The 130,075-nt window shown below is 44.9% G+C and overlaps 2 protein-coding genes across 4 annotated transcripts; one reads left to right on the top strand and one right to left on the bottom strand.

The window, feature by feature from the left end:
* Positions 1–11,118: 11,118 nt before the first annotated feature.
* gabra6b (gamma-aminobutyric acid type A receptor subunit alpha6b) lies at positions 11,119–40,130 on the bottom strand. Of its 2 annotated transcripts, none has more exons than XM_064349856.1 (10): positions 39,343–40,130; positions 38,996–39,114; positions 38,497–38,564; positions 37,466–37,686; positions 37,007–37,089; positions 36,768–36,911; positions 31,511–31,663; positions 28,832–29,088; positions 25,375–25,640; positions 11,119–15,259 (listed from the first exon to the last, which is right to left on the bottom strand). In XM_064349856.1, the coding sequence occupies exons 1-10, from the start codon at positions 39,507–39,509 to the stop codon at positions 15,247–15,249; spliced, it is 1,491 nt and encodes a 496-aa protein (XP_064205926.1). In that variant the 5' UTR covers positions 39,510–40,130; the 3' UTR covers positions 11,119–15,246. The 2 variants fall into 2 exon arrangements, with proteins under 2 accessions (XP_064205926.1, XP_064205925.1); XM_064349855.1 differs by lacking the exon at positions 31,511–31,663 and adding an exon at positions 36,198–36,350 and having other exon boundaries at positions 39,343–40,122.
* Positions 40,131–51,842: 11,712 nt separating this feature from the next.
* Positions 51,843–119,117, top strand: LOC135262708 (gamma-aminobutyric acid receptor subunit beta-2). Of its 2 annotated transcripts, XM_064349852.1 has the most exons (10): positions 51,846–52,361; positions 52,479–52,570; positions 53,343–53,410; positions 84,908–85,128; positions 98,672–98,754; positions 109,342–109,479; positions 112,352–112,504; positions 114,108–114,352; positions 116,610–116,750; positions 118,747–119,117. In XM_064349852.1, the coding sequence occupies exons 1-10, from the start codon at positions 52,279–52,281 to the stop codon at positions 119,092–119,094; spliced, it is 1,572 nt and encodes a 523-aa protein (XP_064205922.1). In that variant the 5' UTR covers positions 51,846–52,278; the 3' UTR covers positions 119,095–119,117. The 2 variants fall into 2 exon arrangements, with proteins under 2 accessions (XP_064205924.1, XP_064205922.1); XM_064349854.1 differs by lacking the exon at positions 116,610–116,750 and having other exon boundaries at positions 51,843–52,361.
* Positions 119,118–130,075: the final 10,958 nt, after the last annotated feature.

Here is a 130,075-nt window from a genome sequence, read left to right as displayed (position 1 = left end):
CCACGTATGATGCATGATCATATTCAGACCTCAACAGTTAATGAAATACATTCCTTATTAATGCATATTCATACGACTGCATTTATAGATATGTATTCCACTGAGTAACAAATTGTACTTGGCATGCATCGTGATTGATCTGGCATTTGTTTTTAAAGCAGTTATTATTAAAACGGGGAGGGTTCCCTTGGTAGGCCCAAAATAATGTATTAAAGCAAAAAATAAATAAAAAAAATAAATGTTGCATGTGATTCATTTGTGGTTTCCTTAGGGGTTCATTTCACAGTTGCTTAGCTACCCACATTAGATGTACATTTGGTCACTATTATGTGGGATGCAGAGCAGAGATCTGTTTATCTTCACTCACTGGAAAGAAGAAGAAGAAAAAAACACGCAGAGGTGGCCAAGTCACGCAAAACACACCAGTTGATTCCCGCTCTGTAACATAGTAGTTGTGATGCAAACCTTTGAGTAGAAATGCTACTCTTTTGTTTGCTAGCCTGTTGATATGGAATATAGCTCATTTTGGGTCTGATTTGAATGCATTCCATGTTTCCACAAAAATATCACATCAATATCAATATCAGTATCACCAGTGTCAATACCACATTCAGACGGTTTGAATGTTGAAGCTTTAGAAGCCAACAGGCAGCTCGTTTGGCTCAGCGACACGCCCACACAAAATGTAATATCATCACGTTGTGCTGCAGGGAGAGTTCATTCAGCGCTCTTGGGCTCGGAGCGACCGCGCAGCGGATGGACAGGGTCGCCGTTGGTCTGATGTGTGTAAAGCCGTGTCTGGAGACATACTGTACGCACGGGGGGGTTCCAGTGTTCGCTGTTAGGGCCGCTCAGGTGGCACGCTTGAGGAGACCCTCCTGCTGGGGTGGGGGGGTTTGGATTTCGAGGGGTTTTCATCTTTGTGGGACATCCATCTCCGAGCGATCGCGGGCGCATTATCAATGTTATGACTGTTTATGATGTCCCCCCTTTGTTTTCACAAACGATCCAAACACAAAATGTCAGGGAGGAATGATAGTAGATGGCTAAATACTTCTTAATGGCAGCGCGGAATGGGGAATTGATTTTGTTAACCGCGGAGCGGGGGGTGGGTGGCGGGGGGTTGGGGGGGGTGGCGGGGGGGTGACGGGGGGGGTAGCGGGAGCTCGCTTTCCCTCGGCCGAGGTTCGCCGCGTGCGGTCAATCCATCCGCGCGCTTCACTGAACTTCCACGGACGCCATGGCAGCGAGACGCGGAGGTCTTTATGTAAGCCCTCCATTAGCATCAGTCCACTGGCGCTGGTATATGGGCGGTTTCGCTGGAAGAAATTGCCCAGAAAAACATTCGTTTGGCACATAGACTCCGAGCGCTCTGGCAAGAGTTGTTACGCAACAGAGTCTCCGGTCCTGTTCTCTCGCGCGACTCTCAGCCCGCTGCTCAACCTCTCTTTCCCTTGGAAGAAAAGGTGGAAGGGGGGAAAAAAAAGGACAGAAAAAAGAACACTGCAATTACTGGTCATTTTAAAATACGGAAATACAGTCGGAGAGATAATGAGAGAGAGGCAGAGAGAGAGAGAGAGAGAGAGAGAATCGGGCGAGCAAACAGCTGGAACATTATTTCTTCACCGGCGTGAATTCCAACTCGAGTTACCTGTCAGGGATTGCTAGTGTATTGCGTTTTTTTTTTTTTGTTTCCATGGTTATGCAGAGCTGACCTTATATATGTGGATCGCTGCTCCCGCCCCCTCCCCAAACCTCCCCCAGCCCCCGCCGCCTCCTTCCAGCCCGCGCTCTCTCTCTCTCTCACAGGCAGATCGGAGTTTCTCTTATTTCTCGGCCCTCGCATCTGAACGCCAGGCCGAAAGCCCTGGAGAGGCTCGTCCGCGCTCGTTAGCATAGCGCTCGTTAGCATAGCGCTCGTTAGCATAGCGCTCGTTAGCATAGCGCTCGTTAGCATAGCGCTCGTTAGCATAGCGCTCGTTAGCGTAGCGCTCGTTAGCGTAGCGCTCGTTAGCATAGCCTCCGTTCCCGTGCCCGCTCGCACGCTCATCGATCTTCGGCTTAAGATATGCAAACATCGCAGGCAGGTGAGGGAGGGAGAGAGAAAAAAATAATAATTTTTAAAAAAGAGTCAAGCGGACGCTTCCAAATGCCAAAAAAAAAAAAAAGTCCTCTGTTTGCCATCTTGGGAGGCCCTCTCAGGTCTTGGGCCTCGTGTCCCACTCCCTCCTGGTGCAGTGAGGCGGCGCGCTGTCCCGAACTTTCTCCCGGGAGACGCGCGAGAGTCCAGCACTTTTATCTCGCTTTTAATTTCAGTGGCAGAATCATATCCATGGCCCGATTATACATTAAAGAAGAAGCTCCATATGGGAACATTTCCAGCGTAGCTCATTTAGCTTAAACGCGCGTATAGCAGTAAGCCGCTTACTTTGCCATATTGGAAAAAGTCACGGGGCTTGTCATTACTTGACCTCTTTTTTTTTTTTTTTTTTTTGCTCCGGTGTTCAATTTATCTCCTAAAGTGAAATCACTGACCTTTTCGCCGAGTGCCGTAAGACCGCAGAACGCGGCGGCGCCCATCGCTCAAGGTTACGCCCATTTTACGGACGTCCGACTGCGGCCAGCTGGGGGCATTCGGTCATGACGGCGGAGTGTTTAACTGCGACTGTGTCGATAAAGCTCTCGCTACAGACCGCCGGGTTATCGGCGAGCGAGCTGAATTCAAGTCCGTGTCGCGGAGCTCGCGTCCTGTCACCATATAGATGGCTGATTTATGAAAGGAACTTCAGATGGATCTAATAAATGCGCGTGAGACTGTAGATGAATCGAGCACTTGTTTGCATGAGCAGGAATACCGACCCACATTCTCGACGCACAGGTCTGTCCCTCCTCTTCCAGTTGATGACAAGTTGGCGAATGAATATCGTTACATTTGAATGACAACCACAACACCCTGTCAAAAATTCCAATGACTCAAACGTCCCTGTAAAAAACTACTCTGTATCAAGTGTGCCGTTTGCATATTCAGTGATCAGCTCGATATGCAGACATTTATACAAAAACTGAGCTAAAATGACACTTTTTATGCCTAAATGATGGCTTTTCTCCCATTTTCTGAACTGACAGGCCATGGTCCTAATGCTAAATTATGCATGCCAGTTTCTGAAATGTCAAAACCATAATAGAGATTTCAGTAATATAGACATTGACTAGAGACGTGTTTGAATACTTAGCAAACTGTGAATTTCACATTTTTGAATTCACTTTATATTTATTATAACAATGGCGACAATGATCACAATGATGATTACAGCTATTGTCGCTATTTCAAGTTACAAGTAACATTGATTAAGGATCTGCAATATCGATCAACGTTGGTCATAATGTAATCATAACTGTGTAATAACTCAGTTGATTACACGGTTAAGATTGAGTGCCAAGTGACAAGGGAAACCAGCAGACCCTGCAGCTCTCCTGGACCAGCCTGCTGACCTTTAAAATGGTTTGATGGATACCAGTATAGATGGAAAACTCATTGACGGTAAACAAAGAAATAAGAAAAAATGGCAGTGCGTACTGACACGTGTAAGAATGTCACATATCGTTGAAAAAGGTTGTCTCTTTCCCCCCAAGAAAAAAATGTTTAGAGCTGTTCTATGATAGCAGACTCCGACAACACAGCTCTAATTTGGGAGCTTTTAGTCCAAAGTGCTGTCTCCAGCCCCTGGGACAGTTTGAATGGGTGCTGTCACTCTGTGTAACGCTTGTAGCACCATCTACAGTAAGGCCTCCTTCACCAGCTCCAAAGAACGCAGCAGAACATCTTCATCAGAGCAATACCGCTCTCCACTTAAAATGTCTGATTTCCGGTTTCCAATTTCGTCATTTGGCAGGTGTTTTTTTTTGGTCAAAGTGCCTTACCGAGGTGAATTTCTCACAGTAAGAAAAACACGCTCCGGCTAGAGATGACGGTCGCTCGCTCGCTCGCCGTTGTCGGACACGGTCAGACGCGGGCCCCCCCCCGGGCACGAGAAGCTCCTGGAACGTTTCCTCCCGCAGGGGAGAGTGCGCGCGCGGGAATCGATACGCTGATCGGGCTTTAATGAGAACGCCCTGCAGCAGAATGCCGTCCAGCTGAGCTCGCCCGGGAGGCCTGGAGCCAGCGCACTCGCCTCGACTGCGAATCACACGCCCTGTTCCTGCTGCGCTCGTCTGGACAGCGAATCACACGCCCTGTTCCTGCTGCGCTCGTCTGGACTGCGAATCACGCGGCCTGTTCCTGCCGCGCTCATCTGGACAGCAAATCATGCGCTCTGTTCCTGCTGTGTCGTCTGGACAGCGAATCACACGCTCTGTTCCTGCTGCGCTCGTCTGGACAGCGAATCACGCACCCTGTTCCTGCCATGCTCGTCTAGACAGCGAATCATGCACCCTGTTCCTGCCATGCTCGTCTGGACAGCGAATCACACGCTCTGTTCCTGCTGCGCTTGCCTGGACAGCGAATCACACGCCTGTTCCTGCTGGCTGCTGGACAGCGAATCACACGCTCTGTTCCTGCTGCGCTTGCCTGGACAGCGAATCACACGCCCTGTTCCTGCCATGCTCGTCTGGACAGCGAATCACACGCCCTGTTCCTGCTGCGCTCGTCTGGACAGCGAATCACACGCCTGTTCTGCTGCCTCGCCGCGCAATCAGCGCCTGTCTGCGCACTCGAAGCAATCAGCGCTGTTCCTGCGCATTGTAACAGCTAAACAACGCACCTGCATCAGGAGACCGCAAATGCATTAAACTCCCCCAGCACATCATCAACACGCCGCTTGTTAACGCGTCACTGTTTATTTTAAATTTATCACTCGGCTTCCCGGCAAAACCATGTTGCCATGGCGTCGGGAGGGTTTCGGTTGCGAGCCAGCGGGCCCTTTTCCGGGTCGGCCACGTTTTCTTTCACCGGCTCGGTACGGAATGGTATGGCGTCACACCACGGGCCACGCCCCACACCCCCCCGGTGAGGAAACACGAAACATGGGGGTGGGGGGGGGTAAAAAACACAAAAAAAACTATCGGGGACGTGCAAAGCATTAATTGCTGACTAATGGAGATTTATTAGTTCCTCAGTAATTGGATTGGAGGAAGGAGAGAAACACGATTTCATTCTGAGCCACGGATTTAAGCACAATGTGCAATAATTTAGAATGAGAATTAAAAAAAAGTGGGTTCTGGTAATTGTGATATATTTGATATAAACGCAAAACAACAGGGATTCCTTAGCCAGTATGTACCCTTCTGATTAGGACCCCTGCAGTCAAACTTCCGCATTAGTCATCAGTCAACCAGTCAGCTACCCGCCCCCCCCCCCATGTATTTATTACTAAATGTTTCAATTAATCATATAGACATTTTTTTTTTTAAAGTTCTGCGGGATCTTAACCTTGCCCCGTTCCAAAGACTCAGAAACCCCTTTAGGCACAGGGCCACCGATCGAGAGAGACAAAAATTCACGTGGCGAACGTCGATCCGACTTCCTGTAATCTCCCGTTGAATATGTATGCGTGCCCGTGCACGTTCGCGCGCATAACAAGCGAGATTGACTCGCGCGATAATTTATGTCAATTTTCTCGCGATGTGTACGGGCTTCGTCGAGCCAGGGTCAGGGCGCCAGGACCGGGAATAGGAATTCTATACCGCCACCTCGGGATTTCTGTTTCCTTCCTTCTCGGTTTTCGACCTCGAGGAGAGATCGCGAGGAGGAAGGCAACATCCTGAACGCGGACGAGAGCGTTCGAGTCAGAACTGGGAGGGGCTCCCTTTTAATCCCTAATTAAATATGCTTTTTTTTCCCAGGCACCCGACGGTGTCGAGGAAGCTCAGGAGTGAGAGAGCGAATCGAAAGAGGTCACTTGTCAGTGATTTTTGAGTTATTTTTAACCAATCCCGCTTGAGGGATTTTAATTAGAACACGCTGTTCCCTATCAAATTAAACAAGAATGATTCCCTTTAATAGATACAGACTGAGCACACAACAGTAGATGCAACAATCCAAATTTACATTGGATTCAGTAGAAAGACGGAGAAAGGTTTTCATTTGGCTTTTTTTCCCCCAAAAGACACCAATGCCTCCTGCGTTTGGGCGGTAATAAATGGTTAAGATTCCTTCGGCCTACATGACAGGCAGCACATCACTGCAGGTGAGGAAAAAAAACGTGATTGGTCGACAGGAAAATTCCTTGAGGCGCAGCAACCCTGCATGTGAACAGGCAGTGCCCGTGACGGGGACAGAGATCACCATTTTTGCAGCAGACACACAGAAAGAAGGACAAATCCTGGCCCAAGGAAGCTCAGATAAATAAACCGGCCTGTTGAGGAGGAGTGGTGCTTTGGGGCGATCTATAAAGAAAAGATAAAAAGCAGGAGTAGCCCTATTTGCTTCCTGACAAATGCAATTCGTCTGCACGTCCCAGACAGGTTTGCCCCAAAAGACCCAGAACTGGGCCGTGGGGGGTCAGAGCTGAGGAGCCGGTGGTGCTCACAGGTGAAAACTAAGGTTGGGCTGGGGCGAGGGGGGGGTCATCAACCACATGGTGGCTGAAAGCAGAGACCATGACCCCCCCCCCCCCGGGCTATAATTGCAAACCAACAACATTGGTCCTTGATCTCAGTTCTCCTCTAAACCCCCCACCCCCTCCCCTCCCTACCCCGGGCCCCCGCCCTACCCTGGACCACAATGGGGGTGATGCCAACCCGATGCCCCCTGATGGTGGTACTGGTATTTAACCCTGAACAGCTCTAGACGCAGATACCTGTGTGCTCAGTGTCATTCAATCATGACCCCCCCCCCCCACTGATTGTCTTCCCTTCTTAGAGAGGCAAATCAACAAGCACTATGGTGCTCCCCCCTCCCCCCCCCCCAGTGGTACCATCACAGATGCTTCTGTACTCATCCTGCGTGGTTTATTTAGCTCTTCTTTCCTCCCTGCAGAAACGCTGCAGCGCCACGTGAGAGTGAGACCGAGTGTGTGACACTCGACACCACTGGATTTAGCAAGTTCACAACCGCACTTTCTTTTTTTCTTTTTTTCTTTCTTTTTTTCTTTTTTTTCTTTCTTTTTTTTTGTTGAAAAACCGGCTTGGCATTTTGGAAAGACGGAGCGGTTCTGCTTCCGTGACTCGTTTATTTATTCAGTCTTTCTTCCTCCTCCCCTCCTCTCTCTCTCTCTCTCTCTCTCTCTCCCCCCCTCCCCGCTCTCTCTCTCTGTGTCAGGAAAACTGATGAATCGGGATGCATGTGACAGATTGAGCAAAATGAATGTTTCCAAATTGGAGGGGGGGGTTGGGGTGCGGGGGGTTCTGACGGGTCCAGAGAAACATCAGGAACTTCAGCCTGACAAAGCTGAGTCACAGCTGTCCTCTTCATCCCTGCACTCATCCTCACAGGAAAAACACCGTCGGGGGGGGGGGGGGGGGGTGTGGATGGGGGGCAGAGGGAGGGGGAGACAGGGGCGCTGCCTACACCTTCTCTCCCTCCTTTGGCACACTCCTGCTCTCGTCTGACACACATGTCAAACACATTAAAGACAACAGCTTGTGTGCTCTCACAAAAACAAAAAAAAAAAAACAATCCCCAAAAAAAAAAAACAGACATAACCAGAGCTGTGACGAGCCACCGATTGCCAGTGAGCGTGAGCTGGTAGCAGGCGAGGAGTAATGGAGCTAGGGAGGAGGTACAGAGGAGGGGGAGGAGGAGGAGGAGGAGGAGGAGGAGGAGGAGGAGAGTTGCGGGCTGTGCACCAATAGGTGGCGCTCTACCCTTTTTGACCGGGGAGAAGGTGACCCGAAGCATTTGGGAGCATTAGAGGCACAGTGCCAGCGAAGCGCTCGGGACTAGGCTAGCGCTCTCCGCTCCCAGACCTCAGCGCTAGGGCACTGCAAAAACAAAACAAACAAAAATAAAATAAATAAATGAATAAATTCATCGTAACAAGTATTGTACACTTAAAATCTGATTTCAGTTACTTTTTATTTTGCTGAATAACACAAAAAGATTGGCAGTGAGGTGAGAGAGTTTGACTCAGTTCAGTATTTGCCCGTCGGTGCAAGAGAGAATTTCCTTTGTCAAGCACAAAGTAACTTAATAAACAAGCTAATATTTTCTACTTGGGAGAGAAAAAAAGTCTCATTACAAGATGGACGCCCTATGTTAAGACAGGTTCCCATTCTGCAGAGGGTTGACACTGGAACCCAGACTGCCTTGCCACCGTTGCCACGCCAGTGCCCTGTCCGATCTTATCCTGGATGTGACTGTAATGGTAATGTCATAGACGGTTAGATGCTGTACGTATGCCAATACTTAACGGTGTTGATTCAGTAAACTTGTCCATTCCACAGATGCATGATGGGAGCATATGGCCATAAAGCCAAACAGTCGCTCAGCGCTCCTGTTCTTATAATACAATTCTGTACTTATGAATTTTAATTCTTACCAGTTTCCTTTAAAACAATCCTAGCCATTGATTATTTTTTTCTTTCACCATTATTGAGTTTGTTTTAATGTTGTTGGATCCATATTGGTCTCTTCACACAAACAATTACAAGCATGCATGGGAATTTGTACACATGTACACGACTGTAGTTAGGATTTGGCTGTTAGTTATTTTAGGTTTTACTGGAAACCAATCACATTTTTTTTTTGGCCTGAGAGGCGAAGAACATGTTCTGCAAATATTTGTGATACACCACGTTATTATCTCACCAACTTTCAGTCTTTTAAGATGTTAAAATCGACGTGGTAGTGCAGCGCAACAGATTTGGAGCTCAAGGTTACAGGCTTTATTCCCAGGTGGTGCATTACTGTTGCACCCTAGGGGAAAGGTACTTAACCCGAACTGCTTCAATAAATACCCACATGAAAAACGGATTGTATTTACGAAGGTAAACTGCACCGACACACCCATGATAAAAGCTTCCGCCAAATTCAGAAGCCCAAGAAGGTGCCAAGCAGTGGGAGCTGGAGGCGTGCATAAGAACACACAGCACATTCTGTTACTGTCCTCAGATATACCAACGGATACTTATTTTAAGGCGCGCGCTGCAGAAACTTCCAATGCCCACCTGTGTAAAATTGGCCATTGTCACTCTCATTGTCTGAGTGTTCTTAATGGGGCTATTTCTGCTCCTAAGCTTTCCTTGGTGTGTAATTTTCTGCAAGTGCCTGAGCGATAATTTGTTTATTGAATAGAAAGCACTTAAATGTATGACTGTCTGATGGAATTGGAAGAATTTCAGTGGTGTTCTATGAACATTTTATTTATTCATTTATTTATTTAGGCTCTGCCATCTGAAATTTTCAATGCAAACGAAAGACGACAAGAAGTTGTAGGAAAGACAAAGATCTTTTTTTTTTGTTTGTTTTTCCCCCAATACTGACTGAAGTGCAAAAAAAAGTTTCTCAGAACGCCCTTCCTCTTCAATAATTTTCAAAACATTTTACCCGTACCTCCTTTTGAAACCCCATGATGTACATTGACATTTTCCTCCCTTAAATTCCCGCATGAATTAAAATTTTTTCCCCACTTTTATTTCAGGGGAAACCTCCAAATCTGGCAACCCCACTAATAGAGCCGCCATCGTGAGCCAATCCCGTCGCTCGGCCTAAATGTGCTTCCTGAAGTCTACACAGCGGCGTAACTCAAATTAAGTCCCACTTCCAGTAGCAGCAGCAGCAGCAGTGGTCTCCTGTTTGGGGTTTTACATTATTAAAAAATCAATCCACGGCGACAGAAATAAGTAATATAGAATTATGCAACTGTACACATGAAGCTTAATGCCACGGAGTTGGACTGTACACAGGATATTTAAGCTTGCACTGCCAGCAATGAAGCTAAAGTGTGGACTCCCATTAACAAAGCAGTCAGATAAATAGGAAAATGTCTGGTTGCAACCCTGAAGTAATTAGTACAATTTATTCTAAAGAACGATTGTAGATAAACTTTATTTCAGTGGGTAGGAAGCAATCACATAAATATGCAAGATATATTTATTCAGGGTAACTAAACATTCATAAAAATCCTGGGCACAAGCAATATAAGGATGTGACATTACATTCATCAAACTTGTATAAATACAATATGTAATAAAAGCAAATCCGAATAGTAAAATATTTTTCTTTCATCAAACCGAGCATCAAGAGGGAATAATCTAGGGTTTAAAAAGAAACAAAGAAACACAAGCATCACAATATACAAGGTAAAATCAAATGTTTTGGAATGCTAGAAAAAAAACATCATGCCCAACATATGCATCAAAAAATCTACAGCTGTAAATACATATTACCTGATTGATACAAATATTAACATTAAGACACTCAATAAGGTCAGATCAGTTTGCACATGTCACATACTCATCAACCAGTAGGAGAGAGAAAAAAACGGAATTCCCCAACTGCACACATTTGTTAAATGTATATATAAGGTTGGGAGAAATAAAATTTATACACACTGGCCAATTTCGTCATGACAACCCTGTTGCAGTTTACATTTTATGAACCAGATGTTCTCCTGAAAGGTCTTAAAAGCGAAGAAACATTTTTGGGACGGTTATCATTTCTGCAACTAAAATAAACAACCTGCAGCTGCTATGTTACTCCCACTACACTACAAGTGCATAGAAAATACAGATTTACAAAAATGGTCCCTGTGCATCTCCTTGGTATGTACGTATTTTTTTTTCTTTTTACATTAAACATTACTGCACAACAGCAGAAACATTTGCATGTTCAACCTTTGGATACTGTTCAAGGTTTGGTTTCAGCTGACCTTCCTTAGCTGTTGCGTATGTTGGACTAATTCAAGATAATGTTGTGGGGGGGTGGAGTGGGGGGGGGTTTGCATTTGCATTCTCACCCACGGCAACAGGGCTGTTAACCCGGCTGGCCTTTTCTGAACACCATTCAACTGCCACATATTCCATCACGTCTGCACACGCAAATGAACAAGATTGTCTGCTAAGACGCGTGCTGTTACTTCCTGCTTTGGAGAAACCACGGCAACAAGGACTGCCGTGAATGATGCTGGTTAAAGGCTGTTCTGATGCACAGTGCGCGAAGCAAAGTTCTTTTTTTAAAAAAACCCCTTAATGCCCCACCACAGGTGCCGTAAGGGGTAGGGGAGGTGGGGGGGGGGGGGGTCAGGATGATTCCAAAAGCTCTGACTGACAGGGAGGGGTCCTCAAAAAAAATATTGGAAAATAGAATTTTATGCTTTGGTGGGGGCCAATGTGAGACCTTTTCATGGGGCCCCAAGTCCCTGGTGGGGCCCCTGCGTCCCACTATTGAGGACATGAAAACAGGACCGCGCCACTGTACCCTACAAAGAGGGGAAAAGGAAAGCAAATGACCTTCTTCAACACATAACAAACACGCTCACTCATTTCCGCTCACTCGGGCTCTGGGTCAACCTGCTATTGTCCAACATACCTGTGCGGCCTGCTCGGGTCAGATTTCTATGGCAACGCCCGAGGAGGAGCTGAACTACAGCTAAGGTGGGTCAGGTGAAAACACGAGATTAGAGTCGACGACTCACAAAAGGGAGCACGGAACGGCGTAGGAGAACGTTTTAATGGACAAGTCCTGAAACCAGAAGGCTTTGAGTTCAAAACAACAGGGTTTCTGCTGTTGAAGCCTCTGGAAAGAGGTGCATTAACCTGAATAACTCCAGTAAATATCCAACTGTATAAATACAGAACTTGTAAAAAACAATATCCAACTGTATTAATAGAGAAATTGTAAAAAAATAATGTAAACCATGCAGGTCACCCTGGTAATATTAATAATGATAATAACAACAATCATAACAATAAGGATGAACTGTGTGCTGCATATCTGCATATTTGCGTGGGTGTTGTTGGATTGTGCATTTCCTGACTGGCAACAGATAAATTATGGTGCTATGTATATATCAGGATATTAACAGAAAGCTTCTGATAATTAAATCATTTATGTCTCCTCATTCGATTGGAGCTGGAAAATAATGGTATGCAAATACAGTGTTAGGATTATTAACAGATGAATGAACGATGCACTGTGTTTACGTGAGGTGTTTTATGTGGTGTCAATAGCTGTCAAGTTTACTGAATAATTACACTAACATTGTTACACTGTTTTCACTCAAAACCAGACAGCGGTAATTACAAAAAAAAATAATTAAGTTTTTAAAAAAATAACAAAAGCAAATACAAAAAAAAAAAAAAAAAAAACAGGGTGCAAAGAAGCAATCATTACAGAAATACATATTTCTTCAGTGGCGCTCTGTTGCTTGGAAACCGTGCCAGACTGTAATGGCTGAGCCAGGCTCAGCGAGGAGGTCCAGGGCAAAAAAGGCTTCGCGATTCAAATTCGGGGGTTTCGTCTAAGCTGGGCTTTCCGCAAGCCCCAAAAATAAAGGCCTTTGACACTTCACATTTAATGCATAGAGGGGCTGCTGCCGGAGTCGTCTGTTCTTGCCTTTTGTGTGTTTTTTTTTGCACAGGATATGTTGATATGCTTTTCTTCACGTCTCAGTTCTACCTCGGTAACCACGACACTCAGTGTCGTGGTCTTTTGTGCTCTGTGTTTTGTTTATAGTCTTCTGTTAATATTGACTCCGGGTTGACCGGTTTTGTTAAGTTTTTTTTTTTTTTTTTTTTTTTAATTCAGTGAAACGGTGTCACCAGTCAGCTCCCTGGTTAGGAGGCTATTCTGAGATTACGGAAACCGTTTGAAGATCTAACTGAACGCGGATCACTAGATGAGATTTGGAGAATATCATTCTCTTAATACCTAAACACTTAGGGCAGCAGTACGGCACAGTGGCCTAGGAACCTGACTTACATGAATATTGCCTTTTCAAGCCCTATATCTGTGTCTAGTAAATACATGCAGATGCGGGGTGGGGGGGGTGGGGGGATAAATCAAAACACAGGAAATGTAAGTCACCCCGCATAAGCCAATTTGCATCACATACAGTTTTATAAAAGTAACAGTAAACAGATTATCTGCCTCTGCAGTCCAAATTGATTCAGAATTGATGAATTTCACACTACCCTTTCCTCCGACAGGCTTTCTGTGTAAATGCAAACCCACTGCGGACGCCCCCGGCTCCCACAGAGGCCACGGGCAACGCGTACAGGCCGAGGGCGCGCATCGCACAGACGCTAACAAAGGGCAAGCTCCAGAATACGAGAGATTGCTGTTAACCCTTTAAGGTGTGAGATCACAAGCGCGCGATCGGATTGTTCTTAACCGAACATTCCAAAGCTGATGTCACAATCACTGCTGGCAACTGGAAGGAATGGAGTTCTTGAACACTGGTGTGGAATTTTTCAAGGACAAAGAAATAATAATAAAAATTCTGGAAAACCCACTCGTCAAAGGGTTAAGGACAAACTGTACATAACAAAATGTTCAACATATCTCTAGATAGCTGAGCTGTTTTGTGGGCTGATCTGTGCTGCTGGGCTGACTGTTCTGGCGCCCGGCCTACTGCATGTGGAACGTTCTGGCTTGCTGCTCTGTGTCATGTCGGAGTGCTGGCAGTTCAAGGTAACTCTCGTGGGTGTAACTCTCACCCTTTAGATGTGTAGCCATTGCATGGCATAGTACACTTAGGCCATTACGTATGCGACAGTTCATCTCGAAATGACACAGTGCCTAAACTTCTCCATCCCCGTTTTCTTCCCAAGTGCTTCTTCCACAAAACCAACCCCCCCCCCCCGCACCCCCCTGCCCAAACCGCCCCAACCAAAGTTCACAAACCCCTCCAGCTTCGTCTCTCTCCTGGTTCAAGCCCACACCATGACACAACCTGGAGTCAGAGATGCATCACCCACCTACACAGTAATGCATACGTCTTCACTTGAACTGTCTATTTTACCAGCTGACACCTCAGACTGTAACCTGCCCAACCCATTTTCACTGAGAGCCATCATTTCCATTACCATTCATTCTGTCTTACTTATTACACTGGGCTGGCCAGTGGAGGATGGGCTCCCACTCAATAGCCAGGTTTTTTATTTTATTTTATTTTTTAACCTCACTTGCTCACTGCTTGGCAATCCAGGCCTGGTTTTTGCTCAAACTTCCTTTCCATTCTCTTTCGTAAAGTGTCTTTGTGACAGTGTCTCTGCAGAAAGTGCTATACAAATAAAACTGAATTGAATTTAATTGAACGTTGAACAGCAGAGCGCCTAAAAGCAAGATAATCATCTCAAAAAAAAAAAAAAATGCTGTGTATTAAAATGGCAGAACAGAGTGGTGTAGGCTGCCTGGCACAGCACAAATGCTCTTAAGAGTGTTACTGGAGTGCATTACAGACACTAAAGCACTCAAACCAGTGAATTATAGGTACATCACAGGAACATGTAAATGCAAATAACATAAATTCCATATATGATATAAAAGCGTCTGGTAAAGTTTTAGAGTATGGTGTTTAATGCAAGGCTCAGTTTGCTTGTGTGGGTGTATTTATGCGTGCTGATGTGCTGAAATAGACTGTACGAACCTTGCAGTAACAGTCGGCCTGTGCTTTTTTCTCCATTTTAAAAAATGGCTGCATCGCCGTGTGCCCGTCAGAAACGGACCATCCTGAAGTTGAAATGAGGAAGAAGAGGGGAAGAGGAAGATGAGACGAAGAACCCCTCAGGGGCAACGGTGAGTTCCTCCTCCTCACTTGGGGTTCCCCTCGAACGGGCGTGGCTGTCCAATCACGCGGGCCAAGAGGAGGGTTGTCCAATCATGTGGGCCGAGAGGAGGGCTGTCCAATCACGCGTGCCGGTATGAGGGCTGTCCAATCACGCGGGGCCGAGAGGAGGCAGCCCGAGGGTTTGCATTAGATGCTTCGCCGCTACTAAGGAAAAGGCCTTCATTCAAACAAAGAGGCGCGTGTGGGAATGGGCCTGAAAGAGAGGAACGGAAGCACTACGTGCTCTTTGTGTGCGTGTGTGTGTGTGTGTGTGAGAGAGAGTGTGCGTGCATGAGTGTGAGTGTATCCTGTGTGTGCATGTGTGTGTGCGTGCGTGCATGCGTGTGTGTGTGTGGGGGGGGAGGAGGATAATGGGGTGGTGAGGCTTTGAGTCTCCAATGGTAAAGGCCCCACCAACCCCCCCCCCAATCCAGAAAATAAAAAAACCAAAGGAGGAGAAACCCCCCCCGCTGCGCTTCATTGTCGCCCCCTGTTGGCCTGAGAACGTCCTTCCACAGGCGGGACCGGGAGGGGGGGCTCACTCCTTATCCCTAAAACACACAGAAAACAAAACATGAGCTACGGGCAGACCTCACACCCCAATACAGTCACACAGACCTCACACCCCAATACAGTCACACAGACACAGACCTCACACCCCAATAAAGGCACACAGACACAGACCTCACACCCCAATACGTCACACAGACACGACTCAACCCCAACAGTCCACGACACAGCCCACACCCAATACAGTCCACAGACACAGACCTCACACCTAATCAGTCACACGACCAGACCTCACACCAATACAGTCACACGACACAGACCTCACACCATACGTCACACGGACACAGACCCACACCATACAGTCCACAGACCCAACCCATACGTCACACAGACACAGTCCACACCCCATACAGGCACACAGAACGACCTCCACCCTAAACAGTCACACAGACACACTCACACCCCAATACAGTCACACAGACACAGACCTCACACCCCAATACAGCACACAGACCAGACCTCACACCCATACAGTCACACGACACAGACCTCACACCCCAATACAGTCACACAGACACAGACCACACCCCAATACAGTCACACGACACAGACTCACACCCCAATACAGTCACACAGACCTCACACCCCAATACAGTCACACAGACACAGACCTCACACCCCAATACAGTCACACAGACACAGACCTCACACCCCAATACAGTCACACAGACACAGACCTCACACCCCAATACAGTCACACAGACACAGACCTCACACCCCAATACAGGCACACAGAAACATACCTCACGCCCCAATACAGTCACACAGAAAACAAGACTAGACAGGGGTTATAAGCAGACCTCACAACACACTGAAGTCACACAGGCGTGGCGTGGGGGGGGGCTGTTTGACTCAGCAAACAAAGGAAAGCGAAGCCTTGCGCACCCCGAGCGTACGGAGGGAGGGGCTCGCATCAGCACACGAACGGGCCGGCGGGAATGGCGGGAACGGGGGGAAGGGTGCGAAACGGCGACGCCGGAGGTGTTCTCATTTCATTTCCTCCGAGCCTCGACGCGCGGGCCCGCCCATTCCAGCCGGACCCCGGCTCACGCGCTTCCCGGAAAAAACCTTGTAGAAGCGCTCCCACCTGTCTGTTTACGCGCTCGTTTATTTATTTATACATCCATCCATCCATCCATCCACGGCTCTTTCACACCTGCGGCTAACGTTCCGCGGGTGGGTTTCCGGGACGACGGACCGCGCGGGACGGCAGCCGCGACGGCGGTTAGCGTTAGCGCGGATGCACATTTTCGCCGTTACCCAAAGTGGTGCGCGTGCCGATTCTGCTGCGGCAGCACTCTCGCGCGCCGCCCAAATCACTCCCCGACTGCCTCTGCTATGGGGGAGGGCCTTACATACAGCCCTGCACACTCATATCGCCCTCTGCTATATTTACGGCAAGGACAGTTATGAGAATATGGCTCCCGATAGTTCCCCCCCCCCCCTTTTAAGACAGAAACAGTCTTGTCTGTTCACCTCTTTACCAGCTACACAGAAAAATAAAATAAAATCTGTTTACTGGATATCTGCTTGCAGAACCGCAAAACCAAATGCATACGTGTGGCTAAATGGATTACTTGAATCACAGCAGATTAAATATTAAATTCCCGCACACGCTGGTTTATTGCTTTTGGTCCCAGCGGCCTGAGGGTGTACATTTTTTTAGGTGCCTCCGGGGTTTTTGTAATGATAGCGGGAGCAAGGCCGCCGCCATCTTGAGTGACGCAGTCATCCTTTTGCGTTAAAAATGGGGTTCGGGGGGGGGTGATGATCTCCCCGATCTCCCCGAGGACCAAATAGCGCTCCTCAGTCTCTGACTCCGACTCTACTCTACTCCCCTTACTAACTCTCTCTCCACCCCCTTCTCTCCCGACTTTACTCTCCCCTTTCTTCACTACTTCTCCCCTTTACTCTCCCTTACTCTCCACTCGACTTTCTACTCTTCCCACTCTACTCTCCCTTACTCTTCCACCACTCTTCTTCCCCTCACTCTCCCCCTTTACTCTTCCACCGACTCTACTCTCCCCCTTTACTCTTCCACCGACTTTACTCTCCCCCTTTACTCTTCCACCGACTTTACTCTCCCCCTTCACTCTTCCCCTTTTCCACCGCAGACTGAGTGCTGTAAAGCAGTGCGCTGTAGTCAGAGTGTTACTCTCGTCAAACCATTCGCCGCAAAAAGACATCCTATCTGATAAATGTTTATTTTACCATCCGTTAGACAGCGCTAAGAAAGATAAGTCTAATTTATGAAGCATCGTTAATATTTGACAAGCCAAGTGTATCACCTTCTTTCCTTTCCTGAAGTGAGACTCCTCATTATTTCCTTGTGGCTGTGAACCAAACTTTCTAATGTACCTCAAACTACTCTGAAAAAAAGAGTTTAACAATACACGCCGGTGACTCACTTAATTCCCGTTGCCACATATAATGAGGACAATGTGTTACGTTTTTTTTTTTTTAACATTGCTGAATCTGCCACAAATGTATCCTTCCTGACTCCCACAAAAAATATGGAAATTATACATTCTCCTTGATTATATAGGAGAGCAAGGGATATATTAAGACACGGACTAATCGTCTCAGAAGGGGCTCTGTCAAAACACCGATTTATGCGTGGAGCTGCACTGAGAAACATACATTTAGGATTTCTTTTTTTTTCTTCTTCTTCTTCTTCTTCTTCTTCTTCTCCAGTTACAGTGTACTCCTCTATTTTCTGGTTGTGCGGCAGTAATTGAATGATCATTATACCGGAGACACGGGGAATGCCCAAAACGGAATCCAATATGACGTCTACTGGTTTTGATTTACGAGCGACGCGGAAAGCAGTTTCTCCAACGGCCGCACTTCAGCGGGCAATAAAGACCACGCTTATCGCCCACAGGAAGGTTCCAGAGACGCCCGCGGGCCGGGGGGGGGGGGGGGGGGGGGAGCTCAGTCTTCAAAAGCCTTTCTAGCGAATGTGCTTTCTTAATGTACGTCCCGGAAAGATCTATTCATTAAAAAGCCACCACTGGGCAGGTTGTGGCCGACATCACTTCCTCTGACACACACACATAGCCGGCAGAGGAGCCCTGTTCGTGCAGTTTCTGCCCCCGTGGTCACCTCCGAGGACAGGCTTTGTCTGAATCCCTTCGGTGGCAAGTTGAAAGAAATGTAGATCTTTTGGGGAGGGAGATGCTAATAATATACATATTTAGTGCTATCGGTTATGTGCCTTCCAAACATATTAATTTTTCCATAAATTAACAATAAACCCACATGGTTTGTATGTGTGTGTGTGTGTGTGTGTGTATGTGTGGGAGGGGGGGGTGGTTCAGCTGAAATAGTAATATCCACAGAAAGTGGTTTCCATGGAGTAAAATGGCTCCAAAAAAAGACATGATTAATGATGAAGAGCAGACTACAGTGGTGGTCATTGGTAAAACAGTCAATAAATATCAATAAATATCTTGCCCTGACCCCTGTTATTTATTTGTTGATCAGAATACAATTTTTTTGCGAGGCCAGTGATCCCCACAGAGCTCACCAGGGGATTCCTGCTTCTTGACAATATACAAATTTACCAATATATCAATATCACAATTTAACAGCATACCACACTGTTGATTTTGGCTATGCCTCCCATTGATTCATTCAGATTCTTCAGCTTCATGACACTTTCTTGGTCCTAATGTTGAGAGACAACTGCAGCAAAGAGTCCAAATGCAAATTCCACACCCAACTCTAGAATCAACTCTAGACAACTCTAACTCTAGTTGTTAGCTTAGCTTTCTTGTGCATGAACTAATGCCGCTACAACACACAGCTGGCCAAGAGACAGCTGAGCAGCCAACGGTCCAATTACTTTCGGTCCCCTAAAATAGGGAAATCATGTATACAAAGGACTGTAATTACTATGAGGTTCACCTGATATTGATGGAAACACCCTCAAATTAAATCCAACAGTTTGAATTCTAACTCTAACATATTCTGTGTTTCATTTCCAATCCAATTTGCTGCAGTACAGAGCCAAAACAACAAAAAAATTGCATCACTGTCCAAATATTTATGGACTGCACTATAAACAGTACATAAATCATAAACATATAAATGTGGGAAAAACCATCATAATTCAGGAACTATACTGTAGCATTCGGTCTGCCGGAGAGGTAGACTGGTCTCGGTTGTGCCGGCTGGTGGAGAGAGCACACGCACCTGGCTTGTGTTAACTAATCAGCCCAGGTGCTTAAAGGTGTGTTCCTGTCCACAGTTTGGGGCCAAGACCAATCCGCTTTCCCGAATGACCGGATGCTACATATACCTGTATAACATCATCTTACATGCTGCTAATCACACACACACAAAAAAAACAAGTCAGAAAACAAATTGAAAGCCAATACTTTCCAAAACAAAAGTAACAGTTGAAATACAATCAGGCCAGTTTATGGGACAAAAAAACACAATACATGACTACCATAGCATCACTGACATCATAAGGACACATTTCAGAGAGTTTCACAAAGCGGTTTATCAGACCTAGCCTCAGTGCAAAAGAGAGGCAAGACACCAGCTCTGCACTAATATACTGCACAGCCTGAGAGAGTCCACGTTTTTTTTCCCCCCCACCTACCAGCAGCGATCCCTAAACGCGTTCTTTATTTATTTACTTATTTATTTATTAATTTATTTATAATCTCCATTGTGTTTCCGCCCCCGGGTGCACTTCGCCACGTCTGCGGCGACTCGGTTGGCTACGGTCTGCGCTAATTAATAGCAACGGTTAGCGGAATGTCGGAGGTGCGCTGCCCGCTTGACAGCGCGCATCACTCTAATGTAATTTGATTTCTCTTACGGGACCCAGAGGCTGTTGCGTTTAGCCTCCGCGAGCGAAACGCAACTTATCAGCGGAACGGGGGCCGCACGTGGGTTAATGCCTTGTGTCTAGACACTTGCAACGGCTTAAGAGAGAGACGAGAGGCTTTCCTGGATAATTCTTTTTGCACGCGCACACACACGCACACGCACGCAAGCACACGTACGCACGCGCGCACGCACACACACAAACCAAAAACGATGTTTTAATTAAGAGATAATGAAAAACAAAAACTCATTCCGCAAGAGGAAGGAAAAAAGCAGGACTCCACTAAAGCAGACTCATGCATTATTAATTATTAATTATGATTAATTATCAAAACTCACAGGCCATCGCATTTACCTTTCAGTGCAATTAGATATTCATCAGAATGTACAACATCGTAGTAATAATAGTAAAAATAATAATTATTATTATTTATATAGCACATCTCAGAATCATTGCATCAAAGAAATATAGAAACTAACCCGATAGTTAACAACAGCATTCTATTTGGGGTTTTTAATTTGGAGGGCAGTTGCTCATTCACATAATGGGAGGCCATGTTTCAGGTATACGTCTGTCTGAACATTGCAACAATTTTCATGTCTGCCAGCAATCGTTCAGAGGTACACTGTGTACTAATGTAACTTGTCTGTGATTATCTCTTCTAGTTTCTTTTACAGAGCATTCATTACTAGGAAGAAACAAGACACGTAATTTGTGAATTTTGAGCACATATACCAGCCAAAGAAATCTACTCTCAATTCCTGCAAAATAATCTATTTTGATTGTTAATTTTAAAAATATAAGCTGCCTGCCTTCGACCTTTTGTCTCCAGCCTGTTTGATTTTTCAGATGTGCTCATTCTCAGTGTCTGGAACAAGGTAATTTGGGCAACATAAGGTATGTGCACAGCATTTAGTCTGGAGATTCTCATTGCTGATGAAAATAAATATATTTTGTGAATTAAGCTTTTCTCCGGTACCTATTCTTGCATGCGCCGTTCAAAGCATGGGTTGTCACTGGACCTATTTATCACTTCAAGATAAAATGTTATTTTTTATGATGATTAAACAGCTTTTTTTTTTTTTTTACTGAATCAGAAGTACCATTTTAATAATTTGACCTGAACACAGAGAAGGTTACCGAATGTGAGACAAAAGTGTGCGCTGAAGTTTGGCGATAGCTGAGATATCCCCCAGGCTTGCGATGAACGTGAGATCGCCTCTGTCATTGTCATCATGAAGTCATTTGAGGCCTGAAGGGGTGTAGAAACGTAAGGTCCGTTCATTCGGTCATTATTGTACGCTCAAGGCATGGTTGCTCTTGTTCAAGTCCTCTATAGCTGGGTTCCTCTCGAGAGTTCTTCCCATTGGTGAATTTTTTCTCGCCACCTTTTGAGGGTTTTATCCCCACTGGGAGTTTTTTTTTTTTTCATCTCATGTACTTGCTATTTGGGTCAGGCCTGGTGTTTGCTCTGTTTGCTCTGTCTCTTGCCTCGCTACAAAGCGTCTTTGTGACAGTTCCCTGTGAAAAAAGCGCTATACAAATAAAATTGAATTCCACTGAATCATTGCTCATGTGATTTTGTGGTGTAACATCGTTTAGCTAACAATCGAAATCGATGCCTGGCTAGCTTGTAACGATCAATGATACACTGCACCAATCCTAGAGGCAGGATTTTTCCCTCATCTATCTTTAAGGACTGATTCTGGTTCAACACTATGAAGTTGCTGCCTTTGGAAAAAATAAATAAATAAACAGCAAGCAAGCAACTTCCTGGAACAGTAAGTTTATTCATAAGGAAAACTTTTCTAGTTGGAAACTTAGAGAATTTGTATTCCTGTTTCCATTTAAAATATATAATAATAATAATAATAATAATAATAATAATAATAATCAGCACGACTGGCAGAATGGTGAAGATGAAGAAGACTGATAAATGAAGAACTGAAGACAAATTAATCTGCTTTTCAAATTTTTCAATCATGCCAACACGCACACACTCACACACAGTATCTGCTTGTACACTATTCAGCCAAACTAAATGCCAGAGGTCCGCAATCCTACAATTCCCACAATTCCCATGGACATTGATGAAGAAATTTACACGGGTTTGACTTATTTCCGTCTGCCCCACCCCATTCATCAATTCATCTCACACCACGTGAGAAGTCCTTTCTCTTCATTATCCTTTCTCAGTTCCTTTAATGCTTTGTTGACTGGGTGAGTGAGAGAGAGAGAGAGATTGTGTGTGAGAGAGAGAGACAGTGTGTGTGTGTGTGACAGAGATGGAGAGAGAGGGAGAAAGAGGGAGAAAGAGAGGGAGAGAGAGGGGGAGAGAGAGAGAGAGGGGGAGAGAAAGAGAGGAAGAGAGAGAGAGAGGGAGAGAGAGGGGGAGAGAGGGAGAGGGAGAAAGAGGGGGAGAGAGAGAGAGGGAGAAAGAGAAAGGAGGAAGAGAGAGAGCGGGAGAGAGAAGAGAGAGAGAGGAGGGAAGAGGGAGATAGAGGAGGGAGAGAGAGAGAGGAGAGAGAGTGAAGAGAGAGAAAGAGAGGAAGAGAGAGTTGAGAGAGGGGAGAGAGAAAGAGAGAGAGAGAGAGAGGAAAAGAGGGAGAGAGAGGAAGAGAGAGAGAGAGAGAGAGGGAGAGAGGGAGAGAGAGAGCCCCAGCTTTCCCTGTCAGCGGCGGCGTGCTGGAGATCAATGGCGTCAGAGGCCAGAGGGGAAATGAGCTAAAAGCATCGTTGGGTTACGCGTGCTTCGGCCCTGTCATGCATTAGAATGCTAGCACACGCAGTGTTCTGTGGGCTGGGGATGCATTCTTATAAGGGGGGGGGGGGGGGGGAAATCACTGCATTGCAGGAGGCTAACAGGGCAGGCTGCTCTTCCTGTGAGATCACACCTCACCTGGAATTGCAAGAATGCTACATGATCACGCTGGGCTATTCGAATGCTTCGGCTACCCAGTGCTAATGAGATGGAGGTGCGTGTGTGTCTGTGTGTGTGTGTGTGTCCTGTGTGTGTGTTTCATTGTGAGTCTGCGTGAGTCTGTGAGTGTGTGTGTGTATGTGAACAAACCCTTGGCATAAAAACAAAGAAAGAAAAAACATTTCTAGGCTAAAAAAATAATATGTATATTTTCAATTAACCTCAAATAAAGGATCAAACAGTCACTGTCTTTGGGTCATGTTTCAACAGTTCTTCATTAGCCGCCCAAGAACCAGTATGTGCTTTCCTAACCAAGCTGCAGTCAGGAAGAGCACGGTGATATTAACAAAGTCAGAAGGGCTCCTGATGTGTGACATCTTCTCGAGCAACGCATCTCAAGTGCTGTCCTACAAGAGGGCTAAGGCGCTTCCTCTTGGCTCAAACTCTACAATCTGTTTTCCAACGTTAAACCAACTTTTTCTTTTTAAACCAAAAAAGTTGCCAATCACGGTGGAGCGGTGGTGTATTGGTTAGCACTGTTGCCTCACGGCAAGAAGGTCCTTGGTTTAAATCCTGGGGCCTTCCTGCGTGGAGTTTGCACGTTCTCCTTGTGTCCGTGTGGGTTTCCTCCCACAGTCCAAAGACATGCAGGCCAGTTTAACTGGTCTAAATTAGAGACTAAATTGCCCCTACATATGAGTGTGTGAGTAATAGTGGTGTGCGTACCCTGCGATGGACTGGCGGACAGTCCAGAGTGTATTCCTTCCTCTCGCCCAATGCATGCTGGGATAGGCTCCAGCACCTCTCGCAACCCTAACCATGAAGAGGCGAGTATAATGGATGAAGGATCACGAAATCACGAAACTTACTTTCTCTGTGCAGTTTGAAGACGGTCCAAGACCGATGTCAACATAACATAAGAACATAATCGTGGTTTTCTTTTTATTGTTCTTCAGTGTTCCCATCACATCCCACTCATTCTGAGCATTAACACTCAAACTGCCAGCGGCGTTTTGACCATGTTAACCCCACCTTTACTCTTTTATAGATCAGATGACTGCAATGAGAATGTACTCAAAAATAATTTCTCTTCAAACATTTATAAATCTTGAACATGCAAACCACTTTTTATTAAAAATGTTTTAACGTTAGTCAATAATATTTTAATATACTTTTTGTACTAACATAAAAAAAACCTCACATAATAATTGAGGTAAACAAGTCTAATATTTCACAGAAGCACTCTCGATAAAAATTGGCAGTCACGGTCCCAGCGACAACAAAAAAAAGGTAAACTCACGTTACCTGAAATCACCACGACTGCTCTTTCTCACCGCTGCACACTGCGCCTCTTTAATCAAATTTAATGAGCGTAATCTGGGATCTTTCTCCTCGACTGCTGCTACCCAGCATCACAATGACTTCTTTTCATTTAATCACACAGTCTTTGCGTGCTTTGGCGTGGGACTGGGGCTGTGTGGCACTGTGTTTAATGAGCTGGATTTATGGGGTGTGAACCAGGGGTTGCAGGTTCTAATCTCTCTCCTGCTGGACCCTTGAGGAAGGCACTGAAAGTGAACCGCTTGGGTAAATGCGCAACACACGGTGATTGCATGTAAGCTGTAAGCAACGCAAGTCATGCGAAAAAAGGAAAGTAAACTTGATTACAAAAAAGTATCACAACAACACACTTAAGGGAGGTGAATGCCGACAATGAGGCGAACAGGTATCACTTGGTGTGTGAAGAACGGACACAGGTACAGCTGTTTTTACAATCTAAGCCAGGTGTGTCCAACCTTATCCAAAAAGGGCCGGAGTGGGTGTAGGATTTTTGTTTTAGCTCAACCCCTGATTCTACTTCTCAAGGTCTTGACTGAAGACCATGATTGATTAGCTAATTAGTAGAATCAGGTGTCCATAGCGCTGGGCTAAAACAAAAACCCTCACCCACTCCCTTTCCGGATAAGACCGGACACCCCTGATCGACACACAGGCACGTCCCGCACATACAGGTATGTCCCGCAGGTACAGGTACGTCCCGCAGGTACAGGTACGTCCCGCAGGTACAGGTACGTCCCGCAGGTACAGGTATGTCCCACAGATACAGGTACGTCCCACATGTACAGGTACTTCCCACAGGTACAGGTACATCCTACACATACTGGTACATCCACATGTACAGGTACGTCCCACATGTACAGGTACGTCCCACAGGTACAGGTATATCCCACATGTACAGGTACGTCCCACAGGTGCAGGTACGTCCCACAGGTACGTCGTTCCTTTGAGCACACACACACACACACACACACACACACACGGGGCCGGCCTACCTGGAGAGCTCCATGGTGTCCTTGGTGAGGTAGACGATCCAGTAGACCAGGTTGAACGCGCCGAAGGACAGGGGGAACAGGATGCGGGCGTACTTGTCGATGATGCTGGTGCCCGTCAGCAGGTTGTTGGCGGGCACCGCCGAGCCCTGCAGGAGGAACGCGGGCACCTGCTGCGGCGGGTACTGCTCGGCGGGCGAGTCCGCGGGCACGGGCGCGGGCGCGGCGCTCGCCCTCTTCTTCAGGTTGCTGTTGGCGTCCGATTGGGGCTACGGGGAGCAGACGGGCACGTTAAATTCCCGCTAACGCTTTTTGTTTTTTTTGTCCGCGTATTATTTTGGGTGTACGGCACAGAGCTGTTGCTGTTTTTTTTTTTTTGTCTTTCCTTTCTTTCCTTCTTTCTCCTACTACTGCTAATCTGCATGATCTGTCGGCAAACAAATAAACACAGACTTCTCTGCACTCCATTTTAGAGACTCGGTGATTCACAGTATTTTGTGACAGAATGCGGAAAGGGTACTAAAACGCACCCCCCCGTGATCTAACAAGCTCGATTACCAGGTTCGGCCGTGGGAGCGAGCTAATAAACTAGCCTCTGCGCTGCAGGAGGCCTTGTTATTTTTGCCGTTAAAACCGGCTCACAATTATTATCAGAGAAGCCTTTAAAAAAAAAAAAAAGGCTTTCCACATTTTACTACATTCAACAGCGAGCGGCCTTTCTTCTTCAGTAAACTCCGCTCCGTGTCAAACGAGCAGCTTCTGTCGTGGGTGGAGAGATGGAGACGGACGGAACGAGCTGCGGTTTTCCCGCTGGAATCGAAGAAGCCAGAGCATTATCGTATGGTTAACGTTTATTTTTAGTTTAGCAGTAAGCACGGCTCCAGTGTTGGCCGCCTCCAAAATGTAATAAATAAATAAATAAATAAATAAATAAATAAATAATATAAAATAAAGAATTTATGCAGAGCTCAACCCACCAGCGTGCAGAACTCGAGCTCACGCCAGAAGGCATTTCCTGCCAAAAAATAAAAATTAAATAATAAAAATAAATAAATAAATAAATAACTAAATAAAAGAATTCAAAATTATAACTATTTTAGCTTCGCCGCCAGAGAAACTGACGCCCAGCGCGGGCTCCGGGGAGAGAGGATTCCTCCAGGCTTTCCTCCGCCCGCCAACCCCGCCAACCCCGCCATCGACCGGCTCACACCGCCGCAGGATGCGCTTTTTTTTTCCCCGCGAGAACGTCCGGTCCGCGGCGAAGAAACTTCGCCTTTTTTTCCGACACCGTTCCGTACGTGTGCGCGGGCGGGCGGGGGGGGGGAGGGGGGGGGTTTGGGGGGAATGGACCAGCACTGACCCCCCGGGGAACCGCGTCCAACTTCTGAGATGCTTACACAAGCATTCCAAGCCATTTCCCCTATTTTTTTTTTTTTAATATATATTTTTATCATTATTTTTTTTTTTTTTTGCAGGGCAGGGAATGAAATTCTGAAATTCCCATTATTACTATTATTATTTATGGGCTTATTTTGTTTTTTTCTTGCACACTATATGTGGACACAATCGAGTAAGGGACACATTACTGCATTTACAGTACCTTTTTATTTGCTACCTAATACACAGGAAATGGGGAAAATGCTATTCTGGAACGCACTACCACTTAAAATGAACTACGATTAATCACGGTCCAAAGGCAACGCTAACATACGCACGAGGCAGATTGTTATTTATAATTAATGGCTGCTCATTTCGGTCTTATTTAAACAATTCAATCAGATCAATGTCACGACAATCTCCTTCCCCCGTTAAAGGTAATGTGAACAGGTTTTCTTTTTCTTTTTATATATTTTTTTGTGGCGTGGGAGTGGGTGGGGGGTGAATGACTTCCATGACAGACCAGGTTAAAGCTGGTAATGTTAGCTGTGGAGCACGGCGCACCCCCCCCCCCCACCCCCCCACCCCCGTTGCGGAGTGAGATTCCGCTGTGAAAACTCGCTGTTTTTTTTTCCGCCTTCACGCCGCTGCTATTTTTAAAATGACAACAGCCGCGGGTTCACGTGGGAATCGTCCCAGAAGGCTCGGCGCATAGCTACGCACTCCGCTCCCCGCGCCGCGCTAACACACTCTTTACCGCCATCAGCACGGAGGAGAAACTTGTTACCATGGAAATGAAGTAACTGTACAGAGCTGCTTCTTATTCATGACTGCAGTGGGAGATTGTTTGGTGAAAAGAAAAAGGCCTCAGCCCCCCCCCCCCCCCCCCCGTCCCTTCTGGATTTGCGTGAGCGAAATATGTTGGGTTCCACTAGCAGGCCCCGCTGATCTCTCCCCTAGCGAACACACAGAAACGTGTGAAGAACGTTTGTCTCGCGTAATCCGAACAGGTGAGTGATGCATGAAAAAGGGACCGTTAAGAAAGAGGTCTGCGTTTTAGCCTTTAGCATTCGCAGGGTAATTTTATATTTTTTGTCTCCAAGCAACTCCCGCCTCGGTTACGTAACTCACCCGTTTGCGGGCTGCATAAAACAGGGTTGTGTTAGCTCTCTGATACACGGGAAGAAAAGATGGTAAACGATGCAAATCGTTCCTTTTACGTAATACACTGCCTCTTTTTTTTTACCTTGTCGTGATGCGCTTACATTATTCATATCTCCTAGTCACTTCCCGCTCTTCACAAAACACGTGACCGAGAGGCTGTAATATAAATTAGTGTTTCTTCTTCTCCAGTTGTTCTCTCGCTCCTTCCCTTTGTCTCCTAACCCGCTGCTCCTGCACGTAACCGCATCCCTCACACGGCCCGCCTGACCTCCCCCACAGCCCGCCTGACCCACCCACCCCCCCGCCAAACTGCCCGGTTTATTTAAATTCCCTCCGTTATATAATCCACCGCTGGCTAGCGCAACGTTAGCGCAACTTCGCTCGGCAAAACCACTGCCTGTCCGCTCTCGTCTGACATGTCAGTCCAGTTATCGGAGGGAGCGGAAGTTGGGCGGAAGTGTAGCACAATGGGTTAGGGAACTGGGCCTAAAGGTTGCAGGCTCGATTCCCAGGTAGAACAATGCCTTTGTACACTTCAGTAAGGTACTTAGACTAAATTGCTTCAGTATGCATAACCATAAGGTGCCCAGAAATAGTGCATAAAAAGTTCTGTAATTTTCTACATGGTGAAACTAAAATGTACTAAAAATTATCTTTAAATACAAGCTTAGAATCTGCACTCTAACCACACGTGAACTGTCTGCTTACAAGTCTACAGTCGTCGAGTACAGAGCCAAATCAAGAAAAACAAAACGTTGTGTCCCAAACATTATCGACTGCATTGCATTACCCAGCTGTATAAATGAATATGTAAAAATGCAAATGCTGTGTTTAAATCGATCTGGATAAGAGCGTCTGCTGAACACCTGTACGGTAACGGTGGGTGTGGGGGGGGGTTATGGGGTTTGGGGAGCGTTACCGTGACGACCTGCTCCTCCTCGTTGGCTGCGGCGGCGGCCTCCATCGCGGCGGCTTTCTGGGCGGCGGCCTTGCGCAGCGCCCGGTTGGCCTGCAGCGTGGAGAAGTAGTTGACGGCGGCGAACTCGATGAGGGCGGAGAAGACGAAGGCGAAGCAGACGGCGATGAACCAGTCCATGGCCGTGGCGTAGGAGACCTTGGGCAGCGAGTGCCTGGCACTTATGCTAAGGGTAGTCATGGTGAGGACCGTAGTGATACCTGGGAAAATGCCGGAGAAGGGTAGTTTAGGCACGGAGAGTGGTGTGGAAAAGGGCATCAGGGACCAAGGGAAGGCTTTCACTCTAATCCACACGGAACGGTGTCCTTAACCCTTTGAAGAAGGGCTTTTTTGGAGTTTTTTTTTCTTTCTTTCTTTTCAAAATTCTAAGTCAGTGTTCTAGAACTCCACTGCTCTCAGTTACCAGCAGCGATTGTGACATCGGCATCAGAATGTTCAGCTAGGAATGTTCAGTGAAGAACATTCTAATCACATATTTGTGATCGTACACCAGTTAACAGGGTACAAACAACCATGGGCTGCTTTTTTTTCTTTTTTTTTTTACTCCTTTATGTCTTAATTTTTTCAGCATGACTCAACTGAGGTTTTGACGTTGCTGAACAAAATGTTGCTCAAAGTTAAGCACAGAGCTACACGGTGATTACAGTGACCTCCTCCCTCGTCCCCCCCCCGACAGTCGCACTGGAATAACTGACCCATCATTTCCTCGCTTACTGGCTGTCAGAGGCGATAACTCCCCACAGAAAGCCCCCATTGAAGGCCCGCGTCAGCGCTACCGCACAGCGCATAATCTGAACACACATGAACTTGCGTGCAAAGGAACGGATTAAGGGGAAGCAATTCACTGTCGGTTCAGGCCAGTCCCTCTTCCATAAGATAAAGATAATCCCTGCATGTGCGGGAGCATTCCACAGCGCGACAGGACTCGAACTGGCACGGGTTTCAAAGGGGACTTTCGGCGCATAAATTAAATTCATCAAATCATTACAATCACACAATCATTTTCACAATCGTGTTTCGCTGAATGTGAACTGAAAGTATAATTAAATTTAGGGGTTATATGGGGTTTGGGGTTTTTGGTGTGGTTTTAACTCCTGCCACATGGTTATTGTTGTGCCATAATTAGCTTGTAATATATACAATTTTAGGGTATGGCAGGGAATTATTAACATCCCACAAGCAGTTAATTCTCACTGCTCATCCATAACAAAGGAAAATCCAAAATATTCTAAAGTAGGTGAACTTGCAATAACAATGAACTAAAATACACAAATTGTTACTGATAAATATAATGTAAATGTTACATGAATATTACATTGTCTAATAATTCTAACTGCTGCAACTGTTACAAGGCTTGTGCCTGGTCTATATTAAACATTCTGGAATATTGATTGTTTTTTTGTTTGTTTTTTTTTTTGTTTTTTACCATACCCTCACCGGGAGGGGTGGTGAAGACCATACCCTCACAGGGAACATTTTTAAAAATAATTTAAGGAAAAGTTTTGTGAATGAGGCTCAATGTAAGCTATGAGAAAGCAAAATCAGATGAGTGTTGTGTCTCCTCTTCCACCATGAAAAAAAACTTCCTATTTTCGTAAAGCACTAGATTTAACAAGTCAAATGCATGTAATGCATGCATTACATTAACTTAAAATAAATAAATAAATAAAAACATTTCCACTAATAATGATGGCAGAGAGATCTTATATCACCCAGCCCCATATAACCCCTGAGTTCCACTATTAAAATCCTAGTGGGAGAAGACAAATGCCTCATTCACAAACTTTCAACAGTAGTTAAGACAGAGCGATGCTTCCTGAACCAGATAATTGGTGGAGCTACGATGTGCTACTTACACAGATCAATTCAAGACCTCCTGCTCAGAGGAATCCAATATTAGGGAACACTGCGTGACAGCGGTCCAACATTATGACGGATTCAAACCGCGTTGTTCCGAAAGGTTAAATCACATCTAAGGCTTTGCTGTCACTTTGATTTGTGAAAAACACGTAATAGCTCCACCCAGAACTTCTCCTTCACTTTATAACCACTTGACAATTGTGGTTCAGCTAAAGAGCTGTCAACAGGTCATGCTGAATTTAGAACACCCTTGAAAAGGCATCTGGTATATTTTAATATTACAAATTTATACATTTTTACTTTTTTTTTTTTTTAAATCTACAAGAGCCCTTGATTTCCGAAAATCAAGGGTTTAAGGCCTTTAATTCAGAAATGCACCAATGTCCAAAACCTTCATCAGGTACTGAGCTCTACTTGCAATCTGAGAGGCTGTTCAAGCTGAGTTCATTACACAGTCAAAAAAATGTAATGTAGGCTGATTTTTTTATTTTCCTTTTTAGAGTAAGTCAAACTTTATTTCCAGCTATAGCCAAACAAGCGAATCAGAATCTGGGAGTCCTCAACGGGACGCTCCCAAGCTTGAGCCTGAAGACAAAGCCAAAACCATCAAACTCAGAAAAGGCTCAAAAGACATCATAAAATAGAAGGTCTTTGAAGCTTTTGGACACGATCCATTTAGAATCTCGGGCTTATTTTTTTTAAGTAACCGAGACAACCAGACACAGAGGAACATAGACGTCGGTGACGGACGATGGACCCTACCAGCCATGGTTCGTGCGGGGATGGACTCTTTGTTTATCCAGAACACAACTTGCGACATCATAACGGTCATGAACATGGGGATGTATGTCTGAATGAGATAGAAACCTATTTTCCTTTCCAGGAAAAAATAGATGACCTGCACAGAGTACTCTCCTGAAATGAAGACAGGATGAAGACAGAGGACATGGATCAGCACAGGTGAAAAGATGGAGACTTACATGAAACAGGTTTCCCATACTGGTCATAACCAAAAGTAGCTAAATTAATAGGAAAATATTATCATCAAAGTAGGTTCCAAATATTTGGTTCTGGGATGCTTGATATAGCTGGGCTACTATTTAATACCCCAATGAACTGTTATTTTCACTGATTTTATACTATTAATACTGGGGACAAGATGAGTGAAGGATACAGGATCGTGTTCCTTCTCCTAAGCAAGATCACTTTTTCATTTTTATTTTGCATTTAAGTTAGCATCTCTCATTAATGCACAAGAGAGAATCTGTAGCTGCAGCGGAATGTACAGGAATGAATACAGATGAGATTCGAGCTGTACAAATTAACAACAGGACATTACTCTGCATAACGGCATTAGGAGATCACAGGCTAATTCAATACACCTTTTACGACGCACTTCCCTGCCTGAAAAATATTCTGAAGCAGGAAAGTTACGTCGCCATTTTATTAACAAGTTCATGATTAATAATATGAGATCCTAACTCCTTATCCTCGCTGTAATTTTGTATTCTGCAAACTAAGGTTCTGATAACGCTCACGGGAAGGGTCAAATAAAAACGCTAAAACGTTAAATTTATTAACATCAGTTAACAAACTTAATGTGCTATTGCCTTGCTTTGTATCATGACTGTTGCCACCCCCACCCCACCCAACCTCAGCTTTGACTTTCTGCAGGAATTCAAAAATCAATCAGTAAATACATGAATAAGCAATGTACTGCCATTCTTAGTCTCAAATCTAGCACTGCATGTCTGAGGCTCTGATTGGCTGTCGTTACTAATTCACTCTGCGCGTCTGAGACTCTGATTGGCTGTCGTTACGAATTCACTCTGCTCGTCTGAGACTCTGATTGGCTGTCGTTACTAATTCACTCTGCGCGTCTGAGACTCTGATTGGCTGTCGTTACGAATTCACTCTGCTCGTCTGAGACTCTGATTGGCTGTCGTTACTAATTCACTCTGCTCGTCTGAGACTCTGATTGGCTGTCGTTACCAATTCACACTGCGCGTCTGAGACTCTGATTGGCTGTCGTTACTAATTCACTCTGCGCGTCTGAGACTCTGATTGGCTGTCGTTACAATTCACCGTCGTCGAGACTCTGATGCTGTCGTTTCCTCTGTGGAGACTCTGATTGGCTGTCGTTACCAATTCACACTGCGCGTCTGAGCCTCTGATTGGCTGTGGTTACTGATTCACAGTGAAGTAGAGCCCTCTCGTTTCAGTATGGTGAAAGAAAGAAAGCTTAATTGTTAAAAGCTAACCAAGGCTAAACACACCCCCGCCAGGCACAGAAGCTCAGTTCCTCCTCTTCCCTCACTGTATACTAATAAACCTCCCACTGCAGTAAATTACAGACTACTTACAGAATAACAATCTACCCACCAGTTATGGGGCACGGAATAAAGTATGTGAACAACAACACTGGACTTTAAAGCAGCAAGTACAGTTCGGTTACGCTGAAGACATCTTAGATGCACACTAGATGGAAACGTATCTGCACGAAGAAGACTTTGCACAGTCTGTCAAAATCAGTGATGGGAAACAAAATAAAATGCTAAAATGGGAACCGGCTATATGAGGGTTCAACACATTCAATAGCCTACCCAGATATAGGGCGTCTGTTTAGCTTCTGCTCCCCACTGCTCTGGGAGGTTATGCTGCAAATACGAGGCTGTGCTACACTGCAATAAACACAATATCTGCACGCGCACCTAAAAACTGGCAACCCATTTCTGTCCCCTGCAGAGGACATGAGTTTCTGGTCTTATTCTCAGGAAGCATTCATTCTACTATGATGAAACCTACACTACAAAGGATGTTCAATAAAAAGAAAATAAATTAAAATTTTTGAAAATATATTCACTGCCAACACATTTTTGTGGTCCAAGACATCTTGTATTGTGTGGAAAAACTAAAATACTTAAAACATTTTTTTTCTCTTCCAAATGCATATTTTAAATTTAATTGTCTTCCACGAGTTCCTTCCCCAACGCAAAGTTTCTGGGATATCTCCCAACTCCTCGCTTAACTTCCGACAACAAAGGAACTGGCTACGTTGGGGAAACAGAGGGTGCCGGTGGCTCCAGACAAAGACTGCACAGGCTGCTTACAAGCCGCCGTGTATTAAGTCTTACAACAACAGCCAGAGGAAACAGAAATAACCCAGAGGAAGACACAAACAAAAAACGAACCAAAAAAAAAAAGCGCTCCTACAAAATCACCTGAAATAATCCCACCCGAGCTGACTACAGGAGACATGTTTTCTGTTGCTACTGTTGCCCAGAGTGTTCATTCTAGGTTAATCCTTGGAAAGGACCACACCCCCTCAACTGGCCTCCTGTGATGTCACAAAGGCAGAAATGTGACTTCATAATCAGTTCATATTTTGGCCGAACAGTAGCCTAACTGCGCACATGCTAACTTATAAACGTTGCCATAGGGCTCGCTAGCCTTATAGACCTGAAAGCCAATTAATTATTCTAAATGGCTTGGGTGCACAGCCACTCAACTTACAAAATTGCATGGTTCACTTTGCTACATGTTTAATTTCACAACTGGTTTTTAAACGTATTTGGGAAAACCCCAAAACTCCTTTAAAAAGTACATTTACATAGTAGTTAAAATATTTTTGGGAAAATACTGAACCCTAATAATCACTGAGACATTGGTACAGCTGGAACTAGATCCCAAAACCTGTGAGCACAACAGACACAAAAAAAGACTGGACTCACAACAGACCAAACTCAAACAATGTCTCAGTGTGATTCCTCTTGTCTTACGCGAACTTGCTATTGTCTAAAATATTAAAGTACATTTTAAAAAAAACAGCTTTCAATGTCAGGTGAATTTCGGGACAAGTTTCATAGAACCTACAACCTAATGTTCTTCAACCGCAATACCTACACCACCAGTACACCAGCACAGTGATGTTTGAATCTAGCTTCAGTGCAGAAAGCTGACAACTCACAACACAGTTCATGCATGGGCTACCCAGCAGAGCCCCATCGCCCTCGTTAAGCAGCCACATACAGAGGGAGTGTGTGTGTGTGTGTGTGTGAGAGCGAGAGAGAGAGGGAGGGAAGGAGGGAGAGACAGAGTGAAGGAGAGAGTGAGAGAGGGGGAGAGAGAGAGAGAGAGAGGGAGGGAAGGAGGAAGAGTGAGGGGGGGATAGGGAGAGAGAGAGAGAGAGAGAGCTTGGAGTGTACAAGTCAGTAAGCCACAGAGGGGTTAAATAGGCTTGAGGCATCGGTGTGCTTCTGAAGGCAAAATGCAAGGTACAAATTAGCTTCACTCAGCTAAGCCTCTTAGACGGATGCTAAGGGAAGCCGGTAGTGCTGCCGAGTTCAGGGAAGGGTCCTGCGACGTCACACAACCACAATGCACTGCGTGCCGCGCCCTGATGAGGCACTTCTCCCTCTCCTGCCACACTCCTCCCCCGCCAGCCAAGAACAGCGTGCCCTCTCGCTACCCTCGGCTTCCGTGGGTCCTCCATTATCCATTGTGTGTTTTATCTAAAGCAGCCTTCTAATGAATTAAGTACATTTGCAGAATTTTGAAATGTCACTCCCACTGTCTTGCAAAGGTGCATTTATCCCAAATTTCAAATGCCAAAGGAAACATTAATAAAGGTAAATAAAGCAATTATCCCTGCTTTTTGGAGAGGCCCTGTTTGGTTTATAGAGTTATGGAAGGACACACTACATAAAATAACAAAAATAAAAATGTAAAAAAATCTCTTTAAATAAAACCTCAGCGTTATCTCTCTTCTTCAAAAAAAAAAAAACACACAGCAGGACGCTTGCGGTTAATGAGTTTTCTGTAGATTCACGGGTTCCAACAGATGTAAACTTCAATCCATGCTAATGATTTGTATCTTTCTGTGGAGGGGCCCGGTGGAACTGCTGACGAACCACAGAGAAAAGGCACAAAGACCAGGGAAATCTACAAAGGCCAGCGGACGTGCTCTAATGCGGCAAATTAAAATCTAAAGAAATCGAACAGGACCGAAGTGAAAACTTAGAGGAAAACTTTAAGGTCGGACCTGATGCAATCTAGCATGATGTAACGCCAACAAGAGAAGCTAGCTGGTAAACAAAACTCTCTCTCTCTGAACGAGCCTACTTCAGTATTGGAATCCTTTACTGAAGCTTGTTTTTCCAATAGAGAGGAAATTACAATGATCGCATGTGCAAATCTGATCATATCCTTCAAGTTTGGTTCAAGAAAAATGCAAAAAGAAAATAATAATAAACATGAACTGTTTTAGTAAACCAAACTTTTGAATGGCCCTTTTTTAAACAAAAAATATTACAAAGTTTTTTTTTTTTGAATGCAATGAACCCTGAGGCATTCTGGGTAACCCTGTTAGATGTAAACACAACACACGAGACGGCGATGCACCATGACACACGGGCGGACCTCGGACAGAAATTTAATTTCGGGGGCCTACCAAACACAGTTCGAGCGGGAACCGATTCCTTATTGATCCAAAATGAGACCTGAGAAAGTATTACGGTCATTATGCACGGAATGTATGTCTGAATCAAGAAGAAGCCCATCTTCCTCTGGAGGTGGAAGTAAACTGTCATAATTATGTATTCACCTGTCAGAAAACAAACGGAATTTGGCATGTAGCATTTCGACATGTAGAGTTAAAAAAAAAAAATGAAAATAAAAACATGACAAAATAAATATTATCAGCACTTCAACTTAAATGTTGAATTATGTAACAGCTGGTTGTACTCTGAAGTAAACAGTAAGCATGAGCACTGAACACAGCCAGCACCAGGCTGTACACTGCAATAAATACCCAATGCAAGGCACATAAAAGAACACTGAAATAGCACTGAACACTAATTCTACGAACGTGTTTCTTAGTTATATCTATGTCTAATAACTTAGAGTAAAGATCTGATATAGAGCATGGTAGTAAGAATGATTTGAACTTTTCTGCTAAATCCAATGTATTTTAGCAATGGTCTACATATAATTCCGCTCATTCCATGCAGGTGCTCCTTACCTGTGTTGGATTTTAATCTCTCAGTGGACACTGTCTGCCCTATAAGATCATACTGGAGCAAGCTCGACGACTCCTCTGGCACCTCTACTGATAACAAGGGGCCTTTCTTCCAGGTATAAACGATTTCACTGATGGGATAGGCGTCTACATTTTGAGTAAACAAGACATGGTCAACAATCATGATTGGGAACACAACCGTCTTGATCAAGATTCTCTCTGCTCAATGAAAGGTGACTTACAGCTACCAAACTTGAGGGGACAGGCGTGTCCATCCATGGGAAAGTTCATCAACCTCATTGGGCATTCTGCATTAATAGTTAGTCTGTAATCGAAGTAAAAAATTATAATTTAAACATTTGAATCCATTGTATTCTGAAGAGATAAAGGACATTATACAGACTATACCAGTCGTTACGTATTCACAACTAAAATGTCACAGCAACGAATGAGAGCATGATAGTGCTTCTGGAAAATTTTGCGCAAACGGCAGCAAAAAATCGACTCAACCAATCTCCACTGAAAGAGATGGAACAACTAGTTATTCGGTGGCGTTGTGGAAAAAGCAGAAAGCTGTCGTGTGCTCTGAAATCCTGGCGACAGACTTTTAAAGAACAGAGCATACGGCCTCGCTGTGAGACAGATCTATTTTGGAAAGCAGGGAGGGGTTGAGGAGGGGGGGGGACCGCGCGTTCCGCTACCTCATGGTGTACAGGACAGTTCCGTTCTGCATGATGCGGAACAGCTTGTTGGGAGTGGTCATGTTGTGAGAGATGGACCTCTTGCCGTTCCGGAAGAAGGTGTCCGGCGTCCAGATCTTGCTGACCATGAGGTTGTTCAGCCGGAGGATCTCGATGGGGCCCTCGAACCGCAACCGCTCGTCCACCCACGTTTGCCGGAAGAACACGTCTATCGTGTACTCCTACAACGCGGTGGTTCACAACCAGTGGTTACTATGATTACGTCTTATCTAAAACAATAAACGTGTCCACATGCTCGTATTTAAATACCACCATGTGTCCACACATTACTCTACAAAATGGCGTTTTTTTGCAAACGCATTACACTGTGTCTCTCTCAAAAAACTTTTTTTATGGCAAATACATAGAAACGCTTGTGCGCATCTTGCAGCTGATATTAAGGCTAAGCCTTTTTTTAAAAAATAAATAAATCCATGCAACATCATAAATGTGACGTGTGATGGATTCAAATCCAGAATGCTGTTAATGGCAGTTAAATATAGATCACTTCCGACTCTGAAATTGAGTAAGTGTGCATATGTGTATATATATGTGCGTGTGTGTGTGTGTGTGTGTATATATACATATATATACATGTATATATACTGCTTAAAGATATACAGCAGTATCACATGGGGGCTGAAATGGCTTTAGATGCAGTGGTGAAAGTAAAGAGCGCGTTGGGAATGAAGCACTCGACCGAGAGCTCTCCGCTGACAGGGGATTGTCAGATTAAAATCCCTAATCTTCTCTAATGACATTCTGCTCAAAGGCCAGAATGGTGAAGACAGGGTGGACATGACTTGAGGCACTGGACACGCTTCAGCGTCCAGCAGTTCTGCTAGCTGGTCCACAGGAACACAAACGTACACACGAACGTATAAATTTGCGTTTGGGACATTATTAACCCTTGTTAAGGAAATTTCTCTCTCGCCAACTTTGCATGCAAGAACATACATATGCATAAAAACATATATTTAAAAAAAACATACCATTTCAACATCTGAAACGGGACCAAAGCTTGTGACAAAGATGTCAGTTTTTACTTCAGTAACAGGACCTATAAAGAATGCATTGTTAAGGAATGGTATTTCTTACAAACCTTTACCAAGAATCTATCTAAGCAAAAAATAAATAAATAAAAATGACTAAGTATCCAATATCTCGGTGTGCCTCGTTAAAGATACAACAGGTTGCTTGAAATGCAGTGATTTTAATGCTGTCATTTTGCAATAAGTCTGGCAACTGTTCAGAACGTCAATCGATGAATTAATTCATGTTTCTGCTTTTTAATGTTTCGTTTGTCTACAGTGAAACTTAATTGTCAGGGTAAAATTTAAATGGCTGAGCATTAACCACCAGTCAACGTCAAACAAATGGCGGTTATCAAAAATACCTACTCACTGAAAGTAAACTTTTTCTGCATTCAATGTGTTTCGATCTCTTAAACTCCATTACTATTCACCTGTTACCGCAAAGCAAGTGCTTTACCTCCAAATCCCGGTCGAAGTCTGTTGTCATAGCCATCTAGAAGCCTGTCCAACACACGCGTGATGTTATCCAAATAGACACTCGCTTCAGTCCGCTGGTTTCCCCAAACATTGCCAGCACTACAAAAATAACATACTATTTGTAGTCTTTGTTGGCTCTTTCCAAACTCAAAAAACTGTCTCACACCTTGTTCAATTACTGTACAAATCACAAAGCCTGGCATAACCGTCAATTACTGTGAAGAATAAACAAAGATATAAAAACAAATATCCATTGCTTCAAAAAAACGCATTAAGTGAAGGAAGAGGCTGCTGCTATATGTTAAACGCACACCATTAGCTACTCACCAAGACAGGAAAATGCAAGCGAAGAGGAAAGCCATGCCCGGCGAACAGTCTACAGCCAAAAAGCCCTTGTCAACTGTCATAATTTGCATAGTCCATATTTCAGTGCTGATAAAATTCAGATCCCAAGTCCTTGCGTAAATCGGGAAGCTATTTGAAGCTATCCTCATCGACTTGCCTAGCGCGACAGTGCCTCATCTGACCAGCTCAGTAGAAAAACTAAAGAGTTTTAAGAGACGGAAGCGCGGGGACGGACAGCATTGACAATAATCGAATAGGGCATTATGGGAGATTAGAAGGAAGAAATCCACGGATAGTTTTGGCAGGGAATTAGCAAGGACCCGTTTGGAGATTTGGAGAAGACTCAAATGTCCCGCTGCCGGAGATTACGCCAGAGATGGTTTCAGTTTCTCCGAGAGAAAGAGAGAGAGAGAGAGAGAGAGAGCGAGCGCGCGCATTCCACAGATGTTAATTCATAATAAAGTTCAAAAGAGTCTAAAGCTCCATATTGTGCAGTGACCTTGCGCATATCCGCCGGGGATTTCCCTTTTTCATTCACAGTCAGACGGTGTCTACTCTAGTTTGTTTTCATATTTTTGTTATCTATTTTGTTTATAAATTTGTATTTTCAAAAAGAAAGCAACCGAACCACACTGACACTGTAAAGAGAAGTCACAAAGATGCGAAGCAGAGGAAGGAGGAGCTATGTGGATTCTTCACCAAAACATCCCATCCTGAGACACCTGCGTGGATTTGGTTTATAGGCGGTGGTGTTTAATCTCATAAAAATTGAGGTTTTTTTTTTCGTCTCATGGGAAAATGCGACGATAGACATGCACGTGTTGCCTATTTAAATGTATGGTTGGTAGGCTACTGCACAGGTATTCATTACACTTGTGGGGCAATTGTTAAATGCAGTTAGACTAAATTTATTGCAGATGTTTGCCCAGGCCCCTGATATTCTTGGCAGCAAATTAAAATGATAAAAAACAAAGTTTTTAATAATTTATTGATGCTTAACGAATGGGGCTCATTGCTTAATTAGTGAATTCAAATAATATGTGTTTGTATCTTTTTTTGTATTATTCCATTCCCACAAGTATGCAAAAAAACTATTTTTTCAACATCACCCTGAGCTTTGGATATAAAAAAAAACATTTTATTTCAGTATTAATGAGCTTGACACCAAAGGAAGTTGAACATTGAAGTTTCCTTCTCATAATTGGAAAAAAATAAAATAAGTGTCATTCAAACAATGGTGATTTGGTTATGTCAGCGTCCGTTACATTATTTTGAAATCTTAAAACTTTTACTCATCTCGGTGCATTAGTTTGATACTTGTAAGTATGTTAGCACGTAAGCACATAACCATGTATCTAAGTAAGTGAACTTAAGACAAATTAGTAAATTGGTAAAAGTACAGTTAGCCAATAAAATATGTATGTAAATAAATGTAATTAAAAGCAAGTCAGTAAGTACGGTATGGAAAAGAGGAACTACAACCTGTTGTTTCTGAGACATTCCGCAGTACGGGCACCAGAAAAGTCCTGTCCTCACTCTTGATGTAAAGCGTGCTTTGGCTCGTCTCAGCAGGGAAACCCTTTCTCGTTCTTTACTAGGCCCTCTATGTTCGGTGTGAGAAGCGTGAATGCTCCCAGACTGAGCCACTTTGCCCGATAAAGAACACTCGCACCAGACAGGGTTCCTGGACGGCGACACAGGGGCGCCTGCTAGAAACCCTTTCTTCTGAGAGTGCGTGACTCACGTGTTTCAATACAACGCTTTTTTTTTAGATTACGGTCCTTATTTTTTTAGCGGTAATTCACATAATTTGTCCTTTGACCGTTTTTCTCCATTCAAATGTCAATTTGTTCATAGCTTTCTCCATTTAAAATGTTAATGTACTTCTTCTACGATTTTTACTTTAATTGAGTAATTGTCCCAATGGGCCGGTATCTCGCATTTAGCATCACATTAATGAAGTCAGGACCCAAACTGACTTCATTAAAGGATCGGTGGTATTCAGTCTCTGTGTTGTTTCATTGTAATGTTTTGCTGAAATATTGTTGCATTCTCATGATGCTGATAGCTGAACTTGTAACTGATTCAGCTGCATTTTGGTAGTTTATTCCTGGGAGTAACAGTGATGTTCTGCGCTCCTATACTCTGCATGAGATCACCCACTGGGTGATTACAACTCAACGTAATGACAGTGGCGCTCCTAAGTGCGGGCTAAGCCCTATAATCTGGACCCTGCTAGGTTGAATTTATGTCTTTAGAAGACCGAGACAGGGCGGAATGCACCAGCGTTACTGTAGCCTCATCCCTTCGGCATTGGATGGGTTAATCTCAGGTACCGCTTCCTGGGCTACAGCTGCACATGCGCCCCCTGGCTGATGATCAGGTAACTGCAGGCCACCAGCTGCCATCAATGAGGGATGCACGGCCGGCCTAATAGTCCAAGATCTTTGGTAAATGTACAAATATGGTTTACAATTTGGAAAACAGCCACGTGCCCATGGGAAATGTAGTTTATCTTGTTCATTGAGAAATGCATGTCCATGTACTGTACATATGTTTTTTTTTTTTTTTTACATTTTCTTCCCTATTTTTCCCCATTATTTCCCAAAATTAGGATTGCCACTTATACTTTCAAATTGCCGCCATGCCACCAACACCTGCATGAGAAGCAATGTAGCTGGAAAGCACACAAGTCTCTCATGTGTAGTAATGATTTACAAGACAAGCAATGGCCTTTTTATAACCCCAACAGACCACACAGTATTATGGTAGCGAGTTGGTACGTACTGGAGAAGAGGTGCGTCTCTAACTGATCATAACTGACAGGCCGAGGGTGCCTGGAGCATCACTGGGGAAACTAATGCGGTGATAACCAGGGAAACCCCAACCCACCGACCCCCCCCCAACAAGTTATGGCTGTCTATTGCGAACTCCCTGTCACAATCAGAAAATGACAGGAAAAGCCAAGTCCATTTGGGGTCCACCCTGTGTTTGCATCCACCCCGCAAGTGTCTCTCAGAAGCCTCCCATCTGCGGTAGTAAGTTCCTGTTACTCAGATAGTCACCCGCAGACCTGGGTCAAATACGTATTTGTTTTGGATTCAAATACTTTTCTGTGCTCTATTGATCTTGCCTGGTGTAACTGAGCCTGCCAATATGACCAGAAGGCGGGGTTTGCACTTTTTGAGAGTATTTCACTGGTTTCAGTGCACAAGACAACATCAGTAAAGAATAGAAAAGTATTTTAATCCAAAACAAATACGTATTTGACCCAGGTCTGCTCACCAGTTTGTATGTCAACTGCATGTGTACCACGTGTTGCTGCTATGCTACGTGTTGTTTGGGCGCTGTGGTATGACGTGGACCTATTTCCATCACTCCTCGTTGAATCCTCTTGTTGTAAAATGTATCTGAGAGTAATGCGTAAATCCTGCGAAAACCAGTTTACTTTCATCTATTTATTTATATCAATGTAAATTTTCATCACTAAGCCTGTGCTTATCTTTAAGTCGTTTGTGGTTTATGAAAATTGGGCTTCGTCCCATATTGTGTTAATCTGAAGGAATTATGTGTCTTGATGCGACCTAACACCTTTGCAATGCTTTTAACTTCATTCACCAAAGTTAGATAATAAAGGCTGTTTGGTCATTCAGCACCTCGCTTGCAGCTTTATGAGATCTGAAGATGGATTCTAGATTAAATGATTTTTGTGTACAGTATATCGCCAAAGGTTAGATCGTATGTAAGTTAAAAAAAATGGAAGCTGTATGGCATATCGACATTTCATGAAGACAAAAATATCTGTCTTGACCCTCTTCCTAATTGCCTTCTCAAACTGCCTCCGCTTGGCTCTCGCCGTCACCCCACAGAGTCACTGTGCAAACGACGGCTTTTTGGCAGCCATTTTTTTCACCATATCAGATGTTTAGGGGGCCTTGTTGACACAACACCAGCGCTGCACTGTGGCAAAACAGATGGTCTGAGATCGAGCGGCGCGGATGTGCTACATGCCCAATTTTAAGCCACAGGGAAATTACTGGGAAAAAAAATTTTTACAGCCTGCTGTTCCTGGACATAACTCTTGTTTTAACTAAGAATGGTTTCAAATTAAACACATAATTTATTAGTATTGTTAGTATTAGTATTATTAGACATGCAGGATTATGTATCTAACCTAAGGCATGTTTAAAACTTGCTGTCTTGCACTGCAGGCCGGGGCTTAATTGGATTTCGCAGCTGGACACCGCTCGAGGTATGCTGTAATAAGGACAAAAGTTCATCACCTGAATCTGTTTCTGAAATACCGGGGCCCAAGCATTAAAGAAATCATTACCTTTTTTCTGGTCTGTGAGTGTAACTTTTAAAAAAAAGGTTGAGCGCCCACACTAGGAAAGGCCACCAACATGTTTGAACACCACATGCATGTTGGTGGCCTTTCAACATGCACGTGGTGGGGGGGAGGCTTTGGGAAAGGGGATTTTGAGGAAGGATGGGTTCATTAAGACAACAAACATCCCTTTTTTCAGGAGCAGGGAAGTAAGAGACCAGAAAGTACTGGGGGTTCTTCCAAAATTACAGAGACAGGCACGGAGAACTGGACTTTCTCCTGGGTGCCAAATGCTGCCAAGCGGAGAGGGAGAGCACACAATTAAGACCAATTAGGAGCACCGGCCACTGTAGCATCCGTGGACACGATCTGGGGAGGCTGCCGATCCATGAATTGAATAGAGGGTTCCAGGATGGATGCCAAGCATGCGCACTGTCTCCAACCTGGCAACCCGTTTTCCCTGTGTGCACTGTCTCCAATCTGGCAACCCACACCCCCCAGTGTGCACTGTCTCCAATCTGGCAACCCGTCGCCCCCCCGAGTCCCCAAACGGAGGCGGATGACGGCGAGCGCAGGGCCAGATGTGACGGCGGCTCTCCGCGGCGGGGATGAACCGTGCTCTCGGACAGATGGCGAGGAGCTTCGGGAGGGAGGTACCTCTCCACCTGGAGACAACCGGCCAGGACCCTGCGAGGCCCTCTCTTTTTTTTTTTTGGCAGCGGCGGCCATGACGCCTTCCAGGCCAGGAGGCAGTCCGTTTGGCACGGAACTGTTTCCATGACAATGAGCCAGGCAGAAGGGGAGGAGCAGGACGTGACCTTCAGATCAACAGCAGGTGGGTCATTTTTCGGGTTGGCTGTGACAATCTGTTTTTTATAGTCGACGGCTTCCAACCCCGCCCCGCTTCTGTTGTTCTGTCGCTGACATTCTCTGGTGTTGTCTCAAAGGCATTGGTTCGGCTCGGGATTGACCCCATGACCTTCTGGTGCCGGGGTGTGCACATCACCGGCCGCTGAACCGGAAAGCTAAACTTAACAGGCACTTTGTGCACAAATGCACCATGAGTGATTTGGTTCGTTTCTACATCGAAAATGGAGACGCTCACCTAAACTGTTGGAAAATGAACCCAGCGAAGTGAGAATTTTCCTTCCCTGGAATTGCAAACCAAACTCATTTGAATAATGCTTCAATAATGAGGCATTAAATGCCTGTAGATATGACCCCTGCAATATTAATGGTAAACACATTTGTTTGTTTTTTTTATGCTTGCACGCTCTTTATTCGTTTTCATTAAAGTTAGCTCATATGCATACTTTTCTGACAGAGTGAACTACTTTTGCTCATTTCCTGTCCTGGAAATTCATGTGTCCTTTTGGTTTTCATGCACCGATGAACCAGTTTAATTGGTCTGTACCTTGATTTGTTCACAGAGGCAAAATCATCTTATCGACTCATTAGAGACACATTATTTTATATATTACCCAATAAGCATACTTGATTGTTCAGTAACTGTACAACCATTGGTTCAAACTTACTGGAGCCTAGTACTTAACAGTACTCACGTTTTAGCAGTAGAGAAAGAGTACGATAATGGATAGAAGCCTGAATGCCAACCGCATTTTTCATTACAGTCGATTGTAACGTACTTATCACGTTACAGGTAGCCATGCAGGTAGCCGGCAGTATGAGGTTTCTCTTTTATATCTGGCTAATTATTACATTCAGGTGAAATATCACACCCCCCAGAAAAGCTTGTCTACTAAGACCAACTAAATGGTAAATGGACTGCATTTATATAGCGCTTTTATCCAAAGCGCTTTACAATTCAACGCGCCGCAGGGCAGGGGATTGAACCGGCAACCCTCTGACTGCCAGACAACCGCTCTTACCTCCTGAGCTATGTCACCCCTAGGTTAATTAACCAGATAAATTATACAACCAGCCAACACAAAAATGTTCTCACAATGTTACTGTAATGTTTTGCCAACGTTATTACATTGCCACGACATGGTAGTGACATTGTGAGAACACTTTGCGTTAGCTGGGCTCTGAGACCAAGAGGGTCACTATAATGAGTATGTAAAGTTCAAACAGAATCCATATCCACCTTGTATTGACTGAACACAGAAGAAAGGAGAAACAAAAGGGTGCTTAATGAGGGAAAAAAAAGGTAACGACTTAAAAAAGGGAGTGACCTCAACTCACCTCAGCTGCAACCCGCCTAACCCATTTCATTTCCTGTGATAGATGTAGCATTGCAGCATTTCCACCACATTCCATTCTACTGCTGCTTTACACCAGGCTGGCCAATGGAGGACAGCCACCCCCGTTACAGATTCCCATAGATTACAGGTTCCTCTCGAGATTTCTTCCCATTCTTTCCCATTTTTTTTTTTAAACTCATGTACTTGCTATTTGGAGGTTCAGGCCTGGTGTTTGCTCTGTTTACACTTTTTGCCCTGTCTCTTCCCTTGCTACTCTGTAAAGCATCATTATGACAGCTCTCTGTAAAACAGCACTATACAAATAAAATGTAATTTCGTTGAAAGAACCATGTAAGCTAGTCTGTGATAGATTGGCCGCCTGTTCAGGGTGAATTCCTGCCTCTCGTCTAATGCATGCACCCCCTCAACCCTGAGCAGGATAAGCAGGTATAGACAATGGATGGATGGATGGATGTTAGTAAAGAGGCATTGTTGGAGTTAGTTGATGTGTTTTTTAGAGCAAGCAAGGCAAAAATCACACTGTGATAGTGCAGTAGCCCAACGCGTATGGCTACTTATGCACAAGCAGTTAAATACACCCCACCGTAAGCCTCAGTAGGCATCTGGAGGCTTTCAGGATAGCCATTTTGGCTCTCCGAAGGACCCCCAGTTCAAACACACATACATCCCTGCCTTTTGCTGATTGATACATTGTGCTTTGGTGTAAACAACCAACAGAATTGCCAACAGATGGATTTAGTCCTCAATGCAAAGAAGAGTCAGCTAAGGGAAAAGAGGTGGTTTCATTTGTTTGCCTCTGTCAACTTTAATCTCATTAGGAAAGCGCCACACGTGTCTTTATTTTCTCTCACTCTGTTTGCAGTGAAGCCGTCTGGATTACCTTTAAACAAAGGAAATTCAGCAGAAAAATTTTTCATCACTGAAGGAGCAGTCAATATCCCTACAATGTAATTAATTTCAGCAATATTTCACTTCATAGAGGCAACCTATAATCTTACTTTCAAATGGTTTACCACGCACACACACACACACAGGCATACACACGCACGCACACACACACACACACACATACACACGCACATACACAAACTCACACACACACCATAAAAAATGTCCAAACAGTATAGCAGGCCAGTGGTAATTATGCCCATAATCCCCTGGGTATAATTGGTGATTGTGTCGCCCCGTGAGGGAGAGATTTAATATACATGCTAGTATTAGCATGTGCCCTCCTTAATGGACAAAGAATATTATAATGATGAGTCAGATGCTAAACTGTGATTGGGCTTTTGCCGATTTCAGCACCATGGACAGCCACACAGTGATATGAAATCTACATTTAATTATTGTCCATTCAATCTGTAAGGGAATAAGTACAAGTTTGTAACTGCAGGCTATGATCAAATGAAAGGGAATTATTTCTGGTTAGAAATGATATCTCAGGAAAAAAAAAAATATATATATATATATAGTTACACTGTGGTATGATATCAAACCCGTACAAAGTGCTTTGGTAATCAGATCAGCTGTTCGAGACATTACTGGATTGTCTGCCCTTGGTAATGTGGCTGTGTTCTCCATAACTAGATCTTATTTATTTTATTTTATTTTATTTTATTGAGGATACACTTAAAAGCCAATTCAAGAGGCCGAAGTACATTTGCCTCTGCATGAATTGACAGGCTTACAGCCGTTTAATGGTTTATATTATTATTCGTTCCCAAGCCAAAACCATGAAGGCCTAGATAATTTGAGCTCCAGATACATTTCTTGTTGATGTAGCACAGGATTAACTTTATAAACTTATTTCCATATTGTCCACACTGGTTTCAGCAAGTCTCTTGAAATGTATCTGGTTACTGCTTTTATAAAACATGAACAAGCTCACTAATTTTGTTTTTAGACAAAAAAAAAAAAAAAAGAAAAAACCTCAGTACTATCTGCAACAAACAAGCAAGCACATTTAATGCTGTTGCCACCATTTTATTTCCAAACCAAGAAGTGGACATCAAGGATAGATGTCAGGGACCTGAACTATATGGCTGCTGGTTAAATGCCTTGGTGGACTGAAGCTGTCGCACCTCCAAGCAGTCCTCTTAAATGTGAATTGCTCCAGCACAAGGGTTCTCAAATGTTCTGATCTCCAGGCCTGCTTAAGTGTGAGATCACAAATACGTGATTAGAATGTTCTTAACTGAGAATTCTAATGCTGATGTCACAATCACCACTCGTGACTGAAAGCAATGGGGTTCTAGAACATTTTGAATTTTGAAATATATAGTAGAAAAAAGCTCTACTCTTCCAAGGGTTCATGAGAAATTATGCTTCTGTGGCCAATCCCTTATTTATATCTCAAAACCCTCTTCACCGCCTCCATTGCCCCACCAGTTCCCCACCAGTAGAGAGGGGCAGCAGCTTAGCATAATGAGCAAGGAACTGCCCTAAAGGTAGCAGGTTCAATTCCCAAATAGGACACTCTGGACGTACCCTTGAGCTAGGTTAGTAACCCAAATTGCTTCAGCATATATCCAGCTGTATGAATGGATATTATGTAAAAATGCAAAAGCTGTGTATGTCACTCTGGATAAGAGCATCTGCAAGATGCTTGTGATGTAATGTCCTGACCCAGAGTTTGCCTCTGGGTAGTAACTATCCTCTTGTATAAAGGGGTATAAAACAAAAGTACAATAAGTCCCAGAATAAGGGTACCAGCTAAAATACATTTGCTGGTCAGTTTTACAGAAGTAGAGGTAGACATTTAAGTAAAACATTACTTTAAAATTATTCTTATTTCATTTACATGCGATTTCTGTGTAAACAACTGGATTAACCAAAAAGCACAAAAAAAGTTTAGTTCTATTATACATATTGTATCATTACATATTATGAATGTGTTTTACTTAAACAAGTTTAAATCAAATGTCATATTTCTGATTATAATCAGTGTAGTGGGCACAAGCATAGTACACTGATGACATAGTCACACAGTACGCAATCTGTCCTATACTGTAAGTAGCTCATAAACTCTCATAAACAGCCTTGTCCATTGCGTCCATTGACAGTGATCCGCAATGATCAATCAGCAGTCTGAAAAAAAATATACATATAATTCATTTTGCACAGCTTTATCTTCTTTAAAATGAAAAATAAATAAATAAATAAATAAATAAATAAATAAATAAATAAATAAATAAATAAATAAATAAATAAATAAATGCTGTGGATATTTGCTCTCCAAAAGCACTGCCACATTCTTGCTTGCTCCATTCTTTCACCCTTCTGAAAAGTAGGCTTTTTGTAATGTTTTTCCTTTCTTTCAAAAATAACATTCTAATCACATGTGTGTGATCTCGCACCTTAAAGGGTTAAAGCTGTAGTCTCAAAGTCCTGGATGGGATTTGGTATATTTCAGCACCCCGATGCCCAATTTAAGTGACTTACTATATAAGTAGTGCACATGCCTTGCAGGCAAGGCCTCATCCAGCTACTGATTGATAGGTAACCATAAAACCCTTTAGAACGGGGGCCTGCCAAAAATGGAGTTTAAGATCCCTTGCCTTCAAGCGATTGTGTGGCTACATGGTCCATCCTCTATTGATATGTATCCAACAGATCAAACACGATTTGGATTAAACGATAATAACAAAACTACAAATGAAATAACACTGTGGCATGTGGCAAATTAATGAGCGTAAAAACAAACACGCTTACTTAAAAATGCAAATATTTCACTCGTGTCACTGCTGTTAGCACTGGGATTAAATTGCTTAATGCAATATTAAACAGGATTTGGGTACAGTTATGAGAATATGGGACGCATGTTTAGCTTTTTTTATTTATTTATTTATTTATTTATTTATTTTTCTGACAGATAGGCTCAGTGTCATGGACTGATGATAAGCTAAAGTACTTTATCAGTGTACGCAGGTCTTCTGTGCATGCACAGCTGACCAACGCTGCAGCCACGTGCTGGATATCGGTAAACTAATCCAGGCTAATAAAAACCCCTGGCCAAGAATTATAACATTCCATTATGACTAAACACTTGTCACTGAGCTAATATGTACTGTAAGTTTTTTTTGTTTGTTTGTTTGTTTGTTTTTGTTAGAACAATAATAATCCCTGAAAGTTTGTACTCATGAAAACTTTACTATGAAGTATTTTGTGTAACATAACTTTCATTTGTTCATTTAAACATGACTTGGAAAATGAATGGATCCATTTATCTGCCCAATCTGCTTGTTATTTTATTATTTTTTAATTTTTTATTGGTATTGTTCTATGAAATTTTGGTCACTGTGAAGAGGTGATACTTTCCATATCACTGTCTTGTTATCCTCTAACAAGAAAAATAAACGGTCTAGGGGACTAAAAATGTACAGTCTTTCTGTTACAAGTGATACCATGAAACCACGGTTTCACGTTTTCCGCAACAACTGTACATTATACGCCCACCCTTAACGTATTTAGTCTGAAGTGGTATGTTGTTTGACCACCAAAGTGAGGATAATTCGTCACGATTCCGGCATGACATCCCTGAGTAACCGCCCCCTCCCTCTCCACCCCTCTTACACACACGTACCCCGCCCATCCTGTCCATCCCCAGTGTCCCCTGATCTTCCACCCACCTCTTCTTTCCACCAACGACAAACCTGGACACTACCGAGTATTCAAATTAAAAGGCGCGTGCGGCCGTCCTTTGATAGGGACAGACTAGCTCGTATAACTATCGCTCGATAATACAGGAGGGCATGCACGTGCTTGCGCACGCGCTCCAGTGATAGTGGAGGAATCGTTGACAGAATGCAATAGCGCTCTTTACGACCGAGCGGTACAAATCAACTTGCCTTTACCAGGCTGTTATTTTGTCTTCATTTTCTGTTTCGAGTACTGGATAAGGGGGATGCACATTATGTGACGTTTCGGGGTCGGGGGGGGTGGGGGCTGTGGTGGAGCGGTGGACAACCATCCGCTCCTTTAGTATCTATCAGTCTTCTGTCAGTTTAGAGTCTTGTAGAAGAGTGGTTCACAGCAGAATGGCTTATTATTTAGTTCTGATTTCTTGCTTGCTTGTCTTTGCCGATGGAATGCGTTTACCTTATTGGATATAGACGTTTCATTTGAGAGTGAGCTAAAATACGTTCAATAGTTTTACATTTTGGCTGGACCCTTAACCTATCTGTAGTTCTTAAGTCAACTGCCTTGAAATTAAATTCGAACTGCTACACATGCCGATCCTAGGGAACTGAACGTCAGCGACACTGTGTACTGTGCCGTAGGCCTATGCCATAATCACAATTATTATTCTGAATGTCATGAATTCATTCTTCAATCAAATGAAATGGTGCGTCTAACCTTTAGTCTCATTAGCACGTAGCGAAAATGATCAGACATTGGATGTAGGCCGATAAAGCATGTGCACAGCGCGGGGTTAAACGTGTATATTGCGTTCCACAGCGTTTTACGTTGCTTTTAATGCGGTCCTTCTCACACAATTATGCGGCGATATTCTCCGCCAAATCGAATTATTAAGTTTTGCCCGCTCTCGTGGTACATTTGTACACACATGACACCACACAAAAATGCGCGTGCACATATACACACACGCGCGCGCATGCACATAGAGTACACAGTGGCACTCGCAGTTTGGGAATGGTTTCCCTTCCAAAACTCTTGCTGATATAACCATTGTGGGACTGTGAAAATACACTACGTGTATTCTGATGAATTGCACTAGATAATAATGATGATAATAATAATAATAATAATAATAATAATAAGTGCTTTAAACAATTTAATTTAGAAACCCCAATAGCATTAACGCCACATGGGATCCGAATGAACGAAATAATTGATTACAGGCTTATGTTTTATTGATTTATTTATTTATTTTTGACAAAGTCTACAGACTACACATTTGATCCCGCATATCCTTGTGAACCTAAGGTATCGTTCTTTCGTTTTCACCAGCATGAGAACTGGAACACGAACAGTAGCCTACCCGTTTTCCGAAAGAAGGCGTCGTTCTACCCAACAGTGCGAAGTGTAAAATACGCTTTAAAAACCAACACTGCGAATCACTCCATTATTACAATTCTTCCCTTACATTCAAAGGGCATCAGCAGCGTAAGGGCGATCTTTTTATCTAAGTATTTTCAACGCCTCTGACTGACTTGTTTTATTCTTCGCTTTCCCCTTTAAATTTTTTCTCTGCCACAGAAATTGCTCTACCACCAGCATCAGCAGCCGCGGCTCCTTGATGTTGTGGTAGAGTATGCGCATGCGCTCCACATTGGAATTACTGCACTGGCCAGAATAAGTTGGATCTCGTCTGTCTTCACTGAAATCCAAAATCATATCAAAACTATGGCGATGTTAAGAATTAGGAAAAGGAGCTACTTTGGGGTTTGGACCTTTCCGTTAATTGTGGCTGTGGTGTGTGCACAAAGGTAAGTCGTCAGATTAAACGTTCCTTACTTTGTGTGACTGTATACACAATATTTAATACTTCAATATTTGATATAGAAAACACTGCATCTAAGAATGTACCTCTTTCCTTCTTCTAGTGTCAATGACCCTAGCAATATGTCACTGGTAAAAGAAACAGTGGATAGACTGTTGAAAGGATATGACATTCGATTGAGGCCAGATTTCGGAGGTAATTAAAATGATTTAATACGGATTCTAACTGAATGCTTTATTATTAGCCATTTAACGGATTCAATGTGTGTGTGTAATTGTGTGAATTGGCAAATAGCTAGGCTCATGCTAAAGTTAAGCGCACATACCTCCCAATTGCTAAGGTATATGTGTATCAATCGGGCCAGATTTCCGATAAACGGTCAGTGATCATTTCACATGTCTGAAACGATACGGAGTGACCTGTTTATAACGCATTTAATGGAGGTGGATCATTAAACTTGTGATTGGGTTGCCGTAAAATCCAACTTTAACCGTAAGCGACAATGACGACTGAAATTCCACCAGCATCATTATTTTGTCTGGCATTTACTGTTCGCACCTTAAGTCCAGCTTTGTGCTCAGGTAGTAAATGCCCTTTACAATTTGGGGATGGTTTTAATACCGATCCTTATTAATACGATCTGAAATCAAAAGAGCTAGACACGACCCGTTTTCCTTGGGAGGAGAAATGGGCATGTAATACAAATTCTATTCGGTTTTTATTCTATCCTTAAAATTGGGGGGTATCGTGCAGATCATCGATTCTATTTCTTATGTCACGTTGGGCATCCGATGTGTGTAGGTATTACCTGTTTGTCGATGAGTTCAGTGCTAATGGCTAATGTGCAGCTACGCATCGGTAGCGGCTTAAAATCCGAAATGTAGGTTAGGTGGCGAAAGCCTCATTTTGTGAAGGAATAAACAAGTTCTTGGCGGATCACATTGCGAACCATTTTGTTGGTTTGCAGGTACCCCGGTTGGAGTTGGAATGAATATAGACATAGCCAGTATAGACATGGTATCTGAAGTCAATATGGTAAGTACTCAATCATTGTCTTTTTCCTAATTATCTATCAATGTAGCCCGATGCCCAAATGTTTTTTCATTCAACGCTTTCCCAGGAGGTAGCCCTGTTCACATGTACAAAGCACCTTAGCAGAATTCAGCACCACCGCTGCTTTCCACGCATTATCTGTTCTTACATTGTATTGTTAATTCGCTGATTATGACTATTGGGAGACTGCGATTTCGTCTCCATGGAAAAAATGGGAAGATAGATGTTACGATTGTTATGGTATCGAATTCATTTTTCTGTATTTATCGGCCATAATTAAATTTTGAGGCAAAAAAAAAACGCCACACGCACCACGCACGCACAGGCACGCACACACACGCACACATGCACGGTCGTGTCGTGTATATTTATACAGTTCCTTTTTCATCCACTGTTCCCGCGTACGTTTACCGGTTACGTACACCGTGTCCTTCTAAGACGACTGAAATATCAGTAGCCTACGTGAACCCGCAAGAGTGTTCACTGCGAGGCTTCCCTTTTTAAATCCGGTTCATTATGGAAGTGCATTTTCCAAGGAGGACTCTGCTGACTTAAAATGGCAGACAGCTACTGGAGATATTTCAGGACAATGATTTTGGTTTATAACTAACTCACCGTAAGACGTTCGCAATAACCGACAGCCTGGAAACATAACAGTTGCGGAAACATATGTAACAGTGATGCTGACGGAGTAGCTTGCTGCGCGAGGAAACAAAGTTTTGCCACATGCAAGAGCATCCCCTAGTGATGACTATTTAGAATTACACTGAAACACGATTCTGTGACGGTTGTTTTTTCATTAAAAAAAAAAAAAGTGTATAAATTGATTTTTTTTTTTAAAAAGGTTGGTTTTAACACTTTATGTATTGAAAGTTGAGCATAGCAACAACATATGTTCAGTGATTATAGCACCTCCTTTGAATAAAAATGGATTTTAATATCAAATTAAATTAGTTTAATGGTTTAGTTCAATCATTTGGAAACCTCAAAATGCTCAAAACCCACTAATAAATAGTGAGGCAGGTGAGAGGTATCCTTGTTGGTGTGCTCTGGGGAGTGGAATTAACACATTTTATTTAGTTGTGTATTTTGGTGATGGTACCTGAGGCCTTTCAGAGAAGATGATTCAACCTTAGATGATGGAAATGTTACATTCACCTGTATACATGTTCTTCATTCAATGTGTGATTATACATTAGTGACAATCACTATCTTTGTGGTGCTGTTCGATGTACCGTCCATACTTTATGCTATAATCACATTTGTACAAGCTGTTTCATGGTTGTTGAAAGTGCAGCTCATGTGTTGGAAGTGCAGCTCATGTGTATATTTTTGGAAAAACAGCCCAAGGAAACAATCTGTGTTGTTTATGCCATTTCTGTATTTAAACAAAAAAAAAAACTAAATATACTTACTGTGCATGTTGTCTGTTTTAACAAGGGGACTAAACCAGGTCACCCAATATACAGTATGTTTACTCAGGCAAATCACCTTTATCTGAAGCTACTGTACATTTTTCTTTTGAATATGAAACTTGGTGGGTCTTCCCAAAGAAACCAAAAAAAAAACAAAAAAAAACAAACAATTCTCTTCAGTTTGTCAATAACCAAGACAGCCAAATAAAGAATGTGACTGCTTTGAACATTTTTTTTATGTCATGTGATTACATACTTATTTGCGATTGGTCCTCGTTGGGTATTGCCCAGAAAGAGGGCCACACAGCAATCATCAATCTGATGGCCCCTGTCCCCGGGGACCTCGTGTGCGATAATCTGGATTAAACACTTATCTCAGCGTGTGACAAAAACCGAGTGTGCCAGTCAGGCACCGTGAACCAGCGGTGACATCACACATCCCCCTCCAATGGCAATGTGGCTGTTCGGCTACTGGCATTCGACGGCCGCATGAAACGTTCCCCATAACCCCCCCACCCCCCCAACGTGATGCCCAAAAGTTGGCTTCGTTTGGGGGGGGCACCTGCACGTTTTTAATCTCCTCGTAAAGGCGGAAGTTCCCGCGCGCGTGCGCTCGCTCCGGCGCCTCGACGGCTGAACGACGACGGCGCCCCCGGGTTTATTATCGTTTTGGATAACGACTTTTACCCTTCTAATGCTTTCAGCAAATACGCGCGCGCGGGAAATTATCACCGTTTCCGTGGTAATCCACAAAGCCCAGTTGGCAGTGAACGCACGGGATGGGGGGGGGTGGCTCGCTGCTGTTCCTGTTCTGTGTTGTGATCACCGTCCGTCCGCCGGACAGGGGGTTCCCCCCCCCCCACCCCAATCTTGCTGATGAGTCTCAACAGGGCGACGGCCGGAGCACTGTTCACCACACAGAACTTCGCTGAGGAGTACGAGGCGAAGGCTCGATGGTATCGATTGTTGTAACAGGTCTCCTGACATAATATACCGGGGGGGGAAAAGGCTACATTAGACACTCCACTAGTGTTAAATCAACTCCCGTCAGGACCACATGTACTCCATTACATTTGAAAGTACTCTGTCAGGGATGATTTGCGCTCAACGCTTTGATCTGCGCTTATTGATAAGTTTATCTGCGAAACGCATTCTGCTGAGGTTTTACCTCACCGCCTGTGTTTATTATGGGGTGTTTTGTGGCGTCGTGGCGACCGTGGTTCAAAGAGCTTCCCGCCTCTGGGGCAGAACTGATCTGGGCTCATTTAGGCTCTTAACAGGCAGGGGTGCCTTATGGGGGGGGGGGGTAAAGTTAGGATGGTTCCATGGGCCCGGACTGACAGGGGCCCCTCGAAAGGCTGTCCTGTGATTGTGCAGGGAAGGGGTCTGGATGGGACAGGGTGGTGGGGGCCCAATGTTAGATATTTTCATGGGGCCCACAATCCCTGGTGGCACCTGTGAAATCACAGAAGCGAGGGCGTGGGGGGGGGGGGGGGGGTTTGGGTCAGGGGGTTACAACCCCCCCTCAATATTACAAAGCAGGCCAACCACCCCCCCCCAATAATATACCATGATGATACAAAAAATGATTTCATATAATAAAGCAACCTAAATAAATAGGTGGGGGACGAGGATTGCAGTTCTTGGGGTCTATGCATTTCACCCCCCCCCCCCAAATATTCAAACTGAAGTCATGCCCTTGCACTGGCGTGAGACTCCCATTGGACTTCGCCCATGATCCCCTTAGAGGATCTGAGTGTTTGCCCTCTCCCTGCCTATGGGGAAATGGCCACAGTGATGATGCAGAGCAAATATAGTGGTGACATTGAGCTGTGAACACAGGAGTTACCCCAAACAAAGGCCCTCCCATTGCAAGTCTTCTTTGCTGTGTACTTTTACATTATGTTCTAGCTTTTAATTGATGATCCTTTCCAAAGCTGAACTTTTTTTTTTGTTGTTTTGTTACATATCCATTTATATGGCTGGATATATACAGAAGCATTTCAGGTTAAGTACCTCGCCCAAGGGCACAGCAGCAGTGTCCTACCAGTGGAATCGAACCCGCAACCTTTTGGGTTATGAGCCCTGTTCTCCTACCATTATACTAGAACTGGCCCCTGTTCATACCGCCAAAACCTTGCTTTGCCTCAAACGATGTTAGCTCGTTAGAGCATGTGAGGTTTTCAGGGAGGCGGTTGGGCTGCCTCTCGAATAAAAAAACCCAGGGGGGGGGGGAGACAGCGTTGCCGGGCCAGAGCCCCCGCTGTACCGCGGCACGTGTGCTCCCCTCGCCGGGGCAGGTGTAGGTGTTTGCGCCGCGAGAGCGCCACGCGATATCGCCGCCATCCCGCGGCGCGTGCCTCCGCTAGCCCGCGGCGCGGACCGGAGGTCGGACGCGACGCTGGGCGGTGTGAATCTGCGGGTCGGGCGTGATCCCTCACGCGCGCGCGTGTGTGTGTGTGTGTGTGTGTGAGCGCGCGTCCTGGCGTTAACATCCTGGCTTTATTTGGCGAGGCGGACACAGGGGGTTGGAGTCGGAGTTGGAGGGAAGGTCATGTCCGTTGGTGGTTTGGGGTTGGAGTGACTCACGGGGAGTAGAAAACAACAAACAAACACACAAAGTAAGCACACACACACACACACACACACACACACACACACACACACACGCGCATGAGGGATCGCGCCAGACCCGCAGATTCACACCGCCCAGCGTCGCGTCCGACCTCCGGTCCGCGCCACGGGCTAGCGGAGGCACGCGCCGCGGGATGGCGGCGATATCGCGTGGCGCTTTCGCGGCGCAAACACCTACACCTGCCCAGGCGAAGGGAGCACACATGCCGCGGTATGGGGGGGGCTCTGGCCCGGTAACACCGTCTCCCCCCCCAGGGGGTTTTTTATTCGAGAGGCAGCCCAACCGCCTCCCTGAAAACCTCACATGCTCTAACGAGCTTACATCGTTTGAGGCAAAGCAAGGTTTTGGCGGTATGAACAGGGGCCAGTTCTAGTATAATGGTTGGAGAACAGGGCTTATAACCTAAAAGGTTGCAGGTTCGATTCCACTGGTAGGACACTGCTGCTGTGCCCTTGGGCGAGGTACTTAACCTGAAATGCTTCTGTATATATCCAGCCATATAAATGGATATGTAACAAAACAACAAAAAAAAAGTTCTGCTTTGGAAAGGATCATCAATTAAAAGCTAGAACATAATGTAAAAGTACACAGCAAAGAAGACTTGCAAAGGGAGGGCCTTTGTTTGGGGTAACTCCTGTGTTCACAGCTCAATGTCACCACTATATTTGCTCTGCATCATCACTGTGGCCATTTCCCCATAGGCAGGGAGAGGGCAAACACTCACATCCTCTAAGGGGATCATGGGCGAAGTCCAATGGGAGTCTCACGCCAGTGCAAGGGCATGACTTCAGTTTGAATATTTGGGGGGGGGGGTGAAATGCATAGACCCCAAGAACTGCAATCCTCGTCCCCCACCTATTTATTTAGGTTGCTTTATTATATGAAATCATTTTTTGTATCATCATGGTATATTATTGGGGGGGGGTGGTTGGCCTGCTTTGTAATATTGAGGGGGGGTTGTAACCCCCTGACCCAAACCCCCCCCCCCCCCCCCCCCCCACGCCCTCGCTTCTGTGATTTCACAGGTGCCACCAGGGATTGTGGGCCCCATGAAAATATCTAACATTGGGCCCCCACCACCCTGTCCCATCCAGACCCCTTCCCTGCACACACACACACACACATTACATGCACACACACACACACACACTCACGCAGACACACACACACACACACACACACACACACGCACACGCACACACACACACACACACGCACACACACACACACACACACACACACACACACACACACACACACGCACACACACATTACATGCACACACACACACATTACATGCACACACACACACACGCATGTGCACACACACACACACACGCACACGCACACACACATTACATGCACACACACACACACACTCTCACGCAGACACGTACACACACATACACACACACGCACACACACATTACATGCACACACACACACACACTCACGCAGACACGTACACACACGCACGCATGTGCGCACACACACTCTCACGCAGACACACATACACACACACACACACACACACACTCACGCATGCATGCACGCACACAGACACACACAGGGAGTGCAAGTTCAGTTCTGTATTGAAGCAGTGTGGAAAAAAAACTGACTGAAGGCTTGGTGAAAGTCATGGTCTTTCTTTCTCTTTCTTCTGTTCTTTCATTCTTTATTTAATTCATTCATTCATTCTTTCTTTCTTTCAAGAAGCTCAAGATGCACCATCTCCCCCGCCCACATTACTGAAAAACACATTCAGAGTCATCGATTGGGGAACAATCTGACTTAGTCCAAGGCTCCTATGATGAGAATTTCTGTGGGGGTTTTTGTCGAACAGGAGGCTTGTTAAAGGATATGCCATGATCCCCAGAGGGGGGAAAAAAAAGGTCTTGTGTGGAGAGAAAGAAAAATTGCTTTTTTTTATTCCAAAAACGCATGAACGCCATTATTGATAAAGGTCGAGGTCAAAATCCTATTGATCAGAAAAGAAAAAAACTCTAAATCTGTTTTTTTACCCTTCATCGCAGAACAAGACATCAGTGTCCTTCTGAGAAGTGTTTATTTACTGAACCAGTGCTCACAGTGCACTATCTCAAGTATGTTGTTACAGTATACATCACTATGGTAGTAAAGTAGATCTAATTAAAACAAGACACAAAGGAATCCCTTAGCTGTAGTCTTAATAATTTATGAGTGATTAATTTACAGAGGTACTTGGTGAATCTGACACAGAGGATTACATTGGCAGGGCTGTAGGCTTCTCCATCGACTCTGCGTGAAGAAGGCTAACCATATCCATTTGCTTGCCATGTCATAGGCTCATGAATATCCTGTCATCAAGCATTTGTGATGAAGGCACAGTTAGCTAGTCATTGGGTAGCAGAACGTGGAGATGTTTTTTTTTTTGCCTTGAGTCGAACTCGAAAAAGGATTTAATTTGTCTGTTTTGTAGAAAGCCTTTCCTCTTTACTCCATCATGTATCTATGAAGAAGTACATTAGGATCAGATAAAGATTGTTACATAAAACAAAAGACTATTTTTGCGATGATCTGTTGGGTTTAACCGGTACCAAGTCACACTTGCACAAATGTGTACCCCGAAGTCAGTATTGACTCAGAGGCAAGTCATTACGTTATTGAGTGTTCAACGTGAGTTTAAGATGAGAATTTTAAGTCTGATTGCTTTCTATTTTATTAAGGATGTAGCGTAATATTTAATAGCTCTGTTTCTGTGTCCGAAGTCATACCCCCATAGGACCTGCTTGTGTGGAATGGTAAAAGCTAAGTAGGCGAGGGTTTGGTTAGTTCTCGAATGGGCAGCCCTCTGGGAAAAGGCTGCCCTTCTGCGTTTCTGCTGGATGTGGTTGTCGGTGGGCCTCCGATCAAGTAAACCCCTGTGCATTGATGGGGATGCTGTGCTGTAGGAGGTGCCGTCTTCCCGATGCAATGTTAAACCGAGGTCCTGACTCACTGTGGTCTTTAAAGAGTACATACCACTTATTGCACAGAGTTCCAGGGGTTCCCTGGTGTTCCCTGGTGTTCCCTGGCATTCCCTGGTGTTCCCTGGCGTTCCCTGGTGTTCCCTGGTGTTTCCTGGCTAAAATCTCATCTTGCCACTTAATCATCCTGCCAGTTTAATTGGATAAAAATTGTTTGCTCCCTCTCCACCTCAGCTGATGTGTGTGGTGAGCGTTCTGGCGCAAAGTGGGCGCTACATGTTGGTAGTGGTTGAGAAGAAGAGGTCATCCTCGTCACTGTAAAGCATTTTGAGCAAAGCATTATTTTGGTTTATTTTGATTTTTTCTTATTTAGTTTTTTCTTAGTATACCCTGCAACAGTTTTCACAGAGTCTTATCACAGTGGGATGAAAGCTGCTAATTAAGGAAAAAGAGACCAAATCCGTGTTCGGTATTTATCCTCTGCCTCCTGAACAGAACCTCCCCCCCCCCCCACCCCAACCCACCCCCAACCCCCACTCCTTACTGCAAGCTCTTTAAAAACTCTTTAAAACTGAAAATGCAATCCTAGCCAAGTTTTTTTTTTTTTGTTGCAATAATGAGCAACTGTCTTGTAGATCATGTGGGAATAAAGCCACTTTGCTGTTTGCCAGGGACGGTAGACCGGCACATGCAGATGATGTTGTTACGGTAAATGGCTTAGATTCGTTACGAGGTGGATCATTATAATGGACCCTGAAGGTCAAGAGAAGCCTTCCCAGAATTCAGCTGTATAGCTGCCTTCCCCCCCAAAAACCCAGAGCACTTTCATATTTCTTATTTTATGCATAAGTGGTGCGTAAGAGCTCTCTGAGAATCTCACCAAGAGGGGAAATGCTACTGACCCAAGTTCACGGGAGTGAGGCTTGATTAAAAACACTCGAGAATGTTCCGGAACCGCACTAACGAATGACGGAGATGTCCATCGAAAAGCCCTTTTTATTAATTTATTTTTTAAAATTTATTTATTTATTTATTTTTTTGTATTTGAAATTCTCACCGTGAAGTGCAACCTGGCGCTGCAGCTGTTGGGGGAGGCCTGGGCCTAGCTATCGGAGCGACGCGGCTGTTCTGTACTTCCATCATTCTGACGGCGACTGAAGGAGGAGTGTAAGATTAGCCCCCGTTAGCCGGGAAAGGATGACACGCGTAGAGCGATTATTAGTCCGCACCTCTCGTTCATTACCTGTGCGGCTGAAAGGACGGCGCGCTCCACGCTGACGGGAGCAATGGCGTTATAAGTGCCGGATAATGACCAACAATAAACTGTAATAGTCTCGCTACACGCTAGCCGAGGTGCTCAAACGTAGCAGGTATTAGATTAAATGAATCCGCGGAGACGTGAAGTGAGCCTGCATAAGCGGCTAAATGCTACGTTTGTAAAAAACTTGGCAAACTGATGTTATATCTCAGATTGATTTTTTAATTTTTTTTGTTTTTTTAAACCTAGAAGAAAAGAAAGAGATGAACGGGCAGCTGACCAGAAATTATTGACGAGATTGTTACTTAACGAAAACCTGCAATACAGACGTTTTCCTACATTCATTTTACAATTTTGTCCCAGTTGTGGGAAAGAACCTGTCTATGGTCTTCTTGATTGAGGTTTTTTTGGGGCGTTTTATAGTGTGTTTTCTGTCCTTCTGTGAAAACCCTGGAAACATTTTTGTGGTGAAAAGTCGGTGACGTGCCATCTAGGCATCCAGGTGAAAACCAGGCTACATGTGGTTGAACGTGAAAGTTTTCTAGCCAACTTGGCTGCAGCCAGGCTATATCCGGGTAAAGCCTGAGCTATGTTGGGCTTAGCCTAGTCCGTTTTTATGTCAAAACGTCTCTTAAACTAGATTTCCAGCCCTGCTGATGTCTATAAATCCCTGTCTTTGCTCTCTGGGAATGGGGTTTTGAGAAATCAGGGTATCACTGCAGCTTGATAGTTCTGGATTGAGCATGTTTAAAAAAATAAATAAATAAAAATAAAACTATGTGTACAGCCACATGTGACGCAGATGACCTGGTTTGAATTCCAGAAACTTATTCTTTTTGTTTGTTTCTTGAATTTTGTTTTGAGTATTATGGCGATTCACAGCTATCAATCTATCGCTCCATCTATATCTGTCTATATATCTATCTGTCTGTCTGTCTGTCTGTCCTAAAATGCTATTCAAAGATCATGTTTGATACATTTCTTTTAAATGTCAAAATGTATTCTTTATTTGTGGTGGACGTCTTGCTTTTATGACACTGAAAGGACCACAGAAGGCCTGTTGTTGTTTCTCAGGTGGCTGTTTGTATGTGAGACATGTTTTTAAATGCATGCTTTATGCTGCGCCTTTAGATGAAAGAGCATCGCGTTTTTGCATGTCCATGCATCCCAAAGAGTTCCCCGTGTGAAACGATGAGCCCCAACGTGATTGGCCGGGGCAGACACGCAGGCTTTTTCCAAAGTATTTCAGCTGGAAGGGTTATTCATGTGTGTGTGTGTGCGTGTGTGTGCGTGTGTGTGTGCGTGCGTGCGTGCGTGTGCGTGTGCGTGCGTGTGTGTGTGTGTGTGTGCGTGTGTGTGTGTCTCTCAGCCTTGGACCCGGAGGCAGAAAGCTGTCACGTGGGAGAAGTGTTTCATTCTCCTGCCCAACTGCCAGTTAACTGCTCCAGCTAGCAGCCTTGTCCCGCTGCTAAGCAAGCCATTTAACCGCTCGCCGCCTGAGAACGGAGCAAGCATCAGGTTTTGGAAAACAGAGCAGTAATTCAAGTCAGCTGCCTTCAAATATATATTTTTTTAATATGCATGCAACAAATTATTTTGAAAAAATAATAATTAAAAAAAATACATAAGTATATATATTTATGGTACAGAAAGAAAAAGATTCACATGGGTGTGTAAAGGACTTTTTCCTTTCTATGGACAATGCTTGTATGACCACGAAACGCATAGTTTCTATAATTTATTGTCCCCGTCTCTCCCGGGTAATGACAGGTATGAGTCAGTCATCTGCAGGGTGTAATTTCAGCTTCTGGACTAAACTGCTGCAGACCTTGCAGCCTAGAATCACATGTATCAGTATGATAATGCGCTTGTTGAGAGCAGAGAGGGTGCCATAGTAAGAACCTCTGTCAGGGACGATGTCACAGTAAGAGTACTGCATCATTCAGAGATTACTTCACAATGACAATCTCTATCAGGGGTGACATCACAATAAGAATTTTCATCAAGGAGAGTGTCACTACAGGAGTGCTGTGTCAGTCAGAGGTTATGTCACAATGAGAGTCTCTATCAGGGGTGACATCACAATAAGAAATTTTGTTGCAGGAGAATGTTGTCACAGCAAGAATTTCAGTCAGAGATGATGTCACAATATGACAGTTAGCATGTAGCCCTCTGGATGAAGCAGAATAAATGTTCAGAGCCCCAGTGTAGTGACATGATTGCTATGAGAAGGGAGAGCTGTCTGTCAGATGACAGGTACTGTACCATGGTACTGATTAATTGTGACCATTAAAGATACTATATCATGGACAGTTAGTGGTTTCCCCCTGTTTTAGCAAAATTTCTAGCATTTAACGTTTTGCAGTTACATCATCTTGGTGTTGAGTCACATCCTCCCCTTGTCATAAAGTGCATTGAGAGTCATGAAAGGCACTATATAAATTATTTCCTTCTCCTGGTTCAGAAGCCAGAGCTTCCACGAGGCTGTGTACACATGCTCGTCTGCAGTTTAGTGTGAAAACCTTGGCTGTCAGTCATTGCTATTGTGGGTGTGGCATGTCAGAGTTGACCAATCCACAGCATGCCACTGTGTATTTGCACAGTGGTTTTTACATTATATTACATTACAGGCATTTAGCAGATGCTCTTATCCAGATTTTTACATAGCATTGCTATGCTTTTATACAGCTGGATGTATAATGAAGAAATGCAGGTTAAGTACCTTGCTCAAGGGCACAACAGCAACAGTGTCCTACCCGGGAATCGAACCTGCGACCTTTAGGTTGCAAGACCAGTTCCTTACCCATTATGCTACACTGCCACACACTGTTTCAGACTGGCATGGCCTGTGGACACTGAACTGTTGTCCGCAGAACACTTATTAATCGGCGAACAGGCCGGGGTGGAGGCCCATTAACTCACCACTCTCCATACTGCACGTTTCCTCAAAATGGTTCTCGGGAGCCGAAATAATCACTATCAATCCTCAGCGCAATAACATAACGGCCGAGAATATGGTTGACGTGGCGATTTCCAGGCGCAAGACGCGGCCTGAAAGTGGGTCCTAGCCAATGCTAGAGCTGGGTTTATGGAGCGCACGTCCCTGACTCCATCTCCGAAATTAATCCCTGGCATCCCGGAGAAATTCTCATTGATATACTGCAGCAGGATAAGCTGGACCTCATAAGAAGTTTAATTAAAAAACAAGAGTGCTTGAACACGTACTGGACGAAAGGGAAAGCTAAAAGCGTTCCCTCACCTTTTCAGCCAGCAGTATCCCAACCGGAGATGAGGTGCCTTCCAAAACAGCTGTGAATTCAAGGTTTTTGAGCAGTTTTGAGCAAGTTCTGGAGCAGTAGATCTGAGCAGAGCGTCCTTGTGAACATCTCGACGTGCTCCTAGCTAATACATTTGCAATGCTAATGCGTTCTGGAGCCAAAATACTCTATCTTCGGTGTCTTGCTTGAAGCTGCTCCTTCCAGCTTTGACCTTTTATACTTTCGCAATAATTTATTTCGGAATGTGTTCCCTCTCATCTTTCTGCATAGAGCCTGATTTAGGATTCAACTCTTAATCTAACTGGAGACATAATTTGCACCTGTAAATTTTTTTATATAAATTTGATTTAACGAGTATTTGTTTGGGGTAGAGCTTGGGCGATGCTTTCATTTGATAATGATCAAATATTTTTTTGAGCAATATAAAGGTCATTGACAGCATGTGGTGCATTGGCTTTCTTTTCTTATTTTTTTAATAAAAATGTAATTATGCCCAAGGTGGGAGTAAACACCAAACTTCAGAGGCGAACGTTTCCGGAAACAAAATGACCACTGGTATCTGTTGGATGTTGATAAGACAGCCAATCAGTAGCAAAGTCTTGCAGCTTGCATGTGATCACATGATGTGTTTTTGTGTGTGTGTGTGTGTGTGTGTGTGTGTGTGTATGTGTGCTCATTGGTGCTTGTGTAAGAAATGTAACCTATCTTAGTCACAACAGATAAGCAAATGTGTACTTTAGTAACTGTAATGAACAGAAGGAGCTGTGTACAATGCGATACCCAGTTTAAAACCAAGAGCCGTCTGTGCAAAATGCGAAATGTTTTTTTTTTTTCCTCTTCCCCACTTCGTGCTCTCAAAGGTGTTGAGCTTAGATTAATACGGCGCCGCTCGCTTTCCTCTCGAAGAGGTGGCTTCCTGCGTTCCATCAAACACCTCTGACACTGCCCGTAGGCCCAGGCCTCGTCCAGGATGGGTTTCTAGCCCGAGCAATAAACACACGTTGATGATCTATAGGGCGACACGATACGGTCCATAAAAATGATTGAGGACCGGCGACCCTGCGGACCCAGCCATCATCCTCGCACTCCGTGTTTGGCATGACAAGACGCCTGTCAGCAGCCAGACAGCAGGAGCCGCTGCCGGTGTCATTCATATGGGGGGGGGGCGAGGGGATGGGGGGGGATTACCTCACTATCCATCCGAGCGTCTTCCATTATACAGATTGATCAAGATGTGACCAGTAAATGGGTGCTGCGCTTGGTCACTGAATAACTGTCATGTGATCTGCTTCCGAGCTTTGATATTCCGTCTTTCATTTCGAGAGCTTTGATCATCGGTATCAGTAAAGTAATCAACTTCACAAACACACACACAAACACATACACACACACACAGGCGTACACATGCACACACACATGCACTTAGACACTGACACACACATACACACACACTTAGACACTCAACAAACACACATACACACACACAAACAAACTCACAAACACTCTCACACACACACACACACACACACACACACACACACAAACACATACACACACACATACACTTAGACACTGACACACACGTACACACACATTTAGACACTCAACAAACACACATACACACACACAAACAAACTCACAAACACTCTCTCTCTCACACACACACACATGCACACTTAGACACACACACACACAAACTCACACACAAACTCTCTCACACACACACACACACACACACACACACAATGACAGTGCTGGCTGTTTAAGAGGCAGTGGTTGTTTAGAAAGGAATCGTTGCTTTAGCACATTAATTAGGCCAGAAGTAGAGCATCCAGGCCTGCATCAAAAACTGGGCTCGTAAAAAAAAAGGCTCATTTTGAAGCTTCAAAGAGGCCCCCTGATAAATCTGCTGACCTGACAGAGAACGCTCTCAGATCTCCGGTCCTCCCCGATCCCTCCCAGGCTGCCCGGTTATTCAGCTCAAACGCAGAGACGCTGCGGTGCTCTTCCCTGACCTGACCTGGGCCCAGAATGACTAGAGTTAGCTGGATAGCTGCGCCAAGTAAAACCCAGAAAACTCTCCCAGATCTGCAACTTTGGACTGAAGTAAAAAGAGCTGTTCCGGGTTTTTTACTCAGCACAGTTATCCAGCTAACTCAGACATCCTGCTTCGTTAAATAACCCCCTCTGGTTACCTCGAAGGTTCCCTGACTGAAGTTAGCTCAGCTCACGCAGTAATCTTCCTCTTCCTCAAAGCCTTCCATGCCACAGAGTCCTGATCATGTGACTTAAACGTAAGATAAAATTGAACTGTAGTCCCGTGACAAACATTATATGCAGATAATTAATTTGTACCATTTTGTATTTGATGTGTATCGTTTTTATTTAATTTATACTCACAATTTTATTTATTTATCGTTTCTTTATTTTTTTTTTAAAGCAAGCAGTCGGAATGGCAGGAGCATAAAAGTCCCTCCCAAGAGTGGACCTGCTCCAGCATAGCGCGCCCGATTGTGACCGCCCACATGCAGCGCAAATTTAAACAGCACAATTGCGCCTGTAATTAAAGCTACGAAAATGACCCGTTGGGAGGCCCGTGATAGGCCACGCCCCCCCCCCATCCCCTGCCCCTGGAGGAGCAGTAATTACCAACATGACTTTTAGCGGTTATAGACACCCATTTATCGGGCCCGGCTTGAGGGAGTGCTGTCGGGACTAATTAGTAATGGATGCCGTCATAATTGCCGGCGAGTCCAACTCGATGCCTCCTCTTCATCGTGTGCCCCCGGACCGATGCGCCTGTGAGAAGATTAGTGTCATCGCGGGGCAGAAAACCGAATATGGCCGACGCTCTCCAATCATCATATCTATTGATTAAGTTCTCCCGCCGTGACTTTTTATGTGGTTAATCTTTCTCTTCAGGCCAACAGTGCACGACTATAAACCTGCGCTGTTTTTGCCCCACACCAAAACTGACATGGATCTATCGGTGGAGCGTAGTCACGTGACCCAAAATCCCATCAGCAGGACAATTATATTTAACCCTTTAAAGAGTGGATGCTGTTTGTTTTAAACTAGAACTCTAGTCAGTGCTCTAGAACTCCACTGCATTCGGTTACCAGTAGCGATTGTGACATCAGCAATAGAATGTTCAGTTAAGAACATTCTAATCACAAATATGAGGTCTCACATCCTAAAGGGGCAAACAGAGCACTAATGTACAAGGTCATTTTCTGCACGTGGGGTCATAGGGTAGGTTTATACAGGGAGAATTATCATGAGAGTAATAATTGTGCCATATTGTTAGAGGGAAAAATAAAAGCTATATACTGTCCGTGTTTTATGAAGACAGTGTATATGCGTGCAGAGAATTCGTCCTTCGTCCACGCATCTGGAGTTATCTCCATCTTTAACGCGCGGAACTTGTGAGAAATAAATGGGGTGTTGCGCAATGTGGCTAATCAGAGCCCGCCGAAGCCGCTTTCCCGATAAGATCCCCCCACGCAGAGCGCCGGGACCGCGCCGCACCGGTGAGCGTGTGCGGCTTTGTCCAAACGCGTACCTGCTCCTCCTCAGAGAGAAGGTGTGATAACGCTCAGATGTGCTGAAACGGCCTTTTTCTCTCTCTCTCTCTCTTTTCCCTTTCCTTCCCCAAACGCCTTTAGAATTCTTTAAAAAAGTTGTACTTTTTTGTGTTATCCTGTCATTTCCAAGACTCCCCCCCCCTCCCCGCCATTTTGGCTCTGAAATGAAAGGCAGAACGACACAGAAGTCTTGGCATGACACGGAATGGCGTGAGATGGGCAGGGGAATTATGGGTATTTGAGTACGATTGTGATCGAGAGTGAGTCCCTTTTGGACCAAAAGGACCCACAAACAAACAAGAAACAGAAAACGAGAAGCTTTTGAGGAACAATCATATATTAGCTCAGCCGTTCACTGCTGTAAGTCAATGCCATCTGTGGCCTTCTGTGTCTCGTTGCTGTAAGACCAGAGGCACCCCCAAACCCCGCCAGTTTACGCCAGCGCTACAGATGATCTCATCATCTACACGGACGAGCTGCTGTTGTCAGAATTTCGCTAAAAATTTCTCCTTGCGCAAAGTCAGGCTGAGGGCTTTTCAATTATAATTGACACGAATGAAAAAAAAAAAAAACCCACTATAGTTCAAACAAAGAGTGCGTTGAAAATCATTTAACAAGAAGGCTATTTTTACTCCCACATTCACACGCGGAGGTGTTGTGACATACGTACGTACGCGTCAAGTGTTAAAATATGCGTGATGGGAGCTGGAGATGTTAATGTAGACACCTGGGTTGGTATTAACATGTTAAATTGGATGTACGGCTATTACGCTATGTCAACAAGACATGTTGAGTTTCCCCTCCCCCCCCCCACTAAAATTTGAATTATGTTGATTATGTTCAATTAGGAGAGAGGTACTACCTTGTGTTTTTCTAAATCGAGTTCAGCTAAGTTGAGTAGACATCGCGATTCAGCTTTTGCTGCGTTCCCGGAAAGCAGTCACTGGAAAGCTGATGCAGTAAATTTAGGCTGTTGGGGGGAGGTTTCGGTCAACAAGGCCCCCCCCCCCCCCATGGTACTTGCGGTTGCATAACCTGGACACACCTGCGGGGCTGAGTTCTGTGTCCCCTGTTTGGGGGCAGTACCCCTGTCCTGGGGAGGCATCGGGGAGGGGGAAGGAGGCAGATTTTTATCTTAGCGCCCTATATTCCCAGAGCTGAAATTAATTCCACACATGAGATCATGCGGGAATAAAAAAGAAGCATTTTAAAAGAAGCTTTGGGATGGTGTGATTTTAAACTGACCTCAGAGTACCCTTTTGTTACATTATTGCCTTTATTCATATTAAATAATGCATGTTTGCACAAACACCACACACACGCACACATGCCCACACACACACACACGCACATGCACACACACACACACACAAACACACTCATCCACACACACACACTCACACACACACATGCACACACATTCACCCACCCATCCACACACACGCACACACACACACACACACACACACACACACAGGGTGACAGACGGGGCATGCTAGGACAGGACGGGAGCGCAGATGACGGTGGTGTCAGTGGGCCTGTGGGCCTGCGGTCCTGTGGAGAGGACGGCAGACTGTGCTGTCTGCTGTTGGTGGTGCCGTTGCCAGGGGGACCGGAGGGTTCCGTGTGTCTCACCACGAGCCCCCACGGCTGAGAGCTGAGGACAGGCCGACACTCTGCTGGAGGAGTCTGAGAGAGCCCTGGGGAGTCAGACCCAATAAAAACACACACGCATCTCCTGAACACGCACGAACACACACACACACACAAAAACCACACACACACATGCATGCGCACATGCACACACATGCACAAACACCACACACACACACACAAACCACACACACACATGCACAAACACCACATACACACACACACAAAAACCACACACACACATGCATCCCCACACATGCTCACGAACATACGCACACACACCCCCACCCACACACACAGACACACAGACAGCCCACACACATACACACACACACACGCGCATATGCATACATATTTCCTGGATTAACACACTGCACAGTCATTCCAGGCTCAGAGGAGGCTACAGCAGTGCACAGTGCTAATGACTAATGAAAACAGGTCTTAAAGAGGCAAAACTGATTATGTCCTTATCACAGCTCTCCGATGCTGCTGCGGCTTTTTTATCTGTACCCCCCCCTTTTTTTTTTTTGAACTAAAATGACTTTTAAACGCCTGCTGCAGAAAGATGGCTATTTTTAGAGCCGGTTATGCAGATTCCGCGGCGACCGCGAGAAAGATGAAGGCGATCTGCTTCCTCGTCGCGTCTCGTTAGCGCGTTGCCGGGGTAACGGCGGGAATTGACAGCATATTGGCCCCGTGCAGCACACGGCAGAGCGGTAATGCCCCCGCCCGTCTCCCTCCGGAGCACGGTAACGGCTGAACCGGGGGGATTATGGGATGTGACAGCCGAAAGTGGGTTAATCGCACCCTCCGAGCAGGCGGGGGGGGGGGGGGGGGTCATCGCCGCAGTGACCTCCGGTCCTCCCTCTGCGTCGCCACGGCGACCGGACCTCCCCCCTCATCAGATCGGGTCGGGAGACCCCGTGTTCCGTGGCGCCCACTCAGATCATCAGATGTCCAAAAAGGCGGGACCTACCAAGCCTGATGTGACACACCTGTTATAATTGGAGAGAGTCGTGATCTGGCTGTTCGGTGTACTTCCAGTGTACTCTCACGGTAGTGTACCACTGCCATTTCAGCAATGTTGACATATCATGGTGAAAAGAAGACAATATCCATATTCATATTTACCTATATTAGAGGTGAGCAATGCTAGGCATAGGAGAGCTGCAATCCTACACAGTATAGAGAAGGGCTACCCAACTCTGTTCCTGGAGATCTGCCATCCTGTAAGTTTTCATTTCAACCCTGATTTGGCACACCTGATTGTACTAATTAGCAGCTCGAATGAGGTGTGCTTTGTTGTGGTTGAAGTGAAGACCAATAGGACTGTAGAACTCCAGGAACAGGACAGCCCTGGTCTAAAGCCATCTTTCAGTTATCAATCCTTTAATGTGTGAGATCACAAATATGGGATTAGAATTTTATTAACTGAACATTCTAATGCTGATGTCACAATCACTACTGGTGACCGAAAGCAGTGGAGTTCTAGAACACTGACTCGGAACAATGACGAGCGAAGAATGAGAATGCTGAATAAAGAAAGGAGAGGGACATATAAATACGAGCAGAAGCACATTTCTTGACCAGAATCAGATGCAATAAAAAAATTCTGCAGTGTAAAAAAAAAAAGGATTGGGGTTTGCTGTGATTTGAAATGATACTGCTCCACTCTTTCCATGAGACGGAGTGGTCGAGCGCAAAGAAACTCAAACCTGTACATCACTCGTTCTGCGGATGGCTTGTCAGCCACTCTGGCAGTAAGCCTCAGCGCAGCTCCCTGGGTGAGAGGATCCTTCCTCCGTGACACGCGCAGACCCCGGCTATCTGACTTCCACCCGGAGATAGCCGCGTGCTCCCAGATAACCACGCCGCCACGAGCTCTGGAGATCCTCCTTCAGCTTCCCACCCCTGGAGGAGAGTGAGAGAGAGGGAGATAGCTCTTTCCTTCCATGCCGGAGTTTAAATGCAGGAGCTCGGAGGAGATAGCGCCTTCAGATTGAGTCGTTCGGCGGCGCCCTCGCGAGCGGCGGTATCGCTTTACGGCAGAACCGCAACCACGGCGACGACAACAACAGCGCCTTTTTTTTTCTTTTTTTTTTTTTGAGAAAGGTAACCGTTTTCTGAGGCCCAGAGGTGCAAGCTGCAGAGCTGCAGATAGGGCACACACACACACACACACACACACACACACACACACACGCACACAAAATGCTGCAAAACGGAGCAAACGATGAGAGAGAGACGCATCCCTCATCGTTCCGCTGGCTACTTTCAGCACCGCCAATTACCGCCAATCTTTACGGCTAACTTCACCATTAACCAACACTCAAGCTGTGATCTGCGGATAACCTCTCAGACATGTCAGGCTGCTAGGCTTCCTGCTTTTCGTGAAGCTTCTGGGGTGGGGTGGGTGGGATGGCAGTGCAGTGAATAACAAGAAGGTACCAGGGTCAAATCCCGGCTGAGGGCGTTTCTGTGTGGAGTTCTCCTGTTCTCCGTGTTTGCGTGGGTTTCCTCCGGGTACCCCGGTTTCCTCCCACAGTCCAAAGACATGCAGGCTAGGTTAACTGAAGAGCCAAAATCGTCCTTGGGGTATGAATGTGTGAGTGAATGGTGTGCAGGCCGGCGATGGATTGGTGACCTGTCCAGGGCGCATTCCTGCCTTTTACCCAATGTCTGCTCGGATAGACACCAGCCCCCCCATGACCCTGACCAGGAGTACACGGTTTAGAAAATGGATGAACAGTGGCTGCCTTTTACGTGTTCTTTTCTCAATCTTTCTGTGGTAAATACACATGAAGCCACTATTTTTTCCTCCTTTCCAGATTTCCTTTCATTTGCTCTTGATGTTACTAAATATGGGAAGGATTGCTTCATCTGCGCATTTAACATACCTGCAAAACGTGTGAGATTTGCGGGATGACTGGCACCTCTTCGCCAGTAAGTCCCATTGCATAAGAGATGCACGGCCACCTAGTACCAGGGAAAAAAAGCAAACCAAGGAGGAAAACGGAACAGGAGGAGTTGTAAGGTCACATTTGGGCTGTTTTCATCAGCATTTAGAGCTAAAGCTTATTCAAAAAACAAAACAAAAAATAAAAAAAAACTCCTGTTAATTATTCAGGACACAACGATGGATAAGGGCGTTAGCAAAAAGGACAAAGCAACAGGAACAAGGAGGATAGAGAGGATTATTTTTCTACACAAAGGTGTGTGTGCATTTCAGTGAACACAAAACTATTACATGTTTAAAATGGTGTACCGGGTCTCTGGTTCTCCTGTACCCCCCTCTCTGAAACGTCCAGATTGTGGTTTGTAAAAGAGGACACAAATTGAAAAAAAGGACTTTTTAGGACAGCATAATTACAAGAAGTGGGATTTGTGTGTGTGTCCCGAATCAACTCTTTATGTTTTTATGCAAAAAACCATAGCTGAGAATAGCGGTCAACAAGGCCAGGTCTAGTCTTTCCAAAAGAGAGAATAACACATAGATTCAAGTATTTTATTTAGCTTGCCAGGTATTTCATTCGCCAGGTATTTTAATTAGCTTGCCAACAAATGTGTAGTAAAATCAAACAAATGTGCTTGTATTACGTGTGTGTGTGTGTGTGTGTGTGTTTGTGCTGTTCTCGTGTGCTTTTTCATGGTTTATGGGGACAGCTGCTTGACTGCAATATGCGTCATTTTAAAAAGCCTCATTAAAATGCATCAGGGCCAGATGAACATGGCTGCTTGGCTCCAGACTGACATTTGAGGCAGAGTTTAGAGCTTGGCTCCTTTTACGACGCCTAATGCCTCCTCCCTCAGACCCGTGGGGCAGAAGAAGCGGCCGAGGGGGCATCTTACTGGCACGGGGTGGGGATTTGGAGCAAGTCCTCAGTCGGCGTCTTGCATCCCCCCCCCACAAGCATGTAATTTATCTCACTTTAGAAGAACAAGAATAGATGTGAGGAGCCAGTGGTGAGTGGTGTGTGTGTGTGTATATATATATAGAAAGATAGAGAGGGAGAAGGGAAGAGGGGGAGAAAGAGAAAGAGTGAGAGAGAGGGGGGAGAGATAGAGAGAGTGAGAGGGAGGGAGAGAGAGAGAGAGAGAGAGAGGGTGGGAGGGAGAGAGAGAGGGAGGGTGAGAGAGAGTGAGAGAGAGGGTGAGGGGGGAAAGAGAGAGAGGGTGAGAGGGAGAGAGAGAGTGAGAGAGAGAAATCACATTTGTGTACTTTCCTGGCAGAAGTTGTTGCGAGGATTTCAAACGGGGCCTTGGCGGACTGAGAGGCCCAGTTGTGCGATTCTGGCGACTCTGGAAGTCGAAACGCCGTCGTCCTCTTATACCCCTGAGCCACTTTATCAGGCGCAGTGGAGATATTTTTGGCAGAAGACAATATCCAATTGAAAGAGTTCTCTTTCGGGTCACTGCTCTATTAGCATGGAGAGCTCTAGATTGTACTGCCCCCCCCCCCCCTCGCCACGCCAGCTGAAGCATGCACAGATCCCACCCCCCCCTTGTTCGCACCACATCGCAAAAGCACTATTTTGAAAAGCACAGTCCACTTGCAAAGCCCATTTCCACAATCACCCTTAACGGAAAAAAAAAACCCATAATCCGCACTGCGCACATCTGTCTTTTTTATTTCTATTTTAAATTACCGTTATTTTCCTTCTGTTTCACAGTCCTGCTGGTCAGTTTGCTGAGTTGAGTAAATACGCCTCTGCTCCAGACAAGTCTCCTTCTCGATTTCTTGCCCTGTGACTCTCCGCATGGTTTCCTCTGACTCACAAAGTCCCGTCCTGGTGTTCCTTAGCCGCCTCGATAATTTCACGCCCACTTTTCGGATAGATGATTTCTTACTCTCTACTTTACGCCTAGTTGTTGCCCACAAGGTGACCTCGTCCTACACCTTGGAAGGACACCATGTGCTAAAGCCTCCTCTTCCTCCTAGAGCCCATTCTTTAGGTCCCCCCCCCCCCCCCGGCCACTCCAGCCAGGAGGGAAATAGCGGGCTCAATCCAATCGCTCATTTTATTCATCCTCGTCTCCTCGGTCCTCGCCTGACCCGGAAATCGATCGAGCTCCGCCCGTCTTTGAGGACATTCCAACCTTTTGAAAGCTGCCTGAAGTTGCTCAGAACAAGGCGCTCGGAGACTCCCGAAGGATGCTTGAGCAAGGAAAGAGAAAAGTGCATCCTTTCGCAAAAGTCATTTTTTCGAATTTTTTTTTTCTTGTTCAGGGGTGTGTGTGCAAGGTGGCGTCCACGAGCTGGGACAATCTGCGGAAACAGGGAGGCACACCATCTAAAACGTTCACGACCGCCCTACAAAAAGAAATGAAACCACAGAATCATGTTTCCCCACCCGACGTTGTCCGTTTGAGACTTTTGCCACACTTCATCGGGTTCGAGTTCTTTCCCTCGGCCTTCTGTAATTCATGAAGATTTTGGTTTTCTCTCCTCGCCCAGTTGGCGTCCCGTCTGTAGAGAATGCAATATCGGAGGTCTCTCAGCTTGACAGCCGTTGCATATGGGAGCGCTCTGGCAATGCATCTGCCTGCTGCGCTGAGACAGAAGGAGTCTGAACCTTGTGCTATGCAAATATCACAATCACCTCTCTATATACACACATGCAAGCATGAACACACAAATGCATGTGCACTTGAGTACAGAAACACACAACCACCACACCCATACACACACAAACACACACACACACAAACACACACATACACACAAGCATAGAAATATGTGAATAAGTACACAAACGCACACAAACACCACACACACCTGAATTACATTTACCTAACATAGTGGGGACATAATCAGGCTGCAGGGGGACTATGTTATTTTGGATTTATTTCAGTCTTCTTTGTTCATCTTTATCAAGGGTCATAACAATTTTGGAGGGCATGGTGCATATAAACACACACACACACACACACACACACACACGCACAGACAAGTTAGTTTTATTTTTCTTATTCTCATTCATCTTCTTTTATTTCTCCAACCAACGAAAGCTATAAAAAAAAATTGGTCCTCCATCATCCTTCCACTGGCAAAAAAAAAACAAAAAACAAAAATTCCTCCCGGTGGAACCCCATCTGCGGAGCGGTCCCTGCCACCGCCCGGCAATCGCCCCCAAAGATACAAACGAGGTCCGTGCGCACCCGAGTCAGACTGAGTGAATAGTCTGGAGTCAAACAACGGCAGAGCTAAGTGCCTCCATTAGAGGGAACGGAGGGGAACCGGGCTTGGGAAAGAGGCAGCGCTGACAGTACCAGGGGGGGGGGGGGGGGGGGGCACCATCTTGTACGAGATGAGAGATTCAGGCCAGGGATTTAATGAATGATAGGGGGGTGCAGCGAACTGGAGAGCGCCCCCCCGTCTTGCTCTTAGGAACAATTTCAGTACTTTAGAGCCGGGCCAATATTTCAGGGGTGTATTAGATTAGACTGACAGTTAAGGTTTTCCCGAAAACCCACTTTTAAAAAGATCTGCCAATCCGGACTTCGACCCCGCAGCTCGTCCGTTTTAACGATGACATTTCTGTTTTTTTAACTCATTTTTTTCATTTTTCTTAAATGTTTTTTTGCAATGGCAATATTTCAACAAAAAAAAAAAAACCTGCAATGCCGTTCTGTGGTACCCTGCGCAAACCCGTTGAGACCGCTTCGAAATCCCTCCTTCCAATGAAATCGCTCCGTCTTGGGGAGTGTACATCCGAGCCGTACATTCAGACTGAATTACAGGTCACTTTTGTCTATTAATAGAGTTCAGGGAAGGGTGAGAAATGTAAAGTGGCCGAGGAAGCAATCCGTCCTGGAAGCGCACCCGACTGACCAAACCAGGTTACTGAGCCTGGGACGCAGGGAGAGCAGCGGGAGGAAGACCATTCGGGATCCATTTTGCTCCGTTTGTAACATTCCACGCGATGCCCGTTCCGTTCTCGGCGGCCATTTCTCTTCCTCAAGGACGAGGGTCCGTGATGGAATCCAGCGTTAAAATTATTCTGAGACAAACGGCTCGCGTTTTCGCCACATTGCAGGCTGGCTGGCTGGCTGGCTGGCTGGCTGGAGCATGTGGGTATGTTCAGAATTTATTACGGTTGACATTACATTACGTTACATTCATTTGGCAGACGCTTTTTATCCAAAGCGACGTACAAAAAGTGCATTTCATGGTCATAGACAACTGCTGAACACGGGTTCAGTAAGGTACAATACTTATTTTGTACAGCTATTTCTAGCCAAGAACACAGTTTAGTTCACACAGTGAACACTATTCCTCTACAAAACAAACTAGGCAGAAGAATAAGCTACAGTATTAGTATTTGACAAAAAAAAAAGTGGAGCCGTGTCTCAGTGATACTGTGGCACTCGTGTGAGAACATGCTACCTGGATTTTTTTTTGTTCAAGGTCAAGTAATAACGCTGTTGCACACGGTGAAAGCCTTTTGGTCCGTAGAAGTTTCAAGTTTCATTTATTAAAGTTTGACGAGGCAGGGCACGGCAGCATAAAACACAGTCAATCTGAATTTCAAACGAACAGCGAATCAAATCGTAGCAAAAGCATGAATTAGGCATAACCTAAATAAATAGTCATTTTAAACTTTTAGGGCACGAAGAATAAGGGAAAGTTCATGTCTTTTGGTTCTGCTCGTGGGCAATGTGGACTCCCTGCGCTGATGAGGCGAGTAGGTGGGTGTTGAGGCTGCAGGCAGGAAGCCGTGCAGAGGGGATGAGCTGTCCTTGAGCGTGTTGGTGAGGGTACGCAGGGTGGCCTCATCACGCCTTTCGCTCAGTGACGGAAGAGAAGAAGACGGTTCCGTCCATGATCCTGCAGCATCGTTTCTGTGCCCTCTCCAGCTCCTCGGACAGGCCTTTTTTATCAGCCCACCCCAAACTGGGCTGGCACGCTCAAGGATTGGACGAGTGAAAGTCAGGTATATTTGTCTCAGAAAGCCAAGGGACTTCGTAGAATCCAAACGCCGCCTTCAGTGAACGTTTTGCGATGCCGTTGACGATTGAGGTATACGACACGGTATAGTACTTAACCATTCAGGCCGTGGAGAAATAAAACAAAAAACGGGCCAGTTCTTATATAAATGTCGAGATTCTCTTATATGTGTGTGGATCAACACGCATGAACAGACCCGGCGATAGGAAAGACCGCGGTTAAGGGTGGGAAGCACATTTGCATCGCTGCTCCAAGCATTTTTTTTACAGCTTCCGAAGTTCCGTCCCTCCTGGCGGGCGCGGGGCACCACCGTGAAGCGGGGCGCTCACTTCGGCGGTCACGGGGGGGGGGGATATTATCGATGCGTAATTACCTTTCTCCCCCTCGGCCGAGTCCGTCTACTGAGAGCCCCGTGATGTGACACGTGCACGCGTGTGTGACTCACCCCCCCCCCCCAGCGGGGCTGAGTCAAGCTCCAATTGGGAGACTCATCCCGGGGGCATCGTAGCGCAGCGATTAGGGGGGGGTTTGAAGCACTACGAACGCAGTTTGATTCTGTTCCCCCCCCAATGTTGTTCCACAGTGCCCCGCAAGGTCTTGACAGTGCCCACGGAACTGCCTCCTCCCTCCCAGGACTCACAGTCTCTAATCTCCAAAATTTGTGGCCCGGGGCCCTATTTCAGAACGAACAAAACCGCGGGGCCCGGTGTCATGCCCGCTCCGTTTTCCCAAAAAAAGCGATTTGTGTTTTTCACATTCGTATCCCACAGTCCTCCTCCCTTGGCCCACACTTGAGCTGGCGAAGGACCACGTCCATTCCCTTTCAGTCCTCGGATGAATCACCCAGAGAGAAAAATGCATTGTGCCTGGCTGGGGGGTCTTGAAGAAAAAAGCCGTGATTGGAAATGGCAGGCCGGAACTATCTCCGCGTTGGACTGGGGGGGGGGGGGGTCCAGCTCCCCTGTTCGAACAGTAGCCATCCCATCCTAGGAAAACGGATGCGTGGACTCGTGGGCTTGGATTAGACGTTTGAAATGGCCCTGTGCAAATTGCACAGCTCTCTCTCTCTCCCTCTCTCTTTCTCTCTCTCGTACATTAGTACCACCAGATTCAATTGAGATTCACCCCTGTAGTACCTCTTGTGAGGTCAGGTCAGTAGACACTTTGCAGAGAAAGTTACTTGGGGTGCTACTGCCTTACTCCTGCTCTTGAAACAGTTTTCAAGGAAGAGCTCTTTTCCTGCCCCCCTTGAAATAGTTGCAAGGAAGAAGATGACAACGCAGTCAAGTCCAGCAGTGCACAGTGAAGCACCAGCAGCTGTCACAGGGTTCGTCTTCATAATGGATGTTAATGCTGTAGGTTTCGATGGAGAAAGCGCAGGGATTTTTTTTTTTTTTTTTTTTTTGCACGCCGTAATGAAGAGGATGTTAATTTGGACAGCCCCATTAGGGGAAAGGCATGAGTCGGTTCTGCGTTAGCAGCTGCAGGGGAAGACGGGGAGAGAAAGATGACTACCGCGTCTTCCTTCGCCACTTAGCCGAAACGAACGTGCGCACTGCCGGAAAATCGCGCGAAGCTCGTTCATTGGTTGACACGTGACGGAATGTTTCACCTAGACCCATCTGGCACAGAACAGCTATCTACCATCTAACCTTTGTTATCCAGGAATACCCCACTGAGATTGAAATCTCTTATTTTTTTTCTTTTTTTACAAATGGGGCACAAACATTCCCCTATAAACATTCCCCCTTGTTGTGAATTTCAGCTATCCATCTATCCATTATCTAACCTGCTTACTCCTGGTCATGGTCATGGGGTGGGGTGGGGGGTTGGAGGTCTATCCCAGCATGCATTCAGCTGGAGGTAGATATACACCCCGCTCAGGTCACCAATCCATCACAATGGATTAACACGTTCAATACCTATACAGGTGATCTAGACTCTCCAGTTGGCCTAACCTGCATGTTTTTGGATTGTGGAAGGAAACCAGGGAGTACCTGTTTGATGTCCTTCTGAGGCCTGGCAGAAAAAAGTTGAAGTATTTTATTTTTTATTTTCACATATTAAAAAAAAAGTGCTGCAGTGAAAATATTTTCTAAATTTAGTATTTATTTTATCTTTAGTCGATGCTCGTTGTAGTGTAGGTTTAAGCCATAATAGAATATATGGCTCTTGAGATTAAGACCAGAGAGACTCATCTCGCCTGAAGGGGACAGAAATGAATCGTCGGGTCTTCGGAGGATGTGGTGAACCATTGTGCCAAACGCACAGCCACTCAGCTTAACAATCCTGTCACCTCCTGAAAGTCAAATACGCAATTTATCCAAGTTTCTCCTCCGCTCCCCCTCCTCCCCCTCCTACCCCCTCCAGCCACTTACCTCCTGTAAGCCAAGAAAATGTTCTCCGCAGTCTGAAGTCTCATTTACCCCAAAATGACCCTGTGGAGACCCGTGTTGCACAAAATGCCCGTTTCGGCTTGTTTGAGCCCCGTGTGGAAGCCTGACGTAGGCGGGCGTGCCACTCCGCTGCAGCGTCGCAGGGGGATTCGCGGATTTAACCCGTTCTCCCGTTCAGCCGCCAGGCGGACCAGTTGCCGGGTGGGGGTCTGGGGAGGTTTGGGCAGCAGCTGCATTCCCGTTTAGTGTGGTACACCCCTCCTTTTTGAGGCCACAATTATACGGGCCTTGTTTTTTTTTGTTCTTCAACGTCCCCCCCCCCCCCCCATTTTACGGTTGTTCTCGGACGCACGTTTCTGCGGCTTCACGCGCGCACGCTGTTCCCGCCCGGGCCAATCCAGCTGCTCTCCCTTCCGTCCTCCCTCAGAGAACGAGCCCAGCTGTGTCAACGATAATTAGCGCTCATTAAAAAGACTCCCATAACCACATTTTACCTTTATCATCTTTACTTAGGCACAATTAGAATAAGTAGTCAGGCCAATTTTTTTTTCTTTCTTTCTTTCTTTCTTTCTTTTTTTTTTGGCATCGTAGGTAAGGATGCGTCGGATTGACGCGTTATGTAAGCACGTCTCCGATGGCAACGGCTGTCAGGCGGAAAGATCTTACCTGTTCAAGGTGTTAATTATGTTTTCAGACTCGAGGGGTTCTAGGTGTTTTCTGCCTCTGGGACTAGAATTTTTATTAGGATGATTTAAAAATATATATATATATATTGCTGTGTATTTACGCATATTCAATTCAGATAATTATTCAGATCTGTAAACAGTTTATTGCACTTGGCAATAAAACATGGATGTTGTCTACATACAGATATGCACACATTTGTTAATATGTGGAGTTTTGCATATAAATAGGGGTTTATTTATAAACCCTAACTGTGTTGAGCTTATATGCCTAGGCATTGCACTTAAATATGTGGATCTCATGCAAAAACAGCATCAAATCATATTAAAATTTTTCCATCAATGCTGATCCCTCCCTAACACACAATCATATACCCACACATGCACGCACACATAGACACACACACACAAGCACAGATACACATACACACACACACTCACATGCGCACACACACATACACACACACAACCAGATACACACACGCACACACACACAAACACACAAATGCACAAAACCGCATCACCCACGCACACACACAACCACATACACACATGCACACACACAACCACACACAACCACAACACCCACACACACACACACAACCACATACATACACAAACACACCCCCCACACACACACACAACCACAAACACACAGACATACAAAACACATGCACACACACACAACCACAACACCCACGCACACATACACACACACAACTACATACACACACACACAGACATACAAAACACACGCACACACACAACCACAACACCCACACACACACACAACCACAACACCCACGCACACACACACACACACACAACCACAACACCCATGCACACACACACACACAGACATACAAAACACACGCACACACACAACCCTAACACCCACACACACACACACACACACACACAACCACACACACCACCCACACAACCCACACAACCATCACAACACACACACACACACAGACATACAAAACACACGCACACACACAACCACAACACCCACACACACACACACACACACACAACCACAACACCCACACACACACACACACACAACCACAACACCCACACACACACACACACACACAACCACAACACACACACACACACACAACACACACAACCACACACCCACCACACAACACACACACACACACAACCCAACACACACAACCCACACACACACACACACCCACACACACACACACACACACACACACACCCATGCACACACACAGAGTAAATGACCGCGTGAGCCGATGGCGGAGCGGTTAGCGCTCTCTGTAAACGGTCTGGTGGCGGCTGAGACCGGCACGCGCACGCGAGCCGTCGCCGTCGCCGTGGGAACGAGGCGCAGCGGCGGGGAGGGTGGTTACGTAACCGCGCCGCGGCTGCGGGGGCGAGGGCGCGAGAGATTCCGGAGCTTTCTGCGGAGAGGCCCGCCCTCCGCGATGCCGTTTCCACGGCGATTACGGAGGATCGTCGGATCGGTGGCTTCGACCTTCATGCTCACCTCACCCCCCCCACACACACACACCCCTGTTCTCCCCACTGTCCCCACCTCCACCTCTACCTCCACCTTTACCCCGTTGCTATGGAGGTGAGCTACAGCTGCATCACCTACAGCCAGCTGTGAAAACTCCAGTGGTGAGAGTTGATAAGCGCGGGCATTTTTGATTGCGATTAAAAATTCCCTTGTGCCGTGTGCTGTGTCCAGTGTTTACCAGAATGTCTCAAAATCCTGAAAATGTTTCGCTTATTCACATGTAAATTTACCACATGTAAACGCATAACAAAATGGCTGTACATGGTTTATGCAGTGTAGCACGTTAGCACGTTAGCCAGCAACAGGACTGTCCCTGAGGATCTGACAATTAATCCTGACACAACAAATGGTTTGTTTTTATTTTTTATTTATTAACACTTTTAAGAATTACTTATTTATAAGACCTTTTCAGACATTGTGTTCTGTTGCTGCCAGAAAATGTTAGGTCTTGCCACGCAGTGTCTGCTGTTTTTGTGTTCCAAATGTCATATATACTGAAAAATTCAAGAGCTTTTCTGGCAATCCGCACTCAAGGGGTTTCCAGCTGACTAATGTGTCTAGTTTGTGTGTGTGCGTGTGTGTGCGTGTGTGTGTGCGTGTGAGCGTGCTTGTCATATGTACACGCATGCGTGTCTGTGTGCGTATGTGTGCATGTGCACATGTGCTATCAATAAAATAAAATACTCCTGCACTTATGGAAGAGCTGGAAGCACTGGTGTGACAAAACAGTAGAACTCTATGAATTCATTTATTTAAATTAGAATTAAATTTCACAGATCAGTCTGGCAGTTCGAAAAGGACTCTAGTGTTACAGTCTGCCGTGGGTTGGAGTTTAAAGAGACACTTGTCTGTTAAATATAGTCACTTTTTTTAGTCATTATTTTTCCATATGTTCAGCTGAAAAAGCTCCATACTAATATTTGTATGCACAGCTAATCAGTTAAACAACATCTTGTGATGAGAACAAACTTCTCTACCTGAATTTTTTTTGTATATGGGAGGCAGCGTAGTATAATGAGTAAGTAGCTGGCCTTGTAACCTAAAGTTTGCTGGTTAAATTCCCAGGTTGGACACTGTCATTGTACCCTTGAGCAAGGTACTTAACCTGCATTGCTTCTGTATATATCCAACTGTATAAATGGATGCGCCATGTAAAAATTAGTGTAAGTCACTCTGGATAAGAGCATCTGCTAAATGCCTATAATGTAACGTATATGATTACACTATATCTACTGCAGATAATTCACATTTCTGTTTACAAATTGTCTTTCCTTCTTGGGCCAAAATATACATTTCATTACTCGAGAGAGGGATGCTGTGTTGAAAACTATAGGCTACACCAGCTACACTATTAGCTGACCCTCAGTCCGGGTCCTGGAGAGGCACAGGGTCTGCCGTATTTTGTTTTCCCCTTAAGATCAGCAGCCGAGTCAAGAAACCCAAGAAACCAGGTGACCCGAGTCAGCCTTGCAATCAGCTGCTTCAACTGATCAGCTGCTGTGCTGCTCAAGTGCCGAGTTTCAGCAGAAGCCAGCAGACCAAATTCAGCTCGACAGGACCAGGATTGGGCATCACTGGCCTACGCAACAAGGGTTCTGAAGTGCTGTCTGTTTTTATTTTTTGTTTGTTTTTTGTTTTTTTGTTAGCCAGTGGATAATGTATCCAACAAAAAAACAGAAGCTGTACAAAGATGTGGTTTATCAGTGGTTGTATTGAGGCATGTTATTCGGTCCGGGGATTTATTTTCTGTTGTCAGAGGGGATAGATCCGATTCAGCGTAGCACGCTGACATTAATTCGACCCGAAGGATTTTTTTTTGTTCCACGTCTCCGCTCGCCCTCCTGTACCACTTATCGCCCCGTTTCCTCAGGTGACCCCTCCCGCTTTCCCCCTCGCCGACGTCGTTTAATATTGAAAGGCGGTTTAAAAAAAACGAGTCGAGAAACACCGGGGTGAATTGCTTCTTCTCCTTTTTTTTTCGTTCTTTCTTTTCTTTCCATAGCTTGACAACAGATCCCTGGTCCCAAGTTGCCTATTTTCCCTCAGTCTTTTTTTTCCCTTTATTTCTTCCTCTCTCCCTCTCCCTCTCTCCCTCTCTCCCTCTCTCTCTCTCTCTCTTTCAGGACTACACATTGACGATGTATTTCCAGCAAGCTTGGCGGGACAAGCGGCTGTCCTATTCGGAGATCCCGCTCAACCTGACCCTGGACAACCGCGTGGCCGACCAGCTCTGGGTCCCGGACACGTACTTCCTCAACGACAAAAAGTCCTTCGTGCACGGCGTCACGGTGAAGAACCGGATGATCCGCCTGCACCCGGACGGCACCGTGCTTTACGGATTGAGGTAAGATCCTTACCGCCATGGCCTTACCGGGTCGTCGCTGGGAAACACGATGCTGATTTAGAAGCGGAGCAATATTACAGACGCAGCCGGTTACGATTACACGTGGTCTTGCGTAAGGCCTGCTGTAGGGATTTGTGTCACGGGCTAGCGCGTGGACCGGTGGCGAGGTTTCGCCCGGGTTCGATTGCAGCCTCGTTTACCTCAGATGACACGCCGCGTTTCCGAGGACCGTCTCGCCTCCGATGGGCTCCCTCCTAAGCGCTCGGAGGCTTTAGCGTTGTCGCTTTGCTGCCGTTTTTGTTTGTGGCTCTTTTCGCAGAGAGGCGTGTAACGCGATTAAAAAGTTGCTGTGTGAGGAAGCGTCCTCTTCGCAGATTAGGCCCCGCCCGCTCGGCGTTCTGAGACCGCATCGGCGCGTGCGCTGCCCGCCGCGACGGGGTTAAACTCTCATTCCAGGGTCAAATGAGGGAAGCACGAGGTGTGTGTGTGTGTGTGTGTGTGTGTGTGTGTTGTGGGTGTGTGCGTGTCTCGTATGTGTGCTGTTGTGCAATGGTCGTTGTGTGTGCTTGTGTGTGTTGTGTTGTGTGCGTGTTGTTTGTGTGTTGTGGTTGTTTGCAATGATGGTGGTGTAACTGGTTGAGTGTGCTGTGTGGTGAAGGGCGTCTTTCGTCAATTAGGGCACCGCTGGTGTTCATTGAGACTGCAATGTGCGCGTGTTGTCGTGGCAGGCCGTGGGGGCGGCGGATGTGTTGGGGTGGTGTCAAATTGCAATGTTCGCAGGTGTCTGTGCGGTGGTGTGTGTTTGTGTGTGTGGTGTGTTGTAGTTGTGTGTGTTGTTGTAGTGTGTGGTGTTTTTGTGCATGGTGTGTGCATGTTGTGTGTTTGTAAGTGTGTGCGTGTTTATGTGTACAAGGGAGTGTGTGCAATGTGTGTGTGTATGTGTGCAAGTGTGTGTGTGTGATGCATTCCACCTCAAAAGACAGTGGTTTATGGAGAGAAAGTCACTTGAAAAAAAAATAGCATTCAGAATTTTAGCTGGAGCAAATATAGATGTTGAGCTGTTGGCGGTGATGCTGAGAGAGAGAGAGAGAGAGGGAGAAGGAGAGAGAGAATGAAAGAGAAGGCAGATGCTTTCCTGCAGAACCCCCCCCCCCCACTTGCCCTGTGCTCCTCTATCCATTTAGTTCTTTCATACTGCATTAGCATCCAGCTTGTTGGCTGCACGATTGTCTCTCGATGTTACATAATTCTTTTCTTTGTTTTTTTTCCCCCTTTTTTCCTCCTCTTGAGCGAAGGGCAATTAGCCGATTGCTTCATACAGTGATTCATCGTTTTTTTTTTTGTTTTGTTTTTTTGTGATCAAATTTTCTTTTTGTTTTGTCAAAACAAGTGATTCATTGATTATTAAAATTGTCAGCCACAAAGACCGTGCTCTGTTGTTTCCAGGACTTAAAGTCATGAACATTTCCTGAGCCTTTTTTTTGGCAGGAGGAAACAGGGGCCTGTTTCACTTTGGCAGATCACACCACCGCTCGTCTTCCTCCCTCTTCATCATCCTCGGCTTATTTTTCTTATTAGTTCCGTTCACTAGCAAGACGCAAACGGATGAGGGGATTTGAAGCGAGCGCACCATCTGCGCTCCTTAAAAATAGTGAACTGCCGGTTGTAGGTAGGCATTAGATTCGTAACGATTAAGCGACTCACTTGCTGTAATTCCATACGCAAGATGAAGCGATCTTGAAACCGCGACCGACGTGGAGATATGGCCCCCCCTAGTAATACAGTAATGCATTATTGAAATAAGCTGAGTCATCTTTATTGGAACTGTAAAAATCTGCGATAATTAGCGACGAACGACCGCGTTAATTTGGTGCCTGTCCGAAAACGCTAGCGTGATCCGACCGCCAACTCTTGTCTTGCACGGGGGGGTGGGGGCTAATGTCATTGTTGGCAGTTTAAAATGAGCTACTGTGACCCACATTTATATATATATATTTCATCCCCGCTGCCTCTCTCCTTGCGTGAAGCTTCAAAACCACAGTATCGTCGCGGTAGTGAGACATAATTCATAGCTGCCACTTAGCCGTATTATACATTCATAGTGATGTAACGTTCTATTAAATGGCGGCGTGACGTTCGGCGGTGTTCTGAGACCCCGCGCGCGTGTGTCAGCCGGGCCCGAGCGTACGGGCTCGTGTGATTGGCTCGTCCCGAGGCTGTGGAAGCAGCGCTTTGGCGCTGGAGAGCCCGGGCTCGGGGCCAAAAGCCGACAGGTCTGAATCACAGGTAAAGCAGCCGCTAGGCCCCCGTGAGCAACTCCTGCACACTGAGGCTTCGGTAAATATGTCCGGAAGTATAAGGCAGATAATGAATCAGATGCGAGCTGGATGCAAGTGGCCTCGGATGACGGTGCCTGCCTGAATAAATACAGAATGTTATGTATTTATTTTTTATTTTTTTGTCAGTCTGACTAATGTACACCATTATCAACGCTATCAGCGCACATGCAAAACTGTGAAGTCACCCTAAAGGGCTCAAAAGGACCCATTTTGGGGTTCTTCAGCTGACCGGCAAAACCAAAGACAACAGATCAATCAAAAGTGAGTGTTGAAATGACCACCTTGGTCATTGGTGGACGGCAGTGTACAGTGGTGGCGGTGACAGTTTCCGTGGTAACGGGACATTTGTGGAGAGGCTAAAATGTCCACCTAGTATAAGAAGGGGGGAGGAGTCTGTAGGCTGTAGTGGTGGTTGTAGCGGTGACAGTTTCTGTGGCAACAGGACATTTGAGCAGAGACTTAAAATGTCCACCTTGTATAAGAAGGGGGGAGGAGTCTGCAGGCTGTAGTGGTGGTGACGGTTTCTGTGGCAACGGGACATTTGCGCAGAGACTAATTGTATGCAGTGACTGCTGTCAGGCCCCAGCATGACCAGATGTCTCTATTTGAGGAGCTGAGCTGAGTGGCTGAAGGTGGCTGTGCACCATGCGTCTCCGGGTGAGGGTGGGGGGCACTGGGGTGGGGGGGGTGGGGGGGAAGAGTAAAATCTGGAGCAACGCTCGGCGTGAGGGAAGTTGATGAGGTAAGGAGGAATCTGTTACCTGAGGCCTGGGTGGAGGAGGAGGCGTGCGTTCCGTTCGCACGCGAGATCTCCCAGCATGCCCAGCTCCCGAGTGCCACGGACCTCCCTGCGCTGACGGGGGACGTGGAGAGGGTGACATCAGAGGACCCATCTGCCAGTCAGGCTCGTGGAGAGGCGGAGGGAAGCAGGTGGTTGGAATAACTGCTCCAGATAGAACCTGAGCGCACGGTATCCCACAATGCCCTACTGTACACACCGCTCCCGAGTACACACCCAGGCGCACTCTTCCCTAAATGTCACGCAGGACAGTGGAGATAGTCCTGTATGGCAGAATAGAGAGTACAGACCCATAATGCCCTATATATCACACTGGAGACTACAGACCCACAATGCCCTATATATATCACACTGGAGACTACAGACCCATAATGCCCTATATATCACACTGGAGACTACAGACCCACAACGCCCTATATATATCACACTGGAGACTACAGACCCATAATGCCCTATAATCACACTGGAATCTACAGACCCATAATGCCCTATGCATTTCACTGCAGTCTACAGACCCATAATGCCCTATAATGTCACTGCAGTCTACAGACCCATAATGCCCTATGCATGTCATTGCAGTCTACAGACCCATAATGCCCTATGCATGTCATTGCAGTCTACAGACCCATAATGCCCTATGCATGTCACTGCAGTCTACAGACCCATAATGCCCTATGCATGTCACTGCGGTCTACAGACCCATAATGCCATGCCCTATACTGTACATCACACTGGAGAGTACAGACCCATAATGGTCCCTACATACCACCTTAGAATTAACAGCCATAGTGTTACATATGTCACACTGGCGATGGACGTGACCCACATTACCGTATACATCACACAGGAAATTTCAGCCCAAAACCTGACTAAAATTGTGGTCCAGCATTAAAGCAGGTACTGAGGGTGTACCGTGTGAAAAGAAAGCCATTTTGAGTCTGTTTGTTTTGATTAATACTGCACAAAGTGAGTTACATCTACTACTACGACTACCACTACTATCAGTTCTACAACATTACATTACAGGCATTTAGCAGACGCGATTATCCAGAGTGACTTACATTGCATGTATGTCAACAGCTGGATATATACTGAAGCAGTGCAGGTTAAGTACCTTGCTCAGGGGTGCAACGGCAGTGTCCTACCCGGGAATCGAACCTGTGACCTTTAGGTTACAAGACCAGTTCCTTTTATCCCATTTTATAAATACTATTTCCTCAATGTTTATGACTAATATTGAGAGCAATAGAATTGGTAATGATAATACATAACATCTCAACAGCAACCACAACAATGATAGCAATAATGCAACAGCCAGACAGATACCGAAGAGAACAACAATAGCAAGAAACCAACAATAACATCAAATATGAATTATTAATACATTCTTTATGTCTGTATCTATGTCCAGAGTGGTGGGCAGAAGAGGTATCGCGGTAAAGTTAAACCTTTATTGTACATTCCATTATGTCTTAAAAACGAGTTAGCATGTACTCTAGCGCACGGTCGTAAAGCTTTAAGACGACTGCGTGTGCAAAAGAACAGCGCTGCACTTTCTCAGAGGAGAACACTGACTCGCCGCCCTAGTCGTAGAAACGATAGCAAGCGATCGAACTTATCGAGCCTAACGCGGTGGGCAAACTCACACAGCTACTGTGTGCCAGAGCTCGTTATTCAGTGCGTCCGTTCTAATTTATCTGCTGTTCAGCTGCGAGTGTTCCCGCCGTTTTGATAATGCTGTTATGGAAAACAAAAACACCGTAAGCTATTTTTTCCGTATTTAAATTCAACTTTAATGATACGAGGGTGATGTGCGGCAGCAGATACAGAATGCAGTAGTGCTGATTGACATTAAAGGCATATGTTTTCAGCACGATGCATTATTCAGCGCGTTCCAGTTGGACAACAGAGGGTTCTGCTAACTACAATTTGAAAGAGCAGAGGACACAAAAAAAAAAAATTCCACAAGACTAGAACAATTGTTTTAATTCAGCATAACCCCAGTCTACGGGACAGTGCGTAAAATAATGAGTCTGCTTTGCACCTTTGTGGCCCCCGTGTTCCGCTGAGAGGAGCAGGGGGGGTACGGGTCACGCAAGCTAACTCCACACTGACTGGCTGACTGACTCATGCGCTGCTGAAATCGGATTCAAATGGCATGTGATTTTTCAGATGACTGAACAAATTGCGCCGCTTTATCATTTTCACATAACTGGATGTGAACATGTCATCGGGAGGAACGGGGGCGGGGGGAACGGGGGCGGGGGGGGGAGGCGGGGCGAGCAGATGGTTTCAGTTTCGTGCGGTTAAAGATGTCTCACGGCTGTGGACGAGTGTGGAGATGAACGTGTGTATTTCAGTCTGAATGTTTATTGGGGTTTGTTCTGGGGGCTAAACATGAGCAAAGCCTACCAATCAATTTACACACAGCTTTTTAAAAGTGATTATTTTTTCATCATTCCCAGATTTCGGGATCCCCAGTTAAATTCCCCGGTTAAATTTTGTACATGCGTTCCGTTGCTGCAACATCCTATGTGAATTCCTCCGGAGGATGCTCGCCTATTCCGCGGGACAAACACGGCCAGCTGCCGCTTCCTGTCACTTGCCAATCCCCTGGCAGAGCTGCGCGCTTGCCAGTCCGATGGAGGACCGTGCCAGGCTGCAGGAGCCCTCCAGGCCAGCGGAGGCGCTGTCGTGCGATGGACTTCCCACCAGCTGAAGCCCTGGCTTCCGCAGTGGCCGTGACAGTGCAGCATTCTGTGGGATTCCAAGGCACACTTGATGCTGGTATGATCGGGACAGAATGCACCTGTCCTTTTCACCCTGTGGACCGTTTGGAGCACCTGTACATTCAGTACGTTCCAGTGTTTGTTCTTTACAATGGAGGGGAACTCTCAGAGCAGAACTGACAGTCTTGCTGGCATTAAAAAAAGTGGGACGCTGTCAAAAAGGACCGACCCCCCACCCCTGTCACAAGCACCTATACTGTTGCACTCAAATGTCAGTTTCCCATTAAACTGGGCAAACTGCAGTTTCGGGAACTGCCGATTTGCCGCCACGTTTAAGTGCACCGAAGGCACAATCCAGATAACCTGTAGCTGATAGGAAATGAACAGCAACAGAGAGAGTGTGAATGGAGCAGGAAACGTGAGCTTCTTCACTTCTGCGCGTGGGGCTCGATGAACCAGCCCTCCAGCATGTGGGCTTCCTTGAGTGTGTTAATTTGAAACTGCAGATCTTATTTATTTATTAACTTTTTTAACAACTGCCACCGTGGCAGGCTCCTGCCATATGCACCAAATGAGATTCATGCCACCTGCGAAGTATCACTCCATCAAAAAAAAAAAAAAAAGACCACAAAAAACACTAAAAACAAGTATAGACTCATCTCTGCTGAAAGGATTCTACCTTGCTGTGCTGAAGCCACACAGGTTATATATTCCTTGTAGACAGAGACTGGCTTTCTCTGTGGGGCACTGCATTTAATAGGTCTGGCAGCAGTGCTTTTTTCATTTATTTTTTTTACTTTTTACATTAATTTTGCGTGTGAGACATCTGCTGCTGGTCTCCATAGTGCGTTGGGATAGCCGCACATCCCTGGCTACCTGGCTCAGGGAAACACAACGCAGGTGCGGTTGACTGGTGTTATGTTTCTTGGGCTGAGTTGATTACTGAAGGACTCTCTGTAAAAGGCACATCTCCTCCCAGCTGTTTTTCTGTTTTATTTTTTATTTTTTTCATTTTTATGTGGCAGTCTGCCAGGCAGGAGTACTTAAGGAGGACACTTGTTTTTTTTTTTTGTTTTTTTTTTTGTTTAGTCCCCCTCCTCCTTCATTAGAGTCAGAAACACGAGCGGCGGACCCGAATGCTGGTCTCTCGATGGCGCTGAAGCAGGGCGTCCCCACCCTTTCCTGGGAGCCGCGCGGTCTCGCGGTTTCCGCGGTACAAAAAAATCACACCAATCAAAACCGATTCAGGCCCGCGAAACCGGGTGCGGTGAAGGGAGGGGACCTGAACCGCGTTCGAACACGCCTCTCCAGAGGCGAGGATGTGAGGCGTCTGAGGTAGAGAATGGCGAGGTCCTTAAAGTCCTTAGCCGTCTGAAAATGTGCCTGATGACTCATTTTCAACGCGCGGCTTCAGTATTTTTTCAAGTAGGGGAAAATGCGAAAAAGTGATGCCGGTCGCAGAGTGATGGTCCTTCACTGTGAATGTTGGACCACACTGTGAAGTTTAAATACATACTTTTGTACATACTGAATAATCGTAACAGCAGTTCCCTTTTATGTAACGAGGATAACACACACACACACACACACAAAGAGGTCTGTGATTGGCTTGGAGGAAGCAGTCGGTCACATGACAGCCCCGAGGGGGGGGGAACTCTTGCGTGCGATTCATAAAGGCAGCGGCCTATCCATTCTGTGCCTTCTATTGCCCCCCCCCCCCATCCTCATAATAGACTGCAGTGCTTGTGGGTCCAGTGACCTCAGCCTTGCTCTGTGGTAGAGCAGGAGTGCTGACGGGGGGGGTGAGGGGGAGGTGATTAAATCCTCATGGCCCCAGGGAAGCCTCATCTCCAGTTCCGTTGCTCAGCGGGGGGATTATCTGTGGCGGTCGGCGGGGCAGAGATCATTACCCGGCCGTTGCGGCTATAAACTCGCCCATTATGGCTCTAAACGCGGATGTCACCCGGTCGCACACACGACCACGTCCTGAGCCCCCCCCCCTTCCCCTCCCCGGCTATCCCCCCACCATCACGGGGCTCCCGTTGACTTTGCCTTCCGCTTGTCAGCCACTGCCAATTTAAGTGGTTAAGCAGCCTGACACAGTCGATAGGTTGCAGGTTTGAATCCAAGGGCACTACTGCTGCTCCATACTTCGGCAGTATACCTGAATTTAGCGCCAGGCAATGTGACAGCATTGGGTTATCATCGCAATTATTATTTGTGGCACAGCATAAATTTTAATGCTATAGAGGATATTGCAAAAGAATGCATAAATATGTTATTAGGCATCTTTTTTTTTCAAAGCAGTGCGTCTTTGTTTTCCATACTGTAAGGTCATGATTTCTGAGGTTTCTCGGCAGATAACAGAAACCAGCTATGAAAGGCATCCATATTGGTATGTGTACCCTAAGACAGGCTGCCATATAGTGTGCTCCTGACGAATTCCAACATAGCGAGCTTCTTTTGTTTATTATTTATTAAGTTGGTCACTATCCTGATATTGTATGTGCATCCTGCAATGTTTGTAAATATCTCTGTGGACATTGCTGACTATAATTTTTGGTTTTCAGAATTCTTGGCTGTTCCAAGTTGTTTTGTTTCAGCTATTATTGAAGTGTGTTTTTTCTAATACATCATGCACTTTGAAGATGTCCTTGAATGCCATCCAGCCTGGCTATTTTATAGGCTAATGGCACTGATTTGCATGTGCAGTAGAACCTCGTCCGTAGTTTATGGCCCTCAGTTACAGATTGACCCCATAAACCACCCAGTTAACACGCACTGTCCTCACAATGGTGCTCCTATGTTGTGGCAATGCCATAACATTGCCAAAACACTTCAGCAACGCTGTGAGAGCATTTGGTGTCGGCTGGGAAGGTGTGAAATCAGACGTACCGTACTTAAACTGCACCAGGATCGCACACAGAACAACAAGCACAGGAATGTCACACTTTCCGTTTTAAAAAAAAACAGGAAGTGCGACCGGCGTTAGACACAAGGATATATTTCATGAACAGTATTGCTGAAGAGCGCCATGTGGAATACTCAGGCTTTTTAATGTTGTATTTATCTATATGATTGAGCACTCAAGGTTAAAAAAAGAGGCTATGGTGAAAGCCAAGAGCTAACCCCTGCATTCTGGGACGTTCTCCACTCTCTCGTGCTTCAAGATTGTTAGCGTCAAGATGAGATATATTTTGCTATATTATTTTTTAGAGCTTATTGCCCACCCCAACCTGAATTGCTTTTGTGAGTTCCAGCCACAGTGTATAAAATACGGCTAATATTTCACCCGGTGTAAGGACATCTGCAGACCAGATAAATCATGTCGGCTTCTCTGTGCTTTTGCTCCAGCACGTCAGTGTGCTGCTTGGCACACATCTCTTCCTCAAGCGCTTCTTCTTCTTCTTTTTTTCGTCTTTTTCCTGGTGGCCAGGTTAATTGCAGCTGCAGCAGTGAAGTGCGTTTGTGTAATTACAGACTGTGTAACTCGAGCTCGGTTTTTTTTAAAATTTTTTGCTGAGAAAATATGGCGAGCCCGATGCCATGTTTGTCTCCTGTTTAGTGAACATTGGAAATTTGGCCTGGGGGGGGGGGGGGGGGGAGGATAGGGGATTGGGGTTGTAGAGCTTCTTATGCTGCTGACAAGGCCGCCTGGGTGTAGGGGGGGTCAACCAGCTACAATGTCCCAGGCCCTGGAGGGAAGGGGGGCAGGCCCAGTGGTCCGTGGACTTGGTAAATATTATTGTCCCGGCCTGGGAATATTATTATAATAATATGATTTTGGATTTTTCACCCGGCAGATCTGGCCCCCGATGCTACATGTGGTGCCCCCTTTTCCTTCAGAGAACAAAAAAATAAAAAAACCGCACCACATTCATTTCTGTCAGGCCTCTAGCACCATTTCGAAAATCTCATTTTGTCATTTTGTCCTTTCTTCCCTTCTTCAGGCCCCAGTGGACGGGGGAGATTGTCATTTAGATAAAGGTATGCTGCCCCCTGTGGTTGCGCTGGAAGTCTTCCAGGACCTGCAGTCGGGTGGAAAAGGCGTATTTTTTGGCACTGGCATTCGACCGTAAACTGGCGCATTCCTGAAAGCCCTGGCGATACGTTTGCACTCTTATTGCGTTTGCTGCGCTCATCAAAAAAAAAACCTGGGATTTTTACGGTCGGCCCGTTTGTGGGCGTGTGCCACGGAACGCTCGCGCTACGTCGAAAACCTTCCCCGGGACGATATGAGCTGAGGAGGATCCCGCGGGGAAATACAGCGGAGATATTGAGGAACTGTAGCGGGCCGGGTCCATAAAGTCTTGGGGTTTTGTGTGTTTTGTGGGGGACCTCCCCTCCGGGCCTCTTGTGCGGAATGTCTTTAACTCCTCAGATTGGGGTGGGGTGGGGGGGGGGGGGGGTGTGTGGGTAGCAGATGCGTGTGCAGAGATTGCTTTCCGGACTGGGGAGAATTATAACTAAGTCAGGGTTTGACGACCCTTCTTGTCAGCTCAATATGTATCCCCTGTAGCTACCCTGGCATCGTTTCTCAGTTTTCCAGAATAATCTAATCCCTGGTTATATATTAAAGTGTTTTTCTTGCGCAAAAAAAGAAGGAGATTGATGGATTTAATAGCGGAGAGGCTGCTTCCCCATGAGTTTTCTTACTGATCGTCAATTTCAAATGCATTAAAGGAAGCGTACGAGCCCACATTTCCAAATACCGCTGTTATTTCATGGGGCTTAGATACCGTTGATTATAATTTCAGCGCATTTAAATATAGAATATTCATAGCTTGGCTTTATTTATGTGTAAATTGTGTTTCATGGATGTCGGTTTTGCAAAGCCGTTAGATTAACCCTTGTGAAGAGCTGGGGTTTTTTTTTTGGATGTTTTATTTTTTTAAATTTCTTTAAGTCAGTGTTCTAGAATTACACTGCTCTCAGTTACCAGTAGTGATTGTTACATCAGCATTAGAATGTTCAGCTAAGAACGTTCTAATCACATATGTATGTCACACCTTGAAGGCTTAAATGCACTTAAAGAGGCAGTTGTGGTGCAGGGGGCAAAGGCAGTTGATTTAGCACTCTCAAAATGGATTCCCCCATAGTATTCATAGCAGATCGTTTCTTTCTTCTCACTGATTTGTGTGGCAAGGTATTCCTGAGGCTTTTTTTCCCATTCAAGTCATCCTGGCAGTTTGGAGCTTTTGCTTGACAAAAAAATAATAATATTTTACATACAGCCAAACATTTTGAAAAATACTTTACAGGATTTGAGTGAAACCTGTCTTATGCTAACATTCTCTCACTCCCCCCCCCAGATATGATCCATAATTACATAACTCAAGACTCTCTTAATCACACATTAGTAGTTACACACGTAAAATGCCCTTTTCTATACTTTAGGTTTTGGTTAAATAAGTCAGTCAGTATAGTTGATGATTCCACATTTGTCATGCAGCAGAAACCAGTTACATTCTAAGGAATGAAAATAAATGAAAAATTAAAATTCCCTGAGTGTAAAGAAACATGTTGTGAAAGAGAATTAAGCTTGTTTCATCTTTTTCTCTTTGAGCCAGTGCTAAAAAAAATATTTATTTTTAAAAAAATACAATGAAGAATGTACATTGGACATAGAGAGTGTAAGTCTAGTTTTTTGGGAATTTGGGATTTGAGGTACATTTTTACACAAAAAAATTGGGTTCATGTGAGAAATAATATAGGCCTTTGGAAAAATGTAGTTCTATTCTATTCTATTCTATTCTATTCTATTCTATTCTATTCTATTCTATTTCCATTGACTTGGTGGGCAGTGAGCATTTAGAGGACGGTCACCGACATGACATTCTACAGACTGCAGGCGCCTGATGTGATAAGATGGGCTGCTCATGTTTTTACGCTTTACGCTGATGTTCTTTATGGCATTTTGGTTCAGTTCACAGCTTCAGATGTTTACATTCCGGCATCTGCTACCCCCTGGTGATCGAGCGTACCCTCTCAATTCCAGTTTGACATTTTAATGGCTGTGTGCATGTGTGTGTGTGTGTGTCTGGGGGGTGGGGGTGGTGGTGATTAAGGGGAAATGTATGGCCTGTTTTCAAAGTGGATATGAATTCTCTTTGCAACACCTAAGAGGTTGTGTCTGAGCGAGTGCCATTTTACAATAGCCCTTTTTCATGTGGTGGGTGGGGGGGGTGGGTTTGACTGGTTTGTGGGACTGTATTTTTTCATCTGAACTTGCTCGTGCGTTGTTTCTTCTCCTTCGACAAGGTGAAGAACGGCGAAGGTAACCCAAACTGAAGTGACAATTTCTCAGAGAGAGCGGCGTGTCTTCCACCTGTGATGTAGTGTTCTATAAATACCCTCCGACTGTTATTTATACCCCGCTTTCTTGCCCTAATTTCGCCGTGCGTCCTGTGGCGCTGCCGCGATTGAATTGTCAAGCAGGGGGTAGCCGGAGCTGGCTGCCATTGGCAAGGTGATTTAAAGAAGGAATAAAGTAGGACAGGGGATTGGATTCCCTCTTCTAATCCACAGGCTCTGTGTGCCCACTAACTCTGGAATTATGCAAGGCAAGGGGGAACGCTTATTTATCTTCTCTTTTGTGATGTCACAGAAGCCGGTGGCAGAACGGAACGGGACGACCTCATTGCTTCATTGTGCACTGTCTAGATTCCTTAGTTCCCTTCGGTGCGCGGGATTCAAAGAGCCACTAAAAACGTTTGCTCCCACATCGTGAAGAAAGGGGCACGGATTTCACTCCTGTGTTTAAAATCGCAGAAGTTTTTTTTTTTTTTTTTTTTGGCCCAGGTGCTCTGGCTGGCTGTCTGGTTGGAAAGGTCACGGCTCTAGGAGGCAACGTTGCATTGCAATTAGACCCAAGTTTCTGTCTGTGGATCTGCTAATCAGGGGAAAATAAATGTTCTTTCGCGGCTCAGCATTGGCCTCGTAGTATTTTCTGGAAGCACTAATGATGCAGCTGCTTGGTAAAGCAGACACGGTTCTTTATTCCGTGCTAATTATATTATAAATCTTTACCAGCCTCCTTTATCATTAGCTATATCACATTAATAGCTTTATCTGAATCATGACAGAGACATCAAAAGAATAAATTATACAGATCCCCCCTAAAGTGGTAATAGCAGGCAGTGTCATTAAGTTGCATTATATGCACTTAGGATACTTAGAGCTATCTAGTAGGCGTTGACTTTAGAATCGTACAGATTCTGATTGTGAGCGTAATTTGCTTAATGAAAACCCACCCCCATGTCGGTTATTCAAACAGGGCTAATTCAGGGGTCTGTCTCTGTTTTCAAGCAAGGCTTCACAAAAATAATGTCAGATGAGTTCAAGGGCTTTGTCTCCAGTGCACCGCGCGAACTGTGTTATAACAACCTGAAACAGGAGCCAGAATGTTATAAGCTCAGAGTGTTATGACATCTGAAACGGAAGCCTGGGTGTTATAACCTCTGAGTGTTATAACCTATGAAACAGGAGCCTGGGTGTTATAACCTCTGAGTGTTATAACCTATGAAACAGGAGCCTGGATGTTATAACCTCGAAGTGCTATAACTTTTTTTTTTTTTTTTTACTGAGTAGCTGTCTAGGCCTCCAAACTTTAGACTGACCTCTGTCTGCTCTCTCCCCCCACCCCACCCCACCCAACCCCCCTCTCCCCCCCCCAGGATCACTACCACCGCTGCATGCATGATGGACTTGAGAAGATACCCCCTGGATGAACAGAACTGCACGCTTGAGATCGAGAGCTGTGAGTGTGTCATTTCCTCCTTTTTAAAAAAAAAAAAACATACATTTATTACACTTTTTTTTTTTTTGCTTCTGACGCCATTTACCCAAACAAACCGGCTGAAGGAGACAGGCCTTGTCTTAAACTGTGCCTAACACAGCCAACTGTGCCCCTAAAAAACACCATCAGCACCCGCTGTGTGTTACAGTACAGCTGAGCTCACAGCTGTGTGCTGCAGTCAGAGCAAGACTCCTCAAGTATGACACGACCATTATCGTCCATCCATCCATCCATCCATCCATTGTCTATACCCACTTATTCCTGGTCAGGGTCATGGAAGGGGGGTGGGGGGGGGTTGGGGATGTTGAGCCTATCCCAGCATGTATTGGCCAAGAGGCAGGAAGGAATACACCTTGGACAGGTCACCAATCCATTGCATCGGATCATTATCATGAGGAACTAACATAAAAATAATAAAACTAGAACTGTGCTAGAGAAGAAGCAGCAGAGGGGAGGGGTGGATATTAAAATGGATGCATGTTACCCAGTCTGACACTAATTACCAAGGCAAGGAAATCAAATATATTCCGTTTTAGCTCCGCAGTGAAAAGCGAAGCTTTGTTGCTTGAGACTGAAAGAGAATGTGGATGTTTTCAAAGAGAATATTGCGCTTTTTGAGGACAGGATTTTCTATTCTTTGGTCTTATTAAAAATCAGTCCACGGAAAATATTCTATTCAAATAACACCGGCGTTCTTTGAACGCGGTTCACGGTGAGCATTGTTTATAGATGAATGAAATATGTTCTGTAGGTAATTTTGATGCCGAAACCAAAGAGCATTTCATGTTTCAGAGTTTTGCTTCAGATGTGGCAGGAGTTGGCGGTATCTGTAAGATTACATACACGTAACATCATTATGTAACATCAGACGGCCCCACCTTATCAACACCCATGTAACATAACCTTTGTTCTGAGACGTCTGTCTCTTCTCTTTGGATGAAAAATCACAGTGAAAGATTCATTTAAAAAATTAACAGGGTATTAATGATGGACTGAGCCAGGGATTTCGTTTCTAGGTTAAAAAACAATAGATTGTGCTTTTCTTTTTGTTGGATGGAGCCAGTGATCCTTTCTTTAATTCCAGGAATAGTGGTTTGAATTTTTATTTTATTATTATTGTTTCCATTTATTCTGTGTATGCATTCACTGTGAATATACTGCATCACTACTGCTGTCAATCACAAAAGAGCAATTTTAATATTTTAATATTTCTGTTCCACACATTGGTGCCTTCTGTTCCACACATTGGTGCCTTTGGTCTACCTCTACTACTGGATGGCATTTTGTAGTAAATGAGTCATTGTTTCAGGTGCATCATGGGAAAAGTAGGAGCCAAAGCTTCTTTCCTCGGTGTCAAAGTCAGGACAGTGTAGAAATTCAGCACAAATACTTCTTACCAAAGGAAGAAATAGTTTTTTTTCCATCCCATGCTGCTCACCTGGAAGTTCACTGAAACACAACACAAGTTTGCTCCACAGTAACACTCAATGCACTGGTCTTCTAGTCTGGTTTAAATAGGCCAGGCACACACACACACACACACACACACACACACACACACACACACACACACACACACACGCAAACAAACACACACACACACACACACACACACACACAAACACACACACACGCACAAACACACAGACACACACACACACTTAACACACACGCATTACGAAGCAAACTGTGAACCCATCACCAGTAATCCAGCCCTCAGGGTTCCAGCGGTTCAAGGGTCTCATGTCCATCCATGGGTGAAGAAAATGGCCGTGAGAAAATGGGGTCACGTCAAGTGTTTGAAAAAGCAAACGTGAGTAAACTGTACAATGTCTGTGTGGTCCTAAACGCACACAGTTTATCTTCAACGGGACGCACAGGAGACCCTGGCTTCCAACGGAAGCGCTGAGCGAGAGCATTTAATTGAGTATAATTGGACCTAAAAGGTCACTGTCAACCACATAAAGCCTGGCTTTGAAGTTAAACTAAACGAGGGTCATCCTAAAGTGCCGGTAAACACGGCTTGGCGCCTGGCGAGCACAGCCGTTAAATGCAAAAAGAAAATGAAAGAAAAGAAAAGGGGGACGAGTGGCGGGAGAGAACGTCGGAAACGAGTCTCACGGAACGCTCGCTAGCCCCGTTCCTGAGCGCAAAGCCTGCTTCCTAATTTGGCGGCCATCTTGTCGCTTTTTTTTTTCTTCAGCGTCTGCGCCGAGCACGTTTTTAATTCGTGTCCTAATAAAAATTTAAAAAAGCACGCAAGGCCCCCTTAGTTTTTTTTTTTTTTGTTTGTTTTTTGTTTTTTTAGCGAAAAATTGTTTTTTTTTCCTCTTCGTTTTTTCTGGCGTGCCGAGACTTGCCGCGGTTCGGCCACGTTTGATCACGGAGCCGCCCGTCAGACTCACGGCCCCCGTGCTAAGGGTCTTTCCTCCGGCGCCTTCTCTCGTCTCTTACACTCGTCTCTCGCTCCTGTCTTCCTTCCTTTCTTTCTTCCTTTTTTCTCTCTCGCTTCCCTCCTCGCTTTGCCCGTCTGATCCCTCCGATCTCTCTGAAAACCTCCCGACAAAACACTGCAGTATTAAAAGTGTGGAACAAGTTTTTGGCGTAATTGGCATGCAGAGTTGCTTGAATATGGCTGTGCATCAAGGGCTCCAGACCTACAGTCAGTTAGCTCGTTCGGTAGCTTCACAGTGCGCCGCTGCTCATTTGTAAAACGGCAACCTTGTGGGCCTCAGTCTCTCGATTAGCATTCGCAACACGACGCACAGGATACCCTGACAGCGATGCAGAGAGCTACACCATATAAATCTCTACATCAAGGGGGCCACATTATAAATCATAATTAGCAGCTCGTCTGCGGGGGATGCATGGGACTGTGAGCTCGGACGCTGACTGAGACGCCGCTCTGTCTGTCATGCTAATAACCGCAGCAGAGCTGCCTGGAGGCCAACAGGGCTTCCCGCCATCTTGGTGCGTCGTCGCCATTTCTGGTGATCACGGCCACGGCTGATGGCAAACATACATAAATATGTATGGCACGCAGTTCGGCAGCGTAGCACAATGGGTGAGGAACTGGTCTTGTAACCTGAAGGTCACACGTCTGATACACTGCTGTGCTACCCCTGTGTCAGGCACTTAACCTGCATTGCCTCAGTATACGTATGTCCAGCTGTTTAAATGGTTGTGAAGGTTAGTAAGTAAGTCGCTCTCGACAAGAGTGTCAGCTGAATGCCTGTAATGTAATTTTTTTGTTGTTTGTTTTTCGGTCTGTGTTTGGCTCATGGGTGAATAAGTAGGGTGGGTGTTAAATGGGGAGTAGAATGGCTGGGTGAGTAAGTAGGACAGGGCCGCGCTCTGAAAGGCTCCTTTATTTGGAGAGCAAGCCTCTGCCTCCCGGTCATCAGTTTGTATGTCCGGTGACTTGCTATGGGACGCACCGTAAAACGTTCGGTGTTAAATAAAAACTCCCAACGGAGTACATATGAGTCTTACAGGGACCGTATGCACTCTGTAAGGGTTGATTTAACACTGCACTTGGGAATGCACAGAGAACCAGAAGAGAAATCCTGTGTTTTTTTGTTTTTTTTGCAGTGCATGCTGGTTTGGTTGTGTGGGAGCTTTTGTTTTAGCATGTTCAGAGACAACTGCCTGTTGGTCCTCCATGAATCTGAGTCTTGATGCCCGGAGACCATGTGACCTGTTATAGATAGGGTTGATGGTGCAGGTTTTGTTTTTCGCCAGATAACATTTCATCGTCCCTAAAATGATTCAGAAGTATAAAATGTAATGTATATATTTTTTTTTCTCTCCACCGATGCCATGGCAACTTGTTTTCTTCCATTACTTGGCTTTCAAAAAAGCTGTGAAAACATTCTATATCCTCATGAGGCCAGGGACAGAGAAAAAAAAGATGTCTTGGATGTCATAAATGTTTTTAATACAAGTATTATTTATTTTATTTTTATTGAATTTCCCTTGTAGTGTAGTTTCAGTAAAAGGAGAATATATAGCTCCTGAAATAAAGACCAGAGACTCGTGTCCCCTATAGGGGACAAAAATGAATTGCCCGGTCTTCAGAAGAGATAGGTTCTCTAATCAGAGGTAGAGACGCATTTGCCAGTTACTTCTTTCTTTTATTTCTCTCTTTTTTTTGGCAAGGAACGTTTCGGGGTGATTTAGCCTTTTCTCTTGAGTCTTGCTGGTAAATGTGTTCCCCCGTGGTTTATCTGTGGATGTCCAGAGGCAACCTCCAGGCCCTATGAGCACTGTTCCCCGTCCGCCCGGTAACACTGCTACAGACAGCCAGACACCGGCACTGTGCGTAAGGTGGCTAGCAGATTAGCTACACTAACAGCGGAACGTGTGTCTTCTGGTGTGTGTGTGTGTGTGTGTGTGTGTGTGTATGTGTGTGTGTGGGTGTGTGTGCATGTGTTGTGAGTGTGTGTGTGTGTATGTGTGCGTGTGTATGTGTGTGTGTGTGTGTGTGTGTGCGTGTGTGTGTGTGTGTGTGTTTCTTAAGTGTGTGTGTGTTTTTGTGTAACAACTGCCGTGATGATGTGTGCGTACGACGTTGCTGTGCCGTTGCGTGCATAAGAATGTTATTTATAGCTGTACGTGCATACACTGTCTGCGTACCCCCGGTGCGCTCATGTGAGTGCGCATGTGTGCACGCACGTGTACATGTGTTTGATTGATTCGCTTAGCTTCTGGGCGAATGCAGAAGTGCACAGGGCCGTTTGATTTGTGTATAATCAGTTCCACTACGTCTTTACCAAAGGGTTGGTTTCCATGCCTACAGAGAGAGAGAGAGAGAGAGAGAGAGAGATCCCAGCCGTGGTTCTCATCAACTTGAGCGCGTATGAATATCTCTCTCGGTTTTTTTTTTTTTTTTTTTTCCGGTTGCCTTGTTGGAGGGCTTACCACGCGACGGACGTGCGTGGGCACGGAGGAGGGGTTTTATTTCGGTCGCTGTCCGTGACTCACTCACTCTCAATCTCTCAATCCATCTCCTGCATCCTGCTGCGACACAGAGCCTGTTTTTCCTATGCCCTTAATAAGGATGCTTCGTAAAAATAAAAAATAAATAAAAATAAAATAATAATATGTAATCAGCCCCTGCTACGTGGCGTCCCGTATCCCGTCGGCCATTTTGTGTCTTTCGAGCGCCGCGGCGTGGGTTAGTTTCCAGGTGATGGCTTTATGTAAGCCGCCCCGTCAGCCTGAATTTGCTGCGTTTCTCCCGTCGGATGCCCTGTAACGCGCTTCGGCTCGGGGCGTTTCCCGGGGCGACCGACGCAGTGTGGCGGCGTTAACTCTGAAAACGGTCGGGTTGCCATTCCACCCACCGCCCCCCCCCCCCTCTGTAGAGTGATTCGTACAGCGCGTACAGCTTCGCTCTTTGATGTCACAGGGCTTTACGAAGGGCGGATTTAAGCTGCGGCCCACTGACTCCCCCCATGCGAGGGGGGGTTGGGGAGGGGGATTGAGGGGGCTGTTGGACGCAACGCAACAATACCCCCAACGCTCTGCCCAATAGAGTGGATGGAATAGGTATTATTCATGAGTGGGTGCTCAACAGGGGAAGTCCCACTCTCTGTCTTTCCAGTATACAACGGACCCATGTGATGTGGACGGGCCTGTTGTGGGATGAAGGAGGGGTGGTAGGGGGGGGGGGGGGCGAGGGGGTGTTATTCTAGTTCTTTCATTGGAGGTCACACAAAGCTGAAATGCCCTCGGGGAGTGGTGGTTGGGGCGGGATGGGGGGGGGCGGGCTGGGGGGGCGGGGGAGGGATCAGCTGCATGTGTGACATCAGACCTCTCGTGACACAGCCGGAGTGGCCACTCAGAGGCCTGAGTGTGTGTTCAGCGCTCCGCCAAATTTAAACACACCCGCCCAAGTTCAGAGTCTGATTTTTCTCTCTCTGAAAAGCCGGCCCTGTTTTATTTCCTCTCGGGCCGTGAAAGAGAGCGTCCTCCCTAAAAATAAATCTTTCTTTTTTCAGAGCGGCGGGAAACATTAGCCGGCGTTATATCAGACGTAATTACGCCACTGGCTGTTGTTCTGTGTTTGTTGTCAGAGACGCTTTTTTTAAACATTTTTTTTAGCCCTTTTTACAAGGTACGCCGAGGGCAAAGCACCAGCGGGACGGGCCAAGGGGCAGTTATTATCGCCATGGTCACCGGCTCCGGTCGATGCGCTGTGAATTTATGCCGTCCATTAGCGGCGGTTGAGAATAAAACACGTTTCAGAAATCTGGATTGATTAAAGTTCCGCGGACGGAGCTGTTAATATTTTTTCGGGAAAGTAATTATCGTACCCCCGTGCACAGCCTGCACGTAATCTTCGCTAATTCCCGAGAGCAGCCGAGTGCTGGAGATAAACAAATTCTGGAACGGGTTTCTTTCTGGCACCGCGGCTCCTCTTCCAGGGACGCGAATTGGGTCAGAACAGTTTGTACGCGAGGACCGCGTTTCTTTCCCTCCAGGAGTCGTAAAACCCTTTGATTGCGCTTCTCGCTCGTTCGGGTCAGGTGGCGCGATAGCGACCGCGGCGCCGCCGAACTGCCGGTCGGGTTTTAATTGGACGACCGGAAACGAGATTAAAGGGACTTCAGTCAACCGCCAATGTCAAAAATTAATTTGTGGTGCGGCGCGCGTGCGCACGCGCGGTCGAGGCACGTGCTGGGGAAACGGGGGCGTTCTCTGTGGACGGGGTTTTCGCTTTGGAGCTCTCCGACGGTCCGGTTCATCCGATACGCGTCAGAATTCCCGCGGTACGCGTCTTAAAGTGCTCGGCTCCCATTGGACGAACGCCGAGCGGACCTTGAAAACATCTCCCGCGTCCTAAGATGAGTTTGCATGTACGGGCTCGGAATTCGCTTCGGTCTAAAGCGAGGTTGCGTTTTTGCTGATGTGCCCCTGGTCTGTTTACCAAGTCACACGGTTAATTCGTGCCCAATACATGTTGTACATGTCATCCATTTGAGGCTTTCTGTGAAAAAAATGGTAGCCATTTTCTTTCCCAAATAGCCAAATTAAAATTCTGAATTGGTATTTTATTTGCGTTTGAATTGTTTGACCGTTACACTCTTGTTTCCTATATTTTATGTTTCTCAATAAAGATTCTGCCTCTGTTTCGGGGAGCATTCTGATTGGTTGGCTCGATTAGAAGGGCATATTCAGACGAAGGCCAGAGTAGCTTTTTTTGGAATGTCAGTGCTTCTAGCATTTAAACTTAGTGTTAATACTGAACATTTATTTGTTAATTTATTCATACATATTTTACAACCCACCTTAACTCAGACGCAGAGATCTGAGGTTGAATAATAACTAATAAATGCTATGGGCTTATTAAGAGTTAATTAACACCTTATTAAGGCTTAATAACTACTTATAAACACTTTGTAACTTCACTGGTTCCTAACGAACCTAAAAAAATATATATCTGACTAATATTGGTGATATTACTGACAGGCCCTTAACGTATGGTTAGTAATGAAGTAAGATCATCCTAATGAATAATTAGGAAATATGTATGTGCCTAAATTAGTATTTATTGAGCCATTACTATAGTCCTAAATACCCCTTAATATAGGAACCATATGAAGTGTTACCTTAGTAATTCACCATGGCATAGTGGGGGTTATTTCTGGTAAAGTTACAGTGGGAGTCAGTTGGGGATATCGGGGTTTGTACCCTGGACCCTGGGAGGCCGGGTGTGGTGACTTTGGTGAAATTTATTTATTTATGTTTTTCAGTTTTCTCTCTTTTCCTGTTGAGTTGGCGTTGACGCTGGCTCCCAGCGTTCCGTCCAGGCCCGAGCGCGGTGATGATGTAACAGGGATGACAGGGACGGGGGGGGGGGGGGAGGATAATTCATTAAGTCAGGCTCAATGGCACAGAAACAATGGAATTAATGGGATCCCGGAGTCAGGGTCCGCACGATGGCTAAACGCGCTGCTTTTTTTCCGCGCGACGCGTTCGCTACGTTTCCTCGCCGTGGCGACGGTGCCTCTGCGACCACGCGACCAGACACACACCCCCCCGCCAAGAGAGACGTGGACCGCCGGTCGCACCCGTGTAGCATAGCGGGGAGAGAGAGCGCGTTGTACGTTACTGTGGTGAGCTGACAGCGGTGGACTTATTATGTGCGGTCACCGTGACGATGTTGAAAAATTATTTCGGATAAAGCTGCTTGAGTTCGCCAAATATTCACAGTGTGGGAACCTTTCTGTCTTTTCTTTTCTTTTTTTTTACATTACAGCTGAATTACCTCAAAAGGGGCAAACTCTATAAATCAGAGCAAATTGCCCTGCACTGTGAAGCGGAACAAAGTGTGAATAAAGAATATTCTTTGAAATGAAAAAAAATAAAAAAAATAGAAATCCTTCCAATCTCAAGGTGTTTCTTTGAATTTATTTAACCATAGGCTAATAGATATCCTTAGATATGAAGATTAAAAACAGTAAAAAAAAAATTTTTTTAAATCTCTGAAGTCATCGATTATCTCGTATCGGTTAGCAGGAGTGGAGCTGCTGTGCGCCGGTGTGTGAGATATTAGGCAGAACTATGGCGGTAAATCATCGAAATGGCGGTTTGTGCTCGTTTGCTGGGATGATATACAGTAAGGTGCAACGCACAGGGCCCCTGCTCATCTGAGAGAACCGACTTTCCCCAACTTTGTGTTTTTCCACAAAAGAGTGTATGCATATGGAATAGTATGGCTGGTTACTGGAAAAAAATAAAACTTAATTATTCATAGCACCCGGGCTAAATAGGTCACTGGTTCTAATTATAAATGGAGGTAGAGGCAGTGCGAGAATGGGGCGGGGGCGGGGGGGTACGGGGGGGGGGGGGGGGCCTACGTGGTGAAAATCAGTGATGCTGTGTGTGTGTTGGGGGGCAGTGGAGGGGGGGAGCGAGTAACAACCAGCAGAACTACTGGGTTTAGGGCTCTGGCACAGAGACACACCCACACCCACACGCACACACACAAACGCACGTGCACACACACACATAGTCTCAGACACACACGCTCGCACACAGTTATGAACCTTCTAATAGCATATTTGTCATCTTACACCAAAAAAGAGTCCAAAACGTTATTAAATCATTTATAGCTTTTCTCCACTGCCAGGGTTCCCTCGGTTTGAGGCAAACAGCAACAACAATACTGCCTTTCAAAATTCATTTTCATTGTCGTTTTTTTTCTTCCTTGCGCATCAAGGTCTGTAATAGGATCCCCTGACAAAAGGAAGACTTCTCCACCAAGATTTCCCCCATGTTGAACACAAATATATCTGAGGCATTCACATGGATTATTTCAGCAGTGCTTCCCCATAGCAGACCGTGCGTTTTTTTATAAAGTGCTACTGGAGAGCACCCTTCGCCTCAGATACAGAGGTACCACGGTGGCTTTGAAATTGAGAGTTACCTCAAGCTGTCCACTTTACAGTAGACACATGGACAATTGGGTTTTTTTTTTTCATGGGCATTAATGTATGCGATGACAATAGACACTGATAGTGCACTCGACCAAAAATATAATGCCCTTGTCCTTGAGAAAAGTGCCACTTGTCTTTTATATAGTCTATATATATATATATATATATTTTTTTTTTAAATACTGTGCTATAATAAAATGGCTGGTTTATTGACTGAACACTAAAGAGAGAACGCGGACGTGTGGTGTGCAGGTCAGAGAACCTGACTATGTCGCAACGGTGTGAAAGATCCGCGAAGTGACCGCACCGTAGATCTGTTTGCGAGCTGGTTAACTTCACTCCTATTAAACGTTCATAATTTATCGGCCTGTCCGTCTTTGGTGCAATAAATAATAAAGTAGTCATTAATAATGGAAAATTATTTAAAGTTTTAGAGTCCACTATGCATTGCGGTTGAGTGTGAAAAGTTCCTTAAGTTTTTATTTTATTTATTTATTTATTCATTTTTACGGTTTCAGGTTTGCTTGGGCCATGCGAATGACTCTTTCTGAGCTCTACTCATTGACCAGTTTGAAAGCAAATTGGAGACAGATTATTGACTAATATGCATTGTGGGTATCTCTAAAGTTGGGAAAGGAGACTATACAGTATAATAAAATATAACCCATACAATCTCTTCCTGTCATTCCTGGGAATATAATGCAAGAAATGACATTGTATTCCTGGCTTTTTGACGTTCCTGAAATGTGGAACATGTGAACACCCATGTGAAAGATGTGAAGAGATCACATCTGAACTCTGAAAATAAACTTGAGAATTGAGAGTGAGAAAAAGGTAAATCTATGCCATTTCAAGTCACATGCTTTGTTTTCACGTGTGAAAATTGTAGTTCACGTTTGAAAAAGTTACGATGCAAATTTCACACAGCTTCAACCTATTATGTTTTCGCATGTGAAAATGCATGTGTGAAATTGTGGTTTTCACATGTGTATTTATTTATTTTTGATAAGGGATTGTCTGGATCGCTATGTGCCCCCCCACCCCCCACCCCAACAATGAACATCTGTTTTTGTGTCCCCCTCCCCCCACCCTCCCCCCACCCAAGATGGCTACACCACAGACGATATCGAGTTCTACTGGCGAGGGGGGGATCATGCAGTAACCGGAGTGGAGAGAATAGAGCTTCCTCAGTTTTCCATCGTGGACTACAAGCTCATCTCCAAGAACGTGGTCTTCTCAACAGGTACGGTGCCCTCCTGTCAGCGTTTCGCAAAAAAAATGGACTAAACGTTGTCCCGATACAGCCGATCTCATGGGGCTAATGCGAGCGATGTTGACAACCCAGAATGCATCTGTAATCTGGTCTGCTGTGTGAGGCGGGAGCAATTTTCGTGACAGTGACCTGGTTAGTTCTGAAGCATCTGTTCTCCCTCTCACCGTGCTGGAGAATGGCAAAGGGGACGTAGGACCGCGCTTTTACTGAGACGACGGAGCCTGGCCTAACAAGGAAATAAAAGGCTTGTGTCAGACCAGAGGCAAATCAAATTGTTTTCTTACCCCCGGGGGAAGCCCCCCTATTCCTACCCCCACCCCCCTTCCCTTGCCCCCGATGTCGAACCCACCAGCTGTAGCACAGCACCTGCCTCACTTTGCATTCTGGGGAAATTACTGCCAGTTGCCGCTTAACAGGGGACAACACATTAAAGCATCCTCATCGTTACCACGGTCACCACATAAAAAAGAAAGACTACCCCATGTACTGGGCATCGTCGACGAATATGTTTGCAGACGCTCTCCTGCGTCAAAGTCAGTCTACTTTTCCAGCGTTTGCACAGGGGGGGTTCCCTAAATTTTTGAGTGACCAGCCAGGGGAGAAGAGTAGCCACCTAGGGGTGTTGTTGCTAACAGATTTTTCCAATGGGTTCATTTATGTATGGCTTAACGAGGGGGGAAAAATCAAGGACCTTAACGGTTTTTGCGTTTTGAGTAACAACATGTTTGTCACGTTGTTCGGCCGATAGCCTAGATAGACTTTTTATCCCCCACAGTCTTGAGTCTTGATCGCTCTATCTAAAAGTAGCCGGCCAAACAGAGGTGTGTAATCCGCTATGTAGCCGACGTTTGGGGAACTCCGTGCATTTATCGTCGATGGTGAGTGTGTAGTGGGTGCGCTCACAGAGTGTGCTCTCGGTACTCTCCTATATGCGCCTTCTGTCCAGCTGTGTTGGCTCAGCATTTCGCCGTCTACAGCTTCTCAAGCAGTTCCAGAGGGCGCTAAGCTAACGTGCTAACGCAAGCCTCCCCGCCACACTTAGCCCCCTGCAGGGAAGGGGGGGTAGGACAGGGCCCCTGTAGTGGGCTCACACAAGGCAGCCGGGGTGAGCTAGGGTCTGCGGACTGTGCGCCGTTCACCTGCGACGCGTTCCGCGCGCATCGAAGGCCGCAGGTGAGGCTCTGAAGTGCTCTCCGTTTGAAAGGTCAATCGAAGGTGCCCGAGCGTTACCGTGGAGATCTGTGTAGACACCGTGTTTCCCCGTACATGCCTAGTACTCACATGGACGTTTTCCACATCGTTGGGCAGGAGTGGGAGGAAAAAGCACAAATGTGCAGTCTAGGTAGGGAAAGGGGGGGGGGGGGGGTTGTCCACTCTGCTGCTAGAGTGTCTGTAGCCTGTGGGACAGTACCCCATAGGGTATGAGGGGGGGCAGGGAGTGAGGTGAGGTGGGGGGGGGGTTGGGGGGGCAACCCTGCTCTGGAGCGCTGAGCACATTTCATAAGTTATTTAAAAAATGTTGTTCGAACTGGTGAATTATTCATGAGCTACATTTTCATATTCATGAATTTGTCATGCCGGTATTCCAGAACGCAGAGCGGCAGAAGAAGAACGACGCTTTCGGAAAAAAGAGCCCCCTGAATTAAGAGCAGATGAGGAAGGAGCTGTCAGGGGGTGGATCGTATAATTGAGTTTACACAGACAAACAATTTCGATCTGAAAACTCCATATTGTTCCAGATTCAGCGAAGCTGCCCTGAGCGTGGCGGGCCGCAAGCTAAAAGCTAAACGTTTTTTTTTATTTTTTAAACGGACGTCGGAGATACATTTGTGAGATTCAAAGAGGGGAATGCGGTTATTTGTGGAGTACATTGGCCTCCTTATGGATAAATGATGTTATTTTATTGGATTATGTCTTTCCCTCGGCTGACATTCATAGCCGCGCTTTTTCATAGCGGGTAATTTACGGGCGCAGTTTCAGATTTGAGCGCCTTTGCCAGGAGGGTGAGAGTGCGCCGTTGCTTCCTCGGGTTGCGAAGCCGGTGTTTTAATCGCAGCTTCACACCGATGGTGACAAAAAAAAACAACAACGCTGTTGGCGGAACTGTCGAATGGCGGTAAGGCGCGGGAAAGTGGGAGGAGCCCGAACCCACGGAAAGCGTTTTGGGTTCCGCTGAGCCGCGCCTCTCAAGCTTCGCGCACTCGGAGCGGCGAGCGGGCTCGCGGCCCGGCTGGGTTTCGCCGTTGGCCCCTCCCGTCGTGGCGTTTAAAAGCGGTTCGCGCCACGCGCCCTCCTCTCGCTCCATCGGGACGGCGGGCCGGGCGGCGAGCTCTCTGAGCCCGAGAGGCCGAGGTTTGCACACCGCCCCAAGCGCTGCCCTGTGACCAGAATCCTATTCCCGTACCTGCAGGACCCCCCTCCCTACTCACAGCGATGGCCCCTCTTTAGGCAGGTCTATCCAGACTCAGGTGGCAGGATACAGCTCCTCTCCTGGCTCTGATTTGTAACCGCCAGCTCCGGGGACACCTGCAAAATCACCTGTTTTTGTATTCTATTACTGAAAGGAGGACTTCTGCCTCCTGTGTTGATTTAGTCTCAGCCTGTGCCATGGAATATAGAATGCCCTGAATTCACATATTCCCTTGAATATTCACTAAATCGAATACATACAGTACGCTGGTCTTTATCTACACCGGTCCATGGGGGTTCTTTGCACAGAAATTTTAAGGAAGCTAAAAAAAACTGGAACAAGGGGTGAGGGGAGGCAGGAGGGGGGGAGACAGGACTGTGTGCACCCCAGTTTTCACCGGGAATGTCTGCGTGTCCCCCTGTGACTTGGCAGGGTCCTATCCACGGCTGTCCCTCAGTTTTAAGCTGAAGAGGAACATCGGGTACTTCATCCTGCAGACTTACATGCCTTCCATCCTGATCACCATCCTGTCCTGGGTCTCCTTCTGGATAAACTACGATGCCTCCGCTGCCAGAGTGGCTTTAGGTAAGAGGTCAGAGTTCACGTGGATCATGTGATCAGAGTTTGTTCCCTGATGCTCTGACTCAGTACGATCATTTTTTTGTTTTGTTTTGTTTTGTTTTGTTTTGTTTTGCCGCGCCTCTCTGGAAAACAAGCAGAGATTGAAATGTTTACTTGCTCTGCTCAATTTTTATTTCTGTGCTCCCGCTGTACAAAGCATTCTTCTCTTGTCACAAATATGACTCAGATTATTTCTGAGTGACGGATGACTGTCTTTGCTTGTTTATGTTTTGAATCGAGTGCCTGTGCATGTTTCTTTCTTTATTTTGTATTTTTTTTTTTAGTAATACATTTTTATTTATTTATTTTTTAAACCTGTCATCTTTGATTACGTAAGCTCACCCCACTCAGGTCTGAGAAGCTACCCTGTGTCATACTCAACAAAATGTCTGCCGCTGCCATCTCCCTGAATGAGCGGAGCACTCTCGGTGATTGGAGCCTGACCCGCGTTGTTTGTCTACCTGAAAGGAGCGTGTGCTTTAATGAAAAAGGCTGTGGACTCCCAGAACCCAGAGCTCAGTTTTTTGGGAGAGCGTTCAGTGTGCCTGCCTGGCCAAAGCCTCGGCTGCAGTCCAACCACAGGAAGGGGGGGGGGAGCCAGGGGCTGTCCACTCCCAGCCAATCAGTGCGCAATAAAAAGCAGGCGGCCACTGCAATAGGACAGTGCCGACGGCCTCCCATTGGTCCAGACCGGAGAGTTATACTGCAGTGGCGCTGCCTGCCAAGTGGTCTGTAATCACTCCGAATTTGACCGAGTGCAGAACACGCGCACACGGTTGACTTTGCTGATACAAATCAAACACACTGGCAACGGCAGGGGAATGTGCCGGAAATGCAGAGTGATGTGAATAATAAGAGGGTAGGGAGGGCCAACTTCCACATCCTCTCAGAAAACATTCACAGTACAAGTGCAGACATATTTGCATCATATAATATATTTATGAAGAGACCACCCCATTTTTTTTTGAAGACGAACCAGGGTTACTGCACCAAATATTGATTGATTGTATCCTTCCTAAGTGAAGGCACTGCTATTTGTATTATTCATTTGTGGGTATAAACTTGTTTTGTCTGCATTATTCAGTGTATAACAACACTGCATCAAACTTGATCAGTAGTTCATGAAAGCATATCAAAAATTAAAACATTTTTTTATACTGACGCATACCCCTAAACTATGAAAGTGAAAATTAGTTGCAGTCTCTATTTTCATCCAGAGCTGATCTAGGGAAACTTACATTTGTCATACATCCATTTATGGCCTCTTATGTTTTGTTACAGGTAGACATAGTTTTACCAGAACTGCGTCAATCATTCTGCTTTTAAAGCAGTGGTAGCCTGGAGATCTACCATCCTGTAGGTTTTCATTTTAAACCCAAATTTTGGCACACCTGATTCTATTATTTAGCAGCTCAATGACATCTCTAGTTGTTGAATGATGTGTGTATTTTGTTAGGGTTGGAGTGAAAACCTACAGGGCTGTAGATCTCCAGGAACAGGGTTGGTCACCACCGTTTCCAAGCGACCGCGTCTCACCACGGCGACCACTCCCTTCCCCTTTCCTCAGGTATCACCACGGTGCTGACCATGACCACCATCAACACCCACCTGCGCGAGACCCTGCCCAAGATCCCCTACGTGAAGGCCATCGACATGTACCTGATGGGCTGCTTCGTCTTCGTCTTCCTGGCGCTGCTGGAGTACGCGCTGGTCAACTACATCTTCTTCGGCCGCGGGCCTCAGCGCCAGAAGAAGGCCGCGGAGAAGGCGGCCACCGCCAACAACGAGAAGATGAGGATGGAGGCCAACAAGGTACGGAAAACGCTCGCGTTCCCGCCAAAAAAAAAAAAAAAAAAAAAAGTGCAGAGTCAGGCCTCAGAGTTCACTTTACGTGAGAGTACCCGCTCGCTTTTTTTATCTCTGTAATATAGCGCATGTAAGATGTAAGATGTTATCTTCACTTTGATCCCTAGTCTTTGAACCTAATGTTTGCGTTGTGAGTTGCTCTCGATAGACGTGTCTGCTAAATGCCAGGAATGTAATAACTAGTCATGCATTTACTTCTCCTGTTGAGAATAACACTGCAGTATACATATGTTAAAGTTATTGCTGTAGTTATTTTAGACAGATCTTTGGACTGTTTTTTTAGTGAAATGAGCTTAATTTGTATAATGTTTTACATGCATTTACTGTATATGATTTAATGGTGTTGGTAATCTGATGAGGAATGTTTTGGCTGTTTTTTAATCACCCAAGTGCTCTTGATTTAGGTGTGTCTGTCTCCTCCTAAGTGGCAGAGACTCCAATGCGTAAAACTTGTTCTTGTGCCGTGAATCTTCGTATTTATTGTACTGTACCTGTCCAGTTTGTTCCCATGTCTTCACTGTGATCTCACTGTTTGACTTTTTGATTTCTGTGGAATGGCTTAGGTGCACATAGGCACCATAACACATTTTTTTTAATCTAAATGTTAGATGAAAACATTGTTTCTCGGTGCACTAATCTCTTGCATATACACTAACCAAAACCATTTTCCAGCCACAGATTCTCTTTTTTATGTAAAGCCAGGGCCAGTGTAGATGAGGGGGGAAATGGTTGTTGATAAAGTTTTACTTCTTGAACACAGCATTCTGGGTAGCCAGCTAGTTTCAGATGACCCTCTTTTATTGAAAGCCATTAATATTCCCATTCCTACCTTACACACAGAACCCAAAAGCATTATGAAGCAAAACACCAAACGGTGACACCGATTTAGGAAAGTAAAAGAAATGGAAAAGTAAAAGGTTTTTTTTTGCTGTCAGAGAAAATTTGATTCGATTACCGTCGCTGTTTTATGCAGAGAGTGCCTATTGCTTTCCACTGGGCTACATTACACAGCTTTTAGTTAGAGTACCAGCCACAGTCCAAAATGAAATCACTGTAGAGGCTGCTTCAGATTGCATGCATTATTTGAAAAAAAAAAAATGTTATATTTTTTCCTCAGAAGTACTAATTTTATCCCCTTCGGAGTTCAGTTTGTTGTGGTAATTACTAGGGGGCTGTTACTATAGTTATCATTCGACATGTATATTTAGTTTGAGGCTTGGGATTAATTGTATTTTCTGAAATAGCTACACATATTTGAGAGAAATCCCAGAGTACATGTTTAGTTGGACATGCTCAAGCTCAAGCTCAAGCTCAATGCCCATTTGTCAAAGCTGATATTGTATATGTCCAATCACATTCTCCCCTTGAATTTAATTACTCAGAACAGCTACCCGGGGCAACTTAGTACTAAACACAGAAATAGTCTATAATCTTTGATTGTGAATATTTTTTATGTTGCACATTTCTTACTGCTTGTTAAAGCATACAAACAGCAGAAAGAATGGCTGCATCATGATTAGAGCCTTAATGTTGCAATAGAGACACGTTTTCCACAAATTATCACACACACTTACAGTAAATATCTGGTTAGCCCAGTGTGCTAGGCTAAGCTACACTCATGCTCATGGTCTGTCAGTACCAGTTGCAGCTTTCATCAAAATGGGCATATTGTCAATTAACTATTTACTTTCCCAGTGCCAACACTGAATTTCCTGCATTGCACTTCTTTTATAAGTGATAAGATCAGTTGCTTTTAGCACACACAGTACAGGCAAGGATGAGTGGGTATGGTTTAATAAATTCTATTTGATTTTGGGAAATGCTTGAGCATCTTTCGCTTGGTGCTGCGTAAAATCAAACAAAAGCTACGAAAGATGTTTTAAAATGCATGCTTTCTCCAGAAAATCACGGAGCTGTATCGGGTCTCCCTTGCAGGTGAGAGGCCATCTTGGAGGAGTGTTTTGGGGGACTTGCATGGCTCCATTTTGTGGCTGAAATCCCAAAATGGCAGCACTTCCTCAAACTCTCTCAGTTTATGTAGTGTAATGTGACACCTGTAAACGTTTCCCCTTTTTACGATCGCGGCTAAAGTGAATTCTTCCATTTTTTAATTTTTAATGTTTTTTATTTACTTATTTATTTATTTATTTATTTGCCGTTACGTCTCTCGGCAACTGACAGTGATGATTTTGTATGCTTGCAGTGGTTGGTGGGAAATGTAGTTCAGAGAGACGATGCTCTGTATGCAAGAATGAAACAGAGGGATATTGACGCTCATGACTCGATGTGGGAACCGATCTTTGTGGAGGATGCAGCAATAGGACTAGGGGAGCAAAAGAATAAGGTACTGAATGAACAGACGACAGTGATGACTCACAGTGCGATAAATATTCATTAATATAACCAACCAGAACCAAATGTGTAGTTGTTTTTATTTTATTTATTTTTTTATTTTTATTTTGTTTGTTTTTGCCTTCGATTATTGATTTATTTATTTGTAATTTGAAAGCAATAGCCATCTCCATCACCACCATTATTTTCCTTTCCCCTGTACTCCACGAGATAGAGTACACTCGTACCCAGGAAACCAGTGTGGCAGGTTGACAGTTGGTGTCATGATGATAACTTCAGTTCTGGTGATTTCGCAAGTTTCTGTAGTGTACTTTATAATGAAACTGTTTCAGTGTTACTTTAATATTTATATATTTATATATTTTCCCCACTGAATGTAAGGCATAACTCCTTCTCAGAGACAATTCATGAATTTAGGAAAGAAGCAACATGGTGTAAGGGTCCCTGCGATGGACTGGTGACCTGTCCAGGGCGTATTCCTGCCTCTCAGTGCATGCTGGGATAGGTTCCAGCACACCCCGTGATCCTGACCAGGAATAAGCGGGTATAGATAATGCAAGCTCCCCATTGGTCGGGTGGAGAATGCCGAAGGACAGAAAATAGGATTAGAGCACGATTATTCTGTACCTGACAGATACGACAGACTTACCGTTTTGTTGAATAGGCTTGTGTGAGAGGCTTGGTGGCAGGCTAAGCTACATGATCTAAGCACCTATTAGTACTGATTTAGGGAGCAACTGAGATTTATTAGACAAGACATACATTTTGCCTTTTGTACTTTTCACTGAAAAGCGAAGATAATTAGCGTCTGTACTGGTTACTGGTGTTCAGATCCGATGTTAGGACATACTGTGGCATTCACCTTGTCTATGCAGCCCTATCTTTTTCCTTTCATCAAAAATACATATATTGTTACTGTTTATTCCAATTCTGTCTTCTCATTTTTTTGTTTGTTTTTATGTTTATTTACCTGTGAAGTCTGCACACTATACAAATGGGTGGAATTTGGAGATCATGATGCTAAAGATGTACCTTTCAGGTTGCAAGGTTTGTTTGACAATATGTAAAATTATCAAAAGTAAAATAAAATAAAACGTTTTTTTCTAGTATATGCCGTATAGACAGGCACAAATTGTACCTATTGTGAAAACATTTTTTTAAAATAATGATTTATGTATCATAATTGCCCAGAATTACATTGTGGCTCAAATGAATATACCTACTTCCAAGCTAAGCTGGCATGGCATTGTGGAATGGCAGTGTAGCGGTTAGCGCAGTTGCCTCGCAAGAAGGCTCCAGTTTCGAGTCCGGGCCGGCCGGATCCTCTCTCTGTGTGGAGTTTGCATGTTCTGGCCGTGTGGGTTTCCTCCGGGTACCCCGGTTTCCTCCCACTGTCCAAAGACATGCATGTCAGGTTAGGTACACTCCTGCCATTGTCCTTGACCCAAGGCACTGGCCTCAGAACTGGAGCTGGTCCCCAGGCGCTGCACTGTGGCTGCCACTGCTCCTGAGTAGTAGTTAGGTGGGATTAAATGCAGAGGACAAATTACCACACAGGGTTAAATAGAAGTCAATATTAAAAAGTATGTGTATGTTATGCACAAACAAGTTTGTTCCAAGTATACTGTTTTGAGGAGTTGATCAGTTCCGCACTAGATTATTAATAAGTATGAAATCACAAAACTAGCCTTCTAAGAATGGGGTTTTACTTACCAATAGTCTTTACAGTGTAAATGACAAACAAGAACGGGGGAATAAGGAGACAACGATGTCAAAGCCAGCTTAACTTGAACGTGGTATATCTTTGTGTCAGAATCCACTTATGCAATCCTGCAGTAGCAAATGAGCTCTGGTTAGCCAGCTGCCAATCAACCAGCAAAGCCTTCAGGGTTTTTAGCGATGATGATGAATGATGAAGATTCCCACGGCTCCCTCCACTAATAGCCCCCCCCCACCCCCCCCCCCCGCCCTTGTCTGTCGCCTCGTAGATGGACCCGCACGAAAACATCCTCCTGAGCACCCTGGAGATCAAGAACGAGATGGGGGCGTCGGAGCTGACGCTGGGCCTGGGCGACCCGCGCAGCACCATGCTGGCGTACGACAGCTCCACGCTGCAGTACCGCAAGGCGGGGCTGGCGCGGCACAACTTCGGGCGCAACGCGCTGGAGCGCCACGTGGCGCAGAAGAAGAGCCGGTTACGGAGGCGCGCCTCCCAGCTCAAGATCACCATCCCCGACTTGACTGACGTAAACTCTATCGACAAGTGGTCGCGGATGATCTTCCCCACCGTCTTCTCCTTCTTCAACATCATCTACTGGCTTTATTACGTCAACTGAGAGACGTAATGTGAGCGATGGTGGTGGGGGGGTGGGGGCGGGGGTGGTGGGGGTGGGCGGGGTGGGAGGGGTGAAAAAGAGAAGAAGAAGGGGAAAAAAAACGACAAAAAAAAAAAACGCCACTCCTCCTTTTTCCGGTTAATTTTACAACGCAGAGCAAGACTTTGAATTACTACATCCAAACTAAATTCAGGACTGACTCCATTCGACCCTGGAACACCTTAATTGCTGGCTAACACATAACAACCTTAGGAGCGAGAGTGAACAAGAATATTCCTGGTGCCTGTTCCAGAATTTTAGTTTTGTCACCTATAGTTTACAGAGTGGATCGAGTACTTAAGAATTTGTTTGCATATTGATTTATTTTTTACATTTATTTTGTTTAATATAGTAATTAATTTGTAGCTATGATTGAATATAGATAGTTTAACAATTGCAGGAGGACAAGCATTATAGAATGGTTTAAATTAAATCATCCTACAAAAATAGTTACAAATGCACATATCAAACAGGTATTATCAAATATATCTCTGATTCATGAAATCAAAGTAACAACGATTAGCACTATACACCAAGACATTTGTCTTTATATTGCCAAAATGTAAATTTCTACAGTGTGTAATTTACAAGTTTGAAACATGCACTAGAAAGATAGACATGTTCACCTAACTTTTTTCTAACTCAGTAGAATGATATCAGATATTGATAATGTTATGCATTATTTCATTTCAAAGAAATCTTTTCAGATATATTAGGATTTATTTGACAATCATTTTACTTTACATTTTTGCCAAACGGAGTTGACAGAAACAGATTGTAAAAGCAGAACAGTAAGCGGCATCAGACATGCCACTGTCTCCCCTCTGGGAATTTAATGTTTAAATCTCAAACCTCACTGGACTAACTGCAGTTAGCATATTGCTTGATTCCACCAATCACAGGTTTTTTAAGCTGGTATTAGGTTACGTTCCTATATCATCAAAAACACAAAAGAATTCCACTTTATTTCTCCAAATCCAAAACGGAATGGATAAATGCTGTTGCATTTCTTCTGATGATAATTCCTCGGGTCTTGAAGTGGTACATTAGATCGACTACATTATCTTAAAGGTAATGGAAGATTATTAAATTGCCAGGAAATTATTAAAGTATTTAAGTTATTACACGCTTTCATTTGCAGGCCCTAGCTTTTTTAAGACGCGGTAAGTGTGGTATGAAATACTTTTATTTCGTCTCCTGCTCAAGGTCGGGAGTGTAATTGTGTAGGATTGGAATGGAATGCACGGACTTTTTGCTTCCGATCGAGCGTCAGATGAAATTATTTAAAGACGTGATAAGAGAGCCAGCAGTTAAGGCGTCTGTAATAGCCATCTCACTGCTAATTACCAGGCACAGCAAAGCATACGCTCAACATTACCTTTCACAATGATCTGTAAATATCTACTGTATATGATTGTTTAAAGTTATGATATGTATTTCAATTTAAGTGAGGACTTCATCCGGCATTTTTTTTTCTTTTTTTTCCTGTGTTTACATTCGGGATGGTCTGTTTCTACTTACTGTAAGTGTTTCAGGAAGCTGGAGAGGAGGGCCAGGAGTGGCTTAATGCCTTTAAAACTAAATTAGTTCAGACGCATGTCTTTTTAAAATGGCAAGTGAGGATTATAGCCGCTTGGAGAGAGTCAGTTTCGCCATTCTTGGCTGTAAAATAGACATGGAGTTCGAAGAAAATTCATCATCAGACGGATTTTTTTGTTTCCCCTTTTGACATTCATCGTTTACTTCTGTGAAAAAAGCAACCAGTACTCACAAGAAACTCTTCCTTCCTTCCTGCACCTGAGTATGTATAGCTACCGAGCTCTCATGTACATGCTTCCCATGCCACCACAGACAGAAAGGTTTTGAAAAGCAAACTGTTCCGAGAGACTGCGATGTATAAAAAGCACAACAATGATGTGTGTCTCCACAAGGAAGAGAAGCTAGAAAGGTGTGATCTTCATTTTTGTTCAAGTCGTTTAGATTTTTATATTTATCTTTTTTTTTCTTTTTTCTTTTTTTTTTTGGTCAGCAGCGCATTCCATTAACATTTCAATCAAGATTTTTTTTTTTGACTACTTAGCAAAACTCCTGCTCAAGAGTTAGCAAATCTTTGCCTCTTGTTCTTTTTGGATTCCAACTGAATTCTGAAGAACCCTTTCTGCAAGAAAAAAAAAATTTACTTTACGCGAAACTCAAATGTCGAGATGAGAAAAAATAAATGTTACACAAGAGGAAATATCACAGACGCATAATCACAGATTATTATTCATACAAAGCAATATTGTATTTTAGGCATTTCCAGGTGGGGAAGTAAGTACAGTAGTGTAGGTGGCATATTGGACTGCGGGTGCCATAAACCAAACGTTTGCACACAAAAAGTAACAAAAGCCATAGTGCTCCAACAACAGGTTCCAGCGACAGGCCTTCCATTACCGGTGTCCTCAGAAGGTTTTAGCAGCTAGCATTAGACATGAAAGGAAACTGTAATTACATTTAAAAGAAAACCTTTCATCATCTTTATTACTTTTGAACTCTTAACAAAAAAAAAAAGGCTAAAAATATAAAACAGGGACGTTAAATGCACAAAATGTAGAAAATATTCGACTCGGTAATTTCCGCTATAATTTACTTTGTATATTTAGTGACCCTTAGACGATTGGTAACAGCTCAATGTAGAATGTCGTTAAAATGTCATTAATTATTTTTTGCAGGCATTTAAGGCAGAGGCCAAAGTCAACTTGCATGTTATTAATAAAATCAATATCTCACATGAAAAGCATTCCTCATTACAGGCCCTGTAATTTTTGTTAGTGAACATGATCATACGATTTTAACGGAAGTAAATGATGTGTGTTGTGCATTTTTTAAATTATTCATTTAATTTAATTCATTTAATTTTGTCTATGCTTATTTTTACTGACTTGTTTCAGTTCAATAAGTTGACTTGTTTCAGTTTTATAAGTACAGCAATGGAAATGTCAATCTTATAGGCACCTAAAATTGCATGCCGCAGACAGGCATGTGGCCAGTTCAATGCAAGTTCATCTGTGTTCATAACCTTATTTAATAATTAACCACAGCACAAAAACAAACAAAATGTTTTCCATTATTTTACAGAAAATGTAAGGGTGCACTTTTGTTAAGTTGTTTCATATACTAGCTAAAAGTAAATAACTTAATGTTCTATTTTTTATTGATTTGTAGCAGTAGTATAAGTGATAGCAGTCATTGTAGTCTTATGGAACTTTTTTATAAGAATATCACTAAGATACGCAAAACTGATCACCATGAGGGAAATTTTAATCAACTTTTATTTATCGTTTCTCATTTATATATATATAAATACATATATATATATAAATGCAAGGTTTCACAATCATATGTATATATTTATATACATATATACATTGTTTTTGTTAGAAGTTCAAACACTCTATTTTAAGGTGTTACCAGATCATCTAAGTTCGTAGATACGTTCATTTCAATTGATAGCTTACAAGAGTTAAAAAAAAGAATAATAATCTTAATATTGGTGTTGTACATTTTTCAGGGGGAGGGAGGGGAGGCAGGGCTTTAACTACTATGTTCCAAAACATGTTGCTAGTTGTATATATGAAATAATTAATGAGTAATCATCGATTGGAACGGTATATCTTGTAAATATTAGCAGATTTCTTAAAAAAACTTTTTAAACTTCCTAATTTGTACTTTACTGTAAGGCGAATGCTGGCGTGTCAGGACAATAATGTAAATATTTATGAGTGTCACTTGAAGACTTAGTAAAACAATCATTCCTTGTTTTTTTAATTGTAGTAAAATGATGACTTAAACCCTCATTTTCTTTTGTTTCGCCAATCATAAAATTTAACAGTAGAATGTAGTTCACTTGCCACGCATGCACACGCATACACATGCAGATTTTACATGCATACACATGCACACACACACACACACACGGAAATGACACACAGATACATTCAAAACACGTCTGTACAACACATTTTTGTGTATACACACAGGCGCATAAACACGCATACATCCGTTCTCCATAAACGTGTAGAAAGCAAATGGCTGAGTTTTTTTTAGCAGAGAACCTTCTGCGTCTAAAGCTGTGAGATCTTTAAGGTAATAACAGATGTATTTTATAAGTAAACACACAGACACCCACACATCTGCATTAGTGAAGAGCTCAAGGGCAAAAGGACGTTATAAAGACTACTGGATTTTTTAAATTAAAACAGTTATATAACTGTACAATTTGACATCACATCTGCTAGCTCACATATAGCCAGTGCCCAGATCGTATAGATAAGAATTTATGTGGCAAAAAAACATGTTATTGTAATCTTTTTGCTCTAACGAAGGGATATGGAGATGAGAAAATTGGTCTGTACCCTATGTGTGTGTGTGTGTGTGTGTCTGTGTGCGTATGTGTGTGTGTGTGTGTGCGTGTGCCTGTGTGTGTGTGTGAGAGAGAGAGAGAGAGAGAGAGTGCATCAATGATAAACTGTTACAAATGCTTGCTTCGGACACGCTTCACTTTTGAATATATTTCCTTTGTACCACACATTGCGGTTTCTTGCCAGTGTTCTTGCCGATTTTCTGTCTTCTGTGAAAGAACATGAATGCCCTTGGTGAACAATGAGGAGGGGGTGACATCGTCGGCCAAGAGGAAACGTCTCGGTGCCAGTGTGTGTATTTGCACAGATGTTTACGGATGAAGCCTTAGCCCTCTTGACTTAGTGCTTTGCCCCCTTGTGCGACACTGAAATGAGACAATTCACACACAAAAAAAGCAATGTATTAATGTTCGACAAAAAAAAGAGAAAAGAAAATCAAGTTTTCCATTTACGAAGCTCATACAGGGACTAAATTGTCGGTAAATGTTGTATATAGTTTTCTGTTTGCTGAATCCACATGTTTGCTGTTGCTGCCCGTCAGAAGATCCTTAGAGGTGGAGCAGTGCACTTTTTCTTTCATTCGACGGTCACATCTCAGCCAGGGGAACAATCCGCCTCGTTCATCATGGCTGTTGGGTTCATGGTCTGTCAGCTGCGCTAAATTTGACGTCTCCGTTTAGGATATTTATGAAATAAGTGAAGATAATGTGCTTGCTGAGGGGATCATTTTGAATTTAATAAAAGCTCCTCCTCCTCCTCCAGGGTTGATTAAGGGCCTCTCTGCCATTTTCACTGTTTACTGAAGAGAGGAAAAGCGTTATGGCGCCCCCTACAGGGCGGTCTATTGGTACTGCCATTTCTCCGGTGCCTGTGACTCCCCCTATCCCATTTACACCACTCCCCCCCCCTCACAATAACCCCAGGGTGCGTAAAAGCCTCTTAGCTTCTGCGCGGGTGCAACTTCAGACATGTGGATCAACTGGAACCTTAGGCTCACGTAGTCCATACCACTGTACACCTGAGTATATATATAACATTACATACAAAGCTTGTTTTATTCTGTTGGATATTGATTGTTTTTTATTATTTTTTATTTTTTATGTTCTTCTGTATTGAGTTTTTTTTTTTTTTTTGAAAATGTAGTTTTCATTAGCCTTATCGAAGGATACCTTGTAGCCTTTCGTATGTACGCTTAATGCTACTCCTTTTTCGAAAAATCAAGGGTGTGAGATCTGAAAGAGGGTGCCGTTGGGATTCATGTCCTCCCAGATTTGACAAGGGCTGGAAGCGGGGGGGAGCAGGGCGATGTGCTGAGTGTAAATGAGTCACGTCATGAGAAATATTTTCTGAAAAACAACAAAATATTCTATAAATTATATATATAAATAAATTACATATACAAAAATATATTGCAGCCAATTTCTGCATGTAAATAAAAACAACTACTACTGTTGACTAGTGTGTAATTCTTGAAATTGAAATAATGCAATATAAATAAAAGATATTTAACTGAAACTTTGTTTTTAAGTCTTAAGACCTTTTTAACCGCAGTTAAAATAAATGCTTTTGCCTCATCTGGTGCATCATGTGGGATAGATGTGTATGTAAACTACAACTGTGTTTCTGCACAGAGGGTACATTTTTGTCTGGAATAAGCTATTACCTTTTGGCTAGACACCACATTGGGCCTCTGGCCATTTAAAGTTTCAAAGAAATGACGCATTGATCAGCAGCAACAACACCAAAACCACCTCTAACAACAATACATGGGAACATAAAAATTAATTATAATAGATTGCATTTTTATGACGTTTTGATTTCAAAATGCTTTATAGTACAGGGGGAAATATTGTGCTCAACCTTCACCCACCTGGGTGATGTATGGCAGCCATTTTGTGTCAAACTGTCACCAAGCGTAATCTGAGAGTGAAAAGGGCGGGAAAATGAAGACAGATATACTAGGGATAGGCAGTTGGCCAGATTGCCTGAGTAACCCCCTACTCCAGGGATATTCAAATCTATCCCTCGTCCTTGTGCTACTGCTGGTGCTATTTCCTCCCCTCTACTCAGAACTGATTTAAAACCTTATGGACCGGGTGAGTTAGATCTCTGGCCTACCAGTGACATTACAGGACTATGGACTCTCAGTTTAGAAGAGCATACTGGCAGTACTAGCGACCTCGAAGGCCAGATGTGAGTATCGATGCCATACTCTTTTCGCAAAGTGGATCTTTTACTAGCAGCCGCTAGTAAACAGAAATTCATGTCACGTTCAAAAGACAAAGACAAAATCTTCCACAGTCCATTTTCTACACCGGGGCTTTCTTTGTCTTTTTGGAAGGCTGCCCCCCCTACATGTCCACCAATACCCTTTCCAGCTTTCCCTTGATTTCCATCAAAGAACTAACCCCACCACGACCCTGCTCAGTCATGCAGCTGAAGAAATAACATATTAATTAACAACAGCCATTTTCTGGAGGCAGGAGGATCCATCTGAAGGCGGTTAGTTCAGTCTGTGCCTCCTCTGCTCCGAGTTTTGTTGGTGTTCAGGGAGGTTGAGTACCCGTGTAAAGTTATGTTGACATGGAAACGTGCTGACGGTCGCAGGGCAGCCTTGCTCCCAAACTCGAGATTTGCATGAGGAGCACTCCTTTGGAAATATTGTCTTGTTTCCTTTATGAGGTGTGAATGCACCTGCTAATTACAGGTCAAGGGAAGGCTTGTACCCATATGCTCACTGCGTAAACGGGGAATTATTTTACTGGTGACAGTGTTTATACTGACAAGCGTTTATGTCCAGTGCCACTTCACAGCTTACCTAGTAGTTTTATTTTGGGAAATATAATACCACAGTTCATTTCAATCCAGTCTCACATTACTTGTTTTTTCATCCTTCAGAGCTAATGGTGGTCGTGCAGAATAAAACAGCGCTTTTAAAGTAATTTCCCAGGTTCAGCGTGCAATTACGGTCTTTTTTTTTTTTTTGAACATCAGATTCAGTAAGAGTGGTTTTATATAGCAGAATTTATAAACTGGCCATGTCTCTAGACACACTTATGCTCTCAGCTCATGGTCTGTTAGTTTGGATTCTTGTTACTAATTTTAATGGATCCTGCAACACTAAGAGTGCCTTTGCTACCGAACAACGTTAACTACTAGAAGCTGTAAAACAATGTTACATTGTTGCCAACGTTAAATCCATTTAATCAGCTTAATACATATGCTGAACAATGCTTTGCCTGTGGGTCGTGGTTCAGAGGCCAATCGTGGATTTGAACCTGCAAACCAATGCAGATTTTCATTGTCACCAGTTACAATGGCCCAAGTAGCTAATTAGCTGAATACACTTAGGCTGGTTCAACCATAGATTAGACCACAATAAGGTCAATAAGGAGCAATCTTTGGCTGTCATTCATGCACATCAAGGAATGTCCAATGTCAGTGAAGCCCTTCGTTAGTTTTACATTTGGAGGATTTAACTCCTTTTAAAGCCGATCTCGATGGATTCGAGCGTAAATGCCGCCTTCATCCTTTCCTAAAGCCACACGTTGATCCTCAAGTAAAAAAAAAAAAATCCATCCTACATCGCGGATCAATTTTTTTTTTCTAGTTTACAGGTTTTCATTTTTTACCTCAGGAAACGTGTATGATTCAAGTTTTTTTTTTTTTTGAGAACAGCGTGTTTTCTGATCGATACGGCAGCCCGCCGTCACCTCTAAGAGCAGCTCGGCGGGACCTCTCCCGCTAGGAGGAGCGGGGTTCTCGTCCCGAAACGGGCGCCGCGCCCCTCGGCTTCCAGCGGGGGGGACAGATTCGAAAAGCAATTTGCACCTTCGGTCAAGGCACCGCTATTGCTAGAGAAATTCAACATCTGCCGACGTGTTGACTGTGTTCAAATATAGAAGAAGACTCAGGCTCGTTTTTAGGGGATGTGAGACCGCGAAAGGTGTCGATTTATCGCTATTTTTGTAATGGGTTTTCTCACAAAATGGCAGCCGCATCACAGCCAGACTGTCCGCCTGGAAAGAGAAGAGAAATTTGAAGTGGTTTTTTTTTTTTCCGAACTTTTTATTTATTTATTTATTTATTTTCATATACTGTCACGATTTTCCCTATTGTACTGAAAATCGGTACAAAGCTCTTTTGAAAAATCTTTTTCTTCCCGAATCACAGTAGACTCGCTTCAGGAAAGCGTCTTGCGAGCTTGTCAATGAGTGGTTTGCACATGGTGACATTTTAATTGTTCAGGAAATGAATGGAGAGCCAAGGCTCGTTCTTTCAGCAAGTCCTCCTCGATTGACAGGATTTATGAACATAATTTCCGGCCTTTGTTGCATATTTTGTTCCTTGTCTAGCTTTTCACTCATTTTCTGAATCGGCGCAATAGTCGTCACCACTCACGAACCAGACGTTAGCGCCTTGCATATCTCGGGCTTGTGGTAAGGCCAACTCGTGTCATCAACTGAAAGTTCCACGCTGGCAGGATACAAGATGGAACGCTTAATCCTACATTAATTTCATTTATTATTCTCATTTTTATTAATGAATACATATATCCAGCAAAAGGGAACCTCCTCTTTACATTTTGGATACTCCAGGTGCTTTTTTTTATTTGTATCTTTTATTTATGTGACATCTTCACAATGTTTTTTTTCTTTTCCAGTATTTTGCTCTCACACTACACATACAGCTAGCAAGTAGACAATTCCTTTGGCACCTATCAATAGAACCATATCTACAGTAGATGATGTGTCCATGTGACAAATGGCCTTTGGAGTCCGACTGAAGGTCAATTTAACAACATGGTTAGAATGTGAAGTCACATATGATGTGAGACAATGCTCGATCCAAACGGATTCATGTCAAAGGTCACTGTAACTGTCTAATATTCCTCCAACATGAAGACCAGGATCAAAAGATCAGACACAGGGAGAAGAGGAAGACGTCTGCACAGGCCATTGCCCTGCTAGGCCGCAGCCTGGGACTGGTAGTGAGTGGCATCCCCACGCAGATGCCTCAGAATGGGAAGAACCAGGTGCCGACTGTGGCTGGCTCCAGCGGCTGGTACTACTACAGACACCAGGCAAAATCTGCCCAGAAAGAGGACTGCTACAGTGATTCCTGATGAACAGATGTTGATGACTGGTCGTACGAGAAAACTGGGACGCTTATTTGCCTAATACTCGTTCCTATTCTCATCCTCGCGCCTTCCTTACTTCCTTTCCTTTCATCTTCCTATGGAGAGCGGAGTAAAAATAGTACTGAAGCCTCTCTCTCTCTCTATTTCTAACTAGACAGAATTTGTGCATATACAAAACAATTGAATTTCATCTGAGCCACAAAACCTCATTCTCTGTCATGTTTTAAAAAAAAATTATTTTCTATTTTTTTTTTTGTTTTTTAAATGTTCGGTCCGTCTCCAGCCCTGGCGGTAACACCGGCCGCCAACCCGAGAGACGAGAATTACTGGAAAGAAACCGCAGGTTCTGGAACCGCCGCTGTTCCGGTAGGGGCCCAGAGGGCTCGCGTCCGCGCGTCGAGCGGCACCGCCGGCGAGCACCGCGGCCCGCCGGGAACCGCTCCCGCTACAAGCGCGAGGCTCCGTGCATTTTCAGTCCGAATGGAAAAACGATGTAGCCCTCGCTGCGGAGTTCGTGTATTTTTCATGGCGCGCTTGGAGACGCGCCGAGGCGGAATCCTCCGGAGAACCAGCGGCGTTTTCGAGGGAACGCAAAGCGGATTCGGGCTCTCCAACGAAGGGAGTCTCTCTCTCTCTCTCTCTCTCTCTCTCTGTCTCTCTCTCCTCTCTCTCTCCTCTTCTCTTCTCTCTCTCTCTCTCTCTCTCTCTCTTCTGTCCTCGATGATACAACAATAATACTTAATCAATTCCGATATTTTTTGGCTTTTCTGCTTACACCTGTCGCCGCAATGGCTCAGCAGCTTCAGAGCAGCGGAGATGATACCGCGGCGGCATAATCATAATGAAATTAGAGGTGAGGCTAAGCGGATATCAAGGCGCAAATATGAATGGTAATAAAGGAACACGGGGAAAACCCAGATGAATAAGGAAGAATGACAAAGGGTGAATTATAATAATGTGGTTAAATGAAATAAAAGACAAAATCTGCATGATTCATATAAATTGCAGCTCACAATCACATTGCACAAACAAAACAAACTGATAGCAGGTAAACAACATTAAATTTAGTCACGGGCTTTATCTTATTTGGAAACAAATTGAAAGAAAAATTTAAGAGGGAAATGTGGCCAGATAAAAAAAGTCCATGTTTTAAACACCAGTTTGAATCAGACTGTGATTGGGATGGTGAAACTCCCATTCATTTTCTCCATAGAAAAATTGTCCTTTGATCCTGAAATCCATATATGGGTAAAGGGTTAGGGTTACGGTTAGAAGTCCGATGGCCCACATGCAAAAAACTATTAAATGTGTCATTGAGCCCTTTAAGGTGAGAGATCACAAATATGTGATTAGAATGTTAACTGAACATTCTGATGCTGATGTCACAGTCGCTACTGGTAAC

Source organism: Anguilla rostrata, chromosome 9, assembly GCF_018555375.3.
Source record: "Anguilla rostrata isolate EN2019 chromosome 9, ASM1855537v3, whole genome shotgun sequence".
NCBI lineage: Eukaryota > Metazoa > Chordata > Actinopteri > Anguilliformes > Anguillidae > Anguilla > Anguilla rostrata.
This window is presented reverse-complemented; position numbering and strand designations above follow the sequence as displayed.

Bases quoted from the DNA above. Each gene is read 5' to 3' on its own strand.
- gabra6b (XM_064349856.1), bottom strand. From the start codon at position 39,509: ATGAGGATAGCTTCAAATAGCTTCCCGATTTACGCAAGGACTTGGGAT. The intron at 31,664-36,767 runs GTAAGGAGCACC...TCTTCATTTCAG, and splicing joins GAGATTAAAATCCAACACAG to GAGAGTACTCTGTGCAGGTC. The intron at 29,089-31,510 runs GTAGGGTCCATC...GCATTTTCCCAG, and splicing joins CCCCGCACGAACCATGGCTG to GTATCACTACGGTCCTCACC.
- LOC135262708 (XM_064349852.1), top strand. From the start codon at position 52,279: ATGGCGATGTTAAGAATTAGGAAAAGGAGCTACTTTGGGGTTTGGACC. The intron at 52,362-52,478 runs GTAAGTCGTCAG...TCCTTCTTCTAG, and splicing joins GCTGTGGTGTGTGCACAAAG to TGTCAATGACCCTAGCAATA. The intron at 52,571-53,342 runs GTAATTAAAATG...GTTGGTTTGCAG, and splicing joins ATTGAGGCCAGATTTCGGAG to GTACCCCGGTTGGAGTTGGA.